The sequence below is a fragment of the Falco peregrinus genome, chromosome 5, assembly GCF_023634155.1.
Source record: "Falco peregrinus isolate bFalPer1 chromosome 5, bFalPer1.pri, whole genome shotgun sequence".
NCBI classification, from domain to species: domain Eukaryota; kingdom Metazoa; phylum Chordata; class Aves; order Falconiformes; family Falconidae; genus Falco; species Falco peregrinus.
In genome coordinates, this window is record NC_073725.1 from 20,770,668 (window position 1) to 20,887,939 (window position 117,272).

The 117,272-nt window shown below is 46.8% G+C and overlaps 1 protein-coding gene and 1 long non-coding RNA gene across 4 annotated transcripts; both read right to left on the reverse strand.

The window, feature by feature from the left end:
- Positions 1 to 3,167: 3,167 nt before the first annotated feature.
- EEPD1 (endonuclease/exonuclease/phosphatase family domain containing 1) lies at positions 3,168 to 66,255 on the reverse strand. 2 transcript variants are annotated; one of them, XM_005242196.3, is made up of 7 exons: positions 65,144 to 66,254; positions 31,534 to 31,585; positions 14,081 to 14,191; positions 10,606 to 10,740; positions 9,285 to 9,417; positions 3,768 to 3,962; positions 3,168 to 3,659 (listed from the first exon to the last, which is right to left on the reverse strand). In XM_005242196.3, exons 1-7 carry the CDS (start codon positions 65,995 to 65,997, stop codon positions 3,460 to 3,462), a joined length of 1,680 nt encoding a protein of 559 aa, XP_005242253.1. In that variant the 5' UTR covers positions 65,998 to 66,254; the 3' UTR covers positions 3,168 to 3,459. The 2 variants fall into 2 exon arrangements, with proteins under 2 accessions (XP_005242253.1, XP_027649413.1); XM_027793612.2 differs by lacking the exon at positions 14,081 to 14,191 and having other exon boundaries at positions 65,144 to 66,255.
- Positions 66,256 to 82,334: 16,079 nt separating this feature from the next.
- On the reverse strand, positions 82,335 to 100,388 carry LOC129784637 (uncharacterized). Of its 2 annotated transcripts, none has more exons than XR_008747617.1 (3): positions 100,276 to 100,388; positions 87,785 to 90,094; positions 82,335 to 86,768 (listed from the first exon to the last, which is right to left on the reverse strand). It is a non-coding gene; the product is annotated as an uncharacterized LOC129784637 (long non-coding RNA). The 2 variants fall into 2 exon arrangements; XR_008747618.1 differs by having other exon boundaries at positions 87,434 to 90,094.
- Between the last annotated feature and the right edge of the window lie 16,884 nt (positions 100,389 to 117,272).

Here is a 117,272-nt window from a genome sequence, read left to right on the forward strand (position 1 = left end):
CACAATGAGAGGAGACCAACCACCAGGCGTGCCCCCCTCAGCCTCAGTGAGCTTTAAGCTTTTATTCCAGCAGGTGCTAAAAGGTAGAAACTCAACTTGAAAATCCCACCATGCCCCACCAGGAGCCACCTCTCCTCTCGGAGGTTACCAGTGGGAGGACAGAGCTGTCCTGCAGAAGCCACCGCTGCAGGGTCTCACCAGCCACAGCCACCACAGGGACCATGGGCTGTACATCAGCTGTCACCATGTCACCTGGCCAGGGGAGATCTGAGGCTGGCACGTGTCAGGAGGAGGTAAGAGGCAGTGCTTTGTTGTAAGAAAGCAGCCAGACTCCACGCACATGAGCAGAGAACTCCACCACCCTTTGCCATGCACAGGTAAGCCAAGTTGCCTCCCAGAAGTGACCACCTGGACCAAATCAGTCTGTAGCCATTGGTGACATTACTTATGAAGCAGAGCCCAGCCTCACAAAATTTGGGCTCCTGAGAGTATCCCAAAATATGCAAGGCACAGAGCCTGTATCAGGCATTTTGCAAGAAAGACTCACTGTTTCTGTGCCGTTTCCATTGTTTCTGCCTCCCTTGATGCTCCCAGGACAATACAGCCACAGGCAGCTGGGCTAGACTAGCTTCTACTACAGGTGTCTTCAAATAAAATTGCTATACGGGTTTTCTCCTGCAGTCCCAGGAGGAAGTCAGCCACCACTTCAGCTTCTGAACCACCGTAACATGACAAATGCTCTTGGGATCTCCAAAAATCCATCACACTCACAAGTACCTTATCATTCTCCAAGGATGGATACCACACGCAAAAAGCAAAGCAAGCTTTTTAAAACCAGTGAAGTCATCAAGATGGTCAGACGCTGCTGATTCCCAGCACGATGTAACCAGGCACGTACCTTGTACTGATGCTCCATGCAAGGCAGAGCTCCACCTGTAGGTACCAAACTCCTCTTTCCTCCTCCTTCTGACCCTGTAGGGCCCATCTTATTCCAAGGCATCTTTCTACTCACCAGATAATCACCTCTCCAGGCTACAGACCAGCCTCATTAATCTTTGCTACACTCACACCTGACTCACGGGAGGGGCTCAGCTCCTTTCCCCACTGGCAGCCCATGCTAACAGGCAACTCATCAGCCAAAGCAAGGGCCCCTCCTGCAACTGCGAGTGCTGCTGCATGCAGACCACCACCCACGCAGGAGACTGCAGGTGCTTCTCTAGGCTTTGGTGCCTCTGCATTTGTTTACATCTGCAGCAGATTAAATGGGATCTGGCCCTTCTGAGTTTTATTTCTAGAGCTATAAAGTCATTTCAGCCTCCAAACATATTTATTATGGGTAGGGAAACACTACCGAACACTGGATGGTACAAGAGAGTGAGTGTGTTCTTGGGAATTTCATTGTTGCTCACATCATGTGATATTCATTTGACTGAGGCAACTCTATTGCACCCTCACCTATTTTTTGCAGTGGTTCAGTGAGAGTTTCTTGGGGGATCTGGTGCTGCTCAGATTAAGCAAGGGGCAGAAAAATTGTGCATGGTGGAAAAGGACAAAGCAGCAAGAATATGGAATGAAAGCTGGAGCCAAGCTCTACCACTGGTTTCTTTAATGACAGGGACAAATGCCTGCACATCCCATTTTCAACAGAGAGTGCTAAGCAAGTAAAGATACGTTATTGGTCTGATGCTCTGAACTGTTAGTCATTCACTTAACCTCTTGAAATGTCAATGAAACCTCCCTCAGTCTGAGTCACACCCAGGCTACTCCACCTTCCTCCAGGTTTGTTTTTTGTGTATAAGAAAAGCTGTCTGAAGTATTCAGCTGTGTGTGTTTGCATGTGAATTTATTCATTTATTCATCTACCCGAAATGAGATACTACTTCAGAAAGTAAAATAATGAAAATTTTACAAGAATAGGACACTTTTTTGCTCTAAACCCCTCAGTTATCACATCTCCTATCACATCACAGTTATCATTCTCAGGAGTAGTTTTCCCTTTGTTGCCCAATGAGTCATGCCAGAGAGCTTTCCTTTCCGCTCAGCAGCAGAATGTGTGGCCATCTGCAGCCCAGAGCAGAAGGTGCCAGGCTAGCAGGCAGCTCAGCACCTTTCACAGTCAACTGATTTCTTCTGCAGATGCTGAATTGCTTTTTCCAGTCCTTATATGTTCCTCTTCTAGGTCTCTGTTCATTAGTTGCTACTTGAAAACATTTTATGTAGGTGGCAAATCTAATGCTCCATCCCTGGCACTGTCTGCCTAAAGTCCTCCCTGCCCAGGACACACAGAGAAACAAACCTCCTCAGAAGCAGACCCCACCCCTGCCATATGCATGCTGTAGTCAGACTCCCTGTTGCGGTGCCCGGACCAGGCTTATGCAGCAATGAAGCTCAGGAAAATGATGCATAGCTGCCTGGTCTTCCAGAGGGAGACACTGAAAACCCTTAAAAAAAAAAAAATCAATGGGCAGAGGCTGGTGCAACTCATGCACGAGCCTTTGCAGTGATCACAGGAATGTGGTCTCGCCTATACGCTTCCCACCGATGTATGACCTATTTCTCCTTGATGCAGAGCCCTGCTCAGAACACCAGCTCCTCGGCAAAGATTCAGGGCTGCATCTCCTCTCTGATGCCGGCTGCAGGCTCAGAGGGCAAGGGCTTTCCCTGTGAGATCCCCAACAGGGAGCAAAGCAAAGGGCACCGGAGAAGTGGATTAGGTTCTGCAGAAAGACCAGTCAGTGGTTTCCTATCTCCTGAAGGCTGGCGTGCAGGGAAAAACCAACACTGAATGCTGCACGCCAAACAAAACGTCAAAGCTGAGCTGCAGGAAGCCTTTCTGGGGCAAAATGCACCCTGCTGGGAACATGGGGAGAGAGGCAGGGAAGGACAAGAGGCAGCCACGTCCACATGGGGCTGTGGAGGAACAGAGCCTCTCCAGGCTGAGCTGCAGGGACCACTCGGGCCTCTTTTCAGGTCATGTAGGGACCAGCTCCAGCAGCTTTTGCAAGTGCTGAACAGCATTTGCAACTTGTCAAGAATTCCCATGGTCTCTCTCTTTCTGGGGCCTCTCTTATTCCCTCGGTTTACAAGGAGGCAAAGGAAAATAACCATGGCTCCCCCTCACCCCCACAGCAAAGCCCTGCTCGGTTGCGTTTTTAGCGAAGATCCCATACAGTATTAAAAGTACACTTTATTTTCTGTACAATTCTCATCCACATCACCAGGCATGGAAATGGCCACTGTGTCCCCAGCAAAAGTTGCAGATTGCTCCACTGCCATGAGACACTCCACAACTGTCCAGGAGGAACACAAAGCCCCCCAAATTCAAGTGCTGCTGCTTCCTAGGTGTGGGGAGGAGAGCGGGAAGGAGGGAGAGGGCCGTCCTGCCCCGCCGCTGAGCCGCCAGCGAGCAGAGCCTCCAACTGCGCCCCGGGGAGCAGAAGAGGCATCCCCAAGCTCACATCATCGTTCGTGCTTAGCGTGGGAGTCGTTGCGTTCTACCGTCACCCCATTCCCATTCCGTGTCACCTCCTTCCTGTTCCAGTCCTTTTCCAGGTAAAATTCAGCCAGCACGGGGCAGTGGTCCGAAGCCACCCCACCCCAGGACCAGTTATCAGGGATCCACGGGTTTGTAAGACCTTCTCGCACAACAGCCCAGTGGCCTGCACGGAAAAGAATCACAGAGATAAAGGTAAGTAAAGTCACCCGAATTTGACATGCACCACTAACCTAGGCAACGGTTATGTGATCTCATTAAAAAGCAGCTCTACCTGTGAAAACCTTTTTCAAGCTCCGACTGATCCAGATGTTATCCAGCGACTTGGACCCTTGTGGGTTCTTTGTGCTGATGTTGGTGAAGGTGCTGGAAGGGACCAGGTGATGGAACTTCTCCTTCCTCAGGATGTCGTGGTCACTGCTGTCTGGGGCCTGGTTAAAATCTCCAAGGATGATTACGTCTTTTTCTCCTAGAAAACAGGAAAAGTAGAAATGGATGGGAGGAATGGACATCCACCCATCGCTTAAGTACAAGTGGGAGTGAGGATAAATGGGAGGAGAAATAGAAATACTGAGTAGCAAAGCTGTCTTTACTCTGAACGCCTGGAAGAAATGCTCTTTAAAGGCTTTTTCACCGGCTGTTTACTCATGGCCTTTCTCCTCATGACAATGAAAAAGAGCCACTATGCATTTCATGCTTGTTTTTAAATATTATCTCATTTATATTGGCCTCCTTTGCTTGCTATTCACTGATAGCAACAAACTCAAAGACCAGCAGTTCTGGTCTTAGAGGTTTTTAGAAATCTGTGATTGTAAGCTTACTTTTTTCTTTTTCTGCAAGAAACACATGAGCTTTAACTTGTCCTAACATTGTCTTTCTGTAGATTTCCTTTAAGTCAAGGACACTTTAGTGAGGATCCCAGGAAGACACAGCCTTAAGCTGGTATAGACCAGAGTCCCAAAAGTGCAGTGCTTATTCTAACCTTCTGCATGTAAGACATCCCAAAGAACAAGCCTGTGGAGCAGCCTGCAAGCCTGACGGCAGAAGGTGAATTCACAAACCACACGGACACTCCCTGACTACAGCAGCTTTCCTTTGCCTGGCCAGCTGAAGGGATACCGCTGAACTTGGGATGTCTTAGATTTTGTCTAAGGCTGAATTAAAAAAAAAAAAAAAAGAAAAAGAAGGGAATGAATTGAAATGCTCACCGAACAATCCTACCTTCATGTGAATAGAAAATTACCTCGGTTACATCTTCCTTCCAACCCTAATGAAGTGAGAAAAGAAACTCTGGACCCTAATTTCATATCCACAACATGTGCTCTCCTAGCTCCACAGCTGCAGATGGAGACATCCCAGCTGTGCACTGGGGAACGAGGACAATGCACATGTCCCAGTGCCCATCTCAAACCACTGCCAGATTTTTCATCAAACAAAACAAACTCCAGAACGTTGATAGCTGAACGGAGACGTTGCTGAGTTACACCTTGGTACTGGAGGAGGAGGATGTTAAAAGGAGGCGCAAATGCACCAAAAGCTATCCCAAAACTGACTTCAGGGTAGCGATGAGAGTCTGGAAGCTTTTTCCTTCCCGGGATTGAGGTGTGGGTGGAGATGGGGTGGGCTGACAGATTGCTTTACCATAGCTAGTGCTCACCGATAAACCTCCTCGTTTTGCATTGCTGCTGCAGAAATAGCTAGCCAGGAGAGGGAGCGCAAGTTCAACAGCAAAATCTGTTCCACTCCTGTCTCGCACTGCATGAAAGATGATTTGGGAAAGGGCAGGAGAGCAGCGAGACTGATAGTGTATGACTTACAAAAACAAATACTTCAAAGCATGCTGCTTATTAAGATGCAAAGAGGCGATGAAAAAATAGTGAAACTGTGGTTTCTCTACCCTTTGCAATTCACAGATCATATTGTAAATGACATGAGGTTTAAGTATTAGTTTATAAAGTGTTCCTGACAGTGGCCTTCCCACCTTTAAAAAGAAGCAAAAAAACCCAGATCTGAACCTGAGCTATTTTAAGCTCCATCAGAACCCAAAAGAAAACTCAGCGCTTGCCTAATAGGACAATAGTTAGTGCTTGCTGGGAGCTGGTGGTTTCGCACACATCTCATTGCAAAATCCCAAGATCTGTTTGCCAGGACCAGGAAGCCTGAAACGTGACCTCACCAGCTTGGACCTTCAGGACTAATGCTTGCTTAATGGCCCAGGCAGCACTCGGCTTCTTCCATGCTTTCAGTTCAGCCGGAGTGAGTGAGGAAAGGCCATTACAGAAACCTCTGGAGCACATCCTTGGGGCGCAGTGCTTGCAAACGACAGAGAGGCAAGGATCTTAACAGCAGTATCTTGATCCCACACAAAACAGATTCTATTCTATTCTTAAAATACTGACACTTTTTTTTAGCAAATCCTCAAGCCTATTTCCCTTATATGAAAAATCTGTGGAAAAAAATTCTCACAAGTGAAAATTTTAACTGACTGCTCCATTCTGGACAGATTAGAAGTAACAGAGGCTAAAAGACCCAGCACTTGAACATGTGCTCAGAAGGAGGGAAGGAGTCAGCCTGCAGCACGCCCAGGGAAGGAATCGCTGTATTCCTCACCCGTTTAAACTTTTGCGTGCAGAATAACTAAGCGTAGAATCCTAATGCAGTGTAAAGTGGACAGATGGAGTAGGCTGGGGCATGTCAAAGAAGCTGAAACCCCATTTACCACCGGGGAGGGAAAGGGTTGCTTCTGGTCCTCTCTCACAGGAACTCCTGGGGTCCCCCATGACTGCGAATCACCGGGGAAAAGGCCAGGCAGCCCTGCGCTCAGCAGGAAAAGCAGGCAACACCAATTTTCGAGATAACCACCAACTTTATTTCCTTGTCCTGGCGCGCTCTCAGCCCTGCTCCTGCCTCTGCCAGCTCCTGCGACAGCCACGCCATGTGTGATGGCACAGCAATCCTGCATCTTGTCTGCCTCCTGAGACCCCGACAGACGTCAAGCCCCAACAGCTCTTGGCAAACTTAGCAAAAGGTCCAGAAGAATTCATGCCCTTGCCCATAATGAGGGATAACTGATTAAAAACTGTGGTCGCAATGTCCACAGTTACAATCAGCTGGGGGGAGAAGGAAAACAGAGGCAATGCTACTGGTGCTGTGCTGTGATTTTGAGATTTTGAGACTGGCAGGGCTTGTTCCTCCTCAGGACCAGGGCAGCAGAGGCTGCCTGACCCAGAGGCTCCTCAGCTGATGCAATCTGGTCCCTCCTTCTCCTCCCACAGGACAGAGCAGCAAGCGCTCCCTTGCCAACCCAACTTTTACTGTAAAGGTCCCACACTCAGGCTGCAACCTCCCATAAAGACCCAGAGCCTCCAGCTGGTGGGACACGGTGGGATACAGCCCGCAGCAGACAGGCATGTGTCCCATTACCCCTCAGGGGTGCCCCCCCCCATCCCTCGCCTTCACACCCATCGGGCTCTAAACAACCTTGCCCTTGTCAACAGAGAACTCTTCAGATGAGGAAAAAAAGCCTGGTCTGTTTTCAAACGCATCTGCAGATTCACTGCAGCACCAGCGACTTTTAGCACTGCCCGCGGGGGGCTCCCGGCCAGCAAAGCAAAGCGCTGCCACAATTTAGCCCTGCTGTGCCAGCAGGCAGCTGAGGGATTTCCAGTGCCTGCAGAAAGTCTGCAGTGTTGAAATCTGCTCTCCTGCAGCAACCAGGAAACGCTCCTTTGCTTCGTGGCAGTCCCAAGTAGGATGCTCTCCCCAACTTTCCCATGCCCTGAAAGAGTCCCCTTGTAAAGTAAACAGACCCTTAAACCTCTAAATCCTTCCTGGAGACAAGGAGAAGCAGACGATGCGAAGGATGTGAGGCTCCCTACCACCATTCAAAGGTCCAAGCCTAGTGCCTGGTGCATGGGTAACCCATGGAATATGGCCAAGTCAGATGGGAGAAGATGACCAAGCCAACACCCTGGTCCCTGGGTCCAAGCACTACCAGCACACCCAAAACAGCATCTGTGTGCTGCCATGGTCACCACGCTGAAGATGAACTGGTGGAGATCTTAAATGAAGGCAGAAAGGCTGCTGCAAAGAGTTAGCTATGAGCAGCCAACAGCCACCGCATCTCTCTGGTACTGCTGAAGGGAAAGAATGAGGGCGGGGAAAGGAACAAGCACCCGCTGCTCTGATGGGAGAAATATGGGGACACCAGTGCTCGGCATTACAGCAGGCTGTGGGTAGTGACCAGATTTCCTCAGATGTTCATGTGCCTCTTCATAAGAATGGAAGATCACAGAGTAGGTGTCTGTTAGCAAAATGGGAGCAGAAACTCAAATCACTGCAGTACCCACAAACAAATCAGTTCTTATCACCCGTATTTTATGGATTGACTGGGAAGAGATTGAAGGATGGTGGTAATTTTAGGTAGGACATTCATTTTGGTGGGGTAATTCAGTACTTCAAAGTAACATATATGCACTACCATTTGTTTAGAAAACAAGACCTGCATCCCACAAGTTTGGAGGAATCTGAATCTCTTCTTTTGTGAAAGGCTAAGCCAAGAGCAAGCATGCACTAGCATGCCTATTGTATGAAAATAAAAACATGAAATAAAGGGAAGGCCTAACGCCAACAGTCTAAATTTAGATGCAGTGGAAATGCACCTTCGTTGACTTCAGAAGAGCTACACATTTATCTGTGTCTCAGTTCAGCCTTTGGGGATCAAACAAACAATCCTTTTGTTTACCTTCATCCTTCCCAGTTTCAAGGTACTTGGACAAATACTTCAATCAGTAGCACGTAAAAATAGCTCTGACTGACTTCTTGCAGCTTAAAAAGAAAAACAATAGTACACACCTAAAAACTGCAAATACCTCGTGTTATAGAAGAGGGACATTAATGCTTCCAAGTGACCAACCTTGCTAAACTTGGCCAAGCTGAAAATCATCACACATAGCCTTGTAACCCTTATGCATCTTTGTTAAGCAGTAAACAAAAGGCTAGATTTTTCTGTTCCTCTAACAAGATCAGCAACATTTAGAATCTGAACCATGCTGCTCTGCTTCATAGGAAATTGAATTTAATTTGCAAGCTTCAAAGTAAGAAACAAATTCTCAGAAATGAAGTAAGGAAATTCAGCTGCCTATTACAATTCTCATGTTCAGATCTGCATTCTGGTGTCCTGCATCCTGGTGTAAAACCAGAGCAACTTACCTGAAATCAGCAAAATTATCCTGAATGCTACACCCAGGTACCAAAGCAGGATTTGCTCTCTTTTCTCATTAGCAGCCATCTCCTGATTTGCATTGGGTTTTCCCAAGTGCTTCCAATTATCCAAAAAGTAAATATATACAACCTATTGCTTTTGGAAATAAAGCCATTAAACTTTGTTCTGACAGCAGGTAGGTGTAATTTCCACAAAGCACTTGGAATAGGTCTTAACCCTGGTGTCGTGTCTTTTTCTTTTTTTTCTTTTTTTTTTTTTTTTTGGCTGAACTTGCTCTTACACTAGGGTAAAACAGAAGGAACTTTGTTTGAAAAAGTAGTGTCAAATCCAGCAGGATCCCCCATGCTGTTTGTGTTAAGTAGGAAAGACTATAAGATGACGAGCAAGGGAAAAGCACGTTTGCTACGCTGTGCACCATTCAGATACAAATACCGGTGAAGACAGTTGCTGACGAGGATATTTGTGCAACTCGCACTGAGACAGATTTTAGTTGTTTAAAAATTCGTTTTGACTACATAAACTGGCCAGCATGTGTGTGAGAGCTGGCAGGAAAAAAACCTGCCCTACCTTTCAGAGTCTCCTGCAAAGTCTGTGCAAAGGCTGCCAGTTTGTGGCTGTCGTGGTTCTTGCCGGTATTCTCTCCCGTGGAGGACAACAAGGCCAGGTGAAGGTTAACCAGCGTTAGCTCGTTCATCCCAACCTGGGGGAGGAAGGAGGAGAAATTGATGCCATGCAGACAGGGCACAGAAGGTCACAAAGCAAAACCACGCGCCTCTTCCCAGTACTTTTGGTAGTAAGACTGGGTGACTAGGACTCGCTTCACTGTGTATGTGGTGTGCTTTGGTTTGTCTCGTTTTTGGGAGGAAGAGCATTTTGCAGCTTTGTTTTTAATAATGTGATACCCTTTCAGTTCTGGGGAAACTGGTTTGATAAGCAAACAGCTTCGTTCGACCACAGTTGCAGAAAGAAGTTGGCTGCTTATGAAAATCAGTTTATGCAAAACCAGTTGTTAATAAGCTACAAATAATGTCATGGTCATTACATGGGCTAATTACTACTCTCTTGTGATTAGCCCTGGCTCGTCACAGAGACTAACCAAGAAACTTAATGTACCTTGAAAGGAGCTGTTGACTCCCTGCAACCTTCTGCTTACCCTCTGGGACTCATTTGGCACAAGTAATACTTACTCCTGTCATTGGCCTGTTTACCTTATTAATTAATAAATATTAATAATCAATAATTTATTTATCCGTAATTATTTTATTAAGGCTTCTCTCAAAGCATTACCAGACCCCACCATCACAGCCTGTGCAGAGATGGGCTCTCTCCCTTTGCACGTTCGCTTAAGCATGTGTACAAGAACAGCTTCCAAAACACATGTTCTTTTAGATGGGTTCAGCCTAGTGAAAAAGCTTTAAAATGGAAACTGCAGGATGCCAGCGACATAAGATAGATCAGCTCGAGTCTCCCAGGAGCACTGTGCCTTCTACATATACATCTATCTCATCTGGGTATGCACCTCGTCCTTGCTGTGGTAATTTGGTAGAAGCAGAACAAGGTGACTGGTGACTTCTGCCACACTCTTAGTGGGTGTGGATGCTACTGAAGATCCACTAACCCTCACGTGCCCAATGCTCCCTTAGGGTAGGGTTTGCTCCCGCAGCAGCAAAGGCAAGGACTGATTTTGCTGATCTGCCACACATATTAAGGCTCACTAAGCACCTTCCTATAATCAAGTCATGACACAGTGCTGAAGTGATGAGATGGGTTAAAGCCTCATTACAAATTTTTATCTGTTAGAAGACTGTGTCTCTTTCCATCTTATCTTTTTTTTTTTTTTTTTTTTTTTTTTTTTTAACAAAAGATGAACCCTGCAAGGGTCGATTACCTTGAAATGTGCAAGATATGGGTGAGGGTATGAGTGCTTCCCATTGCCATTAGTCTGTGCATTCTCCTGAAATGAGGCATCTTTCAGTTCAATGCCAGCTGTTGTATCCCAGAGGAAGCCAGAATATTCAACCCCCTGGAATTTAATAAAAAAAAAAAAAAAAAAAAAAAGAGAGAAAGAAAAACTAGTAGCAAGAAGGTAAAACCAAAACATTCTGCCCAAATGCAGCCCCCTGGTTGAAACTTTGACCCACAAGTTTCAGTACCACCGTTTCTGTTGGCAGTGGCATACATCACTCCCAAAACACGCAGTGGCAGTAAAATATGATGCAGGTTTATATCTGGGCTTAGCGCCTGCTGAGGGCAAGAAGCCCAACTCACTGTGCACAAGTGTAAAGGAGAAACAGCATCCTGGGCTATCAGCAGGAGATAAAAAGAGCAGGTGGAAAGGCTTCTTTGGCCCACCCCGGGCAAACCCCCCTGAGATGTGGAAGGTGTGCTTCCCAGGCAGCTCCACTGACTTCACTGCAAACTGAGTGCACCGAGCTGAAACACACTGTTCTGCTCCTCACAGCTCCTTGCGCCTGCAGGCTGGCCATCACACACCCAGGGAACTTCAGCACTGCTCGGGCCAGCCAAGGATTTTATAAATTGTATTATCTTACACAGGTGGAGTGCATTCAGGACCGCCGCAGGGGTGACAGATAAAGATGCTGCCTCTTGTGCGTGTGTTTGGGCTGGTAGTGTCCTCGGTCCCCTCCTAGTCCAGGCAAGCCATCAGATTCTTCTGAGCGTGCTCAGTAATGAGGTAGTTTGTTACCCATTTGTCTGACCCTGAGCTCAGTGCCTCGTGGTCTCAATGGGTGACTGCTAGGACTTGCAGTAGACGATGCTGCATGCTTTGTTCTGTCCCGCCATGCCGTATGCCACCTTGCAGCCTTCTGTCACCCACAAGCTAAAAATACCTGAGCTCATTCAGTCTCTTGGTGTGAAATATGGTCTAGACCTCTCAGTCCTTCTCTATCTCTTTTCCAGCTCAAACATTTCATGCTCAGCTCTTCACTCCTTTCAGCTCTATCATCCTGCATGGTTGTTTTTGGTTTTGGTTTTTTTTTTATTACTTTGGGATGTGGAATTAGCATTTTCAGAAAGCTTCCCACCCCAATCACACCAGCAGCAGTATTTAATTCAAAGCCTGACAGCCTCTCCTCCCACCACCCAAACACCATTTTCTTTGGTATTACTCAAACCCTCTTCCCTTAGCGAATGGTAATTAAATCCATCACAAGGAAGAGGGGTTTTTCTATTTCAGCTGCAATAAACAAGTGCTCTGCTGACTTCCCATAAGCCTTGAAAGAAAACATTAAGGTTGCCTAAAATCCTTTGCTAGCTCCTTTGAATAACTCACCTTCAAAATACCGACAAAATTATTCCACCATCTGGAAGTCTAAGGTCTGAAACTGCTATAGGAAAAGATGTGGAAGAGTAAGCCTGCTGTCAACAGCTGTTTGGTATTTCCTGGCTCCAGCCTTCGCGTCCACATGGTGATCAAAAGGCATTGCTTGGTTGAAGGCCAAATGCCCACGGATGGGTGGAAGCACCAGCCTGAAGCACCATCCACCACTATTTAACCCTGCAGAGTGTCCCGAGACCAGCTGGTGCCAAAGACACTACGTACTCAGGGTGACACCGTGTTACTTCACTGCATTGCATTTGTGTCCCCGGTGTTCAAACCGGACAGACTCATTAACCGACCCAAGGGGTAAAGAGACTTCTTGGCTTAGTGGAGGGTTCTCCAGCACAGCCGGATTTTTGTTACAGCAGCTAAAAGGAACAGCCACACTTCTTACCTTGGCCACAGATGTCTCCCATATTTTTGGGAACCATTCATGCTTACATCTCTACCAGTAAAACAAGACAGATGATGATTTTTATTTACCCGGCCCACAGTCAAAACTTTCATTGTTATCTTTGGAAACATACTTTATCTTTTCCAAAAGAAATATCTTTTGGAAACAAAAAAAGGAGAGAACCGACTAAAGATTCTGGATATAGAAACTCTGAGACAATTATTCATAATTCTTGGAGGGGAAAAAAAGAGCAGAGGGAACAACTTCGACCACTTTACACAACTTTTTAAATTCAGTGTTTTAACAATCTGGCCTAACAAGAGATTCCAAAGGAAAATTGTAGCCAGGAATAAAAATGTCCTGAAGGGGATTTACACTCTGCATCAGAATTAAATGTAAATTGCATTAAACCTCAGACAATTCGCACCCTCTGTGTCTTTCTAGTGGCAGCCAGAGTCCAGTCCTTGCACTGCTCACATGGTGGGTTTTGCTTTGGTGGTTTTTTTGGGTTTTTTTCCTCATTCTTGGATTTTACTCAGAAGGGCAATGAAAGGAGATGCACCTCCAAAAACATCAGTCTAAAAACAGTGAATCGTGATGCAACCTGATTTGGAAAAGTCAAATTAAGGAAATGCAGATTCTGAGCAGCGATTACGGGAGACAGCTGTAGCCACATGTTTAATAATGACAGTGCTCAGAACAGATAGAGACAGTCCTATGTACTGCTGGGCACTATTCATTACATGACAGGTCTCGGTTCCTGCTTCTGCCGAACAACAACATCCACACTGCAATAACTTCATCATCAGAATGATCCCATGCAGCAGCAAGCCCTAGGAGGACCTTGCTCTGAAAACTCATTAGCACCCTTAAAGGGAAAAAAAAGAAACATCCCTTGGGAGAAACTGCTTTTGGGCACCGTTAGTGGTGTCCAGCCCGATGTAGCTATACCTTGAATACTGTCATGGGTAGCAGGTGCAGCTGTCACCACCTTATAAATGAGGACCTCACTGCAGTACATTTCTATATTCCCACAGCAGAAGATGCTGCAGGGAAAAGCACAGAGCAGCACGGTGCAGATTTCAAAGGGAGTCTAGCATTTTAAACACCTGCGCAGAGCTCTTTGGGGAACACATAAGATAAACTCCTCTTTCAGATGAGGATGGCAGGCTGCACAGCTCCTCTGCGGGGTCTTCACTTGCAAACTAGGAAAATGGGGAGCCCTTCTGAATGCCAGCCTGCGAGGGGCTAGGGAACAAGCTCAGGTGCCCAGCACAAAAAAATTCAGAAGTACTGCAGCCTGCCAGGGGCAAAACCAAGGACTCTTTCCTTCTCCTAACATGTAGCCTTTCTTCTGTATTTCTATGCTGCTTTTATCCACCATACCTCCCCCAAACACACACACCTTCCTCCGCAGAAGTGTGCCACAGGCTGAGGAAAACAATTCTTCCAAAAAATCAATCGCACAGCCAAACTGAAAGCTATAAGAGCAGCTTAAAACACAAGAGATGCAAACACTGTCAAAAAAAATTTGCAAAATGTTTTGCCTTAAACATTCAAAATACGCCCTTGGTTAAAGGGGACAAAAAAACCAAAGCCACAGTTCAGACATGGGGATTAATGTACCTTGTGTAGCTGGCCTGAGGGTTTTTCGGAAACAACACCCTTCCAACATCCTCTAGGGCCCTTCCACTTGCGGATGTTTGGCAGCGTTGGCTGGTTCAGCTCCATACAAAACTAGAGAGAGAGGAAAGGGGTAAAAAAAAAAAATCAGCTTGGTAGGGTTTTAAAAAAATTGCAAAATAAAGCATGTAGCAAGGCATTGGTATGAGATGGGGGGACAGGGTGCACTCTCTGCCCTCCCTGAAGGTTCACAAAGGAAATGGTCACACCCCAGGCTGACTCACCCCCAGCTGGAAGTTACATGAAGATAAATAAAAATTAAAATAATTCAGTGAAAATGCCACGAATAAATCATTTCTCCCTCAGACTCTTTTTTTTTTTTTTTTCCCCTCCAAAGCCATTTGTTTGACTGGAAAGGAGGCTCCTCTGTGCCACCTCCAAAGATGCTGACTGCACCGCATCCCACCCCCCTAGGGGCTTCACCAACAGCTGCTGAATTCTCCCGGGGGGCAGGAAGCCCCCGTGGTGTGGCTGGATCCACTCCAACACTGAAGCCAAGGTGCAACACAAGAAGAGTAACCAAGCTCAATAGCTGGCGTTTGGGGTTAAGGCTCCTCTGACTTTACACCAGGGACACATGCTTGAGACTCACCGTGCACAAAAGGATCAGCTGCACATTTGCACCTGGATCCAGCAGATCCTTCTGTCACCATCGTGTGTCCAAGCACACGGTCAGAGCTATAGAGGCTGCGCCCTAATGGCCAACACAGCAGGGATGCTGTAACTGTGGACACCACGGAAAGCCCTCAAGTCCACCTGGGTAACATCTTGGGATTGAAATAATAATACAGCTACTACGAATAAAAATAATAACAGCAACAACAACAATAATAAAACCAGCAACAATAATGAGAAGAATAACAACAACAACTATGCCCTGGAAATTCTGGAATCTGAAACCCCTTGATAAGGGCAATATAGAAGACTTTTTGCCAGGAGTTTCAAAATAAAGGGGTTTTTTTTGAAGGCAGGAAGAGCTACAGCCTTTTGCAAAGCTGCTGTCAGGACCAGCAGCCTGGAGCTGGCAGCCCAGCACCCCAGCCACGCAGCAGCTCTGGCTGCGGAGAAAGGGGCTGGTGTAAAGTAAATCGCTGTAGAAGGGCAACAGGGGCTTCCACTGTGCCTTGTTTTGTTATACCTGACGCTGGAGTACCTGCGTTGAAACACAGAGGTTTTTCACAATGAAAGAGTATCCTCAGACAAAATCTTGTATCCAGCGTGTCCCTCCAAATCAAGCAGCAGTTTAATGCAGAGAGGTTTTCAAGGCGAATGGTAACCTCCCCTAGACAGTGTCTCTTTGCAGTAGGACATGCCAATGTTCATAGTGCTAGAGTGATAAACTGCATGGATGTAAGTGCTTCCTACATGGGTATCAGCAAAATGATGGGACAGCTATTCTCACGTTTATTATATCTTTTGACTCAAAAATAAAAACCAAACCCTGCTCTTTTCCTAACTGCCTTGTCTGCAAGTTCCTGGAGGCTGAAGCTGTAAGCTTCTTAGATACGCGTAACCCCTTTTTGCCTCGAAAGGCTGAGTCATTTTGGTTGCACACCCAAAGTGAAAGTGCTTGGCACATGTTTGAAAACGGTTTTCTGAAATGCAGAGATCAGATGGGGCTTCTTATTCAAGATGCCACTTTAACATACCGCGTTATTGTCTGCTATATACCTTCAGGCAGCACTAGGGCTGGGCTGATTTATGAAGTGAGAAGGCACACCGGGTGTCTGCACAACCTGGGAACACAGCTCTGCTCTCAACCGATTACCAGGTGCTGCCCTAATAGACACAATAAATCACAGCAGCAACAACTTTTCATTCCTGATGTAATTCGGATGACTTTGAACAGCATGAATTTGGTGAATGAGTTTTCTAACATTTAAATAACTTAAATGAGAGAAAAAAAAAATGGTTGAACTGTAACCCAAAAAAAGAGTTAACTTATCTCTGGGTTGCAGCTGCCTAAAAAGTCCAGCCAGCATAAAGTATACAACAGAGCTAAACAAATCCTACAGAAACAATCACCTTATTAAAAAGAGCATCTGCAGTCAACTAGTTTGAATATTTTGTTTCTGCCAAATTGACTTTTTGTTTGTTGTTTGGGTTTGTTGGGGTTTTTTTAGGTCTTGATTTAACTTTGCTCATACAAAAAGATGAAAAATAAGATTACACGCTTTGCTCAGAAAAAAAGCCATCAGCCCATTCTGGGTACGGTTGCATCAAACGGAGAACTTGGCCTACAGCAGCTGACTTTAATCTGTGCCCATTTTCCAGGGTTTACAGGCACACAGATTTTTAAGCCGTGACAGCATACTTGCTTAGGTCATGTTTTTTTGCTGAAGTGAGAAGGGCATTTCTCAAATCATGTTGTTCTGCTCACAAAACCCAATGTCAAACAACATTACACTTTCCCTCATACGGTAAAAATATACAGACAAGCTCCTAGCCCACATTGGAAATAAAAAAAATGCCCTTCCTCCTCTGCAAAGTTGAGTTAGAGCTATGCCAATCCCTTTGAGAAGCAGTTCTTCGAGTGTAAAGAAAAATCAAAATTAAAATCTCAGTCAGTCAAAACAACCTTTTTTCCCCCCCAAATCCTCCTAAGGAAAAAGTTCTGGTTTTCTTTTTCTCTAGAGCCTTTCAGGCTGCAAGTTAATCAGCTTCTTCATTAAGTCCTACACATACTGAGTCAAAACGCACACACATAGTAATCTACCAACAGCACCAGCGCTTATTTACAAGGATGCCCTGGACTACGCCTATGCCACGGCCACCTTTCTTGCTGGGTGCTGGTTTTTGTTGGGTAGGCCGTGCTGCTGGCGAGCGGGAACTCGGCAGCGCCGGGCCCCAGGCACGCTCTAAGCAAAGAGCCGCCTGTGCTCTTGAGGGGTCAACCCCCTTGTGCCAGGTACCTGCCCATTGCCCCCATGTGGCCTGCAAGATGCCAGCATGGGCCCACCACCCCAGGAACTGGGACAAACCCTGTCGCCTTCGCTCATCAGCAACACATCACTTTCCCAAGCAGGGAGGATCCAAAGATGTAATTACCCTTTGTCCACCCTGATAAGAAGCCAGTGCCTGTTGCTCCCAGCCGCTCCAGAAGCGGAGACAGGTACAGGAATGAGCTTGTGACTGATGCTGGAAAAGAACAGAGGGCAGCTGGAAGAAGCTGGGAAAACACATTTGAGGAGGGACTGGAGCGTGGAAGGCAAGGGGTCTTGGACTTGGGAGCAGGGAGAAGAATGTATCCTGGGCAGGCACATGCTAGAGGTTATAACAGAGTTACAGACTCCCTAACACACCCACCTGCCTCCCCAAGACACTCCAAGCACTGCCAGCAAGAGCATCTAATTTATGCACTAAGCTAAATCCTTTCCAGTGCAGTAACTGCCCCGCTAGGAGAGATGCCGGTGAGCACCCTGCAGCAGCCCATGAGCAGACCTCACCACCTCTTGTTCAGGATGCGACTCCCAGGTTAATCTTTGTTTCAGGTTGTATTTGTGCAGCCAGTCCCAAACCAGGCGCAGCAGGGTCACCTCTCCCAGATGCTGACATCGTTCCGTGCTGTGTCACGTTATTCCTGTAACACCAGCACTGGGGACCACACCGAGCCAGCGACCTCCCTTGAGGTGAGTACCTCTGCTCAGAATGAGGGTGCACTGCCTCTAAACCCTAAGGAAACTAAATGTGACCCAGAAAAATAATGTCTTAGGGCTTAATATATTACACATTTCTTACTAGACAGTGATTCCTCGTTTGAGGATGCTTTCACACCAGACCTGGAGTCAGAGCAGAGGCTGTAAGGAGGGTGAGGAGAGAAGGGACAGTGAGGAGGAGATTCCAGGGTGAGCCTGCTGTTATGACATGGTACGACTCAGTGCAGTAATCATTGCCTGAACTTTAGAAAGCCACTCAAAGCAATTAACTGTCCATTTCAGTTAATTACCGCAGAAGCTTTCAGGCCAAAAGGGCACTGCAGTAAACGTAAACAACAACTTCATTGAAGCAAAGGTGATTTTGATTTCTCTTAACTAGGAGGAGAGATGAGAGCTAGGGAATAAATATTACATTTCTAGATGTCACATACACACAGTTCCTTTATTTTTAAGTAGAGGGGCATGAAAGGTGAGAGGGAGCAGCCTTTAATGAGTATCAGAGATCCACACCAAACAAAGGAAAGGTCAAAGGCTTCAGGACTGTTGTCCTGGTGCAGCCACACATGGCAATGCAAAGCAAGCCAAGAGGGGATGCAGGACACAGCATGGCCAGGATGCTCAACGTGCTTCTGCAGTTGAACAACACTGCATCCACTTCCCACAGGCAGAAGCAACTAGGAAGGGGACACAGAGGAGCACCAGACCTTTCAGTTCCATCTGGATTCTTCCATAACCAAATATAACAGCAGGGAAAGGAAGCGTTATTATGGCTAAAGCCTGAAACAGAGACTCACTGTTGGATCCCACTTCCCACCGACAACAGTGTTGGCCTCAGGCCTTCGCTGCCTGTTTGCCTTTCCCCCAAGTGCATCCCTTTCCTGTTTGCAAAAGTAGCCAAAAAATACACACACAAGAAATATATGCATGCACTGGCATGGGGGATGCACTCACGAACACTATTCAGAGGAACCATACAAATAACATGAGAGAAAATTGGTGTGGCCCTCTGTTAAGACAAAACATTTTTCACCCATTCAACCAGTCCCTTCTAAAAAGGTTTCATTAAAGACTGCATAATATTTACTGTTTGTGTTGCTCAAGCATTGATATTACATAAAGGCAAATGAAACTTGGCAGGTGGATGGGGGTCTGATAGACAGATAATTATGAGTGTTTTCAAAGGAGAACCACCCCCCTCCAGGGAATCAGTTTCAGTCTCAGCCATATCTGCACATTTGTGTTGGAAAAAGTTTTCTGCTTCTCCCTCTTGGGTCATACTTGGCCAACACCATGAAGTTAGAGCTGAAAAGACAAGTAACCCATCTACTGAAAGTGTAACAGCCACAGAACTAGTCTTGGAAAACTCATCTGTCCCTTCTGCCACGCTAGAGTGTCCTCTTTGCACTGGGTCATCGAGACCTGGAGCAATACTTTCCCATCCTTTATGTACTGGTTTGTTGTTCCTAGAGCTAAACCAAACCATCCAGACCAATGTCCAAATAAATGCTTGCCATCCTCCATGTTATTCACAAACATTACCTAATGCATCCTTCAAAGAGCTCTATGAACTCATTGTCAGCAGTGAAATCAAGGCAGAGCCCCTCAGCAGCAGCCAAATCCTCAGAAATGATACAGTACCTATAGGCACAGTCACCACCTCTATGTGCCTTTGCACGTGACGGACATACAGAGCTCATTTGTTGGACTCATGTGCATGCATATTGGGACCCCGAGCCCTGGTCCATCTGAAGGCACCTACAGCTTTTTCATCAGCTTGAACAGGAGTCATTTCTTATGGAAAATGTGCTGCTTCTGCTTGTTAGAGTGCATCCCAGCAATTCAGATGGACAGAAATCCTTCCTTTGGTAATCAGATTCTCGCTCAGCTCCTAAATGACTCCTCCAGGCACCATGTTACGGACTGGAGAGCAAACATGCACTGCAGCCTCACCGCCTGGCAGCCCCGTGGCGATCCCAATTCCCGGCTTTGCACTAAAGACCACTTCTAAGCTTAACACTTCAAAAAGGCAACTTCTGGGACTGAGCTCCTCTGAGGAGACAGGATGAGAAAGGCTTATTTTTCAAGCCCAGCTATACATAACTAACTAACTATATATACATATACACACACATATATATACACACATAAATAACTAGAAACTAAGTCGTCCAAGCCCGCTCTGCCTGCTTCAGACGGGGGTAATTCTGGGTCCACAGAGAGGCACCAGGAGCCTGAAAGCAAAGCACCAGAGGACTCCATCATTCAGGCACCCCTGGGGTGAGGTAGCAGCTACATGATGCACGGCAGGATTGGAAAGCTTTTCAAACGGAAGGCATCGCTTCCTGCGTCAGGTACCTGAGCCCCTGCATCAGCCTGGTCCCGTTTTGAACCAGCCCGTGGATGCAAATCCAGCTGGACAGGTGCCTCTCTTCCCACCACTGCTGTGTTACTCACCCATTGTACTTCATGACTGTGCGGGAAATAATTATGCTGATAAGCTTAACATTATGCATGTAATGATTTGTTTCCATATACGAACTTGTTTGAATCAAATTAGATATTTATTTTTTTAAGTCAGGCTTTACAGAATCAGTTGGGGAGTGGTAGTAGCCTAAGTTTGCACTCCCAAGTTATTTGTTTTCTTTTTTGAGTGCTTTTTTTGGAAAAATTTAGCGGTGAGTTTCTACACTGCCCTCCCAGATGAGTTACAGCTCACCACAGCCACCCAACTGCTTAATTCTTTGTAATATCTAAGAGGAAATTACTTTCTTTATCTTTGAATATATGATTAAAAAAACAGATTTAGCCCATAAAATCAATTCTCTGCTCGCCTTTAATCATAGTGTTCCCAGGACAACAATGCAGATCATTCACGGGTGTGTTCTCCTACCTTCATCCTAAACAAAAGTGATAATTTATATAAACAATGTCTTTTTATAGATCTTCAAAAGGAAGACGCGGAAACCTTTGGTGCAGAACAGCAAAACAACTGAAAGAAGAAATGCCATAACTCCCCTAACACATTTTAAGTGCTGGGTCCACTGCTGAAGAATTACGGGATGCTCAGCCACCTACAGTCAAAATGGGACACACAACATCTTTCAGTCAGTTTGCCGTTTAATGGGAAGTTGTCTTCACAGATGCTTGGTAGAAACCTGTGCTGCCCTTCCCCTGTGGAAAAGAGCACCCACATTTGCCAACCTCCATGTAGGAGTTTTGTGGGTTTTTAATTTTTCATGTTTCCATTCACAAGCCGAGCTTTTTCCTTGTACTTCATGGGACAGACTCATTTTGCAGAAGATATTTCCTGACTACTTCTTTTTGTACCCTTAAGGACTTCTTTTATTTTTAAATATAATACAGGACTGAAGGCTCAAGAAGTTGGCAGGGATGGTCACAAATCTTTGCAATCTATTCTTGAAGCCTTTGCAAAAGAGTGTTTTGTTCTGCATAAGTAGGCGGTGTAATCATTAGCAGCAATAATGGCATGCTAAGGGAACCGGTGTGATATAAAGAAGAATAAAAAGCAGCCTCATGACTATGAGGTTACCTTTTTCATCAAGCTGCTTTTAGGAGAGATGAATGGTTGAATTCAAACACTTTTGCTACACTTTTGTTGTCATAAAACAGCCTGCTCAGCTGGTTAGCGGTGCTACCATCATAGCCACTCCAAGACTGAATTATTTACTTAGTACAATGTTGTCTGTTATAAATACGCAGGTGCTTTTCCAAGTTTTTTCCCCCAACTCATTATTTCCAAAGGAAGAAGAGTAGCTTCATTTTGCCACTTCTGGCACCAGAGATAGACCTCTCTGGGAACACAGCTATATGCTTAGGGAAGGTATCACTGAGATCAGCAGAGCGGTGCGGCATCAGATATTTCAGAAATACTGCTGTAAGTGTATTACTACAGCTACTGCTTCAAGCAGTGACCGACACAAGGAGATTGCACAAAGTGAGCTACTGCACTTTTAGGCAGAGCCCATGTACTTCGCTTTGACCTGTTCTGCCACCGCTCTGCACCGCCAGGGACTGTGCAGATGCTCAGAGACCAAAGCGGCATGCTCACGTGCACTAGATATAAGGCACCGGGCAACTAGGAGTCGGTGCCTTTCTGGGAACCCCTCATTATTTTGGGGTTTTTTCCTGCTTAATTCCCAGGCCAATTCTTTTCTCATGAAATGTGAAACTCAGGAATCGATTTCTGCGGTGTGGTGTAAAACCATAGCACCGCCAGTACGACCTTACTCACCTAGGAACTGCTCACACTACCTGAGGTGAAAATCAGTTTATCAGAACCTAGCCCTTAATATGGAAAGCAAAACCATAGCACCGCCAGTACAACCTTACTCACCTAGGAACCGCTCACACTACCTGAGGTGAAAATCAGTTTATCAGAACCTAGCCCTTAATATGGAAAGCAAACGGGAAAACATCCTATGAAACATTAGACCCAAATAGTCTTGTTCATAACAATAATAACCAAAAAAAACCCCAAACAAAACCAAACCAACAAAAAAGAAACCATCCAGTGAGCTGTATCGAATTGCCACGATCAAAATCTCCTTACCCGTACATTGCCTTCAGCCAGAGGAAAAGAGGAGGGGAAAAAAATGTGCTAATACAAAAGAAGAACAAACAAACCCAAAAGGGAAAAGGGAGATTACAGCTTTGAATGTTATTAATCAAGGAAAGCTGCTTGAGCATGTAAAATAACTAGGTCTCCCTCTCCACTCCCATGATAAAAATTTACTAATTTCCAGAGGTGCTGGAAAGTGACTTGGGATTTTTTTTTTGGTGGGTTTTTTTATTTATTTAAAAAATTGTGCCCTCCTGACATGTGCATGGTGGTAAAGACAGATGGGACCGTGCTGATGTGCAGTATGAGAAGGAATAAAAGTAGTGTGTTAAGAAAACTGCTGTGACACAAGAAAAAGGCACAGCCCTCATTATTACAAGGTCCCCATTTGGCTGCCTCTACAGTGCCTTGCATCAAAAATAGTTATTCACTGGGCATTTTACTTCCATCCATTTCTTTTCTACTGTTAGTATAACTGTTTTCCCCAACAGATTTACATCTCTGCTTAGAGCAAGCATTCCTTCCCGTGGTACGAACACAAAAACAAGGAAGAGAAAAATATAAAATATGACTCACAACCATTGCCAGTCTCAAATATTTATTCTTACTTTGGGCATTGGTTATGCCACTGTACAGAACACTGTGCCACCTTCTGTAAAGTTATTTAAATCTATCTCACATCCTATTCCATTACTTTTTTTAGAAGGATCTCTTCCAGGCTGCTAGCATTAGGACATGTCATCTCACCCTTTTTAAAAAAATCTCATACACATCTCAGACTGTTTTCCACACCTCTAGCCCCTAATTTAAAGAGCCTGATTTGATACTGATTCCCCTCTGAAGTTGCACATTCTTTACTTACAGGTCTGCATGAGTAACAGATGGTTTTCTGTCTTCATGCACTACCGCACCCTCCACAGAGTCTACGGGACTGTCCTCCAGCCCTGACCAAAGTTCTGCTCTAACAAATGCCATGGGCTCTGGCTCCCCACAGAAAGCATATGCATTACTTAACGATTTGGGCTGACATTAAAACACCCTTGCTGCTATGTTGGCCTATTAAAAAGGAAAAAAACCCAACCCACTCTTCCCCAAAGTTGCTGATAATTCTTAGAAGTGGTCCTGTTCTATGAACTTGCTTTGCCATCTGCCATCTTCTCGAAGAAAGCCAGAAAAAGGACTGACTAAGGACCTCTATTACTTCTACCACCCACAAACAAAACTTAAACACATACCAGCATTTGTAAACACATTATTTTCTCTTTCTCCTTGTTCCAGAAGTGCAGAGAATTACTTTACTAATGGGTGAGGTTTGCTTCTGTTCAGGGACAAGATTAGATGCCTCACAAGAGCATGCCAAGCTAGTGCACCAAGCAATCTCCACACCACCACTTCTCAGAGAGGTACGGCCATGCTCTAGGGGAGCAGAGGGCATCTCCTAAAGGACAACATTTTAAGAGCAATCTGTGCTCTCCACAGCTCCCTGTGATGTCTACAGCTCGGCTTCTAATGTTTTGTTTATCGAAGTCCACAGATCATCAGAACATTGACGGACAATGCAACTCAAGATTAAAAATTCCAGCCAAGACCAAAGATGCCAGAGATATTAGTAGATGAGGGCCTGTGCTTCCAGCACCACTGACCACTTGATGGTAGTTTGCAGCAGAGGGGCCTGGAAAGACAAGGTCCCATACCAAGAGATACTGAAATCATCACGGAGCTGGCCAGAGCTATAAGGTCCACCAACACATCTCCTTAAGCTTCTAGCCATCTAGATGCCTCCTAGAGGACAGAATGGAGGAGAAGAATTGAAAAGCCAGAGGCAAACACTATATAGCTGCAGGGTTCCCAAGTCAATTTAGTGGGTAGGATAATCCCAAACAAGCCTCCTGTATTGCAAGAAACGGTGTCAACACTGTTTTCAGGTCCACCCAGCCAAAAATGGTTCCTTCACAATAACAGCTATACTTCCCTTCGCCCTGAGATTTCTTGACCTCAGGGGGTGAAGTCTGCGAAAAAGACTTTGCACCCCAGAGTCCCACCTGCACTCAGATAAACAAGCAAGCCAAGGGAAAGAGATAGGGGGAAATACAGGAAGGGTGCGGGAGAGCAAAAGGGTAAGTAATAGGGAATAAGATAAGAAAAAGAATTAAAACAAAATCAGTTGGACAATTTGTAATAATCTCCTTTTGCTCTGAGCGGTCAATCATGGACTACATGATGGCTTTGAAGGAACAGGGCAACCTTCTTCAGCTGATGAATTATGCAGAAGTCCATCCCAAGGGTGAAAAAGGCAAAGGAGACAGTGAGAGACTGGACTCTACCTCTCCTCTCTAGAAATGGGGAACAGAAAAATAAGGCAGCAACAGGGCTGGAAGAGACTGATGAAAGGTCCCGACTGAGCCAGTGGCCACATCTACACCTCCTTTTTCTGTTCTCTGAAAGCAAGACTGCCATTTCCTTAGCTGACTCTAGAGGACATCCACATGCACTTAAGTTTCAAATGAGTCAACCTCTTTCTGGAAAGGATAGTTCTAAGAACAGGCAGTAAATATAACTCATTTACAGCAACTAATTCTTTCACTGCCAATTGCCTTATCATTTTTTAACAGCTCTGAAGTGAAGCAAGATTGCAAGATGGGCCGGCTCACAGTGTACGGGGAGCTCATGGCATTTAAAAATACGCACACACTCAGTGCTGAACTAACTGCAGTTCTGGGGTACACGCCTACTGCAGTAAAAGCAATTCACATCAAAGAGGAAGGACTGTCTTGGCGTTAGAAGAGTGCCTGGGACTCAGGAGAGTGAGGTTCACTTCCTGACTCGGCTCGGAGTCGGTCATCTTAGGTGATTCTGCCAAGATCATGTGATTTCTTTGCAACTCCAGCACGCCTCCATAAATCAAGGATAACAATTCGTCCCTACCTCTCCGGGATGGCTCTGTGACTGCACTCTCCAAAAAACTAATGGCAGCAACAGGGCAGGACATTTTGGCTGCAGGGGCAACAGATACATCCCAGCAGCTGCAGAGCTCAAACAGCAGTGGTAGACCCTTGCCCTGAAGTGGGGTGTCAACAGCCCTTCACCACTCTTCCTCCAGGAGACATGGATGGCAGCTCCCATGCCAATGCCAGCTTATACACAGGGCACGATGCTTGCCTGCAAGGGCAGCACTGACTGCACGACCAGCCACTGGGGGTTTTCACTGAGGACACGGTGACGGGCCATCAAATGGCCTCAGGTGACCAGCTGCTCCATGTCAAGGCATGTTACAGCTCACTTCCAACCGCCCTAGCAAGTGCATACACAAACATATTTATATCCTTGCCAACAAGAAGTGATGTGCCTACACTCGCCACTGCAAAGGGAAACAGCACCTCTCTTCCAAACGCTGACGAGCTCCTAGGGGTAACCGTTCACAAATAAACAACCTGCTCCGAGAGGGATTTTATAAAGAGCAGAGATTACAATGGGCTTAATCATGATTAAACACTGATCTGGCTCAATCTACTCAAATAGCAGACAAAAGATAAATAAAAACCTCCAGCAGATGCATTTCATACTGGAAATTCTGGAACCTCAATTGACGTCATACTTTTTATGTTCAGATAATATCTGGAGGAAACAGTACACTGGATCGAGAAAACAAAAGCAGATTTTTAGTTAAAATTCTCTGTGTGCTGCGTAGAAAGTAGAAGGCTGCAGCAGGGAACGCACAGGGCAGCTCAGCATTTTACAAACCCGTTTTTGACTGCCGCTGAAATGGCACTGTTAGAGCGATGCCACTAGAAAGAAACAAGCATTCCCTTTTGTCCTCATCTCCCGGGTCTACCCTGGAAAAGCGGGCAACATTTGTCACTGCGTTTCCCCTCAGAAAAAAAGCTGCTTCTGATCAATGATGGGCAGGTTAATTTTGTTAATTTTCCTTTACTAAAATAATGCCAGCTCCTCAGTATCACCCCAGTTGTGGCTCCTCGATTCCTCAGGCACAGTATGGATATTCTGCACAAATGGGAAGGGGTTGCATCTAGCAAACACCTCCCAAATACAGATACCTGGGCTTTCCTATGGGCGCAGAAACCTGGGAAGCAGATTCCATGTCATGGGAGACAAATCCAGCCATCAGTACTGCTGAGGGAGGTAGAAAAAAAAAAAAGAGCACAGATCATAGGGATTGCTTGCTTAACAGTGCTAAGCTTTACATTTTATTCCACAGGGTAAAGATGTTCTCTTTGAGGAAAGAGATATAACTCTTCATATGGGGCAGTGGGGGGGAAATCTATGTGGAGGAGGAGGCTGATCAGAATTTTCTCATTCTGTCATCTCAACTCTTCATGTCCACACCAGTAGAAATGCCCATGTAACGTCTGGCCAGCTGACAGAAGAGACCCCTTCCTGTACTAAGAAGGCTGGAAGCTATGTCGCTGCCTCTCCCAGTGCCCAGCAAATGTATCCTGTGATTCACAGCTACAGAACCTCTACTTCTGAATGCCAGGTGAAAGACTTCCAATCCCTTTTGATTTGTGACCTCCAAGACTTCTCCAGTGAAGGTAAAAACCCCTGTACAGGCAATGTAAGCCCACTGGTCATTGCTTTGTCCTTCTCACTTTCCTTTCACTGACCTCTTGGATGGACGTAGCTCACGGTGCATAAATTTGCCATCACCGGCACAGACTCGACAGCAAAACCAATGTTACCGACCCTGATTTTCAAGCTGCAAGTTATCATCAACTTCAGAAAAATCATCCCTGAACCAAACCACAGTTCTCACCCCAACTCCCTACCGTGCTTCAGCCCACCCAGCATATCCCTCATGCCAGCCTAGACAGATCACTTCCAACTTCAAGCAGAATAATCATCACTTCGCAGATGAATTCCACACTTCCCCAAACTGTGGATCAGAGTTACATGATCTGCATTTCCTAGATGAGAAGCCAAACCGCTCTGCCTGTGGAGTCAAGCGGACAGCCCTTTCTCATCTCAAGTAACAGCAGATGCACTTGCTTATTAATACTCAAATAGGAAAATAATGGGTTCCTGTTGCTTGCTCACAAAGCAGGCATACCTTATAAAAAGCTGTCAGGGGGTTACTAAATATAACATTGTTGTACAGATTATTTAACTTGTCTCGGTAGCCTACCTCTGAAGGAGAAATGAGCTCAAGAGCCTGTGTTAATGCCTGAAAAGTGCAGGGGGGAACATTTGGCAGAATGCAAAGAATATTTTTATTTTTCTTACAATACAGATGACCCTTCCTGCACATCCTACTGGCACCAAGCACCAATGAGAACAATCATTTTGGCATACTTGTTGCCTATGGAAAAGGATACAGATTTAAACGTTAAACCAGCAACCAATGTGAAATGTCACCTGGCTAGGCAGTTCAATCTGCTAATTACTTAAACAGATTTATTTTTAAACTATAAAAACAGCATGTCCCTCAGGACAATTATTTTCTTCCCCTTTCCCAATACAATTAACACTTGCCAAGTAGAATTCTTCATGTGCAATTAAGGACTTCCCCAAATTAGACTCAGTAAAGTACTCAAAACCATGCTGGGGCAAGAGCGTCCCTGGGGGTCTCCCCCAGAGCTGTGCTTCTGCAAAAGGAAGAGATGCTTCACACAGGACACAGCGCCAACAGACCTGCGTGACCGAGATACTTCATTCTAAAGCCTGAGAGGCCTTGAACCCTTGTGGGGACAAGGCTGTCAGGACCGCAAGCCGTCCCCTGACATCTTGCCATCTGTATTTGTCGCTGCCCTTGGCAAACGGCAGCGGCACTTCTGAAGGAAAGGCACAGCAGCAAGGCAACCCCCCAGCCCCAGGGCAAGCTCAGCGAGGAGGCTGGGGGGTGGAAACAGATCGATTTGAAGGTTCAAGGTAAGCTTAGTTTTAAGCTGACAGTGAGAGCGCTCACACGGAGTACGTGCTGGAACAGGTCTGATGGGCTATGGCCAAAACAAACGCAAACAAGCCTGTCTCTGACCCAGAAATTTCTTCAGGTAAAGATTTGTGTTCTTATATGACCTAGTCCTGTTTCACAGAGATAAATTACTACTTTTCCGTTCCTCTTAATGACAGCAAGCACAGTGCTGGGGTCCAGCTCCACAAGCAACAACCCCTTCTGCAGTGCTTACAGGCGCCCGTGGCACCCCAGAGAAACAAACCAGTTGATGAGCAGCATCCAAGGGTCACACAAGCTTGTCCCAAGCCAGGATGAGCTGTAATGAAACCCTGCCAATTACTCCTCCTGTCTCAGCAACCCAGGCATAAATGCAGCCAGGTGTGGTAGATCTTTGGCATAAAGGGTCACATTGGCCAAATTTGCCAAAGCATTAGGATTTAGGAAATTAAACAAAGACACAATTGTATCTTTGCATGACACAAAGCTTCTCACGGCATGATCAATTTATTTTTGATGGCCAAGGTGGGAAAAACATTTAAAGATAACAAATTATCCAAGACAGTCAGAATGGCATTAAACCCCTCTGCTGTAAGCAATCAGTAAATAACTGATGTGAGGCTTTTGAAGCACAGTGGCACTCTGCTACACGAGGGCAAAGCTTACTGCAACATGCCCACAGGGGGTTGCCATCTTCTCAAGACCCCAACAGTTCAAGTGGGTTCTCCCACCCTGCTCTAACAGCCTGCTGCTTCATATGCCTTGTCTCCCAGACCGTCAACCCATTTCAAATATGTGATGGTAAACTGCGCTTTGCAGTGCAAGATAATTTTCTGATATTGTCTCAAGGTCCTGGTTCTCCAGAGACTCGCTACACGTGCCCTTAACTTCAATGTGATTTGATTTAATGGAGCTAGTCCGCAGCACAAACACCAGTGTGTGCCCCTAAGCCATTTCAGGGGGCACTGCTGTTCACCAGTGTGCTGCTGCTCAATCTGGGTTCCCATGCAAATGTCAAAAAGATATAATACGACTTTCAAAGCTAAGCACTGAATTTTAGAAATAAGGTTACAAAAGTTCAAAACCATCTATGAGAGACTAGAAAGTATTCTATAGAAAAACACTTTCAGGTTATCATGTCCATAGCTACTTTAAAGAAAACTCCCCTTCAAAAACCAGAAAAAAATCAGTCTTGCAATGAACATTAAAATATTATTATTTAATAATATTCTGTATTCCTGCAATATAACGTAGATACATAATGATTTACAAATGCACAACCCAGCACGTGTTCACAAAACCTGACTCTGCAAGCAGGCAGGACAAGGGATTTTGTTCTAGTCTACTATTTTTTTCCCTCCTGTACTTAAAAAATAAAGAGCAAATGTCTTTGAACTTACATAATTCCAACCTTGTTATTTTCCAGAGGGCTAAACTGGCCTTTTAAATTCTTTAAGCTTGGCATTGTATGAAAGCAGATATCAAATATTCAGAGAGCTCAATTTAGAAAGATCATTTTTTCTGAGGCTGAGCCTTTCTGAGGAGCTTCCTGCAGAGCTCCAGACGATGCCTCAAACAGCCGTTCCCACTAGGCTGAGGTCACTCACCCATGCCAGGCTGTGCTTTAGGAGGCATCGTGCTGAAGGGAGTTGCAAGCTCAACAGCAAGGTGAGCAGTGTACAGGGCTAGAGGTGCCAGAGAAACCAACTGCTGCAAATGACAACAGTTTGTGAATATTCACCAGTTTTGCACAACGAGCAGTTGAGAACTGTGTCTTCTACTCATGCAGAAAACTACAGTATCACCTGCCTAGTCCTTAGTCTCTGTCTTTTAAGAAAAGCCACCTCTTTGGGTCAAAATCTGAGTTCATGAAAGCCAATGAAGAGATGCCCCTCTTGAATTATCTGGGTTGTACGTAGGACCTCTGTGAAACGCATCTCCAGTCAGGGGCAAAGCACGAGGCTGAAGCACCCACTACTGCTGGATTTCGTTTTACCCAGTATGTCGAGAGCACCTAGCAGACGCAGCCCTTAACGCAGTGCTGCAGGACCTGCGCTTTCATCACACAGGCAGGATGTGCTCAAGGCAGGAGAAGGTCTCCTCCTTCCTCCCCGAGCCTTGCCAGGTCACTATAGGTACAGAGGGGCAGCACCAGCTCAGTGACCACCACAAGGCAGCAGTTTTCCCAGCAGGGCTCCGGATCCAGTCATTTTCTTTGAATCCTACCAAGCCTCTCCTATTGCCATGCTGCCTCCCGGCTGGCTCCTTGGTCATCTAGATTAAGGAGCTGCTGCAGAAAGTAAAGGGAACCCGCCGGTCTCAACATGGGCACTGGGAGTCCAGTCCTACCCTCCAGGCCAGCAAAATCATAAACTAATAAGAAATACATTTGGTTCTTCACGCAGCAGGAAATATTTAATCTATAGGGTACTCCTGTGTTTGCAACAGCCTTGGCTGAAGGGCAACAACAGGTTTTATTATGTACAAACCCTCCAGCCTTTTGAGGCTACTGGTATTGCTGGGGCTCTGCAGGTGGGACGTCAGGCTGCTGAGGCACCGGTGGCTTGGCTAAGCTAATGGGAGGTCTCAGGCGCTGGACCAGGGGGATGCACCCCCTGTGTGGGAGCACATTGCTTGGACGCAGCAAGCCCCGGGCTCGGCACAGCTCCTGCTCTCTGCTCCCCCACAGCCCAGCACGGGCTGTTTGTAAACCCCGCCGTCCCTGGGGTGGTCGGTGGATGGCATGCCCCTCGGATCCCTGGAAAGCAGGGCTTAAAGGCGGGACCACCCCCGTGCAAGGCAGGCAGGAGAGCTCAGGCTGGCAGGCACCACACGCGCTTTGATCCTTTCATCACTAAACAAAACCACACTTCTGCCAAGGCATCTCCTGCTGTTCTCCTGAGCTGGATGTTCAAAAGAGGCTCCTCAGACACGCTTTCTGCTTCGGAAGGTCATCTTTGTTGGTTCAAATCATCTACTTATTCTAGCTGCTAGCAAGGAACTGATTCTGCAAAAGCTAATATGGGCAGTCTAGAGACATCGCTTACCCCGAGCCCACTGCAAAATCAGAAAACATCAAAAGCATGCAGTCAACTTGGACAAAACATTGCCCCTCTGATTCACATACTATGTAGCTAGGAAGATGCCCTGTTTTATCCTGCATGATTTCCTATAAAGTTAGGAAGCCTGACTAACACTAAGGACTTTAAGAACTTAGATGTATTATGACAGTTGTATAAGATATATTTTTAAATACCTTTTCCAATGCTTCTCTATCGACCAGCTCCTGCACAGCCAAAAGCTTGATGCTGTAAGAAAAAAACAGAGAGGAAAAAATAATGAATCACTCCATTGCAAGCATTACAGAAACACAAGTAACAGCAGAACTGAAGCTCTCTTTTTAACTTCTCACTTCAAAAAAGAGTCTATAAAGGTACAGATACAAAAAATGTACAAAAAAGCAAGAGAGAACCAGTGTTACTTTCTTCGCTTTGAATTAGCTGTCCGAGAGATTTTCTGGTTTCCAACTTACAAGCATACCCGAATTCACCTTACAGAGAAACTGCATTAATTGTTACATTTTTAATACCTTAAATTTACACTGAAGGATCTTCTGAATGACAGAGAAAGACTCTAAACATTTCTATCATTTCTATTCAGCCTTGTTCCTCAGTATCAACAGGTTTCTATGAGTCCCACGACAGTCATTCCCAGGGATTTTCTGTATTATATATGAGGTACAGTAACTAAGACAACCCAGCTCAAGAAAATTGAGGGAGGTATGAGGGAAATGTGCATAACTGTTTGAAAGTAGGGCAGAGAGATAATCCATAACTATTATTCCTGTAATGCCATTTGCTAATCAAAACCAAATTTCTTCATCTACTGAACCTTTTCTAAGTTTACTTCTAGGAGCTAAATCCTGCACATGGAATTTCATTCACTTCAAGATTATGAGAGTTACTCAAACAGGATTTTGCCCTGTAAGACAGCTAAAATCACAGCTAAAGTCAAGGTACATAAGAGAACCTTATATACACATCTATACTTCCATGATCTGTTTAATGAGTAATTTGAAATTATCCATTCTCCTTCTGCTTCAGTTACTTGCACGTTTCCCCACATAGTGGAAAAGCCCAACCCTTTCTACACTAAGGAATTTCAGGAAAGGATCTTGTTGCATCCCCAGGGAGCTGCAGGGCTCACAGGACAGGTATGAAGCTGAGGAGTACTGACAAAGCATGGCCGGCAGGTCTGAGGAGGTGATGCTCCCCTGGCAGCAGCGCTGGTGAGGCCACACCTCACACCTCCCCATCCCTGGGCACTTGCCATCAACGGTCCACAGCAGCTGCCTTGGCCAGGGAGTAGAAGGGATCAACAACACATTCACTTACAGAGCCGGGCATCTGCTTTAGGATGGTGTGGTTACAATTCAGCCCACCTAAACTTTAGCTCTCTACAGCTTTGGTGCCTAACGAAGCTAATGTTTAGGTTCACTATATGGTTAATGAAATGAGGGGGGAACCTCATTTCCTCAGGGCAGTTCAACCCACCTGTCCTGGCATCATCCCCTATGTCCTCCCATGACGGCAGAAGCTGCTGCCACACCATGCTGCCCCAAGCCAGGCTTGCAGAACACTGGCGGGCTTTTTACTGTGCACTAGACCATTATTGCAACTCTGACTGCTCACCTTCCTTACCCAGTCTTGAAACCAGTCGCTTAATATATTATCCTTGGGCTCCAGGGGGTAATTTCCCTTACCTAGGGGTACAATAAAATTTGTGCAGCAGTAGAAGAGTCAAACTATACATATAAATATTGTTTAAAAGACTCTTAAGACTGTAGACAGACACAGCAGAGAGCCAGTGTAGTTAAATGCGCATATTCAAGACTCTGCGAACAGTCAACATAGAGGTCTGCCAAAGGATATAATTTGCCATGTACTACAAGAAGTTTTATTAGTCTTTGAAAACCTCAGAACAGCATTGCATAATTCTTGAGCCTCCATTGACTTCTTATACATTAATTATGTACACCCATCCAGTAACAGCCACTGGCAAAATGCAGCTTTAGTCCTGTCCTTCCACTCTGTTACAATTCCTTCTGCTACAGGTACTCACAGCCTAACCCCTAAACACAAATGTATTTCTATTAATGTATTTCTAGTTTTCAGATGTCTTCAAAGCGTCATAAAAAGCCTAAATCCAATGAATTATAAAACAGCCCCAGACCACGCATTTCCAGTCTGCAGAGGCCACCACTCCCAAGACAGAGAGGGTGGAGATGCTTCAGAAAACAACGGGATAATCAGGAGAAAGAAAAAAGTATTCCATTAAAGCCCAACCACTACAGTAGCAGGGGGCACATGGTTTTCTGTTACCATGTGGTGAACACACTAGCCTGCACACAAGCATTCAGCTGAACTGGAGGCAACTGGGATGCTCACAGCCAGCTGGGTCACTGCAAAGATCGGTTCAAGTCTGTGTGTACCTTCTGCAATCTAACATTTTGCCATTCCCTTCGGCAAGCTGTACAACAATGTGGATTTTGTTATGCAAATTACTTTGGTCTTTTTCCTTTTGAAGCCAGCGACTTTTCCATTGCTTAATCATCAAAAGGTAGAATTTATCAATCCAAGCTGCTGATGCTTCTACCGATTGACTGATTTATTTCTAGAACATTAATCGTGGATTATCTGACACTCAACACCCGCAGAAGAAAGACACAGACTGACCCAGATGCAAGTGCTGTTTTCATCAGAGATTATCATCCTTCTGTACAAACCTACCCTCCTTCCCATTTACACCAGTAAAGCCCCACAACAACTCCCTCAACTGGTATGCTTTTATTTAAAACAAAGTGTACAGAGTTGCACAGAAGCAAGCAATAAAACAGGGAGCAGGAATCTTTTTGCTTTACCTCATTATATTTACAGGAATGCTGTACTCTTGTTCAGAGGTGAAAAACCCATACAAAACGTTTACGTCCTGTAGAGATACTGCATATGCCGGGCCAGAAGCAAATCTGAATTCAGTGTTACATGATGTCTATCAACATGGGTTTGACTCTTGGTGAGAAAAAGACTTCCCTCCACTGTTACAAATATTCAGAGATCAATGTTTGCCCAGTACTTCACTCTTTCCTCCTCAGGTGACTCCAGTATTTTTTCTGGGTCAAAAGGAATCAGCAAATTCGAACATCAGCCTTCATACAGCCAGCTGCACGATATTTCTCCCCTTGAAGCACCATCACAGATGCTGTCTCTGCCCACTGGATTACAGTCCACTACCTGGAAAACTGCTCTCGATAGCCAGTTATTTACTGCTATTTCTTCCAGCAATTCCAAGCAACATTAGTATGTGCTACCTCATACAATGGTGGCTTGGAAATGCAGCTTCTTTCAAGGCTGCTGCTTTGGAGGTTTGACGCTTTGAAAATAAATCAGGCTGCTTATTCAGGCACTACATCAGCAATCCTACAAACACTGAAAGCAGTTCCTAACTATGTATGCTGTTTGTAGCTTGTGTGTTCACAAAGGATTTCAGAGTAAATGGGAATATAATCAGCAACTGAGAGAGCAGGGGAAAAAAAACCTCTGATAAAGCAGAAATGCAAAGCGAGTTACCAAAAGCCAAAGCTGAAGCCCAAGCTCTTGCCATCTACAACACAACATTTAAGTACTCTGTTTATATGTCGTGGCGTCACTGCTTTCATCCTCACCTGTGGTATGCAAACACTAACTTATGAACAAAGTTGTAGAAAAATCATATTTCCTGACAAAATCTTTTGGTTCCTGGAGCACCTGCTCTATCTGCCAGCTTTAAAGTACACTGGTAGGAAACCCGTAATACAAGTAACTACACTGACTTGCTGAAAATGGCCCTGCTTGTATCTAAAGCCCTATTAAAAATAGTCACTGACTCAATTACTTACATGATCTACTTAAACAAAGCTATTGACATTAATATCCTGGCACCCCAGGCACACTCAAAATACTTGAAAACATGCAGTGATCAGGATGAAGGACTCTCCTCCAGCAATAAAAATATGCAAACATGATGTGCTGTCAAGGAAACCCATGACTCCCTCTTTTTCTGGCTGCGGGTGGTGCACAGCATTCTCCTCTAAGGGAATTCCTTTTGGTTTCCAGATTAGTCACAGTGCTGAGCAAACGCCTATAGCTACAGCACAACTCTATGCCTCAGGGTAGCATTGCAATCCTTTCCTCAGAGTCTTCTTACTTAAAAACATGTAGCACTGGGTTCCTCGCTGTAATCCCACATAGCCAGGAATAATTTAAGCCTTTTTAGCAACCTTTTGCAATACTGCAAACTTGCCAATAAGGCCCCTTACTGGTTGGTGCATCCCCATTCACCATGAGCCATCATTGTGTTTTATTCGCATTGAGCTTCGCTTCCCAGCTTGAGATCACATTGCCCACAAAATCCCAGCTGCTCCTGCGACAGGGGATGCCAGGGCCTTGCTAAGAACCACTGCAGGGTCACCTGCCTGCAAACCAGCAAACCTATGGTTCTGCAGCAAGGCACACAGGATAGACAGCAACTGCCATGCAAGGCAGATCCAAGATGTCTCCATACAGAATGAACCGAGGTCTTCACCTGAGGGAGAGAAGCTGCTTCCTCCAAAACCAGCTTGGAGGGTGCTCTGCTATAGGGGTAGAGAGGATTTAGGATTACAGCCCGCTTCTGGACCAACCCTGCACAGCAGTAGAATTCCAGCCATTAGGGACACCGGTCACTTGGTGACCACTATCAAGGGAGAAGGTCTCCAGAGCAGCGCCCTGTATCAACAAGCACAGTGACCTGCATCTAGGGTGCGGCTGAGGATCCCATCCAGTGCAGAACCTGGTGATTTTGAGAAAATGGGAAAGAGGAGGAAATGAGGAAAATGTGAAGCATTAAGTTCAGTGCTCAGAAAGTCGGTGAAGCAGTTAAGCCAACGCTTGGCTTCACGATGGCATCCCACAGAAGCTGCTCGGTGCTGTGACGCAGGGTGGCTGCAAAGGTAGAGCAGCAAGACCCTGGCTGGAAGGTGGAATTCCCAGCACCTATGCCTCAGCTCTCCACACCTTGTTAGCCTGCAAACACCTGGTGCACGGTGAGTCTCCAGGCATGCCAGCACAGCCAGATTTACTACCACTTTGGTCTTCCTTCCTGCAGCCAGCCTCCCTCCGCAGCCTGGAAGAGCAGAGCTCCCCAGACAGCCAGCGCTGCCTGGCTCCAACCTGCAGGCTGGGATGGCACAGGGCTCATTGCCAGTCATGACCAACTCGGGGCTGTCATCCAGCAGTGACCTGAACTGAGCATCAGTCTCAGTTTGCTTTGCAAACTTGTACATATTTGCTTGAGGCCCGAGGTTTTTCCCCCCAAAATCATGCTTTCTATTAGTCAGCGCACAAGCCTGACTAAAGTTAACAACATCAAGAAATGTCATTTGACTTCTCTTAGTTTTCTGGCTCTGTCTTCAGCATACAGCTGTACCGAATCACGCTTCAGCTAGGCTCACAGACATTATTATAAATAGCCTGTGCAAAAACCACTCAACTCCAAACAGTTATTTTGAATATCATTAAATCATTCCCTCCTCACTCCCTTTCAGTCCATAAACTTTCCCTCTTTGTTCTTGAGATAAGATCCCGTAACCATGTTACGGCCCACAGCGAAGTTTTGTGGATGATTTACATATCCAAGAGTAGAGCACGGATGCACGTGACTGGAGTGCTTGATGACAGGCTCACATTGGGGTTAGTTAGCAAAAAGAACAGGACAAGACCCCTTGGGTCATCAAATCTGTCTGCTAAAACTATATTGCATATCCACACAAACTTCCCTCACTCACAAATCAGTTCTGCTTTAAAGAGATAGGCATGAAACACGAGAGTTGGAAGCAAAAAAGCCCAAAAGAAATGCAGCTGAGCTGTGCTGATGGGCCTTGGCACCTAGGTGGGAGCACTCCCCACCAGCTGCCCACTCTCCTCACACCTGACCTCGGTCCCCAGCTCTCCCACCGAAAGGGCACACGCCGTTTCATCGCCATTCACACCGCAACCCACAGCCCCTGCTTCTCCCTTGGCGCTTGCCAGGGGACAGGGTGAGCAACGACAAGGATGGGGCAGCAACCGGCGCAGGTCCGTGTTCACCAGGAGGGCTGTGGCACCGCTCCGCTGCGGCCAGCTGTTGACCATCTGAGGCTCAGGGCTGTGATTAGCTGCTTGCTAATTGTTTTAAGCCCAGGCAGAAGCTTAGGCACTGAGCACGTGCAAGTACCTGGAGGGTGGGGAAAGAGCCAAAAAGTGACAAACACAGAAAAACTTGCTGCTTAAGCAAATGGGGAGGAGACACCTGGGGGATGGTGTCGTGGTGTTTGTGGGGTTTTTTGTTTGCTTGTTTGTTTTTAATTCCACATTTGGAATTGTCCCTTGCTGCTAATGTCTAATGAGACCTGAGGCTTGGTTTCTTGGCACTGTTTGCCCCAGTGATTCCATCATCAATGCATGCACTGTGAAAAACCATCTCATTTTTGCTGTCGTATCCCATTTACCAAGTTGTCTTTCCCTGCAAGACCCTGTCCATTCAAACCCCAGCAAAAACAAAAGCAGACAGAAGAAAGAAAAAAAAGCATGCTTAAAGACTTTCAGCCTCATAAACTTTCTGCATCTACCCCTATGAATTCTGACAAGGAAATAAAATCAGTTTCTCCCTTTTCCACTAAAAGCATCTGCGTCTTCTCAATCACTCCTTAAATGGAAGGAAAAATTGTGTCCGCTGCCACGTCTTAACGGCTGCTGGAAGCCACCAGAGAGCTTATGAAGTAAGCTGACGGGCTTGGATGGGAATACCATGCCATATTGCTTTGGGACTAGCTGCCAGCTAATGACACAACAAAATGATTTGGAAGATTCTCAGGAAAAATACATCTACAGTAAGTGCAAATTAAGATAAAACTAGGGGGCTGCATTTCCTTTTTTTTAAAAAACCCGCGTATTTATATTTACTTTATATATATGCATATATATATTTTACATATATATTTCTATAAAGACATTATATATACTTGCATGTTAAATAGCTATTATAAATCTTATAAGTAATTTTCAAAACATATATATTTATATATAACTATATGTATATATGTACGTTTTTATTAGGCCACTTTTTTGCAGTTTTCTAGTTCGGATGAAAGCAGCTGTTCTTCGATGTCTAGTCATCATTGATTTGCCTGCAGAATGGTTTGAAACTCAAAAGCGGATCAAGGCACTGCAGCTGCGAAGGGAACCAGGAGTAAATGGAAGGAGCAGAGAAGCTGAAATCCATCAGGCAAATTGGCGGTGCAGCACAGGCCAGGCGAACACTGTTCCCCCGATGTTTGCATTCACGCCTCCTATTACATTATGTGAGTGATTGAAGTATTTTTCTCGGGGAGAAAGGAAACTGTAATGGAACTAAAAGGGGGAAAACATGAATTATGGATGGTTACTACTGAGAGCGGATGGGGGGAAACAGCAGCATTACCCAGGCTAACAGGCAGGAGGCAACTGAAATAGTTCTCTGCTCTCTTCTTCCATTTCAGCACTTCCCTGGGTCCAGGGATGCTCTCTCAATCCTCTCTCACATGCAGCTCTCTCCTTGCTGCTCTCTTTCCTATCCCTGTGCATCGTTTTGCAGGACCTAAGAACTTTGCATTGAGGGCCTGATTTATGTTCAGCTGATAGTGTGGTTTCAGCACAGCTATATCATGGCAGGAACAGAACGATGATTCATAAACCCTGGACACTGTGTATTCCCAATGCATGACTGCAAAACCAAAAAGGGAGGTTGCAAGAACAGCAGACTTCTTCCTAGCATTCTGACAGGAGTAAGAAATGCTCACAAAATTACCCAAGCCACAGCCAGCTGCAGAAAGCATGTGAATGCCCATGCATAATGAGACCTGGAAGCCACCTTGGCCTTCTCCTTGGGAACACTTGTTCCAAGCTCTTTCCAAAGGGATAAAATCCACACTGCTGTGCATAGAGACATTTCCTACATCAGTAAGCAGAGCAGGTCACGCACAGTGAATTTAAGAGAGGAGCTGCTCAAAATTCCCAAAGTGTCTGAGTGAAGGAACTGAATTATTTTATTTTGTTATACTTTTTTTAGCAGAAGGAACATCATTCTTTTCTTGTCCATCTACCTGGAAAAGGTGTCTCCTGGGTTGTGAGGCACTGATGCTCAACAGGACACTTGTGCAATTTCTGGGGGGTTCCATCATAAGAGAGGATAAGAACAGCAGGGAAGGAGCCTGTGTAGCTCCTCCTACACATAGAGGATCACGTCTCAGGCCTAATTCTTTCCTTCTCCAGGTAAGAGGGAAGAACTCCGGACATTGTCTACTCATTTCCACTTGCATAAAGTTTCCCTTTCTGAAGATTGCCTCTAACTTTTAAGCCAGAGAAGCTGCAGAAGGGGCACACTTACGGGTGCATGCCATGTGCGCATAAATCCTTTCATTCATGATTATGTTCATAACGATTTGCTAACCCTTCTCAATTTGGGATGCAGAGTACTGAAGACATGAGCCCTGAGCTAACTGCACTTTTTAGAAGCACTTTGCTAAGTGTTATAGGCCATCCTACAGACTTTTCTCTTGGTGTCCTCTTATTATTCTTTCCTGCCCTTCCCCAAGTCTCCTTCTGCAAACAGGTGCAATGCCAACAGAGTGGTAGCAGTTAGAAAAGTAAAAGTCATGGAAGACTTCCAAGATTCTCAGAAGAAATGCTGGTTATTAAAGGCTGGGATACATTGCACTTGATTGAACAGAACCAAAGCTGATTCCTGAGAGGCAAAGGTTAATTAGACAAATGGCTCAAAAGGATCAATCTGTTCTAACTCATTATTTGTTGATTTAAAAAAATAAAATAAAATTAAAAGAGAGTCTGAAATAGACTAGGCATCTGAAAATAATCCCCAAGTTCCCAAATGGATGAGGCGAAACCACAGAAGACCCGAGACTGCCAGTAACAGAAGATTATAGAGTCATAGCCTAATGAATAAAACAGAAGCAAACCAAATACCTATATTAAAGTATCTTGAACACAGCAACCTTGCCTTGTCTCTGCTAACAGGGACCAGGTACAGGCAGTGGCAATGCAGCTTAACTTCCAACACCATGCAAAACTCAGGGTGACGATCCAGGAGACCTCCTTGTCACCACTTCCACCTACTCCTTCACTGATTACTTCTGTGCCAAGCACTTCACTATATGATAATTCAGGAAGCAGAAGAGAATACTACTACAAGGTGGTGAGGGGGATGACGAGCGATACATGACAATAATCTGATGACAGTTATATTCACTCACAAAAAACACACAAGTTGTTTCAACTCACTTTTGACAGACAGCAAACCAAACCCAGCTGCCCATATTAGAAAAGGGGGAGGGAGGGGAGTGGGCCTTTAGTATAACTTCTATCATGATAAAATGTACTTTCTTTCTTCCATGTTGCATTTCTTACTATATTTATCTAAGAGTAATAATGTCTCACTTCAAACCGGTTCACCTTATGTTTAGTAGTTTTGAAATGGGGAAAATGCTCTGTATAATGTTCAGTCTTAAGATTTTTTTTTTTTTAATTTTTCACAGGATGCCTGTTTCCTTATAATTCTGCAGGAACAGAGAGGCTCACAAAGAGTATTGTGTTTGCAGCAATGTTGATTTCTTCTGAGTCATTAAAACGGGACATGGGCAAGTTATTTAACTTGCACCGAATTACTCAAATCTGTCCAACAAGGGAGGAGAACAAGACCAAAAGCAAAAATTTAGAAGCTCATAAAAATCAAAGGTGACTTGGAGCTTCCAAATATAGGCATTATGTTATAGTGTAAGTGGTCTCTGTCATTTGGCTCTTTTTCCGGATTTTCTGAATCATTCCCTGCTGGGGTAGGGCTTCTTAGTTCCAGAAACGGCACGTTCTCCAATCCAACCCTGCCCTACTGCAGCAATGGCAAAACTGAGTAGTCCTTAATTAGATCAAATGGGCATGTTTGGAAAAGGGCACACCACCACACTATAGTTCTGCCATAAAGAACGAAGCCGGCAATAAAATTATGAGGCCTTAGAAGGCAAAGTGATTAACAGGGACTCTAATTGAAGAATTTACCTCTGTGTCCCTGCAAAACAGACTTGAACTTGGGAAGCAATAAAACTTGACTTGAAATAGTTTGCTTCTCTTTCTCCGTCAGGTATGTGAACCATAAGCTATCAAGCTTTTGTGTGAAAGCTCCTCAAGCCTCCTTATTCACCATCAGAAACTTAATGCAATATTACTGTGTCATACATGCACATCTTCCTCTCAGACAAGTGGGTTTGCCCAGTTAAAAACCTTACAAAGGCATACATACAGTGGAAACCAGTTTGTTTTGTTAAACACAGGGCCAAGAGCAATGCTGCAGTTTGTTGGTGGGAGAACCACAATCAGCTGGTGGCATCTGAGTGACAGTACCATTTATCCTGGCATTATGCAAAGAGTGCCGAAGCTTCCTGACTGAATCTGGATACAGAACTTCAAAGTCTTTTATAGTACGCTCTTAACAGAGATTGACCCTCAAAAGTTGGCTCCTGCTTGCTTGGAAGAGGCTGGCAGAGTGCCACAGCAATTGTGCATTTCATACCAGCATCTTCTGCAGAAGACTTCATGCCAAGGTGGAATTGTTTAAATGGAGGAGGAGGCTGAACATTGAGGATTAAAATAGGAGAACATAAACAAGAGGTGCTCAGACACTATGAAATTGTTGAGGAGAGGCACTGCGACGAGGGGACAGGAACGCTACAGAAATCAAGAGCAGTGCTTGGTCAAGTGTACTTTACAGCTATTTCATAAGCAGCTTATGCTGTCTCCCAAATTCAAAGACATTTGGACGGAAAGGATAAAATGAAGCGCATCATTACAAAAGGTAGAGAATGAAGCAGAAACTGCATTAGCAGACAGCCTGACCATTTTAAGGACTTCCCACCGTGTGGTCAGAAGCCAGCCCCACCACACTTCTAGAATGAAGCTGGTGGCAAGACCTTGATGCTGTGGTGCTCTGCAAGAGCAAGGAGCAAGCATCAAAGGACGAAGAGAAGACTTTCCCAAGGTGACTGAGGCCTTGTAACCATGAAGGGGAAAACCAGGGGGGGTTGACAAGATAACATTCCTGCATTACTACTCCAGCAAAGGTCTCCAGCACAGGCTGAGCCTCATGTCGAGTTTGCACATCAACAGAGCTGAGCGTATCAGTCAGCACAGCCGTCTACTGCACCATAAACAGGAATGGCAGCAGGATCCACTGCCAACAGCTGGGTCTTTTTGCAGCATCTATACAATATGGCAAAGGAAAGGCCGCAGTAAATGAGACTTCCTCAAAACAGTCACTTGGCTAGCCTGCTTTCGAGATTACAGAAAATGGAACAATTTGATGCCTGAGCTTTGAAGGAATACAAGCATCCATCCATCCTTCTAAAACCAAGGTCAACTGCACTTTCCAAAATGTGAAGTAAAGAAATGGAAAACAGTGAAAAGAAGCGGGCCAGAGGGAGCAAAGGCAGAAAACCGGAGTTTCACATACCAGTGAAGATGGCGCTCCTCTTTCATGCACCCAAGTCTTCAGCTGTCAGATACACCACTGAAGACAACTGAGTAAGGCTACTCACAAGTGGAGTTGATGTCGAGCCATAAAAAAATTTTTTTTTACACTGATGCTACACTCTTAGGTCACCAGAAATGCAAAGCATATTGTAGTCGGAAAATAACAACCAGCCAATACTGAGGTCGCATCTGCAAGAGCCCGCAGAAAGCACAAATTAGATAAGAAAACCACCTGCCACATAAGGATAAAAAGTTAAAAGCCTCCTTTCCAAGAGTTAATTACAAAAGTATCCTACCAGTTTCACCTACAACATCACAAGATACTGCATTAGAATAGGGAATTCAGCTTATGGGGCACCTGGAGTGCCATTTATATAACTTCAACCCAAACGGCAGACCAGCTAGTCTTTCTATCAGTCCAGTTGTCTTTTACTTTAATAATGAATTCGAAGTGTGGTGGGTGCTACACGAAGCTTAAGCCTCTGATGAGCAAAAAGCCACAACCTCATATAGCCTTTGCTCTGAGTATCAAAATAACACGGAAAGTTTTTGATTTAAACCTCCAGGGGATGCATCACATAGCTGCAACTGTAATCCGGGAGAGAACGTAATCCTTCCTGAATTCTCAAAGTCAGAAAAACCAGCTGAGTCGGCACTCTCCCAGCCAACGGCTGTCCTCGAACCAGCCTCCGCTCAGTTTGCTGGCAGAGTTTTCCAGCACAGCTATACTAAGCAGAAGGGACAGAGCACTCAAAGAAAGTATGCAACGCAAACATATAGCAGAGCAGACTAAGCCTATTTCCACAGGCTGCTACCATTCATCTTTTCTGCCACATCCCAGAAAATTCCTAGGGACTGCATGGTAAGGAGAAGAATCCTACATCAACCAAATTCTGGGTGTCTGTCTCTAGGAGTACTACAGAACCACAAACACAGAAACATTGGTCGAAAGAGACGGTGCGATGCAACAACCACCTCAACACGGCACTATCATGAGGTCCACTGTGGCTTCACCCAGCTGAGACCTGAAAACCTCCAAAACACTAAGTCTCCACGGCCTCAAGATAACCTCTTCCAGTGCTGCACCAACTCATGATTGAGGAAGCTTCTTCTAATGTCTCTTCTGAAGATCTCAAACCAGCCAGCTGTCCACTTGTACTACAGCAAGAGGTCATTCACCCTGCAGTGTGAGGTTACGTGCTTCCTTTTGAACCTCATAAGGCTTCTGTTGACTCAGCCGAGTTTCTCCAGGATCTTCTGGATTGAAGGGCTACCATCTGCCACAGCAGCCACTCCCCCAGATTACATACTGTTACAGAGTGCAATAACTTATTACCCATCATAAAGGAGAATTACCCTGTGTGGCAAATACGTTCTACCACAATGGTCTTCGTTGACATAGGAATAGGTTTATCTGACTAGACACATGGGGTCAAGTAATGGTTTTTTCCTCCCACCCCGACAATAGCTTGTGCCAGATTCTTCAGAGGACACAGCGAGACACATTGTAAAGAAGGCAAACAGCTTCTCTGCTTTTCCCCCAGCTCTCATCTCACATAACGGGATGTCACCACTGTCCATACAAGCATCTCATTTGGTGGTTCCCAAACTTTCTGGGCTCCAAGTTGCTGTCAAGATGGAAGCCGCTCTCCATAGAAGGACACACACCGTTGTGAAACATCTGACCAAAAGGTACAACAGAAGGGATGTCTCACCCACCACAAAACCACGGTCACGCAGTCACACCTCAGGAATGGGGGAGGCAGAGGGCGACTAATCCTTTACTTGAGTTTCTGCTGAGCTCCTACCCAGTGTGGCATTTTCTGGCATGGGCTTATTAATGTGCCATTTTAAAAATTCCCTTGAAGCAAGAACAGCAGAAGGTTTTTCCCTTGTTCTAATAAGTACTTAGAAAATAGCACAGTTCATTTATTTTACATTCACTTGTCACAGCAGCCTTTTTGTTCTAGTATCTCATGACTTGGAGTTCAGAACAAATCTCACCAGTTAAGGAACCTCATTAAAATAATCTATTTCTTCTACAGAAGAGGAGAAATATGAAGTCCTTATTGTGGAAGATATCACTGGAAGTTTTAAATTGTGGAATACTTACATATGGAGTAACAAGTTCCAAACCAAGAGCATCATATGGGTTACATACACAGAAGCTTATGTTGCTAGCAATAGTCGGCACTGTTGCAAAAGCAGATTAACCATCTTTCAGTCAATGTTTGCAAAAATCCCTTGTACAATGGGACTTCCCTGTAGCTGAGGACTGTACACAGCAGCAATGCAGCTCACAGTTTCTTCTCGGTTGCAAGGGCCAGCAATGCACTGTGGAAGCTCAAGAAGGCTGCCATCAAAGTGGAGCCTCCTGAACCTCCGGGTGAAGGGGCAGAACAGCCATGGGCCCAGGACCCACGTCATTTCTAGAACAACTCCTGCAAGCTTAAGGGCATCAGTCATGACTTTCCCACTTCTTTATGACAAATACAACCACTGCATTTATCAGAGTAATAAAAAAACCCCACAAACCAAACAAATGCACCGCAGTGCCAGTCTCCAAGTGCTCCAATTTGATAAGGGATAACATGGCGTGGCTGGACATTGTCAGGCAGAGCATTGTCACGCTGAAACACAACAGCACCACCCAGGCACCCACTCCCAGTGCCGGCACCACAACCATGCTGGCTGCCTCCATCCTCCTGGGATGGCTGCACGGCCGAGCTCCGTCCTCCCCCGACAGGCAGCAGTGCCGACCAGATGCCATAAGTGACCACCCTGTGGACCTCTGCCCATGCCACATCCCCACCATGCAGCAGCTCTCCTGCATGTGTATTTTAAAGTCAGGGTCTTCATACACTATTCCCTTTGGATCTCCAGGTGCTTTACAGAGGCGGCAAGCGGCGCTGCCCCAAACACGTACAGCCTGGCTTTCTCTTGCAACTGCGGACCGAGCGGTCTGAGCAGTCACTGCTCTCATTCAGCAAGCCGCATTCAGCAGCTATTTAAGTGAAGAAAATTTACTTGGCAGACAAGAAGCTCCCAGATTAACCTGGGTAAGCTCTGGGTGTTGAGGAAGAGTAACAAGCAGCCAGCGGGAGGATCTCAGAAACACGTGCTTCTTACGCAGCGATGGGAATACGCCTGAAGCTGCTGAGAAGTGACAACACTCATCCAACACGATGTCAGAGATGGAGATGGTACAGAGCTATAGCCTTCTCCTCTTAGACCATTTTAATGCCTCATGTAGACATTTAACAGTGCATGAAAGCATTCACACGACTCATTACTTCACCGTTTACTCTTTGCTGTTTGGAGCATTGCTCTGATTTCTGTAGAGCACACCCCTTCTTTTTTCCTTTTTTTTTTTTTTTTTAATTTGCCCAAATTGTTCCTAGCTATAATTTTTATTACAATCTGCAAATGCTGGTTTGTGCTAATGATGGTGGTGGAGGCAGGGGAAAAAACTGATGGGTGACCAGTGCTAGCTTAGCAATGGGAAGCATCACAGCCGCCTCCTCAGCAAGACTCTGTCAAGCAGCAGCAGCAGTTGTAGGCTGCCTCTTTCTCAAAGCACGTCAAATAAATACCCAAACACTGCGAACAGCTACAGCTTAGTCTTAAAAGCCATATGCTCTTTAAAAAACAAATTAAAATAAATAAAAATTCAAAACGAAAGCAGAGCGCTAAGGAATCAGACAGGTGGAGAGGATGGAAAGGGTCATTAATTTCATTACACAGCTCTCAGTAAACACAGATACCTGCAAACTGCCACAGCTGTCGCAGTGCACAGCCAGTACGCAGGTACATAAACAGTTACTATAGAAAGTTATCGAAATGACCATTACATAAATTGCAGAGGGTTGTGTCTATGGAGGAATTTATTTTTTTTTTACCCAGTCTGCTAGTATCCATTAAGCTCCAAAGCAAGGCTTAAGATCTAAAGCAAGGAGGACTTGTCCTATCTGTTTCACCAGATGTGTAACGGGGGACAATAAACACATTTCTGTTTCCAGCTCTGTCACCAATGGTTTTCCTGTAGAGAGGACACAGGTAAACTTATAAGCAAACCCCCAAATCCTTCTAATTTTAAAAGGCTGTGAACTCGTTGGGGATTAAAAAAAATAAATATCTTCTTAAAGCCTTTCAAAAAGCCATGAAAAGGAGATTTTGTTAAACACATGATTCTCGCCATCTTCTTATTTGTGCTACGCAGCACAAGTAGGGCAAAGATGTAAGGTGCTTTGCCTGCGAGTGGATGCAGCCTGCCACAAGCCGCGGGCAGCATGAATTCCCTGAACTGAAGTAACCCTGCGCAGGCAGAGATCCAGCCAGACATCTTAGGGGTTACTAGGATTCATGTAGTCAGAAACACTGACTCTGACTCTCTCTCGCGCTAATAAAAATAAAAATTGCCAAAGGCAGATGTCTCCGCGTGCTTAAATTCAGTCGCGTAATATGTGGTTGGGATTGCATTGCCACAGGATTTAATAAGAGGAAGTTCTCTTATCTCCCTTGGTTAGGCAAAAAAAACCCCATGGGTTTTTTTTTTTTTGCTTTATAGAGAAAAGAGAAAAATAGCATCCCACCACACAGCCTCTGTACTAGTGTAAGAGAAGGAAAAAACCAGCTGATATTATGCAAGCCTTAGCAGTGTAAGAAAGGTTAATAGAGTTTAACGGACTTCTAATAGGGCATAACTAGCATATCTTCACAGCCTGCACACATCAAAAAGGTGATTTCATTTGTTTTCTTGTTTATTTCTCCATGACTAAACTCCAGGTCTCTGCCTCCAAACTCATTCTCCTTTCTGAGCCAACGACCAACTCCCCTTGCCATTCACCTTGGCCAGGCAGAGCATCTTTACACCGCTGTGCAGCACACGTAAGAGTACTAAAGCTTCTAGGCACCACGTTAATTCATTCCTCCAATGGGACTGATTCTGGTCTGCAGTGCAGGGGGCCAGGATATCCAGCGAGAAGGAAAGCCTCCACGCCTTCTCCTGATGAAGGGGAGCCCATGGAGTGGCATCTCAGAAGGCTCCTGTTCCCCCATCAAGCTGGCCACTCCCCCGGAGTGGTGCCAGCCAGGCACCTGGGGCTTCCAGAACACAGCAGCAACCTTGACCTACAACAGACTTGCCTATGGCCCCTTGGATGTTCACCAATCTTTCACTAGTTTAAGCAACCCAATACTATTCAAATGGTAACTCTACTATGGCATATACATATAAGACAATAAAGAAAATCACACACACACACCCCCCAGTGCCTCAAACCCCAGTGCTCAGGAAAAGACCAGCTGTGTCACGGATGATGACAAGGAAGAAGCAAGCACAGCAGCATTCACCAGCACCTCATAGCAGAAAAAAGCTGGGTGTGAGATTGCAGTTTGGCACCTCATGCTCAGTAAGGAGACCATGAAGCAGCACCGTCTTCGGGGGAAGGAGCTCAAGGAAAAAAAAGTGAGTCCTAACGGAGCAGCGGGGTAATGAGGAGTCTTTTGGTGACACTATAGGGCAAAGCCAACCTATTACTGAGCCCACAGGATGCTCAGTGAGGCAATGAAGGCAAGGCTGGGTGGTCCCGCTTGGGACAGCGCTGCACGGACAGCACTGCATGTGCAAATGACCACGTAGTAACACAGGAGGATGAGGAAACCTGGGGACGAAAGGCTACAAACAAGAAGAAGCAGCAGTCATGCCTTCCTCTTTTAAGAGAGCCCAGGGAGGAGATGGCAACTTATGTAACACCTCATGACACAACTGCACAGAAAAATGCTAAGGACAGCTTTCAAAGAAAAGCAGGGTAGAAGAAAGGAGCAGAAAGAGGAATTTGAGATTTTCCTTCTCCTCTTCAGAGGAAAGCACAAATAGTTCAGGCAAAAAGTTTACTGTTAGGGCTGAAGCACGGTTTAATACTCAGGATGGAGAAGAAAAGAGGCTAAGCAATCGCTGGAGCAGATCCTCAGCTGTGATGCTCCTCCTTTCGCTGCAAAAGGAGGGCCCTGGGTGGGATGGCAGGGTCCTCTCTTCCCACAGCCCCCAAAGAGCAGAGTGAGGACCACTATGATCCCCACTGCCCTTGCACTCACCGAAGCCTGGCAGGCCAGGCAGTGAGAGCAGGCACACACGGGCAGTCAGCACCAAGCGGTACAACTTCTGCCTCTGCAAAGAAACCCGGGCGATGGGACACCAGTTGCTACTTTATGAAAGACAAAGACAACTCAGCTTGTTACCAGCTTTGTAAGAGGCCGTTATCTGTGTGCATACATGGTAACGATGGTGGAACTTCTGCTCAGTCATAAAACACCCAAATAAATGCACGTTGCCCTGACACGGAGCAAGAAAGCCAGTGCCGGGGAGACAACCTCTCCTGATGAGTAAGCAGGGGTGACACAGGCATGCACAGGCATTAAGTCAGCATACAAAGGGAGTTTGGTAACACCACGAGGTGAGCCAACACTTCGCTGTAATCAGCCCCCACGCTCCTGGCAGAAAAACACTGCTGTCACAAATTAGTCAACATTGCCATGAACCACCACACCGCTAGCTCCACGCTGAAGAAACCTCTCACGTGCCATGCAAACCATCTTTTTTCCTAAGCCAGAGGAACCAGGGTGTTGGGCTTTTGCTTTCCTCTCTCCCCTCCCCCACCCCAAAGCACAATAACGCTCCGAAACACTCTTTCAAGAAGGGAAACACCCATCATGTATACAGGATGTGAGAGGCAAAAGGGATGTGGGTTAGCTGGAGAAGGTGCAGCAACACACCTCTGACTGCTGTGCCCTTCAAGTCAAGGACATGCCCCAAAGTCACAGCAGACCATGTGTATCAGCGTGGGATCTGGCTGTGGAGCATCCCACCCACCTCCCGGCTTATCTTTCCTTTCTCCGGTGCATGCAGCCTTTTCCACAGGGCACGGCTCTGAGGGATGAATGCAAAAAATGTGAGATTATGGATCGCAACAGTCTGCAAAATTTGTAAGTGTTGCTCTGAATTAATCCTGTCGGTTTTTTAGAGATTATCTTCACCATTTGTGGACATTCAGAACAGGAGATACTTGAACGTTAGGCCCGACCCTGCAAAGGGGGCTCCTACATCCATGCACCATTGGTTTAGGGATCCCAGTCGAGCTGGCTGGTGCTCACGGCTAAAGCTCTTTGCAGGTTCTCATAAACAGGAGACACCCTGAAGAAAAACCAGGCTATTAAACTGCACATATGAGCTCCTCTATCACACCTCCGTGTGCCTCAGACTACAGCTTGAACTCTGCCCCAGCTTCCCTCTCCTCAAATCAACTCCTTTAGCATTCCAAACACCCACAGCTAATAATACCAGAAGGAGCAGCAGAGCAAAAAGCAGCACAGCCAGGTGTGCCAGGAGAAGTTCTCACTTCACCTGAGCTCCTGACCTGCTAGAAGGCAGGAAAAGGTGAAGTAACTTAGCTGGAATAAATTAGCTTTTTGTCCTTCATTTGCTCTTTCTCCTTGTGCCTGTGAATGCCTCCAGAGCTGCACAGTCTTCTGGAGCAGCACCTTCAGGTATCAGGTGAGTTGACCTCAAGGCCACCATCTTATCAATGATGCAATCCAAATGTCCAAGGTCAAATCCCTGCACTGGAAGATGTCCTTGTAAAGACATTTGAATGTATCTATATATTCATTAGCTGTTCTCTCTCTCTCCCCTTGTTCCTGGGCCTGGGAAGAAAAAAGGCTGGTTCAGTAGAAAACACCCTCCTCCCTGTCCCATTAACCTGCTTTTATTTCCCCTGGCTACCTGCACGTGGAAAGCAACAGCAAAACAGAAGCAAATCACCACCCACCCCCCCAAGCGACTGCAGGCAGGGTCAAGAGGGAGGCATCGCTTCTTCCTGCTGAAACCCCAGAGCCCCACTGCGCTGAACATTTGTGCTTCTTGATGGCGGGCCAGCACGCAGATAAATGGGAGCATCACCATGAGCCAGCCCGGCTAGCTGGGCACCCTCGCTAGCGTGCCGTAGAGCCGAGGGCTCATACCACCGTCACACCATATAGCTGCCCTCCGCCTTGGCTCATCGCTAATTCGGGGTTACATTATTCCCATGAACCGCTGCTTGTGTTCCTGCGTGGAAAGCCAACAAGGGAACATGCTAGCCTCCTGAAAAACCATACTCTGCGAGGAGGAGGGGATTAGAAGGGAACAATGTCGGAGTGTCTTCAGTGAGCTGGAAGCAATCCCAGCTTCCAGCTGCACAATGACATGCAGGAAGGAGTTTTGAAAGCTTCCCAGTCACTGAGCACCCCTGCGTGCCAAGCTCGGAGACGTCTGGACATAAGAATGGCCTTTAAAGCATAAGGATGCAAGAGGACTGCAGAGCCCCACGCACAGACCAGCCCTGGCAAAGCAGGGAACGGTGGCTCAAGCTTTGCTTTTTTTTTTCCCTGGCACTGGGTGCTAATTGTGTAGTCCAGATCCTTAATCTTATTTAGGTCAGAGGCTTCCACACAAAACGGTCTTAGAAACACCAGTCTCCTGTGGGAACGAGAAAGCCTGCTTGTCCAAACCCAGGGATCTCCAAAAACTGGAGCTGAAGGGCAATCGTATGTTAGAAAGGGATGACAGGAGAAAATTGTGTTTGATGGGTGGCACACAGTGGTGCAAAATTATGCCTCGTGCAGCTTTCAACATGATTCACATGGTTTGTAACAAGCTCTGAGGTGGACAAAGCAGTTCTTAACAAACTGCGTGCAGGGCATGAAACAGGATTGTGCAGATGCTCATGGAGATGTTCCTCACCAGTTCGCCCTGATGCCCTGGCAGCCACTGCAATGCCATGCCTCCCTCTGGTCTGCCACAGACCTTCTCCAGCTTGAACAGGGGTTAACCCCGCAAAACTGATGGAGAAACAGTGAAGGCAGCAATGCAGGCACCCCAGGGAGCAGAAGTGAGAACACTGCGTGCTGAGTCCTGCTGGCTACTTTACTGGCTTCGATATCGGACATAAAGCAACATAAAGACGGCTCCAGTGATGCTTCTTGAAGGTGCTTACGTACCTGCAGGCCTGCAAAGTCCATGGAGCAGAAATTATAACCCTTTCACAACACTGACCTCATTCCTGTTTCTTGCTTATTCTGAGAATAAAGCAATCCTTTCTCCACAGAAAGCATTTCATTATTTGAAGAGGCGTGCCTTGCACAGGTTTTGTTAGCATGACTGCCTCCTAAAGCTATGCCACAGAAACAATCTATAAAAACAATCGTACCAATGATTTAATACCTATAGGCAAAAGCACCAGGCTTGCCACTCATTGCACCCGTAAGGCAAAACATCCGCATGGAAAACAGGATGTAAAAATAGGGTGACAGGGAAACATGCAGAAATGTTTGAGTGGATGCAGCATCCAGGAGGATGGAAACAAGGAATAAGCAAACTGCCCAAAATTTAACCACCAACTCAATGGGAACAAACTTCTGGATTTGGCAGCATTTCCAGGAGCATCCCAGTTCTGAGGAGCAGACCCGGGAGATGAAACTTGAGCCAAGCACTCGGAATAATAAAAATGGAAGCAACAATCTCTGTGCTTTCTTTGGATGGTGGATTCAAGCTGTTGTAAGACCCATACTTCCCGATAACATCAAATTGCCCTGCAGTGAATAAATACAGGTGCAAAGTTTATGAACAACATTTGATCGAGTCTTTAGGTTATAATGACCCTGGGAAGGTCTTATGAGCAGGAAAAATTGAAAAAAATTCCCCAAACCCCAGAACAACAGTATAGTCACCCAGCAAATCTCTGCTCTGGAAGAACTGAAGTTTTCAGAGCACCATACTTTAATTCGTGGCAGAAACAACACTTATGTACTAAGAGGGGACCCACGTTTAGCGCTGATCTGGCTGTAGACTCCTAACAGTCCCCCAGAACACACCAGTAAGTTCTTTAAAAACTGTAGCACAGGGAGCCTTGCATGGGCATCTCAGGCTTTCTCCGATAAAGCCCAGGGTTCAGCCAAACCAGGTTGTACCTGGGCTCTGAAGACAAACGACACTGCCGTGACAAAGCTGATCTCCCTCCAGTACTTTCTATTTTTAAGAGATATTCTGAACAGCACGCCGTGTTGAAGAGCTGCTAGACAAAAAGATTCTTCTGATACAAATTCATCAGTCTCTCCTCATAGAGCTGACGTCTCCAGACGCTATCTTTAGGAAGATGAGATGCATATGGAAGAGACACCGTAAACTGTCGGTGCAGCATGCACCCATACAGTGTAATCAGATAGGCTCAACTGAAGATGGCAAAAAAAAATGCCAAGTGCTTGTGCCGCTAAGCTCCTAACGGACATACAAACTCCTTTTAAACAACTGCTCTTGCAAGTTAAAAATAATGCCACGTCCAACACATCAGGAAGTTAACAAGGTATGTGCCTCTGGGGAACAGAAATCAAAAACATAAATACTTTTTTCCTTTAAAGCAATGGTGCAGGAGCCTCCTCTGTTTGCCACAATTCCTAACACCACCTGAAATTCAGTGTAAGGCTGCAGTTTTCCAGCAGGTTTTGTCTGAAACTTGAGATATCTTAAAAGCTAATGATTTTCAAACTGCTTGGCAAGAGGCTTTAGTGGAGGAGAAAGAAAGCTGCAGCACATCTTGGAAGGAGAAGACAGCGTTAGAATGATTTTTGGGGAAATATCATGGATGAGCCAAGGAAACTGAAGTCCTTGGCCTCGCAGGGGAGAGATGATACCATTCAACCCTCATGGTGTGAAAGCAAAGGCTTAATCAAGCAGCACTTACAGTAACTGGAAGAACTCAAGGTGTGGCAATATAACTTAAAAGCCAAGCGAAGCCCACGAAAAGTTTTTAGGTTCAGTAGGAGTGGAAAGAGGACAAGGAAGGGGGTCATGTTCAGTTTAGGAGAGCAAGCTTCAAAGGCCAGGTCAAAGACAGAGGCAATTTGTGAGGCCATTTCCTTTCAACATATGGACAATCATTACACAGGAATCTGCCCATCTTCTTACTTTCACTTTCATTTTGCCAAATCTGAGTGCACAGCTGGGCAGTATGGAGGGCCACCATCATCCTTGCACAGAGCTCCTCAGAAAAGCTGCTGTACTCTATGCACACACAAACACAAAAAAGTCAAAAATAGGTGGAGAAGCAAGTCAAACCACAGCCAAGTCCAAGCAGTTTTGGTTTAAAAGAGAAATGGGAAACACCACATGCTTAGCGGTGGCGTTTGCTTGTGCAGCACAACTTTCCTCTACTGACAGCGCTTCCAGAATTTTTACTGCCAACAGCTCTGCATGAAAAACGTCCACATATCTGTTAAATCCATGAGCTGCTGACTGAGGACTGTTCAATCCCTGAACCTCTATCTTGTCCTTTAAGCTACATTTTCCTTTTCTGCGGCACCAGTTTGCACTGGAGAACTCTGAAGCAATTAAAACAAGAAATCTTAGTGGGTTTTGGGTTTGGGTTTTTTTGCTGCCCAAAGGGCAACGTTTACCAAGATATCCCTCCGAGACATGTTGGAAATAAGGCTGAGCTATCTGCCAGAGCCACCAACCCCTTTGCCCTCACATGGGCCACATGCTGTTCATTGCTCAATGCTGTGCTTTCAGGAGGGTGGCCAGCGGCGGAGGACAGCGGGCAGCCTGGTAGTGCAGTCTCCACTGGTTATGAAAGAGGAGTGTAAACACAGCTGGAGATAAGGAAAGGAGCTGTACAAAGGACTAGCAGGAAGATATAGACAGATAACCAAAAACTGCACTGCCATTGCTGCCGAAATCATAGGTAAACTTGGGCTGGTCAGTATAAAGGTTGCAAAGGCATTTTCCTGCCAGTAACATTTATTTTAACGCTTAATTTAGCAGCAGCTCTGATGTTTTATACACGGTGGAGATCTCCTGCCGACAGTGTTACTTCCTCTCCCATGTGTTGTGGTGCCAGTATGTGCCTCACCATCAGCCCCACACGCTGCAAGAGGGGAACAACTCTAAGACTTCCCTAAGGTGGTCCTCATGCAGGTGGGATCCCACCACTGCCTCCAGTGGAAGAGCCACAACTACATTAGCTTAAGATGATACTGCCACTGGAAAACTGCAGCCCTGGTTAAAATGCAAACTGTTTTAAATTAAGTAATATGGGTTCTTCCCAGCTAAGACTATCCTCCGTGACAGGGGTTCACACTTTTCCATACTTTTGCCTGCATAGATGGAGAAAAAAAAGAGTAAGATAATCTTTTTATATGCTATGAGCAGTAGGTTTGACAGCAAACATATGGAACTGACCTTGCACGCATAAAAGCAACAAACTCGTTTGAATTCTACAGTTCATATTTCAATACCAAATTAGAGCTGCTTCCGCCACTATACCCTGCAACTCAGTGTCACTGAGCTGGAGCTGCACTCAATCTTATTTGCTTAGATGGAGTAGATAAAAAACCAAACACAGGGTTTCAATGTTCACGTCCAGTGCATATCCAACAGCATGCTGCTTCCAGTTTGGGAGAAAGCTGGCTAACCTTTCCGCCAGCCGAGCCGGAGCGAGGGAGCGAGGGCACTGACCAGCACTTACCCTGAGCAAGGCTGGAGCCAGCCCTCGGCGGCCAGCGGGAACACGCCTGCGCCTCCGCACCCACGGGCAGGCAAGGGACGGACCGACAAGGAAGCAGAGGGGAAGAATGGAGTCATAGATATAAAGGAGTCAAAGGACAGGTCTGAAAGCAAAAGTGGCGGCCTCCCTACGCTGCAGCTGGGAGCGGTTTATGCTTTCCCCCTGCCTTGTGAAGCAAAGGGCACGGTGGTTTTGCAGGACTGGCAGGGTGTCGTGAGCAGGAGGGATACAGGGCAGGAAGGCTGCCGCCGCCGCACACAGCAAAACTCTTGTTGATCAATTAGCTGTTCAGTAACCCATTAAAAACCTGTTCAGCCGTGAACGGCTTGGACAGCTGTTGTAGCTAAATTTGCACAGAGGCTCGAGCACGTTACCTGAAACGCCTATAAAAACACAGCAAAAAATAGCCACACCAAAGAAAAAGGAAATTTTCCAGTTCCTCCTCCTCATTCATATCCATAAACCTATGGCATGAACTACTCCCAGAAATAGCTTTGTCCCATGGGATGTTCCCCGCAGAGAGCAGGAGGGCATTACTGTGCTCCCCCCAGCCCCATGACAGACACGGAGCGCGACAGACAGCCTGCATAGCCACCAGGCTCCCTTCCAGACAGCACCGGACAGAGGGACTCCAACCCACTCTGCACAAGGTGTCTGCGCTTACTCCACAGCAAACAGTGCATTTAGTAACCACAGTATTCCTAGCCATCCTTATCATAATGACAACATAATCCCCAATGTATTTTTCCATAGGAATTACTTTTTTTTTTTTTAAATTATATTTTTATATACAGTTCAGCTTTTGGAATGTGCATACACATGGGGCACAAGCAGGGTGAATGTATTTCTCTTACTCACTGGCCTTTAATAATTTTACCACCGGCACTGAAAGTAACAGATGGGCGCCGATGCTGGGCTCCTGCCTGCACAAGCCCCCCAGAAGCAGGGATGGAAAGGAGGTCAGCAGCGCTGATCCTCCCCAGTAGCGATCAAGCACTTCCAAACATTCTATCTGAAAATGCCACACGGTTTGACTGGGATGTGAATATGCTGCATATGCCAAGGGGGAGACGGAACAGTTTCTCGACAGAAAACACCTGTTTTACCACACCTACATATTCCCTTCACTATTTATTTGCTGTTGATATGATGCCCACCCTGCTCTTGGCACCTTATAGAGCATTTCAGAACCCTCCATGAACCACCCAGGCCTGAGAGGAGGGAGTGGACAGGACCGAAGCCTGGTGGAAAGCACATACACACCTCCACCATAGGAGTGGAGGTCTTCGGTAGATCTCACCCTCTCCTCAGCAAAGCCACCATGTGCTTTTATCATCTGATAAATCACTGGGGACTGCCAGCTATTACACAAACAAAGCGAAGTCCCTCCTGTAAAATAATAAATAAGACAATCTGGAAAGCAAGAAAAAAGGAAGAAGCTACTGAGTTCCTATTTTTAAGCACTGTTATTAATAACGTGCCACGGTTCTTGTCTCCATCACCACGCCATAGAACAGTGCTCAGAAATTACTGCAGCATATTGTAATTATTTCAGTAAGGACGCCGTGCCTCCGTCTGTCAGTTTATACCTGCTTGACAATGAAGAACAATGAGACTTAAAAATAAGTTACATGCACACTGTAATCTGTGTCCTATCAACTTGTCTCTGCTCATCCAGCCAAACCTTGAAATTGTTTGGGCAAGACTCCCAGAGAAGCGCTAATTAGGAACTGAAGAAGCAGGGTCCTCCTAACAATGCAGCTGTAGGGAACACACTGAAGCCCAGCTTCATCAAGACGGATACAGCTAAATCTGTAAAACCAGATTCTCTCTTAAATGTCCCTGTTTAACACAGCTGCAAACCCGTATTCATGGTGAGCCAGACCAGCACTCTGTTGCACAGACAGTGTTTTCTTCTAGTTAAGAGGGACTGACCGAGTTTCTGCTCACATCTTCTCAGGAACCTGGAGTATTTTTGTAACCCCTTGGTCTTTCTTTCCTGGTAAGAACAGCAGCAGCAGCATCTTCTGCCTTCAAGAACGATCCTATTGCTCTTTTTAAAGCCAAAGCTAGAAAACTGTCCTTCCTGCAGCTGTACGGCAAGTTCCCAAACCACAGAAGAATCACAGAGCATTAAAGACTTCTGCTTACAGGATGGACCCCTATGTGTAGATACCTGGTCTGTTGTCTACAGTTGTGTGGCACAAGCTTTCTGAAAAGTCTGGATCCTGAAAAGGCAGGATGAGGTTATAGTCTCATGGCTCATGCTCACGATTCAGGAGCAGGCAGTACAGCATCACTCACCAATTCACCGATGTGTTACTGTACATCAGCCAACCCATTTAATCGTTGCCACGTGGAACACAGCAAACCCTGAAGGATCTGCAGGAGTAAACTGGCAGCTCTGGTTTACCAAAATACCTGCAATCTGCAACATCAATCCAGTGACAAGAAATAAATGTGCAGAATAGCCCAGCAGGCATGGATTGAAACTATGCAGTCATTAAGTGCTGCCAGATGTATCGAGTGCACACGTTAGGAGAAAAAATAATATATGAACAAATGTTTTACCCATTGGTCTGCTCCATTTTGGTCAGGCAAAAGTAACAGTGATGGGGTACAATTATGATTTTTAAAATAAGAAAAATAAGGTTTATGTTATATGGTCAAACTGGCTTTTAACTGTACCGTTCTTCCAGCCACGTTCTCAACTTAAAAGCAGATAAAAATGGCTGGTTAGATACAGCCTCTCACCCTGGTCAAGGAATACACTGAGGCAGTTGTTCAAAGTCAACAAGATGCCCAGATCTCCCTTTACATGGGAAAATCCCTGGGAAGGTTACTCAGGGGTGATTTCAAGGGCCTGCCTGACATTCCTGTGTCACGTCCGAGGGAGGAAAGCTGTGGGGGCTGTGGCAAGCTCACCAGATCCACAGCTATAGGCAGAGACCGGCAGGATCAGAAGCTCAGTACATCCACCTCCGAGATCTGCTGTGGAGCACATGGCTCCAGACACCTTCTCGAAGAGTCTGGGCACGGGGATGGTGTACACCCTTCATGATCTTGCTGTAGGTCCACCCACTGCTTGTGATCCCTCCTGCAAAGTCTCTGGAGTTGCAAAGTATCCTGAGTGAGCAACCCACCTCCTACAGGAGAAGCAGTAGGTCCCAGTACCACACCCATATGAAGCAGAGGTTTGGAAACTGAACTTAATTTAATTAATTGACATCTCCTGTTCCCCCAGCAGCAGTCCTGAGAGTGGCTGGGATCCCTGCCCAAGATGGGAGCAGGACTGCAGAGGAGCCCTAACCCCCAGCAAGCCAGTCATGCTGTGTAGCACTGAGCTCCGCAGCCCTCAGGCGATTTCACATAGACAAAGGAATGGGCCAAATCCTGAACAGGAGTAAATCGGTAGAGTTTCATTTCACCAGAAAACCATGTAATTCAGGGTCTGACCTGAGAAGATCTCGCTGCTTTCCCCTGCCAGATGGTATGCAGAAGGCAGTTTTAGTCTACCATTAGTTTCCAGCAAGTAAAATATTGTTGATCTTATACAGGTGGAGGCCAAAATAAACCACCCCAAAGCCAAAAAAACCCCCAACAAACCAACCCCAAAACCCCAAACGCAACAGCCCTTCCATCACCCCATTCTTTCTGTCCTCAGAGATATCAGAAAGTGCAACTTAACGGTGGCTTTACATGCATCTGCATTTCCATGGCTCATAAAAATCCCTTTGTGAGGGGCACGTAGAAGGTATCATGTAACAATTCCTTTTTTCTGAAGTTTTTCCTGAAGTTGCAGGAGGCAGGATTTCCTCCGTATTACATAAGAAGAGGGTGTATTTGTTCTTTTGCCGTTTAAGACTTATTAGCACGGTCAGGTTACTCAAGGCAGGCCCTCTTTCCTGATCTTTTCTTGCAGAGGAATTATTCTTGGCAAGGCTCCAGCCTAGTATTAACCCCACGGAGAGAAACTGAGTGGCTGTATAAAGCAAGAGACATAAAACAGACACACCTCAGGGCTTTGCCAGGCCACCAAGAGCTGCAGTAGAAATAACAAATACGAGCTGGTGCTGAGCCTCCAAAGCATGCAAGTACAACCATTGCTACTACTACGAGACACTACTATGATGTCCATTCTGGGGGAGTGCGATCCTTTTCCGTCATTCCACCAGGAAACACGGCTACAAACCAGCAGGCAAGGTACCACACCGCACCCCTTCCCAAACAAAGCATCGAGCCCCAGTAGTAAATCATTACCCTGCATAATGACCCCACCTCTCAGTCCAGACTAAGAGATTGGAGAGGAAAACAAAACCCCAACCCCAGTATTTACTGTAGGGGAGTAATGGGAACATGGTTCTCCTGCCTCCAGCACTTAGTGCAGGGATCTGAATGAGATGGCTTTTTCCTCATCTTTTAATAAGAGGCTCCTCTGGAGGGCGATTCAGGAGCTTGCCTTTTTTTTAGGTGACAAGAGGATCTGCTGAGGGTGACCGCTCCCCTGGGACACCCAGCTGGGGTATGTCAGAGTAGGAAGAAGAGCTCCTGAGTATGGTGGCACAGTGAGGGCTCCCCTGTCCACCTGCTGCCTCCCAGGAGGCAATTTTGGGCTGAGGTTTACCTACCCTTCCCCCAGAACACCAATTTGGGTCTCTGAGCCACGGAAGCTGAGGTTAATTCTTACCTTTGAGAGACCTCTACACTTCTCTCGGAACCCAGGTGAAACCAGCTAACCGGTTACAAAGCGAGGGTGGGAGGAAGGAGGGCTGGCATGTGCCTAAAGGAAGCTTTCTGTCTGAGAAACTAAGCCCAAAAGAGAAAAAGACGAATTATTAGTGCTCAGTACAAACCTTATATTGGTACTTGTTACTCTACAGACACGTAAGAGAATTTTTTTACAGGGAGAACAGTCAGTCGCTGGAACAACCTCCCCAGGGATGTAGGAAAGCCCCCACCATTGGAGGTTTTCAAAGCGCGACTGGACAGGGTGCTCGATGATTTCATCTAGGTTCTCTTTTCCATGAAATGTTGGACCAGATGGTCTTTTGAGACCCCTTCCAGCCTGGCCTCTTCTATGGCTCTGTGATTGCTGCAGCAACTGTTAAGGCTCTGTTACTTACACTTTTTGTATCTGAAAGATGTAACTGCACCATGAAGCTGACCAAAGCAAGCACAAGAGGGAAAAAGCAGTCTGAACTGCTCGACATCTGGAAGGAAAGAGCTGGCTCAACCCCTGACAGACACACACACACACCCTCCTGCCCCGCCCCCCCCCCCCCCCTCTTTTTTTTTTCCCCCCTGAGAATGCAAGTTCTGGCTTTTGGACCCTGTATCAATTTTCATTTACACAAACTGCAAAGTGTGCTTACAAGACAAAAAATAAATTAAAAGGTCTTCACAAAGTTACCAGTCAGTGTTATAAAGCATAACAAAAGCCAGTGGGCAAACCCCCACTGCAAACCGTGCTGTCAAAGGTGCGCAACCGATCACTGCCCATGGCTACTAGTGAACTTTCAAGCAAGCAATTAAAACTCGAGCAATTAAAACATGCTCTGTGTATCAGTCAGCGCTACACACGCCTGTGTCACGCTTCTTGATGCGGTCACCCCAGCATGTAACAGCTGGGGAGAGCAGTCATGAGGTGTCATGAACTTGGTTCACAGCCAGAAGGGAGAGGCCTGAGGCAGGTATGGATGAGGAGCGGAAAGAGTGCCCTTCCCTACGGACCTGGGGTACAGGATACCTCTGAGGTACCTCCACCAGCCTCGGCCAGAGGAAACATCTCCACTTGGGGCTACTTATCCACCCCATGAAAACTCCTGCTGCCTTTGACCTGAACTAGCTTGCCTTTGGATTGTTCCACCCAAACCCTTCATTCTTTTTGGTGAGTAGTTGTTGGTTTCTTCGTTCCTTCCACTGAGAATGGGGAGGCCATGGAGGTCAACTGGAGGGGACTGGAGGGGAATGGAGGTCAACTGGAGGGGACTGGAGGGGGGATGACCTGCAGCCCCAGAGACAGTTCTGATGCCCTACCAACAAATCCCAGATTCGCCGAACCACACCTGCAAGAAACGTCGCAAGTTTGGGCAAATTCACCCCACATTTGATACTTTAATCCAATCATGCATCATGCTCGCCTACACATTCATCATGTTAATCTCTTCTAAAATTACCCTCTAGTCCTCTGAATGAAAACACCTCGTTCCTCCACTCCAAAACACTGTGATAAACATAGAACTTTGTAATACGAGAAAGAGGGTGAGGACCTTGCTGTATTTCATTATTTTTGTACTGCAGCAACAAATTTCAAAATAGCTTAGCAGTGCTAGTCATGCTTACTGATTTGGTACACATTCCCTTTGCTGCTCTTCAGAAATTTAGCACTTCTGGGCATGAGTGTGTAGGTTTGGGGTTGTTCCCCCCCGCCCCCCCCCTCCCCACTTCAGCAGATTACATGACTACATTTTCTTGCTTCTTGTTTGTTTTGAATGAAGGCACTGCCCTCTTTCCTTCCTGCACAGCTTTTCCCTCGGTGCAAAAGGCTCTGCAGGGCTGGAAGAAGGAGGACCTTCATCTTCTATCCATCACCTGGAAATAAGCAGTAGTTATCCCCGTTGTTAATGCCTGAATGAGCCTGAAGAGCCTCAAAGCTACTCACTGAGAACCGGTCATGGCAAAAATAAATAAACAAACCAAAACTAAACAAAAAACAAACCTCAAACCAGCCTTTCAACTGACATGAAAGTCCCCAAGATCTCAAATTAAGATTCTTTATTGCTCTTTACCCAGTTTTAATACAGTCTTCTTGACTTGCTGTGCTTTATCCCTGGACTTAAAAAGCTAGGTTAGACAGGTCCTCCAAGAGAAGTACTGCAACAAGGCAGTACTCCAGCTCCTGAGACCACCCCAGATCATGAGGGACTGGCATGCAGGAGCATGGTTACGTATACGAGGGTGGCTGTGCACAAAGTGCATCAGCAAGCTGGTGTCCATCAGCATAGCTCATGAGAGCATCTGCCTGCTGTCAGACTAAATAGCCTTCAGATCCACCTGACAACAGCTTGGGTCATAGCTGGAGGCTTCAACACCACATGTGGGACATCCACCAAGCACACAAAGCATCCTGAAAACACACCCCATGAGGCTGAAGTGCTGGTGAGCCCTGGGCCGTGGTGTATTCTTGCTTGCGGAAGCAAGAGATGAATTTCTCCAGCTGATTATCAACTGAAGTTGATTTACCTGGGCAAAGATTAGTTTGCAAGGCATTTTATCAGTTCCCAGGGTACATGACCGGAGCTGGGAGGGAGACCGTGGAGTTCACACACACAAAGATGGCAGTTTCTGGCCTCAGCTGAGGCCGTTTTACAGCTGCAAAGCTCCGCTGACCTCAGCAATGCAATGCTAGCACAAGCAAGGGAAAATTCCTCCCTGAGCTGCTGAGTACGACTTTTCCCAACGTATACTTTTTCCCTGCATCGTGTTGATTTTTTCTGTTCCCACAGTGCTTTTCCCAGGAAAGTTTTGCAGGCTTGTCTGTGGATGGACATTACTCCCTTTCCAGCTTCTAATGTTATCACAAATAAGATCAAGTCCAGAAAACAATTGCATCGTACTTTTCCTGTGTGATTGATGGCAGGCATATGTGCAATAAAACAGAACAAAAACAAGTGCTTGTATCAGACTCCTTTTAAACTTCAAAGGGTCAGAGGGACCTTTCACACCACCCGGTACAACCAAGTACCTCTTTGCTAAACCGGATGGAAACAGAGTACCATGCTGTTTAACAGCAAAAATAAAACAAACTTTACTTTATGAGGTCCTTAAAAGAAACTCACATTTTTTTTATATATATATATATATATATATATATATATGTGTAAATAAAGAAAAATAAATCACCAAAGTCACTTTCCTTCCAAACTGGATTATTACAATAATCCTGAGACTAGCAATAATCACAGATGTTTCTTTCCTCAGCAGGTCTGTCTGCCTCTGCTCCCACCCCGATGCCCGACTCCACCAGGTTTCATCCTGAGGTCTGCTCCAGACAACCAACTGCCCATAAAAAATGAGAGCGGTGGCAAAGGAGGAAGCATGGGGCACCTGAACTAGCAGAGCAGTTGAGGAATACTGAAAGATGCTAAGCCCATCAGCGTAACATCTGAATACCCCCGCTGGGCTAGCATCTCCATTTTGGCTACCGAACAGCAATGGCTGTGAGATGACAGATGTTTCCTATGCGGCAGCATCAGGCTCCCAAGCAGTGCACAGCAGAGGTATCCCCGACCACAAATACTGTACCGCAGAGCAGGACGCCACATCACTGTCACCGTCTTTCTCGTGTGCCTGACCTTCTGCAACCACACCGACAAGAGCCATTATTCAGCATATTGCTGGAAAAGGATAGAGCTCTCGGCACTGCCAGAGATAACAGTTCATCAGCGCTTCCTCTCCCCGTAGCATCCCTTCTGCAGAAGTTCAGGAGTCCCCTGCCCCTACTCACTTCCAGCTGGAAGTTTGAATGGCAGCCAGAGAGGAAAGTTAGTTTCTCAATGCTGTAAACTAAATGCCAGATCAGCTGGGACAGATTTCACACACAGAAAGGAAAGGGCGAGAGTTATTCCAAAATCCTTATTGCATTCTTACATTTCTGTATCAAGCAGAAAGTTCAGCAAGAGAGGCATCCCCAGCACTGTTGTCTGATTACCTTACCAAAAAAAAAAAAAAAAGATAATACAGCTGCCAGCCATTAGCACCAGAAGTACCATTCCACTCTCCTGCACCACAAGCAGACCTTGCTCCGTGCCCACCAGGTCAGTGAAATCAGGGGCCTGCCTGGCACCGGGACAGCACAGCCTCCCTGGGCAGCTGTCCCATGTCTCGCACCCCAAGGATGAATGGTCCCTGCAGCTCAGCAGATGACCCATGACCACTCGTTAATGAGCAGTGTCACCCCTGCAGGATGAGCTGTGGCATTCCATGCTTGTTACACAGCCCAAACCATCCTGATTGTGCTCTCAAGCCTTTTTTTTATTTGAGGAGCAGATGTGAGGGAGAGCGGACCAGAGCCCTAATGCTGATGTTAAGGGGGTCACCACCCAACAAGACTTTCCGGAGAAGAGGCACTGGCAGGTCTCGGCAGCTCCGAGGGAAGGCGCATGTAGCACCCGCATCCATCCTGCTTTCCAAAGTGCCACTAAGATGCTCTGGGAAACACTGTAAGAAACAAGGCACATACTGAGCATCCCCTCCCCTGCTATTATCCCCAGCTTCTGGCAGGAAGGATAGTCTTCCACAACTTGTTCAAAAGGCTTTTGAGGGAAAAAGAGTTCCTCACCAACCGTTAACAGGCCCAACATGACCGACTAACAGCTCGGTCTCCACCACCCCCCGGGTGTGTGTAGACACATACCTCCTCAGGAGGTTCACCACCTTTCAAGGACTAGAGCAGCCTTATCAAGGGACAGTCACTACAGTCCCAGCATTAAGACTCAACCAGGGTTCCATGCAAGAAGCGGGAAATATTTAATAATTCGTGGGAAGGCAGGAGTTCCCACTAGGATCACAGCGGGACTCTAGAGCATCATTATCCTACAATCCTGCATGGAGCTGGGCCTACAGGTGTGGTGCTGCCTCTTACCTGTTCTCCAGCAGCGTCATGCACACGACCTCCCGCACACCCGGGTTGTTGGCTTTCTCGATGGAGCAGCTTTGCAGGTTCCAGGTAGCCACCCTCAGGACGGGTCTGCCATCTCTCAGCCCCCCGAACATCTCCACAGAGGGACGCGTGGATATGATCTGGGTTGGACCTCCAGGAGGAAAGTCCAAGTCCTCGCTCTGGAGGCTCAGCGAAGTGGGGCTGGGGTGAGGCTTGGCGGTGAAGTTGAGGCCGCCGTTGGTGTTGGTCGAAGGGGGCCGGGACCGCTCCGCAAAGATCTGATGCCTGATTTTGTCCAGAAAGGAGGAATTGATGCAGTCCATCCTCACCAGGTCCTCAATACTTTTGAAGGGCCCGTGCTCTTTCCGGTAGTCCACAATGCTGTTGGCGATCTTCTCGGTGATGCCACGGATGCTCATGAGCTGGGCCGGGGTGGCGGTGTTGATGTTGATCTTGGTGGCGGAGAGGTGATGCTCGGAGGGCACGTCCTTGCGCAGGGAGCTGGGCGAGTGCTGCGCCGAGCTGCCCTTGCTGCTCACGCAGATCTCAAACTTCACCTGCTCCAGCTTGGCCGCCCCCACCCCGCTCACCAACGCCAGGTCCTCCACTTTCTTGAAGCCACCGATGTACTCCCGGTACTCCACGATGTTCTGGGCCACCACCCGGGTGACCCCGGGCAGAGTCATCAGCTCCTCCTCCGTGGCCGTGTTGATGTTGAGCCTCTCCTGGTTAACCAGGATGTTGCTGAAGTTGCACGCCGCGCTGAACTTGCGGCTGTGGCACAGATCCGCCGGGTCGCGGGGGATGGAGCGGTGGCAGCCCAGGCTGCCCCCCATCTCACCGCCGCGCCAACGCCGGAGCCGGGGGAGCGGCCGGGGGGCGCTGCCCGCCCGCCGCTCATGGACCCCCGCGGGACACCGGCGACGCCCCGCGGCTCCGCGCCAGGGGGACCCTGCGGCCAGACCCGAGCCCACACGCCGGATCAGGCACACCCCAGCGCCCCCGTGCCCTTCCTCCTCCTCCTCCTCCTCCTCCTCCTGCTCCGGGGGACTCCGCCGCACCGCTCCGCTCCAGCCCCCGGCGGCTCCTGCCGCTGCCCCGCGTCCGCCGCCGGTAGTAGTAGCTCGGCGGGAGCTCCCGCCCCCTCGGCCGGTCGAGGCGGGGCCGCCCGCCGCCACCGCCCCCCCCGGGGCGGCACCGGCGTCGTGACCGCCCCTGTCCCCGCCCGGCGGCGCTGGGGACCGGCCCCGGCTGCCACCGCCCCCCCCGCCGCGGGCTGCTGGCCACCAGCTTTCGGGGGTGGGGGTCGCGGGCACAGTGGGACCCATGCAGGCGACAGGGGCGCCGGGGTCTGGGGTGCTCAGGCGCTCGCTGCAGCTTTCCCACCCCTCAGGTTCCCTGGGCGGGCAGCAGCGTGTCTGCAAACCCCCTGAAACCCGCATCAGTCCCCTCCACTGGCTTTCTCCTGCTTGTTGCCGGCAGCACGCTTTCATACATCTACAAAACCCCTTCCCCCCCGCCCCACCCCCCTTAATTTTTCCCTTTTATCCCCCACCCTCATTCTCAAGCAATTGTGAGAGTGCACGACAAACTGCAACTCCCCGCAGAACGATGCTTTTGCATCTGTTCAATCTGCTTACTTGGCCCATGGTCCCTGGTCTACCAGCCTTTCCCTGCGACAGCGTGCCACGATCCAGCACAAAATCGTGGTTGTGTATCACCCGTGAACCTGAGCTGGCTTGAACATCACCCCTGTGTGCCCTTGGGGGCCACAGCAGCCCACCACAGCCTGTGTTGCTAAAAGCCGCTGAAGTTATTTGCCCGGTTTCTACTGCATCGAGTCCCATGCTGCGCTGCCTGCAGTGCTTTCTGTAGCCAAATGAGCTCATTTGGAAGGAGCTTGACTGTGCCCACACAGGAGCGACTGCAATGTCAATGAATCCAAAATATAATCTGTGGGTGTAATCGAAAGGAAGGGGGAGGAAAACCAAAAGAAAGAGCAACGTATGCTTGCAGATGCCAGCTACGCGCCCTGATGCTGACAGCACATGTGTGTTTCTTCTAGAATATGGTGCATGTATCTTTTCAGCACCAAGACTCACGGTTGGCCCTCTGATGAAAATTAAACAGCTTGTAATAGTGGCTTATACATGTATTTTCCATGGCAAGTTAATGGAAATTCTTTGGGTTCACCTCAAACAAAAGGTTGAATTTGTTCGGCTTCTTAGGGAAAGAGAATTGGATGTCCGTAAGTGGGTGCAGGCTGCGCCAGGCTTTCCGATTGCACAGGGGCACTGCTGCTTTAACATCTGCGCTAGGTGCTCTGCTGCGGATCACACATTTCTCTTCTGTTCGCCCGAGCAGTACAGTTAGCAAATTACCATTACGGGAATGGGTACTGGCTGCATTAGGGTATTGGCTCTCTGCTGACTATTGGAGTGGAGAAAGTGCCTGCTTAGGTGATTAAATGCTTCCACGTCTACTGGAAAGTGCTCTCTGTGCTGCAGTAACAGTGGCCGATGCAGCAGAAGTCATGCTGGGCCTAATCCTGCTGGGATGATACCAGCACAGAGCTGGAAACAATTAACCACTGAAACGAGTATTCTTGGCAAGGAAAATATTATTACGGTAATAGCTCCACAAGCTGTTATCTCAACGGAGAATGTACCCTTCTGCTTTCTACAGCAGGTTGTTTCAAATTGACGCAGGCTCATTAAGTAAGTTTGGAGGCTGAAAAGCACCAAAATCTATCCAACGCATCATCTATGTTGCAGGCAGCACCGGCTTTTCTGTGTTTCAGGGAGAAGGCAGGAGCATTTCCCGAAAGAAAATAACAGATGTCCTTCTCACCCAGCACTTTCTATTGTCAGCAGCTACTCAAAATTTTTTGAACCTGCAGCACCAAGATAACTTGTGAGACTGGATGCAGCTGAGGAAGCAGAGCTCAGAGGGATGCAACGGGTATCCCGCCACCTAAACTGGCGTATGGCACATCCTAATGTGAGGTGCAGGGGGAAGAAGGGGGTCTGTCACTCCATTAGCCCCTTACCGTTATTTTTTTTGTCAGCACTATGAAAATAACAGCTACAGGGAGCTTACTGAGCTCTGAGTCAACTTTTGACACATCTTGGTATCTGGGGAAGTGCAAAAGATGTGAAAAGGCACAGGCTTGGTTTATATTTTAAAAGGTTAAAAAAAAAAAAAGATTAGTTACTGGCTTGACATCAGTGTTAGGCAATCCATTAACATGAGAAAGCTAAAAAAGGGGTGCAGTCAGTAAATGATTGAAAAAACAATGGCAAAATTATTGACAGCCAGTGTAGGCAACAGAAAATAAATCTTGTGAAACCCAGGTAGATACTGGATTTTATCTTCGATCCAACCCCAAGCTCAGTATATTTAAATTTATTCAAGAAGTGATCGATCATGGTCTGCTGGTACTCGCTGGCTGGCACGTAGCCTCCCCGGGCTGCTCGGCACCTAACATGGCAAGTGGCCAGAAATCCGGGTTTCCTGGATCTCTGTCAGCCCCAACAGGTTAGAGGGCTCCCAGACACCACGGGTGGCTTATTCCCCAGGATCCCGCAGCTCACCGCCTACGGAGCAGCTGGCTGCCTGCCAAGGCTGGCTTAAAAACCTCTCAGCAAAGGCAAAATTGCAGTTTGCCACTCTGAGGGTGCGAATCCGGGGAGGACCTTGCAGGACCAGGCAGGCTCCGGCAGCGGGTGGAGAAAGGAGGACACCTCCCAGGGCCCTTGGGAGCAGCCATCACCCACCATGCAGAATGTTTTTGTCTATCTCTGGGTAGCATTATGAAGCAAGCGGCCTGGAGACCGGTCGTTTTGTCACTGCCCAGCAGCCATTTGTTGATCTGGGACTTGCTCTGCCACTGTCTAGAGCTCTCCTAGGCTGACCAGCTTGCATGGTGTCCCCCCAGGCAGCTAGTGACACAGGCTCCTTGGCGTCTGGGTGGCACTTGGATGAGCAGCCAGCCACGTGAGGGACACAAGGGCAGGGTAGAATCATGTACTTTCCAGCTCCAGGGGCCTCAAACTCTTCTTTCCCTGCAGGCGTTCTCCAAAGAGGAAGGAAGAGAACTAAACTTCTTCCCTGGGAAGGAGGTTCTGTGGTACTTTAAATGCAGTGTTTAAGGAGGATATGGAATTGCTCGAACCCATAACGACGGCCTGGGTGCAGATGCTGCTGAGCAATGCCTTTTGGCTTAATTCATGCAAAGAATCAGCCTACAGGCCACTACATTTTAAAGGCGTCACTTCTCAGCATTTGAAGATGGTCTTTAAAAAAAAATCTATTTATCTATTTTCACATTTTCCAAAATGCACCAGCTACATTGCAGAGACTCTAAACAAAACCTCTGTTTCATGATGAGGGCTAGAAGGAGCCAGGAGATGTTGCTCAACAAAATACCACAGAGTCTGCCTCTTCAGACAGCAGTTGCAATTCCTACCAGCCAGCCCACCATGTGATAGCAGCGCCTTTTCCAGCTTTTGCTTCCATCGCCTTTGGGAGCCAGGGGCTCAGGGCTGAGGAGCAGCCGTGCTCCTAGGGGCAATGCTCTCAGACCTGCTGCACGGGGCCCTTAGCGGGCGAGGACTTGAAAAGGCAGCTCTTTAACTGCAGTGCCAGTATTTTTATTTAAAGAAGCTATTAAAATAATTATTTTCCTTCTGAGAGGACATCTTCAGTAACACTTCTAACAGATGCCCGAGGCAGAAGACATGCAGTGTTTTTACAAACACAAGTAATAACAAGTAGGAGTTAGAAATTTCAGGAGCGGTGGGATTTACAAAGTCTGATTTCTGGTGTCTCTTTCCTCTGTTGATTTTCTGCTGTATAACAATAATGCTGGGTATCCATTAGTATCAGTGGGGCAACTAGTTTGGATGTCTCTGTTCTACATGTCCATCAGTTTTTGTGGCACTTGTAGGAACTCTGTATTTTTGAGACATTTAACCTCTGTCAGATTTATGTAAAATTAGCCCACATGCCTATCAAATTCCTGGGGAGGGGATGATAAGCAGTGCAGCAGAGCACATGATTGCATGAGTTTTTTCTTAGGAATCCAGTGCCTATGGCATGAACTCTTTTTCCTGTAAGGCATTTTATATGGCTGCCAGTCTTGTTGCAGAAAGATTAAGTGATGTCACCGGTGCTGGGTTGCCAAGTTACCAGTGTCACATCCTACAGAGTAACACAGTCAGAAGGGTGAGCAGGAGTGACTCATCCTCATGCCTGGATTAGGGCTTCATTTGGGTCGGTGTTGGGTCTGAAACCCAGACCTCTCCCTCCCACAGGAGATCCCAACCACTGGCCTGCCATTCTGCCTCGTCAGTGCGTGGTGGGACAGCTCATCCCAGAGGGAAATGAGAGGAACCCACGCTAGGGGAGACATTCTCCAGCAGAGCTTGGGATGTGGTTTCCAGTTTCCTTAGACAGCAGGGGGATTTGATTCCCATCTGCCACATCTGAGGTGACACTTAATTACTCGTATATCCCATGGGTCACAGGGCTGGAAAGGAATTAAACAATCCAGTCCCTCCTTCATGCCAGGCAGAGTCACCAAGGCCACATTTACAGAAGCTCACCTGCTGTGGGCTTCCAGTGGTGGCATCTCTGAACTTCCCAGATAAGAAACATGGGATACAGCAGACCTGTGTCACAACTAATATTTTCTTTGAGGCCTAGTCTGGCAAACCTCTAGTAAAAATGCCTGCAAATCAGCACTTTGTGTATTTGGCAACAGGGAGTCAGAATTTGTGACTTGCGAGCTAGGCGTCCAAGCTCTCACCCTGCATAACCTTTCCATGGTGCCACCCAGAAGCAAGCATCAAATGGATTTTTCTGAAAAAGATATGGGTGATGAGATTTTAGGCCCCCCAGGGGCCAAGCAAAAGGAGAGGGAAAGTAAGCCAACAAGCTGGACGTTCAGTATGGCATTCAGCACTTCATCCAGCACTTTGCTTATCAACGGCTGGACAGCCAGCCTCTCCACTGTCACCTCTCATGTGGACCTCTTACCCTTCACATGTCTTTAGGTGTTGCCTCTTGGTGGCAGGACTGAAGATGCAAGTCAGCTCGCTTATAGTGAAGCATGGACTTCACAGGGAGTGTGCTTCACTAGCCCATTCTGAACATTTGCATTTCAAAAGCAGTATAACAACTCGTTGATGTTTAGTGCCAGAAATAATAATTAATATTAAGGCCTATCTCCTGATCATTCTGTTGTTTCAATGAATAAATTATTATTTTGCATCATTTGTCATTTATACCTTATTTGTAGTTCGCTGGTTATCTTCTGTTACCTGAGGAGTTACACATAATTGATTTTCTTGTTAACAAATTTTAAAGAAATGGGAAAAAAAAAAACCTTTTTGTGTTTACTTTTGACTTCTCAAAGAGTTTCATCAACATTAGTGAACTCATGCATACAGCTTTTTAACTCAAAGTGATTCTGCAATTACTGTAGCAGCCAATGCCATTCTGCCCCGACTTACAGATTACTTACAACTTCTGCTGTTGGAGGGTTTTGCTTTTGGGGGAGGTTTTTCTTGAGTTTGGTTTTTTTGTTGTTGTTGTTGTGGTGGTTTTTTTTTATAAAAACTTGAGAGTTCAGTCTCTATTTCTCATTCACATGAACAGTTGTGCTTCAGACCCTGAAATTATTCAGAGAGACAAAACTTGGACTCTTCTAATTTTCTGAGCTGTAAGGAGAGGTCAGTCAGGCCTCTGTGTTGTTTACTTGTGCTAAGATGTTATAATGTTACAATGTTTCCCTTTTTTGCCTCTTCATGTATAAACTTCTGTTTGTTAAGAAGAAAATAAACCACAGAGTCAAAGTTTCCCTCAGCCCCAAGTTCTCAGGGGAGATCTGCAGAGGACAGAGCCTCAGTGTAAAGCTAGAGCTCTGTGGAAGATCCCATCATTGGTTTATAAAACAGTAAATGTTTTGTTTGAGACTTTTTGCACAAACCGTAGCATCTTGCTTAAACGAGCATCTCTACGCTACTCTCTTGAGAAAATCTGTTTCTCGTATTTCAAGTCCTGCACCAACAATTAAAAGGGTTTCATGACTTTAACCACTCCCGGCAGACTTTGAACTTCCCTGCGGAGCCTCCCTGAGAAGCGACACCTAGCTGCCTAGTTATTACCACATCTTCTGTGGAGGTTTGATCCCACTAAAGGCAGAGGAAGGATGCCCAGAATGGTTCAAGAGGGTGCTCCGCTGATACACGCGAGTGGACGGACCTGCGCTGTTGATGGAATTGCCTCGCGTGGTTCTCCATTTGAAAGCCAGGTTTGTCCAAATGAAAGCATAAAGGAGGTAGGAAAGGAGGGCAGTGTAGGGGTCTTCCTATAGAACCAGGGCCTGCAGGATGGCTGCTTGGAGGAGACAGGTGAGCTCAGGTCAGCAGCATCTGGGGGACTGGGCAGCAGAGCATCTGAGTGATGCTGGACCAGTGGAGGACAAGCAAGCCCCTAAGGACCTGCAGGTGAACAGCACTGAGCTATTTCAAACCAAAAAGAAAGGACCCATTAAACCTAGCTTTGATCCCTGGAAAAAGCCTGACACAAAGAAGGATTGCAAGTTCTTGGAAGATACTTAGGTCTCCAAAAAACCCACCAGCACGGTTTTACCAGACTCACTCCTTTCTTTGATAGGGCAACTGGCTTGAGGGATAGGACAGAAACAGCTGATTACTGACAGAGGGTGTGGAAGAGAGTGTACTTAGAGTGCTTGTGGGTGGCACCGAGCCAGAGGGCCTGCAAGGATTTGGCTCGGTGAGATCAAAATTCAAAACAGTCTTCACAGGTCAGGGGGACATGCCAAAACCGACAAGATGAGTTTTGGTAAATACCTAAGGAAGAGAAATCCACGGCATCTGTTCAAACTGAGGAATAACCGAGCTGCAGGTGGGGCAGGAAAAGCTCAATAACATCAACAGGAATCAGCAGGTGACCCATGAGGCAGAGACCAAAGGCTGTTTCTAGCTGTTCCTGTGAATCCTAACAACACAATTAGGAAGATAGTTATGCAGTGAGACAGTTACAGTCAAGAACATGATGCTTAAAGCCACCATACCAAAGTACTGATGAATTACTGCCAGATGTTGTCCAAGCTGCAAAATCCAAACAGTTCCCCCAAAACAAAACTGACAGCCCTGGAGTGCTTACTGTTTTAAGCCTAGATCCTAGTCCTTGCTTATGTCAAGTAATATACACTCTGATAAACAGTCAATTGGAACCACAGGCACTATGAAGTACTGTTGGATGGGAATAAAGCTTGCACAGCCTGGGGTGTGGAGTTTGCTGCCTAAATATGGGCTTAAATTACATGAGATGCCAGCATTCTTTTTACTCTGTGGAACGTTATGGCTGAGGTCATGTCCACAGCTCCAAACCTTGTTCTAGACAAGTAGCATCTGCTTTGGAGAGGCTTTCCCAAAGTTTGAAGAGCCAGGAGGAGAATTAGCTGTCACTGTCTTACACAAGCTTGAGTGTTATGTCAATAGCACAAGCTCCCCGTGCTCTGTGGGACCTTCATTCCTATTCACCTGGTGTATTTGTTCGTGTGACTCAGTATGAAAACAGCACAGCAGCTACTGGTTGGCTGTAATTTCTATGCAAACACTGTTTGAATATTGTGGGACTGCTGTTTTTCCTCCGATGGATTCTCAGACTTTGCTGTGGTTCGGGAGCAGCTCTCAGCACCTCCTGCTTCAAAAGCAATCTCACTATGTATCTTGAAGTCAGGTTTCCATCCTTCTCCCAAGTGTCCTGAAGCATACAGTTGATTAATTCTGATTTCATGCTGCAGACAACCATGTCACACACACCCACCCTTGGCAGCCGGTACAGGAGCCACATTCTTCCCACGTTAGTCATGGACCATGCCTGCCTTTAACCTACACAGTGACAGGCAATTATGGGACACGGGGCACTCCTTCTGTGACTTAGGAGAAGTTCTTGTTTCCTGATGCTGCAAGGTGCCAGGCATCCCTGTCCTGCCACCTACCAAGTGACATCAGGGACTGCTGGTATCTCACCAGTGTGACTCCTGAGATAGGACAGAAGAAAGGCTGGATGCTCAGTGGGGAAGGTAAGCTCAGATAAATGGTTGGATGAATGTCTCACTTAAGCTGACTAAGGCCCCATCCCAAAGGTGCCGGTTGCTGAATCTGGCTTTTCCTCATGCACACACACACGCAAGCTGTGGCAGTTAAACACCTCCAGGAAGACAAATGTTGCTCCTTCAGTATATACATACCGTACCACCATCCCAAACTGGACGTGAACTCACTCCATACTTAACATAGGGCTGACTGCAGTGACCTCCATGCCTTGGGCTTCAAGGTGTCAGGGACATCTTTCAGATACGCTGAATCCCTTGGCCTGCCTGACGTCCAGCACTCCAAGGCAAAGCCATCAGGCTGCCCACAGCTCACCTCTCAGACTGCTACATTTGCTAGGTAGGAGTTACCCAAACCAAGCAAGCAGTTGCTATTAGGTACACCATCACCTTCATGCTGCACAGGGATGGGGAGACTGATTTTCAGCAAACCAAGGCACCACTTATGCTATTACTCCCCACCCCCCACCCCACCCCCCGCAGCTTTTGTCATTGCGTTCCACTGTTTGCAGGCATTACTCCTAATAGCATAGGATAGTAGGGTTTTAGAAAGGCAGGTTAAAAAAAGAACCTGGAATAGTCTCCCTTTATTTTAGAGAACTTGAATATAGTCATTATCTATCATATCAATAGGGATTTGCAGGTTTCTAATGGCTGCTGGCCCAGCTCTGTGAAGTCTTTGGACCTGAGCCTGCCATTGCATGCTGTGCATGAGCATCTGCCATCTGCACTGCCCTCACCAAATCCAGCTTTCTCTAGCATGATTACAGCTAGCTGGTGAGCTGGGGATTGCCCAACGTGAGGAAGGGTATCAGCACGTGGCCTTCATGGGGTGTGTTTGAGATAGGCACCATGTGCCCTGATGGTTGGCAGGGCCACTGGGCTGCGTTCACATCAATCGATCTCGATACCATCTGGTTCTGAAAGGGCTAATTCTGCCAAAGACAAACACTCGAGGGCTCACGCTGTCTTTGTGGTAGATTGAAAAGAAAAGGGGAAGGAGTTTTGCTCTGTCTGTATTCTTTTGTCCTCGCTGCTTTTAGATAAAGTGACACAAATTAGCAGATTCCCTTTGGATTTAAGCTGGTAATTGTTGAAGGCACAATGACGACTCTGTATCACAAGCACAAATCATGAAAGAAACATTGTTAGAGAAGAAATCACTTGAAGGGAAGGCACTGTATTTTCACCTTCATTGAGTTCTGAATTTCATTTCGTTTTGCTGGGCAGAGGTTCTGACAGGTGTGATGGCGGGGGCACTGCCCAGCAGAAACATCCTACCACCTTACCGCAGGGCTGTAAGCCGAAGTAAAGACTCAGAGTCAAGTTCTCTGAGGTGTTTGCAAGTCCCTCAGCAGTGGCAGAGGCATTCTTCCCCTTGGATTTCAGGAAGGGCTGGAGATTCCCAGATCAGGCTGAGCACGGTGCATGAAAAAAACCCACCCAACGACAAAAAAGACAAGACAAAAATTGTCATTACTTTAAATCACGTAGGAAAAAAAACCCAACTAAAAAGAAAAAAACCCAGCCAAACAACAATAAAAACTAGTACCTGGTTATATAAAGGTCAAATTATGTCTCTTCCTATGCTCCAGGGAGTTCTCGGTGCATTCTCTAACTCACATTTTAAAATCAAAATGTTCAAAAAGTTTCCCTTTCCATCAAGCAGTTTCCCTTTCCAGAATGGGAACATTCAATAAAAAGTCAACTATAATCTTGATTTTAAGTGTTAAATTAAGCTTTATAAAAAAATTCTTAGAAAAATTGAATATCAAAACAAAATTTCCTTGATTAGAAAAGGTGCTCTTGCCAGAAGTTTTGGACATTTGAGATATCAAACGATTGTTCCAAGTTCACTGTTAAAAACAAAACAAACCCCAGACCTTTCAGGTTTTTTTGGAAAAAGGCTTGGAAAACCTGCAATTTTTGACCAATCTACATTGTTGAAGGAACCAGCCCTAAAGGGGTTCACCTCACTATGCTGAGTCATTTTGTAGGGTCAGATATTGAACCTTCACCTGTTTTAATCTTTGGATAAAGCACAGGGGCTGCCCACAGGTAAGATACCGAATGCTCTCCATGCTGTCTTCTAAGTTGCCTACAGCTTCGCTTAGCAGCTCCCAGACTCACGTGATGCTGTCACAAGAGATGGTCGTAGTCAGGCCCACTGAGAAGCATTTAAGACCCAGCAACAAATTCTCCAGGAGAAGCTATTTTCTTCATTTCCCACCTTCTGTGCCACCTACTTGCCTTTCTCTTGGCATCCAGCCGTGCACTTCAGAGCTGTTCAGGACTCAGAGCGAGCAGCAGCAGAGGGAGAGCTGGGCGAGGAAGTGCCGGATGGTGCCAGGGTTTCTCTCGGCAGCCCAGCATCCTCACAGCTTTATCTCCTCTCCACAGTTCTAGTCATAAAGCAATGCCAGCCCACTGCTGTGGGATTTTTGTTCCCTCCGTCAACCATGCGCCCCTTGCCCATGCCTCTGAGATGTTAAAGCTGTGTTAAGATTCAAACTCAGTGCTGGGATTGCTGAGATAGAAGACAGGGGCTCTCATGCCGGGATGCAAGTGGAGAAAGTCTGTCACTCCTAACCATGCCCTAGTTATTATTATTAAGGCTAATTAGGTTAATTTTAATAATATCAAACAAAGTCTGGAAAAGTATTCAATTTCAGCAGAAAACTCCGAGCAATCTTTCCCCCTCCCAGGTATCCCCATGAGAGTGGTGCAGCCCTGGGGCAGGAGTCCAGAGAAGCTGAGAAATCGCCAGCCTTGGAGGTACTTAGAACTCAGCTGTACATGGCCCTGAGCAGCTTCGACCAGGAAATCAGACTAGACGATCTCCCTTCCAACAGAAATTATTCTGCAGCTTTGTAGAAGATGGTCACCTTGGACTTGTTGCCTTGGTAAACAGGAGCTGGGGGAGAATTTGGTGAGCTGCAGAAGCTATGAGAGAGAGGAACAGAGGATGGATAGTATGGGACTGGTAGTTTCATATCCATTCTTGGCAGTTCTCTTGGGATAACCATCCCATTTTAAACTGATGAAGTAGTTTACAGCGTATGTTATTTTTGATACTTAAAGATGATACGTGATCTAAACTGGATCAAAAAGCCAAGCAAAAAATCCTCATTCTTCTGCTCTCAAATAATTAAGATTTTTTTTCTGATTCTGCAGCGATGGTGATACAGGTTTGTTAATACTGTACGAGTAAATCCACAAATCCCGAGTCAAAGCTCTGTTGAAAAGGTCCAGCAGAGAGACTCCCTAGTGAAGGAGAGATGCCTTCTGTGGGAAAGGAGAAGCAAGGCAGCCTTCAACCAGCAACATCACTGGGCTTTTATTCTGCTATCACTCTGCATGATGTATGGGGTTAATTTTAAGAGAGAAAAAACTGGTGGGCTTCTTTTGCCAAATAGGGAGAAGTTCGATCTCTTCAGAACAATGGAAGCCAAGAGAACTCAAGGGAATTATTAATCTTGTAAATGCAATTTGATTTTCTAATGCAAAGAGCAGGCTTTAATTACAGAAAAATTGAAACAATAGAACGTTTCCTTACTAAAAAGGTTTGAGGGCTTTTTTGTTGCTATGATTACTATGCAAAGGGGGGTGTGTGCTTAGGAGTCCTAGCAATTATAGTTGGGTTTAACTTCAGCCAACTACTTTTTACAAAGTACCACAATTGAGCACCCAAATGTTTTCCCTTAGCCTGATTCTCAAGGTCCAAACACGGACACCATGATGTCCCCATCGTTATTGTGTGATATACTACTTTGGCACAGAAAGGGACAATTGGCTCTGCCTCAGGAAAAGGGACCCTTTCTTCATTTGAGCAAAGCCCAGAAGAGAAGTAACCCAAATGGATCACCATCTCCTACAGTAAATAGGATCTACCATCCCTCAGAAGACAGACTTCAAACACTAAAGTTACCTTAAGATTCTACTCAGTACTGAATGAAACCATCCTTGCTGGCCTGTGGTCATTATATTTGGTAGCATCTATAAGAAATGATCAGATTGTGACTAATTGCATGAATAGGATAGCCCAGGGGTCAACACACATCATATGATACATCACTCTGGCCAGGTTTTCAGGTTTAAAATAGCCACAGTTTGTCCCACAGCTATGCTCTTCTTCATTGTCATGGTCACATCACGGGCTGGGTACATATGCACCCAGTGCCGGATACACTTTTGGAAACAGAGGTTCCAAAACTTGAGAAAACTGAAGGAAAAGAAGTAAACTCCCACACTCTTGCGAGGCTTTCTGTGCATGAAAAAAAATGCATGCTGTGTTTGTTAGAGTCTGAAGTCAAATTAGCATTTAATGACATTAACATTTAATGCTTAAAAATGTCAGGAAAGGACGGGGGGGGGGGGGGGGGGGGGAGGGAATCAATCAGAACTCATATAGAGGCAGATGAGATGCACACAAGTTTAAATCCCAATTTGGATTCCCAGTGAAGAACCACCTCCATTTTTCTTGCCTCATGCCACACTGTAAACAAAAATTCAGTGTGTTTGATCTTAAAATGCCCCTGCCTCCAGCTTTCTAAACTAGTTGAAGCTAATAAAATTTAACTACCGCTTCAAATTCATTTTGTTCCCTGGAATGTTTTTTGATAATGAAAACCATGATGGGGATAAAACAGATCACGCTTTTCAGAGGTCTGGGGACTATCAGCCATGCTCAATTTAACCTTAGCGCTCATCTGAGCAGGAGTCTCAATCTTTTGCTATTCTTTTGCATTTAAACTAATGCTGTGCCTGTACAAGGAGTGATTCTAGAGAGCTGCTGCTCACCTTCAGCACCTTTTTTTCTTGAGCTACGTAGCTCAGAAGCTTGCACCTTGGGGAGACTAGCGACCAGTCAGACTGAGAACAGACTAGACACTAGTCAGTGCGTCCAGCTGAGAGAGTTCAGAAGCTGGGTACATGGACAGTCCCTGCTAATAGAAGAATCCCTATGCTGTCTTCCTTTTAATCATGAGATTTCTCTGAGCAGCAGCTGTACAGAAGGCTTTGGTCCTGGTTATCTCCTACATAAAGGCCAGATGGAATATTTTTCAAGGCTCTTCTTGAGGAATTCTTTTTTAAAAAACTTTATTATTTTTTTAATTATTATCCCTTCCAACCCCAGTGGGGTTTCCTACAAAGTATAAGCTGCACAATCCTAGGAGGTCCAATAAAAGCCTGTGCCTTTGTGTTGCTTGGGGAATGATACTCCAGGGGGTTCACATTGCTGAGAACTTGGGATTCATAGCAAAGTGAAATTACACATAGAAGAGAACGTTCATAAAATGCATTCATTTTTAATGAAGACATTAAACACTCGGAGCTTTGTCTCTTCACCTCTGTACCCAGCCTACTGCCTCTGTAATGAGCCCTCAGCCTTGGAAGAACAGAGATGCCTCAAGTATCTCTCTGCTAGAGAGATTTCAGGTTTTCAGTTTCTTCACTTAAGAAAATATTTGACAGTAATGAATAATAATGAAACTAAACTACCTGGAAGATTTGAGAATAAATGTTTTCCTGAGTGGGGCTGAGGACTGTATGGCCTTAATGAGTCTTCTCACCATATAGAAAGCCCCCAGAAGGATCCCTCACAGACTGTGGCAAGCAGGGCAGTGGCCAGGGAATTGGAGCAACAGAAGCAAGGGATGATGGATCTCTGAAAATGGTCAGCATCACACAAAGGCTTTCATATTTCCTTTCTCCCAGCAGTGAGGTTCAAACCTACTACATGCATCTCCTGTACTTCCAAGATAGGACACGCAGGGAGGGAACCCTTTGGGAAAATCCCAGCCAAAGTATTTCCTTGGAGACTTCTGATGATCCTAGGTCACAGAACAAAAATCTCAGAGGTACTTGCTCTACCACGCTTTAAAATGAGCAGATCTGAAAAATGAAAAACTAACAACATGGGATTGGAAGTCATCTGCTGAGATCCTTTCCCCAGTCTTTCTAATCAAAGCACCTCAGGAACATCACAGAAATCTTTCCTCGTAGCATCTTTGTTACAGCTGGAAGCGCCATTAACATCTTTGTACAACTGAAAAACTAGGGAATAAAATGCAATGCCTGGAATCACAGAGCCTGATCCGTCCCAGGCTTTCCCCTGGAACTATTCCATTACATATGTGACATATAGACAATTCTGTAAAGTCAAGCCAGACAGGATAGAAAACTGGGAGACCAATTTGTTTCGAGAAATATCATCCAGATGCTGCATTTATCCTGCATGAGTCAAAGCAAATATTTTCTTCCTCCACTACCCTCTCCTGCCAGCTCACCAGTTTTCCAAGGCAATATCCATAGACTGAAATTTCTGTATGGACATGAAAATGAAACATTACTGTACTGGCTTTTGGCATGACATGTATTGCATTTGAATCACTGCTCACGATGTTTTTATTTTTGAACTGTGAAGTCTTGGCCACCTGGCTCAGATTATTATATTAACAAGATAAAACTATATACCATAAGGCTTCTTAAATAAAAAGCTTAGCTACGCAAGGTCTTCCTATTATCCTTTCTATCCTTCACTGTGTTAGAGTAAACTGTAGCATCTAACTCTTCAGCTAAAACCCCTATTCAATACTTAATGCTCAACAGATAGGATAATACTTATTTTATTTTGGAGTTTAATTTTAGATGAGGTGACATGCAACAGAATGGAGCACAGGTGCTGAGAAATGATCTCCTGCAGTGTGATAAATGACAGAGTACAACTGAGTAATGCAGAGGCAATTAAAAAAAGGAATATACCCCTGGAAGCTGGTACCCTATAACCCCATAACTGAGTATCTAAGCAACCAAGTGAATGCCAACATCCTCAGCTATGTTTATGTGGCATGCTGCTCATATCCAACCATACTGCAGAGCATGAGGAGTAGTCCAAACGTGGAGAACTTTGGTCTAGTTCTGTGGCAGCGGTCATTTTTCTGCCCAAGGCAAAGGGACCCTCTGTACACCAGCCTTCCCTTCCTGTGCCGTTACCTGTGGAGTCATTCAAGATCATGCAGCGCAGCCGAATGAGTTGGAAGACCTCATATTAGATGAGACATCACTCTCCATGCAGTAAAGCTCTCAAGCAACTGCTCATCTTGCAGAATGTGCATAGTCCCTTTGGCTTTACTGGCTGAGTGGTCCTGTGTGTGCAATTGGGGTTTTTTTGGCTGGAAGAAGTCCTCTTCAGATGTCTCCATTTACCTGGCTTTTAAGAGCCTGCATGACCTACTGAGTTACAGGAGCTGGGATTTTCACCAGGATACTTTAAGCTGAGTTGTTGGCGCTGTCCTCAGGGAGAGATACCCCACACTGCAGCTGCAAAAGGCAGTGAGAACTGCGGGACAGACGGGTTAAAATAAATAAATAATACTTTTTAAATGGCCGTGATGATAGAGCAGGGAAAATGTTAGATCTCCTCCTACTTAGACTACAGGGTGGAAGAGACATTTGGCAAAGCCCATTTCAGACACACAAATTGCTAAGATAAGCCTAGCTCTGAGTTTCATATCTATCACCAAGGCACTGTAGTCTTAACTGTGACAGCATCTAAGTTATCACACCAAGGCACTGAAATTAGTCACAAAACAGAGCACCACAATTCCTACTGTCAAAGCTATTTTTGTTCACTTGGAGATGTTTTTGCGAGACTGACATAATTGGACACAGGTATGACAAGCTGTTACCGTGATGTTATCTTCACCGAGCCAGGCACTGTTGTACGACAGGATGAAAAACAGGGCTCAGCCAAACAACACAGCACAGAGAAAGCCTACTAACGCAGGGACGCCAGGAGGTCTGTTTTTCTTTCTCTGAAGCTAATACCATTCCCACCAAAGCTACCCCATGGTAAGACTCAAGACCTGTAGCGATGGTTCATGCTGGCAATTTCCTAGAAACCAGCTATAAACAGGCAGTGTGAGCAACAGGGGGAAAGAAAGAGAAATTAAAAAAAAGAGAAAAGAAGACACATTTCTGATCTAAATATTCACCTTTTGGCAGACTCCTGCCCTAGGTAGAAAGCTTCTGTTTCCACATTCCCCTTCATAATCCCACCTGCAGACCCGACTGTACACAGCTGCACATCTTCAGAGCACACAGGGCATTAGGTACCAGCATGATGGGATACAATCATCCCGTTACCTTATCACCAAAGGAGAACATATATCATAGCCCACACAGCTCTTCAGTGAGCCAAGCAATACCCCAAAAGAACAAGGACTTGCCTGTACTTCGTTATTATCAGCATGCTTTAGTAGTAACTTTTCCATAGTGCTTCCCACCTTGCAGACAGACTGACACCTTGTATTGCCCTCATCATGGAAATCATTAGCACTCAGCCTCATCCCACCACGTGGGCAGCTCGAGCAGAGAAATGAAGCTAAAGCTCTGCAGCCACACAAAGCTACAGACCCTGCTGCTTAGCACAATAGACTGTATCTCAGCAAAGCAGCACCTACACAGACAGAAGACAACCAAAACAAAATTAAATATTTACCTCATCCTGACTTCAGCCTGCTCTGTGCTAAAAAAGCCTCTGCAAACCATTCCCAGCTTTGCTCTCAGAGGCTCTGCTCAAAAGCAGCTGACAGCTGAGGCTTAAAAAACACATTGATTAGAGGTGGCCTGTGCTGAGTTAGAAAACCTGATGCTTAAAAAAAGCAGCAAGTAGCTAGCATCCCATGTCATTAGGGGATGTTTTCCCCATAATGCCTAACAAGCTGGCTTTCAGTGGGAGCTCCTCATCTTGCTGAGATTGCCTGACAAGCTTCCCCAAGCACAGACTACTTTTTTGTCATCCTTCCTGTAGTGTTTAACCCCAGCTAGAAATAACAGTGGCTGCTATAAAATGAATGATAATAAGAAAAAAAACACCCTACTGTGCTGCTGAAACTAGGAGAGCTCATTGGCTTGTGGCAAACAAGGTGATAATAATTCCTCCAGCCCTGATGGGGATCACTGAAATATCAAGGCTGGTAGCTGCCCTTTCCCTTCTGACATGATAGTTAGCCTCTGGGAAGGAAATAAACTACTGAGCCACTTAACACCTCATTAGGAGTTAAATCTATATTTTCAGCATCTCCGAGCAGATTTTTAAAGCAGCTTGGATGTTTAATAGCAAGCTGTGAAGTTAGTTTTGATGGTATACAGCACCATTTCCTTGAAGGAAGCTTTTCCTTTAAATGAATCCCAAATCCCAGGCAAATAATTGTTCCCATTCTCTCTACTTAGCTGTCCTGGTTTGGGTTGTGTGGTCTGTCTGTATTTATAAATAACCCACTTTGTTTACCAATTATTTTAAGGAAAGGGAAGGAAGAAAACTCTGGGAATACTGCAATTGCCTGTCTGCCCTCATTAGCCCAGTAATTATTTTACTGTAATTCAGTTGTTTCTTGTACTGGGTTTGAGATATGAAGACTGCAGTGGCAATAACAGCTTAAGAAGTTCCTCTTTTTTTTTTTTTTTCTTTTTTTTTTCCCTGCTCTTTTCTCCAAGCCTGTTTGTCCCTGCCTCTGCATCACTCCTCCCTCCTAGTTATGATGTACAGGGGGGGTTGCTGCTGTGCATTGAATCAGAGTTAAAAATACGTATCTTCCTTTCTTTTTTTTTGGTAGGTTTTGTTTGTTTTTAAATGCAGATTGGTTGGCATTTGCATGGTGGGTACATCATGAAAGCTAAATAAGATTTATCTTACTTTGTTCAAGTTAATAAAATCTGCAAACATAGTGTGACTTATTACTGAAAAGAAAGAGACTTTAATACCCAAATCCATGCAGACTCAAGACTGCGTCAAAGCAAATGCTTTGAACTATACACCAGCTTTTGATGCTCTTTACCATAGCAATGGAAGTAGGAGTCAGAAACTTGGATCCCATGTGTACAAGGCTTCCCATCAGAGGTATGAAAGGTGCAAAATATTCACATAAGTTTGGAGTTTCTGGATTGGACCAGTTTTCATCTGCTTGGGGCTTGGCCTCATTGGGTGAGATGAACAGACAGCCTGGGCTGGATTGTGGAGGTGCGGTGGTTTAGGCTGAACATCACCCGCCATCCTCATGCATTTGCTGTGACCAGAGCTTCAACCAGTGTTACCTCTGCGGCAGAGGGTGCAGAGCTCTCCTTCACTGCAGGTTCACTGTGATGTCTCAGCCGTCCCTGCCGTAACCCCAAGGCTTTGGCTTGATTGTGAAAACACAGTTGTCATCCCCAACAGGGTGTTTTTCTGTCACCCACAACATTCCCTGGCTTGAGAGGGTGTAATTTGCTCTCCGTTCAGCTTCGCTAGCAAGTTGGATCATCTCCAAAGACTGTCACCCAGTTCGTTTGCTAAGGGGGTCTCCTTTCGCTGACAGATCCGAGAACAGATTTGGCTTGAAGAAAGGTGACTTTAACGTGCTACTAAGGAGGGGTGGATAGGAGGGGTGTTTCAATACAGCTCCTCCTTTTTTAAAAAGCAAGTCAGTCTAAACTTGGTTGATGCAATTTTCTCAGCCAGGATACGCTGGACCAAACTGGTTTAGAACTGTATCTTAGCTCAATTGTAAAGCTAAAATGAGTAATCCTGCTGCTGCTTGACCCAGAACTGCATTTCAGAGCTGAAGGAGCTTTCTTTATGTGGGGAAGAGTTGTATATTCCTCCTCATGACACTTGTACTCCCACTTACGCCTCATCTCAGAGCAACAGTGTGGAGCTGCCATGCCAGAATCTTGCTTTTTCAACCATATAACCAAATGGCAGCCACCATCCTTCCTCTGCTGGATGTTCAAGTGTGTCATTCAAGTTATTCTTTGGTGAGCTGTGAGTGCCTGAGCCCACCGTGACAGCCAGGTGCTAAGATTTAACCTGTGAAGGGCGAGGCACCGGAACAGATAGAGCATCAGTGCCTGCAGATCAGCTCCAAAATGGGGAAAATAGCTCCGGCTTCACACAGACTAGGTGCATGTAAGGAGCTCTGAACTTTGCTTGAGTTTCTCAAAATGCCCATGAGTTTATCTTGTTCACCAGCCCTGCCCTTCTGGGAGAAGCCAGGATGCTTTGGGAAGTGCAGAGGATGGGTGACTTCCTGCCTGATCTCACTGATGTCTGCCAGATGGGAACAATGCGCATTTTGGTGGCCCATTTAAGGATTCCTGATTTGCCAAATGGCAACTGTCTTACCTCTCATAAACACTCCAGATCCAAAAGGGTGGAGGAAGAAGAAGAGGAAAACATCAGGAAATATCTGGGGCGGGGGTGGGGGGGAAAGGCTGGGAGGCCTCTCCAGCTCCCAAGAGTGAATAAGAACTGGTTGAAGATACTCAGTCTCTGTGCCAAATCTGCCATTAGCCTCTCTCCCCACAGGCTTTTCTTGGAGGGTATTTTTAGTCCCTGTCACTGTTACAAGTGAGTAACCCTTGTCCTTGCCAGCAGTGTCACCATCCTCTCCAAGAGGGCATGGGGGAAGTGTAACACAGAAGAGGGGGAACGGTGGATGCTGCTGAGCCTGGCTTAAGCAGGCTGGGCCACCAGGATGGACATCCAAAAGGGGATGGAAATGCTTCTTTAAGAGAGTATTCAGAAAGTACCAGGACCCTCTGAGCCAGGCTCAGCCCTAACTCTGTGCATATGCACCCAACGTCAAGGTCTGTTCCAGCCAGTGCATGTGTCTTATTGCTGCATTGCTTCAGGTGCAGTATGATGCTCTCCTCAGTGCTACTTATTTTCTTAAGGGAAGGACTGGACCTTGTTAGCATATTGCAGTTGTCCTTTGACACTCCAGAAGGAGTTAACAGCCAGCATCAGGAATGGGAACGGCTTATGTCGCAAAGGAACAAGAGGGACAAACACCGGCTGGTGTCCTTGGCTGGGGAGAGCCAGCTCCTTGCCTTCAGTCCTGCCTTGGCAACAGTGAAGGAAATTACTCTTCATGTTCTGAAACCACAAACATCGACTTACTTTGCAGATTTTCCTTCATGCTTGGTGGCAAGCACCGAGGCCCATCATGTAGAAGAGAAACGAGCTCCAACGGCAGCATCCTGTGCCTTTGAAGCAGGGAGAGCTGCTTTTCCCCATCTGTCACCAGTGACTTTGTGAATGACCTTGGCATGCAGCGGTGTGACAATCATTAAGGCCCATCTGACTGGTTTGCTACAGCGATGTCCTTTCCAGTTTTACTGCAAGGAAACCAGAGAGGTCCAACACGGTGTCCTTCCCAGAGAGGGGATGACCGATGCGCATACCCCCAGCAGCAGGATTGCTGATTTTCCTGTGCATGGTCTGTCTCTGTTTAATATATCCCCAGTTCTCTTCTCAGTCCTGCAAGTATGCATCCTCTCCGACAGGAACTTGTAGCATTTGGAGCAATGTGGTAGAGCAGCAGGATTATCCTGTAGGGATGGGTGAACTTGTCTGACCTCGTTTCAGATTCCCTCAGGTATGATGGGTTGGAAAGTTCAGCTCACATTCATGCATTTCTAGGTGCAGAGTGAAAGAAACATAACCAGAGAGAAAACAATGCAGCCTATGAAGCAAACAGTTTAAAAATGATTATGAAATTAGAAGCTGAGAAGGGAAAGAGAAACAGTCTAATAAATCCTTAACAGCCTGTGCCTTCTGGAAAATATCGGCTCTCAGAAGGAAAAAGGAAGGTTATTTCATCCCCAGACCAGTCTGTCCTCTAGCTAGAGCAGGCTTTCAATCTAGATTAATGGACCACCATAGAAATCCTAAAACATAACATTTTGAAAGCTAGGTGGATTTGCAAACGTCTTCAAAAAGCATATTGAGCAGATGTAAAGCCTGTGTTCCTAAATATCTACTTCCAGTACCAGGATTTTGGGAGACCAGAGCCAATGAAATCATGCTACCATGCTGTCACCATAGAAGACTTACTCCTTTTTTTTTTTAAAAAAAATGTTTTTTAATCAGTTTTCCTGAGACAATTCCCCAGCAATACCTGCAGTCCCAGGCCAGCCTGCTTCCCTGTGGTGTCCTGAGTCAGGGCAGTGCTGGCTGGTGACCTGCTCTCAGGTCACAGGTACCTTCTGGGCAATTCTTCACCCCCACCAAGGGATGCAAAACTCAGTCAGGGAGGTTTTGCAGGTGGGAAACTGAGTCACAGGGAAGTGAAACCACTTACCTAAAGATAGGCAGCAGGTCCGTGACAGAACTGGATGTCAAATCCCAGGTTTTCAAGTCCAGGTCAGTGCTTTTTGCTATGAAATGGAGCTTGCTTCAAGAGAGCCAGCTGCGTGCATCCCTTGGGACCCTTTGATGGGGACCTCATGGGAGCACAGCCCTTTCCATCTCACACCAACCCCAGGGCTACACAGCCCATGCAGGGACAGAGAGGGACCTCAGAGCCGCTTCTCTTCCCCAAAGCCACAATCTAGCCTGACACCCTGGCACAAAGACCCCCCTATCCGCTGGTGCAGAATAGTGCTGGTTTATGTTCCTGGATAGTGGGAAATTCACACACTGCCAAACTCACCAGCTAAGCAGGCATCCAGCTCCTCGCACAGGAGATGCTCTGCAGATGTAGCAGCACATGCTGCTCCGGACTGCCTGGTGGCTTTGGCGAGGCTATGACGATGGGCTTTAGTGGTTCCCTGAACCTCCTCCTCCTCTGAGAAGAAACCTGCTCGTTCTGTTCAAAGACATCCATTAAATTCCCATTTAAATCGGACGTAATTCAACATTATCTGTAAACACGGATTACTGACTTTGTGAATATTTTATGATTTCTATTAGTCTTCTATATTTTTAGAAACATAGGCCATAAAAAATTGAAGTAATTTTGCTTCAGTTCTGCCATACCAGAGATCTTTTTCTCCAAAATATATTTTGTTAGAGCCTTGTATGTCTGATGAGAGAAACTGGAGTGAAGTTAGAAGGGAGATCTGTCTGGTCTCTAACACTTCCCTGAAATATGGGTCTACCTGCGTAGATGGCAGTGTATAAAGTTTCATCAGGCAGGGAGAAAATTCTCCTCTCCAGATCTCTTCCCAGCACCGACTGTCCTAAATACCTCCTTTTTCACTCAGTTAATTTCCCCAGGGCTTACCCTTTTTCTAGATAAAACCATACCTTTTCATTTTAAGCCATACATCTGTTCTCTGTTATATTTAAAATGACCCACGGTTCTCCGATGGCTAAATGCATCCTCCTCTAGCCACTTGTAGCCTTATGCTTGGCCCAGGGGCTCTGTGACACTGCTCCAGCTATGCAGCAGGACCGCAGGCTGCCTTCCTCCTATGTGGGCACCATGCCCATCAGCTCCTATATGGAGTCCAAGAAGCCAGCCTGCTACAGGCTCGAAGGGGCTGTAGGGGTTGGGTTGTGATTTGGGGAGCTCAGCAAGAATCCAAAGAGCAGGACTAGGCTCTCTGGGGCCAGGATGATCCCTCGGCAAATCTCTCTCCAGCACCTGATCACCCAGATTCTGATGATGATAGGCTCTGAGCAAAAGGACAACTGGTGGCTGTCGGTATTTGGGTCAGCTGTGGCTCCGCGCAGATAACACACCCTGGAAAGCACAAGCAGCATTAACAATGGAGGCCGAGGGCACAGCATCCCTCTGTGCAAGCCCTGCAGATGAGCTACGTTTGAGCTCACTGTAATGTCCTCAACGCCAGAAACGTTCACTTCACACTAAGTAAAATAAAGCCCTGCGTTATGTGTGGCTGGCAGCCAGGTGGTGTTGGAACTGATGCTGCCCATCGCTTGCCACAACAGGGGTGGGGAGGCAGGAAAGCACGAAAGCAGGAGCTGAGGGTACTGCTGCACAGGGCTGGGGGTTGCTTTCAGGCAAACCAGACCAATTGGTTTCATCATAACCTACTCAAATACAATGTATTGTATTTAATTTATTTATTCTCCCCCCATGTGCACACACTCCAGAGCCATTCCTCTATTCTTTTGTAACTAGGGTTTGGCTCCCCAGAGGTCTTGGGTTCCTAACACCATCAGGCATCCCAACACTTACGGCCGTCTCTGGCATGGTAGGTATCATGAGGTCACCCCAGACCTGGCCCCACGAGCAGCACCTCAACATGCCAGATTGCCATCCCCCAGAAATACACACTCCTCCTTTTCCTGTTAGTATTGTGCCTCCTGAACTTTTAAGGTATGGCAGGTCACAGTGGGAACAGAAAACTTGCTTTCCAAGAGAGGGAACAAACCCAACGCTGCTAAAGTTGTCTTAAAATCCGTTAATCACAGATGCAAGAACGGGCTCAGCACAGAACTGTGGCAGCAGCAAACACTGCCGATGTCGCTGCCCCAGGGGTGAACGAAGACTTTCCGACAGCAATTCCTTGAAGGGGTGGTCGATACTTCTGGTAGCACATGGCTGTAGATTTTCAGTACATCTCATGAATTTCCAGCTGGCCCCTGGCTTATAAATGAGATTTCGGAACCACTGCAATTCGTACCCTGGGCTGTTCAAAAGCCTGGTGGCACCACAGATGGGCTGGAACCTATTAGGCCCTTTTTTCCCTTGTAATTACTTGCAGCTGCTGGGAGTGCACATACTCTTATTTCCAAATATAGAAAGCTGGGTAGCTTCCACCTCACTCCTGTTTTTCCACAGCTTGCTTTAGATCTTTCAGACCCACATTCTTCTTTGAGCTTTACACGAATTTCTGAATCCAACTGAAAGACCCAGGAGGCCCGTGATGGAAAAGTCATCACTTCTTAAGCTCAGCATGTGTAAGGTGAAGGAAGACTCAAACCACTGCCGGTTTTTCCCCTGGAGGGCTCCTGTTCCTTTTGTTTGGCGCTGGTAGCCCAGTGAAAGTGGCTGGAAGAGAAAATATTTAATGTAAGAACAAAGGGAAATGAAAAAAACCCACCGGGTTGTAAATCTTTGCTGGCTTTGCCCAATCTGGCAGATCCTTTCCTTTTTTAAACCCTTTACAGCTTACGCTGTTTTAAAGGGAACCTGATCTACAAACTGTGGAATGGCAGCTGATTTTAAGACTCACGTTCCGCCTGTAGACCTCAACCTCATGGTGCAGTATGAGGGGATCAAAGGCAGGCCAGCAGTGTGGGCAGGTTAAGATCTCCAGCCACGCATCTCTCCCTCTTGTAACTCCAAGCATCAGATTCAGAAATGTGCCAAAAAGCAGAAAGCCCCACTCCGCTGATGTCTTTGCAGTCTTTTTTCTATGAAGCCCTATGAAGTGATCTCCCAAGGCAGATATTGGTTCTGTCGTGCAGCTACAGCAGCCAGACAAGAAAAGGGCAGTAACATGGCCATTGATGTCAGCACTGTGGGGCAGATGCAGTGGGACCATCCCCACCACTCTGGGTGCATTTTTCAACTCTCTCCCTGCTCTCCTTTGCACATTTTTATAGTCACAAGGGACAAGGGCAAGAAAGCTACTCATTTTTTTTGTTCTTTTTAATCTCCTGAGTACTGCCCCATGCATCCATGAACTAGATTTTACAAATTCCCTTACATCTGACAGAAACTACACAAAAAAATATTCCTGCACTTAATGAGAAGCCTGAATGCTGCTTTCCCATCAGAGCTGAAAAGTATCTGCTGGCTTCCCTGCACTCAGGTTTACTCCCATAATCCGTGCCAAAAAAATATAGTTTCAAGCCATTGAGGTTAGCTGGTCAAAGCCACAGGGTCAGTCCTTTCAGCCTCTGCCAGGAAAGGTCAGCCTGATAACAGAGTTTCTCCATCTTCTTCTTTTCATCATAGTTTCACTGGTGGCCCAAAACATTTGTGTGTCAGCTTTGAATTAAAAAAATACAAACCACAAAAACCTGAAGGGTAGCATCGGGGAGGAATACACCAAAGGCTCAGCCTTCTGGGAAAGTTTTGCTACTTATATATGTTCCATTCTATGGATAAATGTTATACTGGTATAGCTGTGGAAGAATACTTATTCTATGTGTTTTAGAGCAGTTCATTTATGGTTTATCTTAACCCCCTTCCAAAACAACACAGACTGGAAAAAAGCAGCCTCAGGTACCTACCAAAGTAAGGCTGCGTAGCTACCTACGTAGGTATGCACATCGCTTCCCTAGCCTGAGAAAGGTGCTAAATACTGTCCAGGAAGAAAGCACCCTTATGGAATATGGGCAGATGAAAATATTTGGATCATATAGGAACTGGGACAAAAGGACACAATGAATGAACACTTCAAGCCCAATTCATTACTTGCATAAAGTGGCAAACCTTCCCTGGAGCTGAAGTAGCAGTAGCTGTGTACACAAGAGATTGGAACCAGTGGGTCACCTGGGTAAATTTTAACGGTAATTTTCTAGTTGCAAAGGCCAAGGTGTATTTCATGATTCAGCTGGCCATAAAGGCATCCCTCCCTCTTGGGCTGAAATGGGAGGAAGAACATTCCGCCTCCTGCAGCGGTGGGTCCAGCACTGCCCAGGGCTGCAGCGGGGCAGGCATTAGGGCTCCTTCCCATTAGGATGTGTTCATTTGGCCCACCTTGCACCCACCCGTGCTTTTTTTAAAGGAAAATTAAAGACCTTCCTCATTTTTATCCAATGCTTATTAATTCCTTGAATATTGAATTTTAATTCTCCTTGTTATTTTGTTTTTCATTAAGACCTTTCTTTTAATTCTTCAAAGATTTTGCACAAAAATAAAACAGCTCATTTTATTCTTTTGGGTTTAATTCAGCCTGCTCACCCCATAACAGCTCACTTTCTACCCTAGCAAACCTGAATCCTTCTCCTCAGCCACAGTCCACAATGACTATCAGAGATTACCCGGTTGGGGCTGATGGAGTGTCCCTTGCCTCTGAAATTCAGCAGCAAAAAGATCCCACCAGAAACTTTCAGTTCCTTGAAGCGGGGACCTTTCTAAATCACTGGAGATTAAGTTCAAGGACCAGGCCTGTGCTACAGCAAACTGCTGCTGCTGCCAGGCTGAAATCTCAGCGCTTTTTCTCTCCAAATCTGTCCATTGGAGTATTTTGGTGTATGTTGGATGCACCCCGTGCCCAGAGTCCCATGCACCACGTGGGACCCTATGTCCTGCCTAGCATGAAGTTCAGGTGGGACCGGTAAGCCCTGCAACATTTGTCCCAAGGTTATATTTTCCAGATACATGTGACAATGTTTTTTTCTGCCTAAGGGACTGTCCTTACTCATACCTTTCTTTTAACATCTCATAAAGCTGCACAGTGGAAGCGGGAAGCATCTAACAGAGCTGGAGCTGCTGTTCTGGCCCCACTAAAAGCATCTGGAAAGCCTTGGTCAAAATTCATTGCCTTGTCCTGCTTCAAAGCAGAAAGTATCAGAGAAACCACCTGTTCCCAATTCCTACATGTGCTCCATGACCTTAGCAAAGGCATTTCACTTTTTACTGCCTCTATGTCCACATCTGTGGAGATAAACGATAAAGAAACACACGGCATATGAACACGGAGTACCGTAGGAAACTGAAATATCACATCAGGGAGGCACTAGTGATATCAGTCAGCAAATGAAGGTTGAACAAGAAGTGACTGTCTCTGCAGGACTGTTATGTTTTGCAGTGATGTTCTGTTATTTTTCTTCCCTTCTTCCTACATTTTCTCTCTCAAGCAGCTGTGGTTCTAGCAGGGAAGTTTGCAGCCCTCTCCCTGCCTTTCCCAGAGAGAAATCGCATGTCTCCAGCAGCAGCCCAGAGCTGCCACAGGCAGAATGCTCACACTTTGCTCTGTGCCTGCATGACCTTTAAAAATATAACCTACCAGCGATGGGAAAAAAGGTAAAGGAAAGGCACGTTCAGCTCAAAGCACAGGTTATCATAGCAGCACAACTTCTGTGGGACACATGGTGGTGACCAAGCATGGAAGGGCTACCACGACAAGCATTGAGAACAGCTGTGCTGTGTTCCCATAGCTGGAAAGACAGCCTGACACAGACCCTGAGGGTGCAGAGCCCAAACACTCTCACTGTCATGTAGGTCGCCAGCTCTGCCTTGACTGACAGCCCGTTATAAAAGAGGATCGGCAGTGGGTGGGGTGGCATTAGTCAGAAATTAATGAGCAGGAAGAGGGAACATTTGATCACATGCCAAAGCACAGCCAGCCTGGAAACCTAGATTTATAGCTAAAAACGTCACCTACTATTAATCCTCCTGATGTGCAGGAACTTTTTAGCAGAGAAATCCACCACATTGCAGGACTTTCACCTGCTGGCTTCTCCACTGCATCCAACAACAGCAGATAAAAACAGGAAGGTGGTCCAGGAGAGATAATTCAGACTGTTAATTTTCACTATAATCTATTCAGATGAGCAGCAACCGCTTCATTCATTTAGAGCATCTTTAAGGAAAGAAATTTAACTCAAAGCCTAAGGAGGAAAACGAGAAGGATAAGCACACCATAACGCTTCTGATGTCCTCTGAGTGACACTCAGGGAATTATGATAAACTGCCACATGGCCCAATGCAATGTTCTCAGGGGTGTTATCTATTTCAGTAGATGTTACAATGCTTTTGAGAATCCCAGAAGTCAGTTTTTTCACACGTGAGAGATCTTCAAGCCTTAGAAAAGCTGTCCTGTAATCACAGGCTCCTGGTTTTCTCTCTTCACCATTGGGTGCTATGAGAATTAAGTTGGGAAAGTATCCGTCTGGACAGTGCTCAAGCTGCAATGGGCAGAGCAGCTGGGTACCAACTGGCTATTTTATTCCAATGGACCAGAGGAGAAGGATGATAATAAATCTATTCCATTTTGCGTTGGCTCAATACATACCCATTTAACCAGAAATGCTGGAGATGTTTTAATCAGCAAGAACAACATTTTCCACTTATGAAAAATCCAATTTCACACTACATGAAAAAAAATTGGAAGAAAACACACCTTGAGTGTTTTCACAAATTATTCTGGGATTTTTAATTTTGAAAGTAGACATTTTAAAAAAGTAGGATGTTGCATGAAAAGTCCAAATCGCCTGTAATTGAATCCAGCAGTGGGACTGATAAAAAACCCTTGAAAAGAGCTTGCCAAATATGTGTATCCTATTATATTTTCAGTTTATTGCTAGCACGTTTAAGAAATGGAAAGTAAGCAATTACTGCCATTGCATTTGACAGACAATACTTGTGAGATGTAAATTAACATCCCGTGTTTCTGGGATCTGCATCCTTCTGATGCCATTTCATAATGCAGGGGAAGTGTGTCTCGTGCAATGCTGGCAATAAAATACTATGAAGCACCCAGTGGAAAATTGACGTGTCTCATCTTCCAGCTTTGGCTCCAGTTTAGACACTAGTAGGAGAAACTAATTTTCCTGACAGGGCCAGTCTGGAGAGCAAAACTTGGTCATTGACAGCTGAAGAGAGCATCGCTTTGAATTCTGTTGAGCCAGATGAGCCTTTACTACATTTTTCTGGATGTTAAGTGAAGGTGGCAGGTTTAAAATAATAAAATTTTATTATTTTAATAATAATTACTAGTAACATTTTATTTAAAATATTTTTTAAAAGAAAAAGGTCATGCACACAAAACCTCGGTCAAGCTACATCGCTTCTTGGTGCCTAATGGTACAAACCCCGTTCGTTCAATAAGAACTCAAGGGATTGCTAAAATAGGACACAGATCAGTTGAGAGCCACGAACTACACAGAAAACACCCATGTGTACCCTATCCTTAAACTTGTTGATGGACACTCACACCAGAGATGGGATAGCACAACGGGGGATGGTACCAGTAGCTAGCCACTGGCATGGGTGCAAGGAGAGCAAGGCAAGCCCATCACTGAAACGCACACAGCAGGACATAAATGGTTAAACGGATGCTAGAACTGCCTGCAGATCAGCCCTGAGCTTATCAGGGGAGCAAGAGCTGCCAGGCAGCTGCGGCTCCCGGAGCTGTTCAGGCCAGAGTGACACTGACCGAAAAGACATTTGATTGAATTTTGCCTCGGTGACCCGATTACCTGGCTGCTGCCCAGCTTTTGATATCTTATCAGCCTTTCTCGAGCCAGAAGGGAAATGCTGACCCATGGCCAAAAAGCGGGGGACAGATTATTTTGGACAGACATTAAAATATATATATATTTTAAAGAGAGTCTTAAAAGCTACTGGATTAAGAGACCAGGGGGCTTTCATATTTAATTGAAGAATTCCGTATTTCCTCAGTGACAAACAGGCAGATGCTGGGTCAGGATTATTCTCTGTTTTGCAGTCTAATTTCAATGTTTTACTGCTGCCTTCAGCTGGTAAGGAGCTAAAGGTATCAGCCAAGCACTGGGATCCTTCTCTGCAGAAGGGAGTGTAGAATCAGAACCCAGGTTTGTAACAAGAAAACAAAACAAACAAGAACCACCCCCCCCCGCCAGAAAAAAAAAAAAAAAAAAAAGAAAAGTCCTCAGAATGTTTCATTGTAAAGAGACAAAGCAAAACCAAATCAAATCGTAGGGCATACTCCGCTGCAGATGACACCTGTGCTCCAGTACAGGCTTCTCCCTCTGTAGGGGACCCCCAGCCTCTACTTCAGGCACTGCTGTGACTTGTGTGTGAAACCACTTGGTTAAAACAAAGAATCCAAGTCCCTGGGGCACATAGTTTCCATAGCCCAGAAAGTGAGACTTACGGAAAACTTATAGAAAAACTTTTTGTTTCCTGTAGCATCTGACTCTGTGCACAGTCGGATTAAACTTCTCTGGAGGTTCATGTCTCTCTGCAGGTGATGTTGCATATGGCAGTAAGTTTTACTCCCCAGATAAGCTCTTGGAGGTATAAACCATCTTTTTCTTCTGCTTGCTGAAAGCCTCGGCATAGTTCCAACATCTTACTGTGACAGATGCAATAAATAATAAACCTTTGAAATTTTGAGTAGTAATTCAGTGGTGGCTTGGGAGTTTAGTTGGAACCTGTGAAAAGGACTCAAATCACACTGAATTTACTGTCCTTTGATTACAAATGGATGTCTGCCCCAGTGCAGCATGTCCCCCCCGGTAAGGGATGCCTTTGCCCCTGCTACAGGGATCTCTCTGCAAAGCATGCACCCCATGCAAGTACTGGGGCTCCTAACATCACTCCTTCAGCAAACACCAGAGAATATCTGAAAATTGTGTTCAGCCTAGCTAGCACTTCAGTGCTTTTTTCTGGGTTTGTTGGTCCCCGTCCCCGTTCCCCGCCCCCCCCCCCCTTGCAGGTTTTGTAATTTCTCTAATCCCTGGGGATGCTCAGGTGAACAAGGTGTGCTGCCAGAGAACAGATTTCAGTGGGGAAGACTAAAGTGCCCAGCTCATGTTTTAAATGGGTCCTTCCTCACAAAGTGTTTGATGCAATTAGAGACCTCATCTTCAGAGCGTCCAGAGGTAGAGAGTTGCAAGCACTGAGTTCCCTCCAGCACATGCCCTGTAGGGCACCATTTATCTCTCTTCCTATGCAATTTTCTTCACTCACCTACATTACATTTTGTCTCCTGATTTTTGCAAAAGTTACACAGGGGCAAAATAAGAGGCTATTCAGAGAACAAAGGATCTGTTGTGCTGAATTTGCAGATCAGTGCTGATACGAGCACTGACAAGTACAGATTTCAGAAGTTATCTGTTGTTAGATGATGTGTGCATATATAGATATATTTTGCTCATATCATTTATAAACTCTTAAGAGACATGTTTACCCGTGTGCATCTGTAGGTGTGTCTATATATAGTTCTCTGCATATATCTGTCTGCTTGGCACCTCCATCAGCCTCTTCTTAAAAGCATGGCATGCAGCTCCAAGGTCCCCGTTTCTTTATCCTCCCAGTCACATCTCCTTCCTTTTTGCTTCATCTACCTGTTCTCATCCCCTGGTTTCTCTCTTCCTCTTCATCCCTGCCTAGGCTTCTGCCTATTCACCTCCAGTATCCCTTTGCATACAGCCCTCAGTGATGCTGTGTGTCCAAAAGCAGCTCCCTACACCTGTGGCAGAGGCGGCAGCCACAGAATAAAAGGAAAATAAAGACATTGCCTCCTGCCAGCTTGCTGCAGCAGAGCAGTTAACCCGCTTCTCACTGGTCAGGTCGAAGTACAGCTGGTTCAGAAACCCTAGAGAAAGCTATAGTTTGCTGTTTATTTCCCCGTGTACCAAGCAAGTATTCTCAGAAAGGCAAATAAAAGCAGACTGGACAATCACAGACATTCTAAGCCAAGCCAAAAATACAGTTGAACCAAATAAACCCCCAAACCCAGCAACAACATAAGGAATTTATTTTTTTCCCAGTCATTCTGACTTCAAAATGCCTGCCATCATTTTTAATAAAAACCACAGATTAACCTGCGTGGGCAAACTAAAGAGAAAGAACATGTCTATTATTGGCAGGCAGCTTTGACTTCAACAATGGAAGAGCTCGTGTCTCTTCTTAACACCTCCCAAAGTGGTCACCGAGGGTGCAGAGAAGGGGGGAGCAAAACAGCTCTGGATCTGCTCCCACATGACTCACCGATTAATTTTTTTTTTCCCCCTTCTGCACCAGCGGTGGTGGGGACACGTGGTCTCCCCTTCTGCCACCGCTTCCCTCTTCAGGCACCTCAAAAGCCACATCCCAGGGAGAAGCCGGGTGTGTAGGAAGGCAGCATAGCTTCAGTCTTTGCTTCTAAAACTTGGCAAGCTTTAAATGTAACAGACCCTTGCTGGCATAGTGCAGCTGGAGCCAGCCATGCACTAGGATGAAGTCCTGGCACTTGATGGAAACAGATACCGGTAAACCTTACCAGCGGCTCACTGGGAGGACAGGCATAGCTCAGCAGGGCAGGAGGGGAAAGGTCTGCCTCCCAGCTATAATTAGCAAGTAACTCAGCATGATAGGAATGGGTCAATGGACCAAAGCAGCTGGTGCCCCCATGCTATAAGCAGTTCAGAGGTTTTATTTCAGATGAGGTCTGGTATAGTCCCCCAGACCGGGAGTCCCTGCCACAAGGACTGAGAATTGGTCTGGGCCACCCCAGATGGGTGCGGACCAGTTTTGATATGCACATACAGCCAGCTTCTGGTTTGGTTTTCTCCCCAGGCCCCTGGGTCACGTATACCAAAACACTCCGTCGGCGCATCCAGCGCCTGCATCCCGACACACAGCTGCTCCAAACCACAGGGCAAGCCGGAGGCAAGGAGACCCAGCACCAGGCTCTTGGGCTTGCACCTCTGCACTGGGGGGAAATGAGAGCTGAGCACAAAGCCAGCAGCCCTGGCTCCATCCTGTTGCTAACACAGAGCACGGGCAGATAACGGTGCCTGCATCCACAGAGCTGCCCTCTGCCAGCAACTGGTCCCTCAGTCCGCCCATCTCCCAGACAGAGCAGGTGTCACTGGGGTGGTCCCACTGCTCTCCGCACCCTCTGTGCATGAGCCCAGCTGACACTGTCAGTACAGAGACAGGGATTGCTACAGACCATCACATCCTTAAACTGGAAATGGGGCAAAGAAAAAAGAAAAGGCAGGCAAATTGCACACTGCATCATGAACCTAGGACTTCCTATTGACTTCTACCAGGGAAATGTCACAGCTCTGGATAGCCTCATGCTTGAGGTGACAAATGGACACATTCATCACAGCTTCTGGTGTCGCTTGACCTTTGGGGGATTTTTCTCCCTACCCCCCCTACCCCCCCTTTTTTTTTTCCTTCTTGCTTATCTGCATGAGAGGGTTTTAATTAGCTCTGAAATGCCATTAAGAAATAAAGCAGGCCAAGTTCATCAAGGAGTTAAGCCCCCTAGGGTCAGCCATGTTACTCAGGGGGTCAATATTCTCCCACATACTTTTTGTAGTCACGTTATGAAATATGCAGAGCAACAAATAGATGTTTTGACTTGAAATAGATTTCACCAAGGAAACATTCCCCAATCTTAGCACCCATTTGACCTAGCACAAAACCAGCAGCAGCCACAGCTCCCTGTCAGCCACAGAGCAAAGCAAAGCCTGAGCAAATTCTTGTAGCGGTTTGCATAGCTGAGGCCCCAGATGGCTGCTGCCATCCCTGTGCTATTAATAAGGACTATTTTGGAACAAATGATCATTTCGCAAGCAACCGGTCTATTTATTAGCCTTATTATCGTTACCACCAGCTGCAAGGTGTTTCAAATCCTCATGCGTTGCAGATGTAGCCTGACCAAGAGACACAATGGTGCAAGCGATGTGATGAGCTGGCCTCTTTGTGCAGTTTTAGCACTTGGAAAGCTGATGGCACCTGTCTGCCTCTTGGCTCTTTACAGTAATGACCTGCAGCAGCTATTTTTTTCATTGCTAGTAGCAAAAGTGCTGTTCAAATTATCTGGGTTAGTCCTCTCAGGTATTGCTGCTTCCCTTCCCAGTGCGTGCTCTGCAAACAGAGTTTGATAACTTGGAGTGGCAGAGCCGTTCCCAGCTGAGGCAAGGCTTCAGTGTACTTGTTGCTTTTTATAGATTAAGCTCTTGCAAAATAATGTATTCTGCATGTTGAAGAATAAAACCACATTAAAAAAAAAGGGAAAGCAGGAAGGATGATGAGGCAGCATCAGCCCACAATACGGTACCCTGAGGGCATCCCTGCTTGGAAGCCATCCAGAAACTTTTACTTCTTCAACTTTCTGACACATGAAAAGGCAGCAACGGGATGGGGCTTTTTTTGCTATATGCTTTTGACTAAATGCTAATGCTGTCATTGATTTCTATTCCCAATTAAGCATCTTCTACAAAAGGGTCTTTGGACCCACCTTCACCAGCATTAGGAAGACAAAGGTATGACAAAAAGCTTTGGTAGAACAAAGCCCAGTTTTCAGGTGAGTTTTCCTCCCATCATAGTTCTGCACAGCAAGAGATGTAACAGGGGATGGGCAAAACCCATCTGTCATTCCAGTGACAACAAGCTCTCCCCAGCCAAGGTGGCTGGCAGCAGTCTGTCCCCCATCCAGCATCTACCGGGAAGGCACACACCAGGGTACAATGCTCCCTGTAGTCAGCCTGCCACAGGCACCCCGCTTCAAACTTTAGCTACAGAAAGCAAAGCAACTCCCACACACCAACCCCTTCATCCTAAAGACTGCCTACCTGTGGATTTTGCAGCATCTATGAAGTTTTTCACAGTTTTGAGGAGAAGCCAAAAATCAGACTTCTAATGGAAACTGAAGCGCAGCCTTTGGCATAGTTTGGCAGCTCTAATCCTATAATAAACCCAAAGCACACGTGAGTCTGCAAAACAGTGCAGTGAATTCTCTATTCCTTTCCACAGTATTTTTAGCAACCAAAAGAATCGTTTTTAGCCTGGGTTGTTTTTTGGTTTTTTGGCTGTTTTTTTTTTTTTCTTCTTCTTTTTTTTCCCCCCTCTTTCAGTGTAAAAATGCTATTAAAATACAGGCATTGCTTGCAGTGCAAGCAGCAATCATTAGATTCAGACAGACAAGCCTGACATTTCAAAACAAGAAATGCTCAGCAATCACATTCCTGGCATGCTATAAAAATGCAAAAATGTGAAACTGTTACCTATGGCAAACATTTCTCCATGGAATGTATCACAGGACCACAGTGAGGAAATCACTGGAAGAGGAGGGAAAAAGTCAGAGTTTGTGTTTTGCAGATAGCTTAAGGGACAGCAAACCTAAGTCTTGAGCAAATGTTTTGGTTTGCATTGTGGCAAAAGTGTTTGTTTCCTTAACACAGGGTGATTACAATGCGATCTGCATTTTTGTTTAAAAATACTTCTCCTGCTGTCTGGGCTGCAGTGTAAACAGGATGTACTGAAATGTCAGCCCATCCGCAGGCTCTGCTGTGGCAGACGCACACGGGGAACCTACACACTGGTGCTCAGATGTGACCGGCATCCCCAGGATAAATCTGTTGCCCTTTTGTTTTGTTGTTTGCCCAAATGTCATCGTCATTTGATTTTCAGTTTGATGGGCACGGGGGAACACAGGGATGAGTGACTCTATTGTTGCAATTAGTGGGACTGAAGGCAAAGGCTGGGGGATGCACAGCCAGAGCTGTGCAAGAGGAGGGTCCTTAGTGAAGAGCCCAAACCTCACTATCTGTGTTACCTCCCCTTCCCATCGGATTAAACCCATCCTGGCCAGCTCCCAGCAGTTACCGGTACCTGGCTGCCTATGCAGTGTTAGCTGACAGGGCTGGCCCATTCCTTGGGTGGCTCATCACCATAAATATCAGGAGACACCAAACTGTTGTCTTTGGATGCTATTCATATCAGTACAAAGCTAAGAGATAACTAAGGACTGTCCTATTTGCTAATTTTTCTCCATTTAAAAAAAAAAAGAAAAAAGACAGGAAACCTGCAAAACCTGCGGGCATAAGCACAGTCTTTGCCAGCCTCTGGGCAACAGTTAAAACACTGGTAGTTTCCAAGAATCAAGTAAATTAAAATTTACACAGTGAAATGCTGCTAGTGCTGGATCCAACCTTTTCCTTTCTGCTTTCCTCCATCAAAAGTTGCCCATGTTTAATCTTCTTAAAAGACAGATAAGTGTGGTCTACGAGAAGCCTCTGGTACTGTACAATCGGTATTGAACTGTCTGGCCTGCAAGAACAAACATTTTCTTTACCATACCTGTAAGCTTCATACAACATACATTGCACCTTCCCTGCACAAACTACTGCAGCAGGTCTTCAGTAATAAAAATATTCTGCATTTTCCTGAGCCCTGATCCAATGCAGCACCTGAGCACCAGGTTACCTTTAAGGATGCCTGTGACCACGCCGAAACCAAGAGGACTGCAGTGGCCTCCCCACAGACAGGGACTCTGTGTTTCCAAAGGTCCCTAAGCAGATTCCTCAGAAACCAATATTTCTTGGAGACCAACTTGACATTAAACACAGCCTTACATATTTTAGCTAGTAAAACTGGGGTCAATGAACACGTTCAAGTGCTTCAGCACTCCAAGACCTTACTCACAGTGCACGAGTTACACACAGATCAACAAACGCCAGATCTTTTCCCACATCCCAAAGGTCTGACAAGAATAGCAGTAGGTAGCCCAGGGAGGTGCAGCCACATTAAACTGAATTACTCATTATCCCACAGTCTCGTGTGTCTGCAGGGATCCTTAGACCCCTAATGAAGAAATTTCTTGTCTCTAGTAATGCTGTCCAACCAAGCTAAAACTGGAAAAAAAGGTTTAGGGGAACACATGTTACTTGACTGTCATCTCTTCACAAAAGAAGAATCCCGGAAGACCAGCTGGGTTTTTATGGAAAAGCCATTTGCCATTACCTGGGCTGTGGGAAAATATTTGTCAGCATATCGCAGCTACAAGGGCTAAGGATGAAAATAATTGCTTAGAAAATTACTTCACAAAATGAAATAAAGACATTTGTTTCAACTCTGTGAGCACAAACCACCTCTTGAATGAACGATCTTCTATTTTGTTTGTTTATTTTTGGTTAATGAATGACCAAATAGGCTTGTTTTTCAGTACATAGCCAACAGCTATAAACATCATGGTCCCTTGAACCAAATCCTTCCTCTCCATATTTCAGCCCAGAAATTAGTAAGGAACATAAGGCTACCACTGATTTTCTTACAGGTGGCTGTAAATCCTTTACAAAATAGGTTTATCACAGAGATATTCTTGGTGTCTCTCCTCTCGAATGGTATGAGTATCTGCATAACAGATCTGTTACGTTGTCTGCAGCTCAGTTCTGTATACAAAGGCGGTCTGTAAAAAACACACATCTGCTAAAACACAGCGCGTATCGAAGGAGGTGAAGAGGAACAAAACCCATAGACAAACAGCTGTGACATCAATGAATTTTTAGGTGTAGGTGGGACCTAGATCACACATGAGAGCCCTCTTACCTTGTCCCTGCTGGCAGGGAGTGGGAAAAGGTGGTGACAGACGCTGTTAACAGCTCTTTTCTGGGGGCACAAAATTGACCATTGATGCCTTTTCCAAATGGAGAGCGTTGCAATGTTGGATTGTTCCTGGAATTACCAAGAAACCTCTCCTTTTCCAGTGGCCAACACATATTTTTTTTTTCCTAATAGTTTTTAAGGCACACACAGGTTTCCCATATAGACATAGATGCCCTGTCATCAACGGAAAGACATTTATCTGCTCTGGTAAGCCCTGGGTAAAGGTCAAGGAAAGCCAGCTGGAAGGGCTAGGATGTTTTGGGTCAGGAAGTCACTTGGACTTGTGCTGACAGATTTTGGCTGAGCTGGCAGGTGCTAGAAACATAAGATGAGGAGGCGGTGGCAGCAGGTGGGAACGGTTGAACAAGCACAGTGTTTACTGCTAAGAAACAAAATACAACAGGGTAGGTAGGCCCAAACACATGAAAACCCCAGTCCTCTTTAGCTTTCATTGAGAGCAAAGAGAAGTCTTAATACATAAAAAAACCACAACTCACTCAGAACTTGCGTGGGTGTTACTAGCGCAGAAGTAAAGCAACATTTCTTCTGCTCTGCCCAGCTGGAGTACGTCTATACATGACGGAAGTTTTACTGTGTCAGTCTTTTGGGTTGGGGCCATCCAAACCCAAGAAATCCAAAGGAAAGGTGGAGGATCTGGACACCAATGCAAATATACTGCCTAAAATCTGCGCTGCCTTGCTGGCCGACAGGCAGCTTCCCAGCAGGGGGGCTGGGTCCCCACAACCGCTCTGGCGGGGCTTCATCTCTTGCTCATCATCCCTGCATCTCTGGCCCTCCTGCTTGCAGAGCAGCACTTGAAAATGTGCCCTTACCCCTACCCCAGGAAGAGCCAGGCATTTACTATTGCTTTTATGCTGAGGAGATTAGGAAGATTTTATGGTGTGAAAACGTCTCATGGTTTCAGGCAAAGGATAGGCTGCCTCACGACTTTGAATGCTGAGAGCTGGCAAGGCAGAGAAGGAGAAGAAGCTGGCAGCTAACTCTGAGAAATCAGGCTGCCTTTTTCCCTCCTCCCCTCCCACTCTTTCCCTGCACCAGATGTCAACTGGGACACACCGAAATGCCTGCCACCCTCCCAGCTCCCTGCTCACGGCACGGTGCACCATGCAGCAAGCCTCTCGCCAGCTTCCCAGCACTACCTGCCAGCCCATCCCCTCCAGCAGAACCAGCCACCCGGTGCACGCTGAAAAGGCATCTCTGCTCATACCTCTCCATCCTCCTCCTCCTCATCTCCCCTCCTCTTTCATTCACCTGTTAGTTATACATTGCCAAGGTGCCTTTCTGGTGTGGATAGCAGATATACAAAGAGCGCATCAAAAACATGCTAGATGGAAACCAAGGCAGGAAGGAATAGCCCCAGAGAAACTATAGCAGCAGGGGAATATTAATAATTTCCAATTAAATAAACCCCGGTAAATGTCTGCCTTCCTTTAACATAGGCAGGCTTTCCCCTTTTGTCCTTCCTGCTCTAGACATGGCGTGGTTGGATTGGTTTGCTGCTGGTAGAAACACCATGTCAAAGGACACCTTCAGACCATCCCCATCCCATGTGAAAGCAGGCATGTTCAGCACCAGCACAGGTCAACCCACTGCCATGAGAGCCTGATGCTTCCTGGGAAGATTTTGGCCACACAACAAGCTCTCCGTGCTCCTCTGGGCACAGAGAGTCTCAGCAGCGACGCTGTGGAGAGCCTGTTCAGCTCCACCAGCCATGCAGCACCCAGGGCTGAGCTCTTGCTGCACTGTGCGGAGATGAGTACATAAGCTCACCAGCCTCAAGCATTCCATGACTGTGGGGACCACATGTTGCTCACCACTCAAGACTGGAAAGGCTCAAATGACTTTCCGTGATGACCAGAGTCAAGACAACCCTTTGTGCTTTCTAGACTCTTTCCCTGAATTTAGAAACATGCTACCCTCCCGTCTTTACACCTCAAAGAGCATGGCACTTAGAGGATGGAGGTTTATTCCCTCCCTCTGAGGCAGCAAGAAGAGAAGTTAAACCGGTGAAGTCTTCCAGGACCAAAGCCTAGATGGAAGGAAGCTTTGGCTTGTGAACCAGACCAAGCCCTGGACTAGAAATATCAGCAAGGGAAAAGCTGAGTTTGACAGACCCTGTACATGGCCTGTGGCTTAGGAGCTTTAGTTTCTTTGTCCTTTTGTCTTAGGGGAGCAAACCAGACCTTGTGCACAGCTCTGAAGAGACAAAGGAAGAATGCAACCTGAGCGTGCTGGTGTTCTGCCTGCAGGGAGTGCAAAAAAGCCCCAAAAGGCAGAGCAGGGGGAAAAAGTCCATCTCGGCTCACCTGAGATGGGGGTTATGCTAAGGAGCCTCTCAGAATTTCGTCTAGGTTTCCTACTCGCGTTTGAAGTCTGAGCCAAATTAAGTTTGAAGTCCAGTGGCAGTACAGGCTGGGTGAAGAAATTTCTTCCCCATCAGATGTCAGGTAGTGACAGAATCACACAGAAGAGCCCAGCGCTTTCTCTCCAGGTACCATCACTGCTGCCTACAAACAAAACTTCCCTGCGCTCCGCAAGAAGTTTTCAGCGGCCACACAACCAACCTCCACCTCCAGGTTCTTCGGTCTTTCTTGCCATACAATTTTACCTGCATATCAGCACACCTGCCACCCTGTACCAGAAGCAGCCAAGTGGCTCTGCTCCGTGTCACAGCCTCTGTTACGGTGGCTTCCCACCAGGGCTGAGTTACTAAAGGTCACCTCCTGAATATATGGAGACAAATTTAGCCCAGGAGACCAAGGCAATGATTTAATCATTCTTGTTTAGAGATTATCTTTAGTCATTATTATTAAAGATTTAATTTGTGAAGAGAAAAAAAAAAAATCAGAGCATGATTTTGAGTGGGAGTTGTGTGCAGGAGGAACATCTCTCCACCAGCTACGGAGAGGACCCGGGTATGCTCCATGGCTGAAGGCAGCCTGCAACAAAACCACTTGCCTGGGAAATGTTTGCATGGGATGAGCGACAGCTACATTCACTCACATATAAGGTGTCAAGATCTGCCAGACACAAAAAGCATCAAGGCCAGCAATGCTGAAGAATTATCGTATGCTGTTTGCTCCCAAGAAATCAAAATCCCTCAGGAAGAAAAAGAACAAGAGAGGGAGGGGGAAGACCCATCTGGGTTTTGCCATTCTGGTCTGAAAGAGACAGCACAGCCTCGCTCCTAGGGTTGCTTTTCCCCACGAGCTGCAGCTCAAGGGCTTTGCAAGGTGGCACCTTCCACACAACACAAGCCCGGGTCCCACCTTGCAGGGACACAGCACACAGACATGGCCACCCTTCCCCACACGACTCTTCCTTTTGCCAAGAGCAATTCATGGCATCGGAGAGTCACTTGGAGCACGGAGGTAAGATTAAAGGGGTTACAACCAGTTCCCCCTACCTCCACCCCTCTGTGCAGCCGCTGATGGAACAGAACAAGGAGAAAGTGGGAGAAGCAGAGGGGCCACAGGGGCTCCAGAGGGAGGTTGGCACCGGTTACTGTGCCTGCTGCCAGCCACCACAGCTTGGCCTCCACTTCCCAAAGAGAGCAACGATTTAAGATGGTGCCATCTTGGGAAGTCCCCAGTACAAACACTGCAAAAAGATCAAAGTTTCAAGGGGTGCTAAATGTTTTGAGAAAGCCTCCAGACGGCTGCCCAAATGGAAAACTGCAGCATTTTCTCTTTTCTTGCTTCATCCTCGCTCCTGGCTATGCAGTGAGATCAGGCGAGGAGCAGATGCACAGAAAGAAAAAAAAAAAAAGAAAAAAAAAGAAAAGAAAAACTGTTAGGAAAACACATATAAAAATAGCTGCAGCAACCATTTTGCAATGCAGAGAGCACAGCTATGTGAAGAATACATTTCAATGCCAGCAAAGAAACTCAGACAAGCCTGTTAAGAAGCACCAGTACCCTGCCCCACTTTCCTGCTCCCATGACAGGCAGCAGCTGCTCCTGCTTTGGAACAACGGTGGGGCCCAGCAGGCAGAGCCCAGGATGGAGTCACAGAAGAGATGAGTTTAGCGACCCTTGAGCACCAGCATTCCACCCTGCTACGGCTTCCCCAGCTGTGCAACGCGCCTCTTCTCTTTTGCAGCATCCCCAAGGACTGCTGCTGCACAGCTACGCGCAGCTTGTAACTATGGAGGATGATCATAGTAGCAGTGATAACATAGGCGGGTCTTCCTCGCAAGGGTCTGGTGCATTCCTTGTTGCTCAGGCAGGGTAGACCTTGAGACAAGGTCTCCTGAAACACAAGCTCACTAAACTGTATGGTAACACGGGCATCTGGCTTCTCTTCTAAGCTTAGTCAGCTTCGAAGGGCCTTTGGCCCCCCATATCTTGTTTGCTGATCCAGTATCGCTGGATCCAGTATCTGATGCAGTCCTTCAGGAAGCACGAGCTGCCCGAGCGCTGCCAGCTGCACCGGGCAGAGCCAGCGGCTGTCGGCTATGCTCTGCGGGGCTGGCTGGCCCTGCGCTTTTGGCTACGCCAGTCATGCACCACCTTTCTGTGGTGCTGAACTTGGCCCACATAAATGCGAAGTAATGCTTTGGCTGGTCACCAAATGGCCACATTTATCTCCTGAACAGCTCATCCATCATCGGCAGCTGACCACCAACACCGGGCAGCAACCTCCCAGGTTACTGCAAGAGTATAAGTTCTCTCTTCACTGTAGGGAAGCTCAAGCATGGGCATGTATGAAGTAGGAAGCACATTCCCTGCAAATCCTGGTGTCCCTATGACGGCCTGAGCAACCACCTTCAGACTCCCCACCTCAGCCATTGATGGAACACATACCCCAACATCTGGAGGCTTTGGTCCTGGGCAGAGGGGACAGCATGGGCTGGCCCTTGCTGCTGCTGGTGGGCACCAGGCTCCCAGATGCTTCACTGCATGTGACCTCTCCCTTTTTATTTTTTTCCTCCTTTTCTTTAAATCGTGTGAGTTTTCCCCTCCGAAGCAGCACTTTGGGAACCCACTCCCTTTCCTGCTCTGCTGAAGTAGCAAACCACACTGTGTGGTGCTGGCTGGACACCAGCAACTCTGCAATACTTACCTGAGAAATGTCCAATTCCTCGTCCCAGAACACATCACAGCTGGCTTTTGCCATATGATTACACACAGGGGAATCTGAAGGACTGGACGGCAGCTTGTTTCACCACCGCTGCCACAGTGCAGGAGGGAGCAGAAGCAGCAATTTGCCCCAAGCGGAGCAAGCCTGGTGGTGCTTGCTAGTAAACCCCACACAAGCAAACCAGCCTCAGCCAGCACATTGCCCCACACACCGCCCCACGCTCCCTGCCAGGGCTGTCTGTGGGGCAGGATGGGCGCGTGCATGTCCCTGCACGGGGCTGGAGGCGGACAGATGTACCCAGCTCCCTCTCCCTTTTCCTAGAAAGGTTTCTAGAAACCCACAAACTGGCTTTTGACTGGAATGATCCAGGGAATGATGTGAAAGAGTCAACAAATGAGAATAAAAGGAGTAAACAAGATTTTTCAAGCCAAGGCAGAAAGACGGGGGCAAAGGGCTCTATACAACTCACGATGGGGGAAGAGGAAGGAGTAAGGAGAAAACCTCAGATCAAAAAATGAAATGGTAAATGAGGCACAAAGGACAAGTGAGAAGAGCGCTTAGCCTGTTGCTGCTCATCCAGCTGCAGTTTCCAAAGCAGGATCATGAGTCACCAACCAGCCCCACCAGATCTGGAACAGAAACCGCAGGTTGCAACAGCAGAGCATCCTGGGTTTTGGCACAGCCAAAGGCTCCCATTTGTGGCATGTGGGAGGCTGGAGATCTGGAATCAGGTGCTGCGGGTACGTGTCCATGGCACAGAGGCTGCAGGAAGGCTGCCTGGCTGGACTGCTCACCTGCATGGAGCAGGGACGCTCTGGGGGAGCGGGGCTCTCCTGCCAGTCCAGGGTTACCAAATACACCACTGCGCAATGTACCAGGCTGGGGCTGTGCTCTGCTTATTCGAGTTTTAGACTTGCTAGAAAGATAAAAAACGGGACTTTTTTCTGGGGGTTTTAATGTTAGTGTTGTTTCCTTCTTGACACAGCGCAGTCGAAGCTCCCACCCAGCCAGTGGTCTGGGCTATTGCCACACTGGAGGCTCCGATCCTGCTGCCAGCGGCATGGGGAGCTCTGTGTACTTACCAGCACTGTCATGGCCCTCCCACAGGAGTCAGCAACACCTCCCCCGTTCCTCTTTACCCATCACAGGCATCTTGCAAGCACTTCCAGGGAGCACACAGCCCTAGCAAAGAGGCACCTGCAGAGCTGCTGCCACAACACTGCTTCGTCACCCCAAAGAGGAGCTGAACTGCAAGCAAAGAGCATCAGCCAGCCAGGAGGGGTTTACAGCCTTTGGGTTTGTTTCTCCCCTGCCATGCACCTCAGGTTTTGGACGCCCAAGCAGTGCAGTTGAGCAGTGGTACCCAACACGGTACAAAGCAGAAATTTGGGCTGGCCCCAACAGAAAGCTAGAGACCCAGCTCCAGCCTTCACACAGCCCAGGCTGCTGTGGTGCTCACTGTTGTAGTGGGCAGGAGGCATGTATGCACATCTATGTACGCATGTGAAAGTGTAGGTGTCTGAGAAAGGTTTCATTTCCCTGCAGTGGCTACTGAGAGATGCATGGAAAGGTATTTTTGGGAAGCCTAACGTCCCCTTGGCATGCAAATCAGCTGAGCAGCCCATCAATGGTCAGGCCAGTCTTTTACTTTTCTGCCACAGAGCATAACCCCCGAACTGGGCTCTGCAGCAGGGCTGGGATGCACAGGGGCTGCCAACCTGGCAAACACGTCTCTGGCCAGCCAGCAAGGTGTCCTGCACCATCACAGCTGCAGAGCTCACCACCCGGCACAGCCTGCTAGCTTCAGGTGCTGCCCTCTTATTTCAAGCCCAGAAGTCATCATCATCAGGGCTCCACTAGTGATAAACCGCAAGCAAACAGGAGCCTTGGCTGCATGCTCTAAGACATGCTGTCAAGCTGAGGCAGCTCTTTCTGGTGAAACAGCAAGGACTTTGCTGATCCTAAAGCTGCCTGACCTCTAGGAAGTAGTAATAGCGCTTCGCAACATTAGCAATGATTTATGTGTCTATAAATGGTGAACACCCTTGTGCTAGTTGATGATATTTCCATCTCATGGATAAAGATATCTTGCCTGGTCTCTCACCCTAGGTCTCAGAAAAAGCCCCATCATGAGTCTATGCACATAGGAGAGGTTTTATTTCTGGCCTGGAGGATGAGATAAAAGAGATTTCCTCCAGATTTTAAAGGCTGCTGGTGAGACAAGGAGGGTCACAAGACCTAGAGAAAATCAGCCTCTCCACCAAGGAGGGAGATGCTCCGGTCCTGGCTCTGGCACAAGGCTCTCCTGCCTACAAGTGCCCAACAGTGCTGTTCATTGCCATCTCTAAAGCAGCCTTATTTAGAATAAAAAACAGCCATTACAGGACCTCTGGGGACAGGTCACCACACAACCTTTTCTCTCCCTGGGACACAGGGCCAGGCTCTCTGTTTGCCCCACTGGTGCTCCTGCACCCCTGGGATGGGCAGGCCAGGGAGACCGGCCTTCATTTTAAAGGTCACCGCAGAAGTCAGGAGAGATATGGGGGTCATTGACTCATTAAGCAAATAGGGTGATGCTAAGCTCATCTCACATCACCCACAACCAACCAATACCTGGGTGGAGGCAAGACCAGAGAGGCTGACAGCTATTCTCCTACCCCACAGCTATTCACATTTGGGCAAACGACCCCTCCCAAAGGACACGGCTGTAAATTGCTTAAACAAATGCAAAGTTCAGACAACTGCAAATAACTTGTCTCGCTTGCCAAAAAAAATATAAAAAAATCAGTGTTTTCAAAAAAACCCCAAGCCTGTGCAGCTTGCTTCCAAGAAAGGTGACAAGATGCCAGGAGCCAGTGAGCATGGCAGGTGACTCCAGTTCTTCCCCAGACAAGATTTTTTTTTTTTTTTTTTTTTTTTGGGGGGGTGGGTTGTTTTGCTGTTATTGCTCCTAAGAAAAGATGCGAGGTCACCTGCAGCCCTGCACTTGTTTGCAGGGAGGGGGACACAGGGCACAGTGGGTGAGGCAATGTTTGATCGCAGCTCCCCGAGCAGGCTGGAGGGCAGCTCGTTGCAACACCCGCTCGGTCAGGAGGTGGCTCACCTCAGCACAGGGGCTTTCACTGTCCCTTGTCCTCAGATCAGCAGGAACTTCACACACAATGATCCCAAACCACTTCAAGGAAAGGGAGCAACCCAGCCAGCATCTCCCACCGAACCAACCCTTACATGCCCTCGCCCCTCAGTGCATGGGGCAGGCACACCAGCATTGCCTACAGTGCAGCAGCCAGCTCGGCCATGGCAATGCTTGGACAACTGACAGGCTGCTGCTGCCCTTTCTCTCCTTGAAGGCTGGGCAAGATGTTTTTTTTCCACTCTGTGCAATATCACAAGTAACTAGTAGTTGTTGCTCTTCCAAAAGCTTAAAATCACCACCAAAACCCAGCACCTAGGAGATGGACTCAAGCCTACAGAATGAAAACCTCAACAGCCGAAGGGACACAGCTGCCAACAGCAACACAACTGCTTGCGTCCAAAGGCTCAGGCTGGTCAGAGGATCTTTTGTGCTGAACGCTGCAGGCATACCCTGTGACTTGCACAAGTGTCACATCATTCATGACGTGAAGACACGACCGTGCCTTCCTCACACAATCTGTCCAGAGATAAGAGACAAGGAGCACAGATAACTCTCACTCCAATATCCCACCTAGGACCCCTCACTCACGCTTTGCCACACAAAGCACTGTGCTAGAAGCTGTTGTTTTACTGGTTTACTAGGGGGGAAGGTAGAAAGAAAAAAGCCTCCAGAGGACAGAAAGCCACCAGGAGTTTGCACAGCCACATGAACCAGCTGGGCCAGGTCGCTGGAGCAGATGAACCGGTGCTTCCCGAGTTCAGCTGCACAGAAGTAGGTGTCCGGTATGCAGCTCCTCGCACACCCCTTGCTAGGGAGTGCTGCCCAACCCTCTTCAAAGGCTCCTCCAACCACACCGCATTCCTACACGTGGTCTGGTGCATGAAGAAACCTCTCATCCATCCCCAAAGGCTGTTTTCTGAACAATTATTTTCAGCCCCTCTCACAGGCAGAATTGTTACCCTTGTGACTTCTGTCTGAAACAGCTTCATGGCAAGCCCCAGAGCATCTTATCACAACCTTCCCCTGTTCCTCCTTCCCGATGGCTGCCCAGGCAAACCCTTTTGCTCCTCGCAAGCCAGGCACCGCGAGGCGTGCCAGCTGCCCCACAGAGGGGGGATTTAACACCTTAGACCTCACTTCTTTGTTTTACCATCAGGCCCTGTGGTTTTGTTTCCATTGCAGGGATAACAAGCCCCAGGCACATTTAGGAGGTAAAACATGATATGTGGCCAGCTTTAACGCAACAGTTTAGATCCCACATCTTTCACAAAGAAGCATGTGATGCTGGAACATAAACATCTAAAATTTTAGGGTTTGGCATACAGGGAATCAAAAAAGTTGCTTCTTTACATTTGTCTAAAATCTTACCTTTTTCTCCTCCACTGTCATTTGCTGCAGCACAACTTACACTGTCAGATGCTGAAATACCTTTTCTGAGGTCTCCAGTACAACAACATGCTGAGCAAACTGGACTTGTCTACAGCACCAAAACAACCTCCAACTCTTCTTCCTCCTCCCCTGGAGGGAGCCTTCAGGTACCTATATAACCTGACCCCGCAGCTGGCAGCTGTTGGGGATTCAGTTCCAGCTGGTGGAGGTCACAGTTACCACCCCAGAAAGGTGCTGGCGTCTCTGTGCCAGGAGGGGATGACCCTGAGCCAGAGGGCAGCGGGGGAGCACCCTGGCCCCAGAGGGATGGGACTTCTTCTTGCTGTAACTCTGCCCACCTCCTCTGCAGCAGCTGGAGCAAAGCCTAGCAGGAGGCATGGTTAGTCTACGTTACCTGATCAGTAAAACCAAGTAGATAGGATGGCAAACCATGACCGGCACTGCGCAGGGACGTGGGTGCTGGGCTGGGAGCAGGGCTGCTGTGCTTTGCCAGGCTCATGGGTAGGTGTGGGGCAGCTGTGGGTGGGTTTCCAGAGCAGCCTCACCTCCACAGTGGCTCTGCTGAAGGGTCTGTGCCCTTTGGGCTTGAATGTCCTGTCATGCTAGGGGTGTGTGTGTGGGGTTTCTACTGGGGCAAGGCTCCCCCAGAAAGCAAAGGAAGGGGGGGAGAGGGAGGGGCTGGCAGAGGGGGGGGCAAGGCTTGCTATTGCCTGATGGGGAGGGGAAAGCAGGAACGTCATCCTGCTGCGGGACAGAGGGTGGGATGCTGCCTGCTGTGCTCCCTGCCGGCTCTCGTGCCTGAAGGATTTGCAGAGCTCCTGCCCCGTTTAGATCGGGAAAGCTGTTGTACAAAGCTTGGGAATGCCATCCGTTTCCCACTGCTGAGCAGGTGGGCTAATTAAATAGGCTGTGCCATTAAACGGTAATGAAGATGCATGGACTAGAGCAGCGTGATAGCCTCCCAGCAGGGCCCAACACATCAGAAACTGCAAGCGCTTTTCCACTTGCGCCCAGAGAGAGCATCCTCACAGAGCATCCCCTGCTGCCACCTGCCACCGGTGACCGACGGCCAGCGCATGAGCAGCTTCTGCTGCCAGCGCTCGCTTTGGCTCACTGCCTCTTGCAGGCTGGTGGGGATGGAGATCTGGGGACATGTGCGGTTTCAGGAGGACAATTTGAACTCTTAGCAAGGTCTGATCTGAGGAAGGCTGTGATCAGCCTCACTGAGGATTAAGCCCTTCAGGCTAAGCATGGACACCTGAAGGATGGAAGCACTCCCATGTCAGTAGCCACACCAGAGCCCCCATCCCCCACCTCCCTGTGGCCAGGCAAGGGCTTGTTCCTTACTTTTCATCTGCCTGCAGGTCATGCTGACCAAAGCTGTAACATAACCAAGAAGGAAGTCAACAGAATCATGGGGGAAGAAGAAGAAATTTCCGTAAACACCACTGGCTGCTGCTAAAATTAAATGGGAAGGGTGCTGGTTCCTAATTTACTATTCCTTCTGTGATTTCCCGTCTGCTGGGCTCGTGGCTCCCTGGGACGGACGGCTTTCCGCAGCAGCTGTTCCCAGAGAGTGGTGAGCTGACATTGCATGGCATGTATTTTCAAAGTTATTTGGTTTCCCCCGTCCTTGCACGCTATTTAAGATAACACAGGCGAGCACTGCTGAGAAACCTCACGTCTAAGCACAGAGCAGGGTTGGGATGCTCTCTCCCCTCGCCCTGTTATGGCTGTTTCGGCCACCTCAGCTGGGAGAATAGACTTTTCCCCTGCCTGAGGAGCAGCCAGCTCGGCTCATGAGGTGATGGAGGAGGACAGCAGAGCACCCCTGAGAGCTGTGCACCCCGCAGCGGTGCCAGCTATGCCACCAGCTCTCCCAGGGGGAGCTGCACATTTGCTGGGCAAGGGTCGGCAGAGGAGAGCAGCCCTGCTACTAAACCCAAAGGCAGGTGACCCAACCTACATCTTGCTTCACTCGATGGTTATCTGGCAAGTGGATTTCAAAGGCATTTTTCACAGGCTGTTGCCTCCCTGAGGTAGTAACTCAAAATCCAGAGCTGCCAAGGACATGGCGTTCATCGCGTTGTTCCCTTGGCTGCAGCCCTGCTGCCTTCCCTGCTGAAGGAGCCAAGCTCCTCTTCCAGGAGTTAACGAGAAGCTGACTACTAATAAATCAGCCTCCCAGTGCTTCTCAGTGCTCCTTGTTGGGCCTGGGCAAGTGGCTGCAGGATTTGCACCAGCATCACTGTGGGGGTTCAACCTGCACTGCTGGTTTGGGGCAGCACTGGGGAGACACCACACTGGGGAGACACCACACTGGGGAGACCACCGCTGCAGTCTCAGCACAACCCAACTGCTTCAGCACGGATTTGGTGGAGGACCTACCAAATCCATTCACATTTATAGCAGGGAGAAGCACGGCCACTGCAGGGCTCTGAGCACCTGCAGGACGCGTTTGCAGGAAGCCGGGCTCAAGAAAAGCCAAGCCCACAGTGGGGTTTCTGCTCTATTTATGGGACTCAACTTACTCAACACAGGTTCCCAGCCTCCCTGCCACTTCTAGCCCCTGGCCAAAGGCAGCTGCCTGGAGATGCTGCCCACAGCTGGGCTCCTGCAAGCCCCCCAGCACAGGGATGCTCCGGGAGAGCCGGGGAGCTGTGGATGGGGCCAGGGGCTGTGGGACAGCCTGTCTGCCTCTGACAGCTCCTGCAACCCATCAGAGTGGGACTGTGCCAATGCTTCCACCTGCTCATAGTCCCTGTTTATTTCAGAGACTGGCTTTCCTTCTCCTGCCATCTTCATTTTACTACTGTTAGTAGTTACAACCGAAATAGACACGGATGAAGCTCGTGGCTTACGGAAGCCTATTTATGCTACAGGAAGGAAATCCCGCAGTTGTCTCAGTTTCCCATGCAAAAGATTTTTCCCGAGCTTCTACTCTGGGTTTGCCTGTAATGGGTATAACATCCCCCATTTTTCCTCATTTTAGGAAGCACCCCAGAAATGTGCAACCTCTGCGTTTGCTGAACATCTTTCCTCCTGGGCAGGGTAAGCTCCCCCTCACCCTCAGGCATCTCCTTGGGGGGTCCCGGACTGATGTGGTGCTTCAGAAAACTGCAAAGCACCAGCAGCTGTGGGAGGGCAGAGACTCCCCCCTCCCCCACCCCCTAAGGAAAAAACAACAGCTTGTTCTCTACCGTATCATTTCCTTGGAAGTTTCCTTTTGGCCTATGTGTGGGACGAGTCTGTTCAGACCATTTCTGACCATTAAAATTTCTCATATAAAGCATTGGTGTCCTGGACCAGTGGGGACTGGTCCAGCCCTGCCACTGCTCTGCTCCTGGCCAGCCTCCTGATTTCAGGGCACCTTTTTTGGCCACAAAGATCCCCTGATGGGATGCATTAAGACAAGAAGAAAGCTGGAAAAAGGCATGTTTTCCAGCGTTGGTCCTGGCACACAGCCCCCAGGCAGTGCTGCTTTCCCCCAGCCCTAACCCCACACCTCCATGTGGATGCAAAGCCAGGAGAAAGACTAATTGCAGACAGTGTTGCCAAGAGACCAAACCTGCCCCAAACTGTGCTGTTTTTAACATCTTCCATCCAAGAATCTTGCATGTGTGTGACCGAGGAAGGATTTTTACCTTCCTCTCTCGGTGTTCCAGGTGGGATAGCAGGTGACCCACAGCGTGAGCCAGTCACTGGGGGCTGCCATGAGCCGGGAACAGCAGCCGGGCTTGCCACCAGGATTGCTGATTTCCAGCTCCCAACACCCAGGGACCTTGCGGCTTGAACCAGCCACAGCATTTCTCCACAGCGTTTAGTCTTCAGGGTCAGAAGAAGCCGGGTGCTTGAAATCCCCTCCCAGTGCTTCTGTAAACAACAGCAGAGAAGATTAGGAGGGACAGAAAATGTGGATTGAGGACAAAAATAAAGCAAAATCATAAAGAGTTGGGGTTATTTTGGATAAACAATATGTGAAGGCTGGCCACAGCTCTTCTGCTGTGCAGAGTCCTTTCCCATGCATGCCTGAGCTGCCCCTCCCCGAGCTGGGCTCTTGAAGACCCAGCCAGATGCAGAGCTGGCCAAAAACCATCAAATGAGAGGTAGGTAAAAGGACCCCGGCTGCACTCAGCACCCAAACCCAGCCTCCAGCTCCCCATGCTGCTGCCCTCCCGGGGGTGACAGAGAAAGCCAGGCCTTGGGGGGTGTTGCTGCAGGACTGACCCCTCCCAGCCAGCCACTGGGACCCTCACATGCATCTCCCTCGTCCGATTTGGTTTTATGCAGAAAAACCTCTGCGGGCATCCCTGGCATGCTGGCATCAATATTTAGAGGTCATCAGGGGTTTGGCATGCCTGGAAAAGGCAGGCAGGAATATGTGGAAGCTGCAACACCTTCCAGGACAACCCATGACCCAATTTAGCCAAGCCTTTGGTGAAAATCACTGGGTGTTTTTATCCAGAGGCATTTCTGGACCTGGGCAATCTGGTCTGAAGCGACTTGCTCTGGTGACACAGAAAAGGAAGCGATTGAAACAGTGAGACGTGATGTGGC

What these genes read in the sequence shown, in the direction of transcription:
- EEPD1 (XM_005242196.3), bottom strand. Translation starts at nt 65,997, where the DNA reads ATGGGGGGCAGCCTGGGCTGCCACCGCTCCATCCCCCGCGACCCGGCG. An exon ending in ATAGAGAAGCATTGGAAAAG is followed by an intron (nt 14,192 to 31,533) that starts GTATTTAAAAAT and finishes CTCTCTCTCTAG; the next exon opens with TTTTGTATGGAGCTGAACCA. An exon ending in CATATCTTGCACATTTCAAG is followed by an intron (nt 9,418 to 10,605) that starts GTAATCGACCCT and finishes TTCCTCCCCCAG; the next exon opens with GTTGGGATGAACGAGCTAAC.